Source organism: Oncorhynchus masou, chromosome 24 (genome assembly GCF_036934945.1).
Source record: "Oncorhynchus masou masou isolate Uvic2021 chromosome 24, UVic_Omas_1.1, whole genome shotgun sequence".
NCBI classification, from domain to species: Eukaryota; Metazoa; Chordata; class Actinopteri; order Salmoniformes; family Salmonidae; genus Oncorhynchus; species Oncorhynchus masou.
Genome location: NC_088235.1, coordinates 101,776,029 through 101,897,924, shown reverse-complemented (window position 1 = coordinate 101,897,924; position 121,896 = coordinate 101,776,029). Strand labels below are relative to the sequence as shown.

Sequence of the window (121,896 nt, the reverse complement as noted above, 5' to 3'; positions counted from 1 at the left end):
TAGAAGAGTCAATCAATCTCTCCCTCCCTCCCCTATACCACCCCCCATTCCGTCCCCTCATCTACCCCATCTCTCTCTCTCTCCCCCATACCACCCCCCATTCCGTCCCCTCATCTACCCCATCTCTCTCTCTCTCTCCCCTATACCACCCCCATTCCGTCCCCTCATCTACCCCATCTCTCTCTCTCTCCCCTATACCACCCCCCATTCCGTCCCCTCATTTACCCCATCTCTCTCCCTCCCTCCCCTATACCACCCCCCATTCCGTCTCCTCATCTACCCCATCTCTCTCTCTCTCTCCCCTATACCACCCCCCATTCCGTCCCCTCATCTACCCCATCTCTCTCTCTCTCCCCTATACCACCCCCATTCCGTCCCCTCATCTACCCCATCTCTCTCTCTCTCCCCATTCCGTCCCCATCTCATCTACCCCATCTATCTCTCTCTTTGTCTCTCTTTTTTTCACCTCTGGGTGGAGATGAAGCCCAGCACGGGAGTGAACAGGTCCTTCCGCCACAGCTGGATCTAATTCTAATACAAATCATCATCTGTGTGACACATCAGTGCCATCAAATGCAATTTTATTTGTCACATGCGCCGAATACAAGCCCTTAACCAACAATGCACTTTTAAGAAAATAGAGGAAAATATTTACTAAATAAAATAAACATTTTAATAAAAAGTTAAACGATAAAATAACAATAAAGAGGCTTTATACAGGGGGTACCAGTACTGAGTCAATGTGCGGGGGTACGGGTTTGTCGAGGTAATTTGTACATGTAAGTAGTGGTAAAGTAACTATGTATCTTTCTCATTTTATTGTTCTTTCTAATGTGAAATTACATCATGGCATGACTACCTCATGGGTTGTTTCCTCATTAGCTGCACACTTTCCCAAGATCTAATTAGGCTAATTCTAGTTCCTCTCTCTCTCAGAAGAATCCACCAATTACTCAATCAGGCTAATCAATGAGGTGCTTTCTTAATTGATTACATCCTGACCTATCGGGCAAACCCCTAGAGACCTGGTGGTTCTTCAGGACAAAGTTTGGAGACAACCTGCCTGAGTCACTTTTTCCAGGTCTCCCTTGGGAAACAGGTCTTCTAACCTCAATGGGACTTCCTGTGTAATTTAAATAACGATGAAATAGAATAAAAGTACCAGTATTCTGATTTGACGAAGACCCCTAAATGGGAAACAAGGGTAGAGATCTAGAGAACAGATAGAGATAGCAGTCATAATGGTATATATGATCTGTATACTACTGTCATGTGACTCCTGTCAGATGTCCACTTTACCTGGTTTTTATGTTTTTCTGCCCATTTGCTCCTGAAGCAGTAGACTCCAGTCCGTTTTAGCCTTTTTACCCACACCTACTTCAAATGTCAAGTAAAGCCCTTGACGACATAATGACAGCCATTAGCAGAGTTATGGGAGGCTGAGTGGGGTGTGCGTGTGTCTGGATCTCGATGCCACAGAAGCTCTTTAGACAGGCTACACTCTTAATACACATGAACTCATACACACACACACACAGCACTGCAGACTGCAGAGTAACAGCATGCTCGAAAACATAGTGCTCTTCATACAGTACACACACAATGACTATCATACAAAACAGGGATGTTGCTGTGGCGATGAGAGCAGGACAGCCAAAGATGCAGGTTTGGGAAGATGAAAAAGATATGCATGGCATTTCAGCTTTCTGCAAAAAGTATCCTTGGAATGTGTTTTGTTTGTGTGTCAATCAGAGATACTCCATTGCTCTTCATCAAAACAAGCTCAAAGACACATTTCTTTATGACTGGGTCAACAAGATCAGCAGCTACATAGAATCAGGGAGAATCTCCTTTGAAATGGATGTTATTCAAGACTGGAATTGGGGAAACTGGGCAATGGGCCAGATGAACATAAAAACAAGACAAAGAAACATCAGACTGATCTAAACTTTGAGACAGTGAGTGACAAGAGACGAGACATTTATGGTAATGAAAAATGATCATGTTCTTTTTCTCAATATAAAAACAGACAAAGATGCAGTCCCTGGGGACCAAACATTATGGCGACAGACAGCTGAGGATGACATAGTGGATGAGGCAGGCTTTAGGGGATACATAGTCCTGGTGTGTCCCCCCACCCACGGCTGGGTCTGTCCCACTCACAGCTGACTGGCCAGGGTGGAGCCGATGATGTCCTCTAACGCAGCCACCTAAGGAGACAGAGATGAGATATTTGACCCTCTGTCTGTTTGCTCAGGGAGATAAAAACCGTTAACCAGCCACCCACAGACTGAGGAAATTATGCCTTAATCTGGGCTGAAATTGTCTTCAAATGGTCTGTAATAATCAAACTGAATTTACACAGAGAACTGTTTGTATGTAAGGCAAAGCACTGAGTGGTTATGATGTGACATACAGTATGTCTTACAGAACAGTGCATACCACAAAAAGACGAGTGACTGTAAGAACAGCGATTAAGCATTCTGATCAGAAGGTGTATGCAACAGATAAGGCAGTTGGCTTATAATCAAACCGGAAAGCTACCACACTCTAATCCAGGGGCCTCCAAACCTTTCTAGCACGAGAGCTTGTTTTAGAAAAGGAAACACGTTGCAAACCACTCTTTTTTATTAAGCTTTGAAGCGGTCACATTCTCTTCTACACTGCGACTCATCCCCGGCTCCTCGGTATGCAAGAGATGCGTTTTCTGTAAATATACCTGGTAAAATTAGGGGTGTTGAAAATTCGTCATTGGCTTTGATCCTCTGATGTTAGAGATGATCCAATCATTGATGACTTTGTTTTGAACAACACCCCTAGTTTTAATGTCACCATAAAGACTTCAACGATGGCAGTCTCAGACTGAAGTATGTAGCGAACGATAGAGCAGCGGAAGAATTCACTTTGAGTCGCAGGCAAACAGACAAGGGCAATATTGCTAAGAATTAATTGTCAGATGTGTTACGTTTGGCTTTTTAAACCAAGTGGCTAAACCAGGGGTGGGATAATGTTAGTGTGGATTTGATTGGATAGTAGCTGTGAGCTTTATGGTTTTGACAGTTTGCAAGGAAGAAACAAAAAAAATGCATGTACTTTCATAATTGCTTGGCGAGCTACTCATAAGTGGGCTGCTGGTAGCTTGAGATCAACCTGTTGGAAACCCCTGCCTCACCTGTGTTCCCTCTCCTACGGTGAGGTTCTTGAGCTGGTAGACGCTGACCTGCCCATCACTGTCCCCCACTAGGATACAGTCTGTCTCAGTAGCAAACAGCAGGGAGGTCAGCTTCACCCCGGGACTGGCCAGGCTCACTATGGTGGGGTCCAAGCTTGGGAGAGGGACAAGGGCATGGTGGAAATGCTGTCTATTGTTTATTCACAGGCCAAACTCAGAGTAAAGAGTTGAGCTTTATTATTGTAGCTTCATATTTCTGGAAATGCATTAAGAGAAGAAACTACAATATATAGAAAGGGAGAGAAAGAGACAGTGAAATCAATTTATTAAGAGAGAGAGTAATAGAAAAGTTAAGAGACAGACAAAGAGAGACTACTCACATGCTGGCTCCCAGGTCCCAGATCTCCACGCGTCCCTCGTTGACGGCCCCAAACACAGTGGCCCACTTGGGGGACCACATGACATCATAGACGGCACTCTGGGTCGAGGTGAAGCCCAGCACGGGAGTGAACAGGTCCTGTCGCCACAGCTGGATCGTCCAATCAGAGGAGCAGCTCAGGAAGACATCTGAGCAGAACGGAGACCATGTGATCCGGTACAGAGGGCCCTGAGAGCAAAGAGAGGTTAGAGCTAGGGTTAGCGTCAGAGTTGAGGCTAGGGTTAGGGTTGAACCTGGATGTGGACATGAAGCTAGGGTTAAGGTTGAACAGGGATTTGGACATGAATCTAGGGTTAGGGTGGTGGTAGAGGCTAGTGTTAGGGTTGAACAGGGATGCAGACATGAAGCGAGGGTTAGGGAATGAATGGCATTGTATTATTCAGTCCAGCAGAGAGCATCTGTACGGCCTGAAGGATCTGTTCATACTTTGTGTGCTATGTAGGTCTCCAGGAACTGTTCGTTATAGGAACAGGAACACTTGTGGATGTGGCCCTCCTCTGTACCAGCAAGGTAGATGTTGGAGTCCTAAAAACACAGGAATAAGTAACTAAAACAACGCATGTGGAACTATCCTTTATGGAAACTTAAGAACACTCTGGTCGCTCACCGTGGGATGGAAGTCAAAACAGAGCCCCGGTGCCTGCCGTGATATGAGTGCCTCGCTCTTCTTCTCTTTGTCTCCAACCTGCTTCTTGGCTTTCTCATTCCTCGTCCTCTTCAGCTTCATCAGGTCTGTGGAGGTATGGGTTAGAGCACATACAGTTGAAGTCAGAAGTTTACATATACCTTAGCCAAATACATTTAAACTCAGTTTTTCACAATTCCTAACATTTAATCATAGTAAAAATTCCCTGTCTTAGGTCAGTTAGGATCACCACTTTATTTTAAGAATGTGAAATGTCAGAATAATAGTAGAGATATATATTTCTTTCAGCTTTAATTTCTTTCAACACATTCCCAGTGGGTCAGAAGTTTACGTACACTCAATTAGTATTTGGTAGCATTGACTTTTAATTGTTTAACTTGGGTCAAACATTTCAGGTAGCCTTCCACAAGCTTCCCACAATACGTTGGGTGAATTTTGGCCCATTCCTCCTGACAGAGCTGGTGTAACTGAGTCAGGTTGTTGGATCCTTTTTCAGTTCTGCCGACACATTTTCTATAGGATTCAGGTCAGGGCTTTGTGATGGCCACTCCAATACCTTGACTTTGTTGTCCTTAAGCCATTTTGCCACAACTTTGGAAGGATGCTTGGGGTCATTGTCCATTTGGAAGACTCATTTGCAACTAAGCTTTAACTTCCTGACTGATGTCTTGAGATGTTGCTTCAATATATCTACATAATTTTCCTTCCTCGTAATGACATCGATTTTGTGAAGTGCACCAGTCCCTCTTGCAGCTAGGCACCCCCACAACATGATGCTGCCACCCCGTGCATCACTGTTGGGATGGTGTTCTTTGGCTTGCAAGCCTCCCCCTTTTTCCTCCAAATACAACGATGGTCATTATGACCATATTTACATTTACATTTAAGTCATTTAGCAGACGCTCTTATCCAGAGCGACTTACAACCAAACAGTTATATTTTTGTTTCATCAGACCAGAGGACATTTCTCCAAAAAATACAATCTTTGTCCCCATGTGCAGTTGCAAACCATAGTCTGCCTTTTTTGTGGCGGTTTTGGAGCAGTGGCTTCTTCCTTACTGAGCAGCCTTTCAGGTTGTGTCGATATAAGACTCATTTTACTGTTACTTTTGTACCTGTTTCCTCCAGCATCTTCACAAGGTCCTTTGCTGTTGTTCTGGGATTGATTTGCACTTTTATCACCAAAGTACGTTCGTCTCTAGGAGACAGAGCGCATCTCTTTCCTGAGTGGTATGACGGCTGCGTGGTCCCATGGTGTTTATACTTGCGTACTATTGTTTGTACAGATGAATGTGGTACCTTCAGGCGTTTGGAAATGAATCCCAAGGATCAACCAGACTACAATTTTTTTTCTGAGGTCTTGGCTGATTTGTTTTGATTTTCTCATGATGTCAAGCAAAGAGGCACTGAGCTTAAAGGTAGGCCTTGAAATGCATCTACATGTCCAACTCCAATTGACTCAAATGATGTCAATTAGCCTATCAGAAGCTTCTAAAGCCATGACATCATTTTCTGGAATTTTCCAAGTTGTTTAAAGGCACAGTTAACTTAGTGTATGTAAACTTCTGAACTACTGGAACTGTGATGCAGTGAAACAATCTGTCTGTAAACAATTGTTGGAAAAATTGAAATGTCTGCAAGTGTTGTCTGCTGACTGGAAGGTTATGGAGGGAAATGTCTGCAAGAGTTGTCAGCTGACTGGAAGGTTATGGGGGGAAATGTCTGCAAGAGTTGTCAGCTGACTGGAAGGTTATGGGGGAAATGTCTGCAAGAGTTGTCAGCTGACTGGAAGGTTATGGGGGAAATGTCTGCAAGAGTTGTCAGCTGACTGGAAGGTTATGGGGGAAATGTCTGCAAGAGTTGTCAGCTGACTGGAAGGTTATGGGGGAAATGTCTGCAAGAGTTGTCAGCTGACTGGGAGGTTATGGGGGAAATGTCTGTAAGATTTGTCTGAAAAAATGTCAACAAAAATATGAAGTATTTTAGAGGGTGGATTTTTGGGATACTTGGAGGGGGCATACTAATAGAAAGGTTTCCCAAAACTTTCAGAGATTGAGGTAAAACTGGACCTATGCAGTCGAGGCCTTTCCGCAGGAACCACTTGCTGATCCTGCCGTCTGCAGACACAGAGATGAGTGTCTCTCCCTTGTCCTCCCCTGAGGCTCCCCTCTCATGGTCGATCCACCTTACCTGCCACACAGGGCTTGTGTGCTTGTGGGCACAGTCACTACACACACACAGACACACACACAGACACACGCACACACAGACACACACGTTGAGGTTCTCCTAGTTTTCCTAGGCGCAGTCACTACGCAGCTTTCCTGTAGCTCTCACAGATGTAATTTCTACCAGCTTTGTTACATGTCTGTGTGAGATCAGTAGATATCCCAGTGTCCAACAGAGATTACAAATAGTATACAGTCTGTGACATCACAGCCCAGCTAGTCAGTCATAACAACAACAAACAGATGTTGAGTAACGGGGAGAAATGTACAGGAGATACTGTAAAAACAGTAGATATTTGGTGTAAATGCGTCACTCTATTGAATTCACACAAATATATTGCGCTAGTATCTGAGGAACGATGGAACAGCTTGTTAAAAGGCTTGTTATGTGTTTTTGTTGGCTGGCTGGCCTTCCGTTGTTTCCTCTGCATCACGGTAACCATCTCCCTTTCAGTGTAGGTTTCCTGTTGTTTTATTCTTTAAACATAGTCCTTGACATGATCGACTGTGCAATACGTGCATTTCCAAATGAACATGAAAAGGTTTTGAAATAAGAAATAAAATCTTTTTAAATAAGACTTATCCTTGATTCCATCATTAATGTTTCCAATATTGTTCATCACCTCAATCTTTTGTGATTATCAAAAACATTTATACATTACAATTGCTATTATTTTAAATTATAAACAGAACATAGACCTACTCCACTTATATAAAGGTAAAGCCTATGGGTAAAGCAGAAATGTTTGTGACTGTGGGCTATGCTTTGTAAACCATATAGTGGTCCCCAATTACATACAGCCATGGGTCGATTTTTCCTTGAGAAGATGGTCGGGGAGTCAGAACATAGTTATAAATCATTTGTACAATGCAAATTGGCCGCAAGAATCCCAAACAGATATGGTATTTGACAAAATCATGATAACATTGGGATACGATCACATATCCCTCTGTATTTATGCGTATAAATACCTGTGAGCAGATTTCCTAAATTAAAATCATGTGCAAGCTAATTTCCTGGTAATATTACAGTATTTTATCTCCAAGAACAAAAATTATAACATTTATTTTATACATTTTATTTTGCCCAGAAAACTTGATGGGGAACCCTGTCACATCGCCTGTTTGTCTGCCAGGATACAGTGCCACCTGGTGTCTATGAGAAATAAGACACATGTAGATTAGGTTGTCTCTCTCTCTCTTTCTCTCTGAGGAGACACAGACCCACCTGCTGTCAATGACGGGTGTCTTCTCTCTGCTCTCGACATTGTAGGTGGCTATGCTGCCATCATGCATCCCCACTGCTAGCTGGCTGGCATTGCTTGCCGAAAAGTCCAAAGTAGTCACTCCACTCTCACAGGTGAAGAACCTCTCAGGCCACTGTAGATACAAGATACAAAACTCACTAGCTTAGTCACCAGAGAACTACTCTCTAACCTGGCACTGGTACAGTAGCCTGGTTTCAGATCTGTTTGTGCTGCCTTGCCAAATGTTTGGCATGATAAAGTCCATAGGAGTATACAGCACACATAGATCTGGGACCAGGCTACATGTACAGCACAATTTCAGAAACTAATGGTATGAACTGAAATACAGAAGAAAACAGAAAGGCGAGAAGTGTCATTTACCGTGGGGTTCTTCAGAGACCAGCAGCAGATCAGGCCTGATTTCTGGTCTTTGAAATCAAACTGTCCATACCCCACTGCAAGAAGGTCCTGGAGAAGGAAATAACATGGGAGAGAGAGTTTATTTGTTCAAAAAATATTACACACATCAAAAGACATATAAATGAGTGAATAAAGATAGAATCATACTGGGTTCCTCTTGTTCCAGGCCATACTGCTGACGTTGTGTCCTGAAGTCAGCTCACAGCTGAAGGACCAGAGGCGCTCCAGGGCAGGGGTCAGAGTGCCCTCCTCAGCCAGGGAACTCTCCTCTCTCCTGCTCACCACCGTGGGCACAACCTTGGGCACGCTGTCAGGATCTGGCACATTCAACAAACATGGTTGTTTATAAGTAATAAGGCATTCAATATGTAACATTACTAAATATCAATTCAAGTTGATAAACATATGATCCGAACCTGATGAAGACCTAAGGGTTTAAACGTTGCAGCTAATAAACCACATGGGGACATAGATTACAGAGTACTGTTTGCCTGCAAAAGTCACCAAAAAAAACACTACCCACTGAGCAAAAACTGGTTGAATCAACATTGTTTCCATATAATAAAAAAAAATAGATATGTAATGATGTTGAATCAAAGTGGAAAAATGATTGGATTTGCATGAAGTCCTCAACTTAACCTAAATTAAAATGTCATGGTGTTGATTTCATGTTGAATTCACGTTAGTTGACAACCCAACCAAATGTAAATAAAAAATAGAGGTTGAACTGACGTCTGTGCCCAGTGGGTAGAGACGCATGCATCAGTAACAACCATACCTTCCAATGTGGGGAGCTGTCTGTATGCAGCCAGCTTCGGCTGGTAGATGTTCTCCAGAATGATTCTTTCCATCACGAACAGATCCTGCTGGAACTTCTCTGACTGCAGAATCAGTTCCGGGTCCGGTTCATCTTCAGACGGAACCACGAAAGGCTCCATCTCGATCCGCGAGCTAGAGGCACTCGCTGGAAAAGAAAGAGGCCCGTTAATAACACATCATCATGAAATAAACTGTAAATAAATAAGAAATTCTACAACTGCTGCAGGATCATAACCATAACCTTTGTCCTCTAATATGGTTATATTCTATTAATGACAGTGTTACTGTACCTATGCTAGTGGTGCTGATGACAGACATGGTTCTCTCGGGGGCTCTGGTGGGGTCCAGTCTGTGATTGGAGACAATCTCAGGGACGCTGGCCTTGTCTGTGTCTGGAGACAAGGCAGCCTCCCCCAGCCCTGCGCTGCGGAATGAGTCATACATATCCCAGGTGGTGGCTGTGGTGGCTATAAAGAGGGCAAAGGAGGCCATTGCTATTTGTAAAAACAGGCATAGAGGCCAAAGGCCCACTGGTTGAATCGATGTTGTTTCCATGTAATTTCAATGAAATTACGTTGAACCAACATGGAATTGAAGTTGAATTGACATCAGTGCACAGTAGAGGGGTGCTAAACAAACAAAAGACTGACTGAAGAAGCTGTGCTTGGGTGAGAGCCATTGTGTGAGAGGTGAGATAAGAACAACAGACAAGAGTGCTCTCATATCTCATAACAAGGATGAAGTGCATCCTAACCTGCATCCACCATGGTGATGGCCTCACTCTGGACCTCCTTGGTCTTGGGCGCTCCGTTGAACGTCTGCATTGAACGCTCCACGTACCTATCATTCCCCATTCTGTTCTTACACAGCTCCATGTACAGATTGTTTCTCTCTCTTCCGACAGAGAATGATTGACAGAACACAAGTTGCATTCAAATTTATATAAACTACATAGCTAGTAAGGAACTGCATTATGAGGTACTGAGGCTTGAGCCTGGAATCTACATCATTTGTATCTACATATGACCTATTTCATTCTGAATCTGGAAAATGTGATCCCTTACTTGACAGATTCAGCTTCCTCAGAGTCCACAGACACAGAGACGGCTGGCATGTGCAGTAGCCAGAGGGTCTCTGACTCGATGAGGTACCGATCCACCACGTCGTCCAACATCTCCTCCTTTATCAACTCTTTCACCTCTTCCCTCCTCACCTGGACATCTGACAGGACAGAAATATACATCAACAACATAAATAAAAGCATCCAGGTTATAAAAATTGTACATTTTGGGGTAACTTTGCATCCCGGTATTCTCAGATTACATACACTTGCAATCAAGTTGCAATACAACTGCAGTCAGATTACACAATGAATGTTTTGTCATCATAGTGATATAGCTGCCATGGCAGCAGCATACTCCTGTAACATCATCAGGAAATGAAAGGAGAGTGAAATGATTGTCAACCTGAGAGACTGATGGAGATGTCCCTTTTGGAGGATGGGTCCTCAATCTCTTCATTCATCGACTCCATCGTGGACTGGCTCCCTCTGGACACTGTGCTGCTTCCAAACACTGACCTGACATACGACAGGCAGCACTACTCTGTCATAATCACCAGTCATATTACTTAAAAATGTTTACAAGAGAACTAGAGTGCGAGATTAGGGTACTCAAAGCAGTACATAGTTCAATGACCATAAAGTTATGCACATTGTCTTCTAAATAATGTTGCTTTTAAAAAGTGAATATTCTGAGAGTGTGTTACCTGGTAAAGGGCCCAGCGAAGCTAGCGTTGGTTGTTGTCTGGTATGCCGTAGAGTAGAAGTCTGACATGGTGCCACCAGAGGTGTCACTAGCAAAGATCTTACTGTGTTTCGACATCACTGCTGCAGGGTCTGGCTGGTAGAGAGGCTGTGGGGTGACGTCCTTGCCATTTTCATCAAAGACCTGTGGGAGGGATGTAACTTTTTAGCTGACGCACAGTAATTGTTATTGCAATGTCAAATCAAATCCAAATGTATTGGTCGCGTACACAGATTTGTAGGTGCAGTGAAACGCTTGTGTTTAGACTAGCTCCAACAGTGCAGTAATACCTAGCAATACCTAGCAGTCTCTCGGTCCCAGCTATGATTTGAGAACAAGGCTACCTAAATTCTATCAGCATATTGATTGCACGACACACAGGGCTAATACTCCCGACAACTGAATCAAATCAAATCAAATGTTATTTGTCACATACACATGGTTAGCAGATGTTAATGCGAGTGTAGCGAAATGCTTGTGCTTCTAGTTCCGACAATGCAGTAATAACCAACAAGTAATCTAACTAACAATTCCAAAACTAATTTCTTATACACAGTGTAGGGGATAAAGAATATGTATATAAAGATATGAATGAGTGATGGTGCAGAGCAGCATAGGCAAGATACAGTAGATGGTATCGAGTACAGTATATACATATGAGATGAGGATGTAAACAAAGTGGCATAGTTAAAGTGGCTAGTGATACATGTATTACATAAGGATGCAGTAGATGATATAGAGTACAGTATATACGTATACATATGAGATGAATAATGTAGGGTATGTAAACATTATATGGGGGTGAACAGGGAGTACAGGAGAGGGCTCAGAACGCACCCTTGTGGGGCCCCAGTGTTGAGGATCAGCGGGGTGGAGATGTTGTTGCCTACCCTCACCACCTGGGGGCGGCCCGTCAGGAAGTCCAGTACCCAGTTGCACAGGGCGGGGTCGAGACCCAGGGTCTCGAGCTTGATGACAAGCTTGGAGGGTACTATGGTGTTAAATGCCGAGCTGTTTTGCTACTGCTACTGCTACTCTAACTCCCGCGATGCATACAAAGCCCTCCCCCGCTCTCCTTTCGGGAAATCCGACCGTCTTATAGGCAGAAAATAGAACCGGATGTACCTGTGACGAGAACAATTCATCGCTGGTCTGACCAATCGGAAGCCACGCTTCAAGATTGTTTTGATCACGCGGACTGGAACATGTTCCCGGTCAGCCTCAGAGAACAACATTGACCTATACGCTGACTCGGTGAGTGTGTTTATAAAGAAGTGTATAGGAGATGTTGTACCCACTGTGACTATTAAAACCTACCCTAACCAGAACCCATGGATTGATGGCAGCATTTGCATAAAACTGAAAGCGCGATCCACCGCATTTAACCATGGAAAGAAGTCTGGAAATATGACTGAATATAAACAGTGTAGTTATTCCCTCCGCAAGGCAATCAAACAAGCGAAATGCCGGTAGAGGGACAAGGTGGAGTCGCAATTCAATGGCTCAGACACGAGACGTATGTGGCAGGGTCTACAGGAAATCACGGACTACAAAAACAAAAGCAGCACGTCACGGACACCTACGCCATGCTTCCAGACAAACTAAACACCTTCTTTGCCTGCTTTGAGGATAATACAGTGCCACCGCCGCTGCTCGCTAACAAAGACTGCAAAACCCCCCCTCTCCTTCTCCATGGCTGACCTGAGGAAAACATTTTAAACATGTTAACCCTCGCAAGGCTGCTGGCCCAGTTGCATCCCTAGTCTGTTGTTCCCACATGCTACAAGATGGCTACCTACCATTGTTCCTGTACCCAAGAAGGCAACGATAAAGGAACTAAATGACTACCGGTACAGGGACAGTCATTTAGCACTCACTTTTATTATCATAAATGGCTTTGAGAGACTAGTCTAGTCTGCCCCAACAGGTTCACAGATAACGCAATTGCCATCACACTGCACACTGCATTATCCCATCTGGACAAAAATAATACCTATGTAAGAATGCTGTTCATTGACTACAGCTCAGCATTCAACACCATAGTACCCTCCAAGCTCATGATCAAGCTGGAGGCCCTGGGTCTCAACCCTGCCCTGTGCAACTGGGTCCTGGACTTTCTGATGGACCGCCCCCAGGTGGTGAAGGTAGGAAACAACATCTCCACTTCGCTGACCCTCAACACTGGGGCCCCACAAGGGTGTGTGCTCAGCCCTTTCCTGTTCTCCCTGTTCACCCACGACTGCGCGGCCATGCACGCCTCCAACTCAATCATCAAGTTTGCAGACGACACAACAGTAGTGGGCTTGATCACCAACAAGGAAAACAACCTCTCACTCAACGTCAACAAAACAAAGGAGATGATCGTGGACTTCAGGAAACAACAGAGGAAGTACCCCCCTATCCACATCGACGGGACAACAGTGGTGAAGGTGGAAATTTTAAGTTCCTGGGTGTACACATCACAGACAAACTGAAATGGTCCACCCACACAGACAGCGTGGTGAAGAAGGCGCAACAGCGACTCTTCATCCTCAGGAAGCTGAAGAAATTTGGCTTGTCACCTAAAACTCTGACAAACTTTTACAGATGCACAATCGAGAACATACTGTCGGCCTGTATCACAGCCTCGTACGGCAACTGCAATGCCCTCAACCGCAAGGCTCTCCAGAGGGTTGTGCGGTCTGCACAACAAATCACCGGGGGCAAACTACCTGCCCTCCATGACACCTACAGCACACGATGTTACAGGAAGTCCAAAAAGATCATCAACATCCACCCGGGCCATTGCCTGTTCACACTTCTATCATCCAGAAGGCGAGGTCATTACAGGTGCATCAAAGCTGGGACCGAGATTGAAAAACAGCTTCTATGTCTAGGCCATCAGACTGTTAAACAGCAATCACTAACTCAGAGAGGCTGCGCCTACATTGAGACCCAATCACTGGACACTTTAATAAATGGATCACTAGTCACTTTATCAATGCCACTTTAAATAATGGCACTTTAATAATGTTTAAATATCTTACATTACTCATATCACATGTATATACTGTATTTTATACCAGCTATTGCACCTTGCTTATGCCGCTCTGCCATTGCTCATCCATATACTTTTTAAATTTGACCTTTATTTTACTAGGCAAGTCAGTTAAGAACAAATTCTTATTTTCAATGACGGCCTAGGAACAGTGGGTTAACTGCCTGTTCAGGGGCAGAATGACAGCTTTGTACCTTGTCAGCTTGGGGATTTGATCTTGCAACCTTTTGATTACTAGTCCAATGCTCTAACCACTAGGCTACCCTGCCGCCCCACTTATATGTACATATTCTCATTCACGCCTTTAGATTGTGTGTATTAGGAAGTTGTTGGGTAATTGTTAGATTTCTTGTTATTACTTGATTACTAGATATTGCTGCACTGTCGGAACTAGAAGCACAAGCATTTCGCTACAGTCGCATTAACATCTGCTAACCATGTGTATGTGACCAATAAAATTTGATTTGATTTGACGATGCACATATACTGTCTCCGGCTTCTAGATGGTAGCGGGGTGAACAGGCCGTGGCTCGGTAGTCCTTGATGATCTTCTTGGCCTTCCTGTGACACCGGGTTCTGTAGATGTGGGGCTCCTGAGTGGCTGCCAGAGGCGTCACTACAGACCCTGGTTCGATTCCAACCTATATCACAAACGGCCGTGATTCGGAGTCCCATTGGGCGGCGCACAATTGGCCCAGCGTCGTTAGGGTTTGGCTGGAATTTGTTCTTAACTGACTTGCCTAGTTAAATAAAGGTTGTAAAAATTCCAATAAATGACCTGGAGCGCAGGCAGTGTGCCCCTGGTGATGCATTGGGCTGACTGCACCAACCTCTGGAGAGCCATATGGTTGTGGACAGTGCAATTGCCATACTGGATGGTGCAATTGCCATACCAGGTGGTGATACAGCCTGACCAAATGCTGTCAATGGTGCATCTATAGAAGTTAGTGAGGGTTTTAGGGGCCAAGCCAAATTTATTCAGCCTCCTGAGGCACTGTTGCACCTACTTCACCACGCCTTCTGTGTGAAGGGACCATGTAAGGTTGTCAGTGATGTGCACGCCGAGGAACTTCTGACCTCCACTGCGGCCCCACGATCAGCTCCTTAGTTTTATTGACATTGAGGGAGAGGTTATTTTGCTGGCACCAATCCAGGGCTCTCACCTCCTCCCTGTATGCGGTCTCATCATTGTTGGTAATCAGGCCTATCAGGTTGTGTCATCAGCAAACTTGACAATTGAGTTGGAGACATGCACAGCAACGCAGTCATGGGTGAACAGGGAGTACAGGAGGAAGCTAGCCTGCAATGTATCAAAGAAGACGTGTCAATAAAGGGCTGTACCTGAACTGTGTGTTTTGGTGTTTGAACAGAGCTTTTATCCAAGATTTTACTGTCAGCAGCCAAACTGAAACTTTTCCGGCTCACTGAGGCATTGATACTCCGAGCATATGTTGAGCTGTGGTTGACCCGGAGTACGCCTGATGTTGAGACATTCATTACCCGGGAAGATCTGAAAGACAGTAAAAGCATCTAACATCAAGTTAGACCCTATCTTCTAGCTTAAATTGTAAAAAAAAATGAATAAAGAAATGAGATCACACTGATTTATTACACAGTAACATGTGATTTAATAGGGCAAAGGATATGGTGAAATTACAGGGTGTTAAATGCCTTGGAGAGCATAGCCTAGGAGTAAAAGTGCTGATAACAGTCGACATACAGTAGCTAGCAAACATCACCTGCCATTGCCATTAGCATGTTAGCTTACTAGTTAGCTTTTAGGGTAACTAGCTAGCTAGCAACTTACGGTGTAACTTTCAGAGTGGGTTTCTTCGGTTTTGCTCTGGTGGTGGACATTTTTGGTGGTCTTATGTCGTCGTTAGTACAAAGGCAATAGTGGTGTTTACTAATCGGTTTTTGACTTCGTTATATATTCGAGGCAGCAAGAAAGCTAGCTAACTAACTTCACGCTTCACAGTTTATTGTTTCATATTACTATAGCAACATACTCCTCCCATAAAACGGATAAGATTATGATTGGTCAGGAAAATTTACGAAAGACCCAGTTAGTGTATAGATCCACGTTTTTGGGACTCTGTTGTCTGCTTTTCTGGACAGTGCTTGTCCATAACATAAATGCATCCATTTTGAAAATATAATTTTTTATTTTTGTTATTTTTTATGAAGACGTTTTAGCTAGCTACTCCAGCACGGGAGGTGGCAGTACACAGCTTATAGTTCTCCATGGGGGACGACATCCCTGTCGAAGAAGAGTACGCACGGCTAACTAGCTTAGCTAACGTTCTTTAGCTAATAAACTTCGCATGAATCAAGTACCAGCTCATCATTACTCTCGTTCGGTTTCATACACAAGGTGAGTTGCTCTCGTGCTTGCTTCCGAATTGCATTTCAGAGCAAACTAGCAACCTAACTTGTTTGTTAACATCTGCCTAGCTAGTTATACCTGCCAGGCTAGCCACATCTGAAAGGTTGAATGCATCTAGCTAGCAACCTGGTACTTTCAATGGTTACAAATAGTTGACATTTGGATAATGTAATCGTTTTATGGTTTATTGCATTGCATAACAAAATAAGTGTCAATGTTTGTTTACTTAGCTCGCTTTAAAATATTTCTTGCTGACCTTGGGGTTATATCCTCAATCTATTTTTATACCATACAAAAATATAACCGCAACGATTTTGAGTTACAGTTCATATATGGAAATCAGTCAATTGACAAATTAATTAGACCCTAATCCATGGCTTTCACATGACTGGACAGTGGAGCAGCCATGGGTGGGCCAGTCCCAGCCAAACAATTATTTTTTCCCCACAAAGGGGGCTTTATTACATACATGAATACTCCTCAGTTTCATCAGCTGTTCGGGTAGCTGGTCCCGCATGTGAAGAAGCTAGACGTGGACTTCAGGGACTGGCGTGGTTGCATGTGGCCTGCGGTTGTGTGACTGGTTGGTCGTACTGCCAAATTCTCTATGATGTTGGAGGTGGCTATGGTAGAGAAATGAACATTAGATTCTCTGGCAACTGCTTTTGGTGGACATTCCTGCAGTTAGCATGCCAATTGCATGCTCCCTCAACTTGACACATCTGTGGCATTCTGTTGTGTAACAAAACTACACATTTGTGGCCTTTTATTGTCTCCAGCACAAGGTGCTGTGTAATGATAGTGCTGTTTAATCAGGTTCTTGATATGCCACACCTGTCAGGTGGATGGATTATCTTGGCAAAAGAGAAATTCTCACTAACAGGGATATAAACACATTTGTGCACAATATTGGAGAAATAAGCTTTCTGTGCATATGGAACATTTCTGAGATATTTTATTTCAGCTCATGAAACATGGAACCGACACTTTACAAGTTGCGTATTATATTTTTGTTCAGTATAAATAAAACAAGTCCTTGATTTTTCTCATATTTCTAGGATATTGACACCAGTCTACTACAATGGAAGTCCTAATGCATCACCTTCAGCAGAGAATCTTACCCCACCTGCCCAGAGCCTTCACCACTCCTTATAAGAGCCATTCAAGCTGTGCTGCTGGACATTCCCCAAAGCCAACCCTCATTAGCTCCATCTCCCGACCGAGCACACACCTTCCCCTAGTATCCCGCCTCTTCCAGCCCTCCAACCTGCGTGATGTGGGGCAGGAGAGTCGTGCTCAGGGGGAGATGACCTGCAAGAGCCAGAGACTGATGCAGCAGGCAGGTCTCATCCACCCTTCCAACCCTGGCTGCTACTACTACCTCCCAGCCACAGTGCGCTCCATGGAGAAGCTGGTGAGGCTGATTGACCAGGAGATGCAGAGGATTGGTGGGCAGAAGCTGGACATGCCCAGCCTGTGCTCTGCTGAGCTGTGGAGACGCAGCGAGCGCTGGGACCTGATGGGAAAAGAGCTGTTCCGCCTGAGGGATCGCCATGGAGCTGAGTACTGCCTGGGCCCCACCCATGAGGAGGCAGTGACAGAGCTGCTGGCCTCCCAGGGAACCCTGTCCTACAGACAGCTGCCTCTAATGCTTTACCAGGTAAAGGCTACAGTATTGCACCAGATTAAACCTTATTCATTAGTTTATTCAGAGTGGGGCTTCTTTCTTCTTATCGTACACTTGGGTTTATATTATAATGGTATTAAACTTATGTATGTTCCATTTGTCTATGCAGATGACCCGCAAGTTCCGTGACGAGCCAAAGCCTCGGTTCGGGCTGCTACGGGGGCGGGAGTTCTACATGAAGGACATGTACACATTTGATGTGAATGAAGAGGCTGCCTACCACACGTATGAGTCTGTATGTCAGGCTTACAACCGTCTCTTCTCCCGGCTGGGCCTGCGCATAGTTCAGGTCCAGGCAGACACAGGGAAAATCGGAGGTAAACTCTCCCACGAGTTCCAGCTCCCAGCAGACATTGGAGAGGACAGACTACTGGTCTGTGGGAGCTGCTCCTTCTCTGCCAATGTGGAGACCATGGAACCAGGCTGGACTGACTGCCCACAGTGTCAGGCAGGCACACTGGTGGAGTCCAAGGGCATAGAGGTGGGTCATACATTCTACCTTGGCACCAAATACTCCCACATATTCAATGCCACCTTCAATAACACCCAGAACAAGCCTGCTGTCACTGAAATGGGCTGCTTCGGGCTGGGGGTGACCCGGATCCTTGCTGCCGCCATAGAGGTGATGTCCACAGAGGAGGCTATCCGCTGGCCTGGGCTACTTGCCCCTTACCAGGTCTGTGTTCTGCCCCCTAAAAGGGGCAGTAAGGTGGATGAGGTGGCTGGTTTAGCTGAGGAGGTGGCTCTTTCTCTGGGGGAGGCTCTTCCCAGCCTAAGAGGTGAGGTGGTTCTGGATGACCGTACACAGATGACCATTGGTAAGAGGCTGAAGGATGCCAGTCAGCTTGGATATCCCTACGTGGTGGCATTGGGGCAGAAGGCTACAGAGGAGATACCCAGGTTTGAGGTAATCTGTCAGCAGACTGGTGAGACTATGTTCCTCAGTAGGGATGGACTGGTAGACCTACTCAAACGAGTGGAGACAGTCTGAGTTGGACTGATCTTGACCTGGAACTGGACTAAACTATTGAACTCTATTGCTCCTCTGAAATGGCATGCTTGTGGTTGGGATGATACATGGTAAAGAGGCTTCTGCTCAACAGCCCTATACCTACTAAGATCAATCTAAGTCTGATGCAAACTGAGCTGGACTGAAAGCTATTTTTACACTGTTATTGACATGTATGTGTGGGGTAGGGTGGAAGTAGCCCTTGATCATGACTCTGTTCCATTACATTACACATACAGTTATTGGACGTTTACATACACCTTAGCCAAATACATTTAAACTCAGTTTTTCACAATTCCTGACATTTAATCCTAGTGAAAATTCCCTGTCTTAGGACAGTTAGGAACACCACTTTATTTTAAGAATGTGAAATGTCAGAATAATAGTGATATTTCAGCTTTTTTCTTTCATCACATTCTTGTCTTGAGATGTTGCTTCAATATATCCACATAATTTTCCTCCCTCATGATGCTATCTATTTTGTGAAGTGCACCAGTCCCTCCTGCAGCAAAGCACCCCCACAGCGTGATGCTGCCGCCCCTGCGCTTCACGGTTGGGATGGTGTTTTTTTTTTTTTCACATCAAAATACGTTCATCTCTAGGAGACAGAACGCATCTCCTTCCTGAGAGGTATGAAGGCTGTGTGGTCCCATAGTGTTTATACTTGCATACTATTGTTTGTACAGATGAACGTGGTACCTTCAGGCGTTTGGTAATTGCTCCCAAGGATGAACCAGACTGAGGTCTACAAGGTCTTGGCTGATTTCTTCGGTTTTTCCCATGATGTCAAGCAGAGGCACTGAGTTTGAAGGTAGACCTTGAACTCCATCCACAGGTACACTTCCAATTGACTCAAATTATGTCAATTAGCCTATCAGAAGCTTCTAAAGCCATGACATAATTTTCTGGAATTTTCCAAGCTGTTGAATGGCACAGTCAATTTGTATGTAAACTTCTGACCCACTGGAATTGTGATACAGTGAAATAATCTGTCTGTAAAAAATAGTTGGAAAAATTGTGTCATGCACAAAGTAGATGTCCTAACCGACTTGCCAAAACTATAATTTGTTAACAAGACATTTGTTGAGTGGTTGAAAAACTAGATTTAATAACTCCAATTTATGTAAACTTCCGACTTCAACTGTAAGTCAATTGGACGAAGCCGTCTTCTGTACGAGGAAGTTTTGTTATGAGCCGCGACGCTCGGTCTGAACATTAAACACGGATCGCTTGCGGTACGGTTTTGGAAGCATACCGACCTTCGCTTTCATATCAGCAAGGAAAAAATAAATACATTAATAAAGGTTCAATTGATGCACACCTTTTATATGGTTAGGGTTCCCGCATGGTCATATTTCCATGTTGCAGAAGACAGTGGACTACCTGTGCTAATTAGCTATCTGAGTCTCCGAACACCTGTGTGTAAATGGAAGATGGACGCCACAAACGTGTTGTCACTTAAAAATACTGTCATCTGCAACTGTTAAAACCGGTTAAGACAGTAAATGTGTATTTTGTATTTGTGAAATTATTTTTGATGCGATATGAAAGTAGAGGGATTTAGGTTTCTAGAACCGTACCGCAATTGAAAATCGATTCACATTTAGATGGAGTATTTGGCTGTTTAGGCTTCCAGAGCCAATTCACCCTTTAAATAGAACATTTAAATCCTTGGACTAAGAAGTATTATGCACCGTTAGTCCAATATTGGGCCGGTGGAAGAGGCTCAATAATTATTCTCAAATTACGTTGGTTCATTAGTCATTTGTGATGTCTGTCATTAAAAATATTTTTTCATCCGGACTCGGTCAGATACAGAAACACGAGTCATAGACACACATTGCAGCGGAACTTCTTGAATCAAAGCTCTAACTGTTCCCCCTACGGAAGCGTTTTGATATTGCACCGCAACGTTCACGTGTAAACAACTTGTATGATTTTGTTCTACATACTTAATGTAGACATATTTATTTTCTTACGTGTCGCTTCAGTAGTTAATACTAAGAAACCGTAATTCAGCAACTAGCTTAATCTTCAAATACATCCACCTTATTTGGAGTGAATATGGCTTCACTACCACAACAGGGCGATGATAGCGACGATGGCATGGACGACTTTATGGAGAAATTCAAGAAAGAGAAATATAGCAACGCCTTTTCCGAGAAGAACTGGGAAGAGGTAGTAAAGACATGTAACGAGCTACATCTCTACAAACACGACTGATATAGCACTGACAGTTTTCAGTCCTTACTCTCATTGGAGTGATGGCTAGTTAACGTTGGCTAGCTAACCATTCATATCTAGCCATCTGTGGATGGGCGCTAATGACAAATGTTAGCTAGCAAGCTAGAATACTGTTAAAGATTTGTTTTTAAATGGCTAAATCATTTTGATATAAAACAGTTTTCTTTACTTTTTGTCATAATGCCAGTCTTATTGATTGGCTAGCTAGGAAGTTATGGTAGTTACTGGCGAAGAGTCGTGCACACAGCTATGCCCATGGTTTCCAGAGGCCACAGGCTTTACTACCTCTCATTCATTGCACTGCCCTGCAGGAGTTCGATAAGGTGCCTATGTTCATGAAGACAGCGCCTGATGAGATTGACCCCATGAAACACCCGGAGCTGGCTGCTATTCAGTCCATCATCCACGACGATGACAGACCACTAGAGGGTATGGTAGCCATTGCAGTACTTATTTTCCACTCCTGAGGAATGAATTGGCTGTCCCAACCAAACCTAGAGTCAATGGTTGTTTCTTTATTTCTACTCAGAGCAAGCAGAGAGCCTGAAAGATGAGGGGAACGACTACTTCAAAGAGAAGAACTACAAGAAAGCTATAGTGTCCTACACAGCTGGACTGAAGAAGAACTGCAGTGACTCTAATGTCAATGCCATCCTGCTCACTAACCGAGCGGCAGCACACTTCCACCTGGGTACAGACCTGTTCTTAGAACCTACCCATCTGTAGATCTCATATTGTTCTGGGATGTTTGTTGCAGCCACTCTCTCTTCTTGCCTTGCAGGTAACATGCGCTCTGCACTGAATGATTCTGTCGCTGCAAAGAAGTTTAAACCAGACCACCTCAAAGCATTAATTAGAGGTTCGTTCATAGAATAAACATCACATTTGACTATTCTACTGGAAGACACATCTTGACACTGAATATTTTCTATGAGACAAATGCTAATGCATGACTCTTCTCTCTCATTCTCCTGCTGTGTGACTGTCTGTGCAGGTGCCTCGTGTTGTATGGAGCTGAAAAAATATACAGATGCTCTGCTGTGGTGTGAGGAGGGGCTCAAGCTGCAGCCCACAGACAAGAAGCTACTGGAGCTGAGAGCTACAGCAGATAAACACAAGGTATATTACAGGCCTTAATATGGCCTTGACTCCTTTCTGTTGTGGCGTCCAGTCCATATTTTGGATGAACCTATGCTGAAATGGTTGTATTTGTGGTTTAGAGAGCAGCAGAGAGAGATGCCAGGAAGGCGAAGGTTAAAGAAAAGAAGGAGCTCAGTGAGAGAGACGCTCTGCTGGCTGCTATAAAGGTGAGCAAGATCATAGTCACACAAGTCACGCATCCGACCACATGATTCCTTCATAAGGAGGGTTGACGAAGGAACTGCCGCATGGCAATACATAGTTTTTGACACACATGCATTACAGGGGCGTGGCATCAAGTTACTGAAGCCTAAGCAGCGTCCTACGCGCAGCTCTGACAGTGACGATGATAATCGAGGCCCCTCTAGAGCCATAGCAGGCCTGGACCTAGACGGGCTGTGTTCTGTGGAGGCCACAGGGGCCACGGTGTTCCTGGATGAACAGGGTGTCATGCATTGGCCAGTCCTATTCCTCTACCCCGAACACCAACAAACAGACTTCATCTCAGCCTTCAGCGAATCCTCCAGGTATGATTATCTCTCCTCTATCTCTCAACAGAATGTGGGGTTGGAAGGGTCTACATAAAATGACAGTGTTGGTTTGTAGATCTGAGAAATCATCCAACCCAATACTCTACAAGATGTCTAAAGTAGAACAAACATTACATTGCTGATGACCAATAACTCTCAAAATAATACAGATTTTATAAACTGAGTGGTTCGAGCCCTGAATGCTGATTGGCTGACAGCCGTGGTATATCAGACCGTATACCACGGGAATGTTAAAACATTTTTACTGCTCTAATTACATTGGTAACCCCTTTTTATAATAGCAATAAGGCTCCTCAGGTGTTTTTGGTGTATGGTCAAAATACCACGACTAAGAACTGTGTCCAGGCACTCTGTGATGAATCTTGCCTAAGAACAGCCCTTAGCTGTGGTATATTGGGCATATACCACACCCCTCGTGCCTTATTGCTTAAACAAAACATTGGCTTTTTTAGCTTTCTTGATCACCTGACTCTCATGTTTGGAGAGGAACTCCCACCTTGGGACACTAACCAGAAGTACTCTCCCCAAAACCTTCAGGTCAGTAGTTTTTACTTTGCTTTATTGGTTTCATTGAACAGTTTTGGGGTTATATCCTCTCTCTGAAATTGTTTTCCTTAGTTTGTTCTGACTATTTTGCCATTCTGACTCCTTAGCTGTTCTTTGAAGACCATGAGAAAGAGTCCTTATATCAAGTCAATCCAGAGACGCCTCTCATTAAAATCCTTCAGCATAAAAGGTACGGAATGTATTTTTTTATCACTTGTTTGAACTCACTTGTGTCCTGTGACTTGCTAATTGCTTTCTCGTGGCTGATCATTCCTGCTTTCTTTGACAGGTGTTTTGTAAAAGCAGGAACTCCCAGCTTTGTCATTCTGGTAAATGGTTCGCCGTTTTGCGAGAAGTTCTTATCAGAAAGGAAAACCATTCGACTGCAATGACACCTCATTAATCAGCCTAGACCTGTCAATCTCAGACTACTGGTATGAACTCTTTCCCACCAATCGGAAAGGACTGCACTCCTCTCCACTTCCTGCCCAAAGTACATGTAAAAGTGTAGATTTTGCTATTTAAGAGAAGAGATTAATGTTATGTTTGGGAGCCTTTACATTGTTCCAGATATCTCCAACATACTATGTGATTGGCAAGATTGCAGTGTTCATTACTGTATGTATAGATCAAATTCTATATCAGTGTCAATCCGGGAACCTGTCATAAAATCTGTTATAATTAAGTCACCATGTCACATACTAAAAGGCCTTAAAACAAAGTATTGGAATTTGTGTCATTTCCTTTTCACTGTCAACAACATAACATACTATGATTGTGAAAGCCAAGCCAACCCATATGTTACACATGTAGTTGACAAGACTCAATCTGACTAAACCAGCTTTTCTTGCCATGTAAGAATATTTTCCAGCTGCTTGTGTGTTACAGTGCACCGTAGTACCCAAGCAGCATTACGCAGTAAGATGGCTGGCTTTATGAAAATACTCTTCATTTTCGGGTCTGTAGAAAGTACCTGGGACAGGTTAAACCAATAAGCTTTAGAAAAGTGTTTCCCATACTCGGTCCTCAGGACCCCAAAGGGTGCACGTTGTTTTTTGCACAAGCACTACTCAGCGTATTCAACTAATCATCAAATGTACATTAGTTGTATCCGCTGTGTAGTGCTAGGGCAAAAAATGAAATGTGCACAGAGTTTGGGAAACACAACTTTAGAATTATCACCATTTTTGGGAAGGTATGGTTCATCATTAAAATGTTAGGTGTGTCCTCATTGCTTCCTGAATGTCTCAGAGCAGCAGTTTATTTGTCTTATATAAACTCCTTGGATGACTAATGCACATTCAGTTTGAGTTGATTCAAGCAAGACAAAATAGGCAGAAACAGGGATTCCAAAAAAGCAGTTGTGCACAGATGTATTTTACCATTTCACGATTAGTACAGTCTTTTGACACAAGGCAAGCTACTCATTGGAACGAAGAAACAGTAAAATAACACTTCCTGTCATTGGAAACACTAAAGAAAAGGAACCCGGCTGTTCAATCTGTGCTTGATCTTTGCTAGTTCTCTAACATTAGACACTGCTCACATGGACATAAACTTGGCCAGTGGTCTCTTCCTGGCTGGCTGGTTGGGTTGCACAGTCTTCAGAAGCCTCCTGACCAGCTCTAGCCTGCCCCTGCTGATCAGAGCCCTGGAGAGCTCGGTCACCTCCCCGGTGTGTGCTCTGCACAGGCTTCTCAGCTCAGCCTGCACCGCGTCCTCTGGGTACATCTCCTGGGCTCTCCGTACCCACACCTCCAGCTGGGTGAGGGCAGGGCCGGGGTCGGAGCCACTCTGAGTGAATAGCCCCAGCAGGGCCTCCAGGAGGCAGCGTAGAGCCATGGTGTCCCTGCTGCCAGGCCGCTCCAGATTCAGGGCCCTCTTGAAGCAGTCGGCTGCGTTCTGTTCCTCGCCCTTCAGCAGCAGACAGCGCCCCCGGAGGAGGTGGAGATCTGGGAGGCTGTCCCCGGGGTCACACTGCACGGCTTGAGAGAGGGACACCAGCGCTCTGTTTAATGCCCCCTCATCCACAAGCAGGCTCTCCTGAAGGGCATCTACACCCATGTAGTAATACACCTGGTAAGAGACACACAGATGTATTATACTGTGTAGTAATACACCTGGTAAGAGACACACAGATGTATCATACTGTGTCGTAATACACCTGGTAAGATACTGTACTGTGTGGTGATACACCCATAGGCAAACAAATGAATGCAGGTGTTCCTATCACAGCAACACTGACACATTACTGTATGTCTCACTAGATATTCTGTTTTTCTTGACAAGTTACTGTTGATCTTTCACTCACATGGCTTATTTCTACGTGCCCGATGTGACTGCTGTCAAAGTGCTTGCAGTGTCTTGTCAAACATCAGAAAGCAGCACACACATCCCCACTCACCTGTCCCATCTCCAGGTGTGTGCGTAGACAGGGGCGAACACTCAGCACCTTCTCCAGGTCTGCCTTGGCCTCAGTTAGGCTATGTCTGTCAGGGAGCCCACCCTGTCTCTGTTTAGCCCTCTCAAGATCCCTCACATATGCCATCACATTGATCTGAGAATAAAAACATGTCTTTATGTAAATGTTTGTATTCTGTGATTGTCATGTAAGTCCATCCCTGCGAGTGTCATGTAGAGTTTAGATGTACTATTTGGTTTAGTATTAACAGTATTGAAGTGACATTTCATATTACAGTAGTGTCAAGTGTTAAACTGATTTGAACATTGTGTTTAGACATGTTAGGGTTACTGTAGTGTACCTTGGCACGGGTGCAGTAGGCCTGCCAGTTGAGTTCAGGGTCAGGCAGCACATTGAGGGCCATGTTACAGATCCCTGTGGACATCTCATGTTTTCCCAGCAGATAGAACACCTTGGCCAGCTGGTTCAGGATGAACACATCGTCTGCAGCTAGTTTTATGGCCTGTAGGGGACAATCAATATTACATTCGGTTTTACAATAACCTGAAGAATGACAGGGCTATGCTCTCTTTTTAAAACATGGCAGGTGCATAACCTATAACCCTGCATATGAGAAGTTTTCAACCCCGCAGAATAACTGAGGGCAGACACGGTAGTAGACTTCTTGAGCTGGCGCCAAGTTTTAGCCCTTTATACAGTAGGTGATGAGGAAGCAGACATCCGCTAATCATTATGCAAATGTTCATGAAACAACGTCATCTGAATGCCTCTGGCAGCTGTGAGGATTATGATGCCACTAATCAGTCAGAAGCATTAAAAGCAAGAGTCAAGTCCTTAGGGCTTTGCTTTAGCTTTACGGCTTGTTCTAGTTTATAGTCCCACTTTTCTGTGAGTGAGGTACGTACAGTTCCGAAGCAGGACAGGGGGTCAGAATCAGAGTATCCACAGTCATGTACAGACATGGGCACAGTGGAGAATTCTTCTTTCCTCTCTAACATGATGCCTATGTAGCACCAGGATAGTGCTGTGTGGGTGAGGGGGTCAGGTAGAAACATACTGAATGATTAATCAATACATTTAGGACAGTAAGACACAGCACTCATCTTGTGGGTTCAGATGGAGAGCAATAATTTATTCATGTTCCCCCCTATCTTTCTTCCTTGTATACCTTGGTGATGTGTTTTCTCTGACCTCAGGGTCTCTGTGAGCAGCTTCAGTCCCTTGTTGTAGTGAAACAGTCTGGAGTAGTCCGAGTCCTCCTTGTTCTTTACAATATCATCTAGTCTACAAAAAATAGATCCATTTGCTTTACATTGTTCTTACACATGAGCTTGGTGATATTATTTTCTACCAAAATATTTGAAACATTCAAGACACAATTTACCTAATATAGATTGTTGCCATTTTGAAATACCAGCTTCTCTTTTCTTCTGTTGGTATCTACAAAAAATAAGCAACATCAATATATTACTGTAATGTGAAATTATGTCCTTCGTAAGTAATCTAACATGAGATCTCACCATCTCTCCCCCATAGTCCAGAGCTCTGTTGTACAGGGTCAGAGAAGTGGTCAGTCTTTCCCTCTGGTCTTCCTCTCTGTCAAGCTCTATATCATAAGGATGAGCATAGGCCTGCTCTGCCAGGCACCGGGCTGCAGAAAGCCTGGACTCAGCCAGACCTGCCTGCCCAGCCTCCAGACCCATGAGCTGGGACAACTTCTCCACACACTCCCCTGCGTCCAGCTCCCTCTGGAGGCGGTCGTACACGTAGCCAAGGTTGGCCCAAGCATTCAGGTTCCCCGGGTCTTCTTTACAGATGCTCATGAAGGTCTCCTCGGCCTGCTCCAGCTGGTCCAGATGGAAAGCCAGGAGACCCAGGAGGTTACGGACACCATACTGGAGGTACCTGTAATATTTTGAAAACAATAGTCCAGTCCATATATTTTTCATTGTACCAGCTAAAGGGAAATTTGAATTCCAGTTCCATGTTTTACTCCAGCACTCTTTGAGGTACCTAGCTAGTGATCAACAATGTAACTGCCAAAATAATGGAAACGCTTGAGTTAAATTAGGGATACAAAAGTATATTGAAAGCAGGTGCTTCCACACAGGTGTGGTTCCTGAGTTAAATGAATAAACATCTGCAGGGCACAATGGTCAATGAATAGTTTAATGAGTATGAAAACGATGTAACCACATGCCATGGCCATCTGTCACCAGATCTCAACCCAATTGAAAACTTATGGGAGATTCTGGAGCGGAGCCCGAGACAGCGTTTTCCACCACCATCAACAAAACATCAAATTATGGAATTTCTTGTAGAAGAATGGTGTCGTATCCCTTAAATAGAGTTCCATACGCTTGTCCTATTAAGACATGTAACACTTTGGTGTTTCCTTTATTTTGACAGTTACCTGTATGTACACCCATGATTTCAGTAAAGTTCAATTAACAATATCAGACATCCCAAACTCCATCCTTATAACCATAAAATAATGTTACAATACCCAACTTCTGCCTCCAGCTCAGCCACCAGAGAGTCCACTTTCAGCTGGGTGTCCCTCCTCCGCAGCTCCCCCGGCCCGCTGGGCTCATGGTTCAGGTTGAGGTCCAGGTGGAAGTGACCTGGAATGTACGCCATGCCATCAATGAGGGACTCAATGTCCTCCTCTGTGTTGCCTTCCTTCATGGTTTTCTCCTGTTTATTAATCACATGTTTATCCAGGTAATTCATTATCTTTTACAATTACTACCTGAGACTCAAATGTCCACATACACTACTGCTGACTGTCAGAGTCAACTGGCTGTTTTCTTCTTCCTCCAGAGGCAGACTGGTAATACAGGTTAGGTTAGGGACTAGGGAGGGGAAGGAGTAAGTAACCTCATGCAGTGGTGTATTGTACTCCCATTCTGACCTAGCTGGCTTAGTTGGCTACCTCCCTCTCTATTCATCTCATTTGAATAGTACATTTGAATGTGATTGAACATTTATGACCCCCTTTTTTGTGTTTCTCTTTATGGTTTGAATATCTGACTGAAATTCAGTAGGACTATGGTCTTCTTTTATGGCTCACATGTCAGCTTGGGTTTTTACAGACTAGGAGAGTGGATTATTGCTTTAGACGGGTGTCACAACAACAGTAGGTAGGTTGACTTTCACTCAACCTTTTAAAACAATCTTTTAGAAGGTGCTTACATCAGCTTTTCTCTTGCCTGCTGTCTCCATGGTAATGACAGAACGTGATCCATTAGGCGCAGCATGAACAGTTTGAGAGAGAGTGATGCAGTTGGACAAAGAGCCCTTTGACTTGGTTTATGTGCTTAGATGAAGTATGCAGATATCCTCAATCTCAGTGAACTAAAATAAACTCTAATTGTAAACAAAGGTGATCACTCTTTCAAAACTCATACTAATATTTCAAAAAGTATTTGTTGCATTATGATCTGTCCAGTGTATATTAGGAGTATTTATTTATGTATGGTACCACCAGTATTTATTTATTTTGCCCTTGAAGTGTTTGGCCTCTTATCACCACCAGAGGGTGGACATGCATTGATTGTATTGTATGACAAACTGAGATTGAAAGTGTTGTGTACTAACACCACACTGTTGACGGAGAGTGAACATTTAATTTATTATAGTGTTGAATAAAAGATGACTGATTTTTTTTATAAAAGCTCAAGCAATTCCTATGGTGATGGATAATGGGTAAGTAATATCTCATCTTCACAAATGATCCCAAAATAGTTCAGAACATATTTGGGCTGTGTGTGCTTTACCTGCATTATGAGCTGTGATTTTAGTGAACCAATTACCCTTAACTTGAATAGCCTATAGCATAGTTTCACCTAAATTTGTTACGTGTCTGATCATTTTGACAGCTTGTGTTTTAGTTGGCTAAGGATATCGTCAACAGACTAGACATCAAACATCCGTCTAGAATGACGTCTGATTCCTGGGCCAGACTACTAATCTGTCAGCATGGTAATGTCTATCTTTCAATCTCTAAATTGAAAAACATACTTGTGGAGTAGTTGATCAGACAAATTTGACTTCCTTTGGATATTGGGGTAATAGACCGAGTGCTCTTAAAAACATTTTAGTCCAATGTGTGTTTTTTCCTATCTCTTGACTTCCGTATTTATTTTTTATTTTCGTTCCTTCTTTTCTGTACTATTTTCCTCCTAAATTACTTTAACAGGAGGAAACCACCATTGTGCTGTCTATAGGTGCTTGGTGATGTCATCAACCCGGGACAAGAGTCAGGGAGCACACCAAGGTGAGTGTTGAAAGAGAGGATGTTGGGTAAGGAGAGAAAAGGGGAAGACTGTATGGGGGAAGGAGTCTGTCATGTAACCAGACAGAGAGTCAGGAGCTGTGTTCGAATAATCATACTAACCGTACAATTTGTGATGTGAATTGAGTATATAGTATGCTTATTGGTCATAGTATGGATATAATTAGCATGCCAAAAGTTCCCGGATGACATACTAAATTCAACAAAATATGAAGTACACATGCAGTGGACACTATTTCCGTGCTTTTAGGGCCCATAGGGTTGAGGGTTCTTCAGAAAACGGCCGTGGCTTCCTAACTTTTCAGATTTGAAGAAAATGGCGGAAAATATGCAACCGAAGTCCGACGAGAGTGCATACAAATTCATTGCTAGTTGAGACAAATGTTAAGAACATTTTATAAAATTTAATAAAGTAAGTTATCGTTACACGTTATGTTGGCTGACAATTTGGTAGCTATGCTATCCTTACGACCGCATAGTATTACAGCAGTATGTACCTGCATGTTAGCTAGTTACCTAACGTTAGTTGGCTACTAATACATCGAACATGCCAGGCAGTATATTAACTATCTGCTATCTAACTTAACTACCCAACATTTATTGACTTGATTATTTACATCATTCTTAGCTAAGTGGTATAGTCATTGTCACGTTGGTAGGAAGAGATTTAGGAAACAGACGCAGGAATGCGTAATAGTTTTTTTATTAAGCCCCAAATTAAGACATGCAATGTAAAGGCACGGGACGAAGATCAAACACATAACAACAACACCCAAACAAAAGATCGAGGAGTACCTCGAAAAAATACCCGGGACGACACCCGTAATCATCTGCACAATCCATAAGGGCACGAAAGCCCAAAACACACAGCACAGGTACACACACGTACCAACAGACATAGTAACAATAATCGACAGCACCATGGTGAACAAACGGCACATATATAAAAATAAAGTCAGCAAAAAAACAAACGTCCCTTTTCAGGACCCTGTCTTTCAAAGATATTTTGTAAAATTCTAAATAACTTCACAGATCTTCATTGTAAAGGGTTTAAACACTGTTTCCATTGCTCGTTCAATAAATTGCAATGTCTGTACTGTGAGACGCTTAAGACAGCGTTACAGGGAGACAGGACGGACAGCTGATCGTCCTCACAGTGGCAGGCCACGTGTAACAACACCTGCACAGGATCGGTAGATCCGAACATCACACCCGTGAGACAGGTACAGGATGGTAGTTGTTATGTTGTCTGTTGAACATATTTGTTGTTTATTAAAGTAAACAAGTAATGATGGACTATCATTTCTCTTTGCTTATTTGAGCTGTTCTTGCCATGATATGGACTTGGCCTTTTACCAAATAGGGCTAGGGCTACCTTCTGTATACCACCCCTACCGTGTCACAACACAACTGATTGGCAAAAAAAAAAAAACTTTTAACAAGGCACAGCTGTTAATTGAAATACATTCCAGGTGATTACCTCATGAAGTTGGTTGAGAGAATGCCAAGAGTGTGCAAAGCTGTCATCAAGGCAAAGGGTGGCTACTTCGAAGAATACTGAAATATAGTTTGATTTGTTTAACACTTCTTTGGTTACTACATGATTCCATATGTGTTATTTCGTAGTTTTGATGTCTTCACTATTATTATACAATGTAGAAAATCGTCAAAATAAAGAAAAACCCTGGAATGAGTAGGTGTGTCCAAACTTTTGACTGGTACTGTATACATGATTTTGTGCGGGGGTGGTGTTGAATTGTGAATATTTTCACATTTCTCCGCACAACTGTTGCCATGGTATTCACCCTTCCTCAGGTGCCAGCGCATAGTTACATAATATGAAAATTGCATGTCATATTTTCTGAGTGGTAAGTACATGTTTCTTTTTAACATTCCATTTTTTTTAACTTTATCAGCCCCATAGAGGCCTCCTAAAGACTCCGAATGGCAGAGAACTGGAGAGACGTTCCCAGTATTGGAGGATTATGATGTGTGTCCAATATACTGAAAATGTTAAAGTTTTGGTGTTGGGAAACTAAGCCCCAGTTTGCTCAGTTATTTATCATCTTAACGAGGTCTGTCCTGACACACACACACACACACCTCCTGATGAGGAGATATAATGGCATGTTTGCTCCATGCGAATGTACGACATAAGTCACTGTGATCTAACATAGCATTCATATACACTGCATTCGAAAAGTATTCAAACACCTTCCCCTTTTCCACAATTTGTTATGTTATAGCCTTATTCTAAAATAGATTTTTTTATCCTCATCAATCTACACACAATACCCCATAATGACAAAGCGAAACATTTTGAAATATTTATTACAAATAAAAAACAGAAATACCTTATTTACATAAGTATTCAGAGCCTTTGCTATGAGACTCCAAATTGAGCTCAGGTGCATTCTGTTTCCATTGATCATCTTTGAGATGTTTCTATAACTTGATTGGAGTACACCTGTGGTAAATTAAATTGATTGGATATGATTTGGAAAGGCACATACCTGTCTATATAATGTCCCCCAGTTGACAGTGCATGTCAGAGCAAAAAACCAAGCCATGAGGTCAAAGGAAGTGTCCGTAGAGCTCTGAGACATGATTGTGTCCAGGCACAAATCTGGGGAAGGGTACCAAAAACATTCTGCAGCATTGAAGGTCCCAAAGAACACTGGCCTTCATCATTCTTAAATGTAAGAAGTTGGGAACCACCAAGACTCTTCCTAGAGTTGTCCGCCCGGCCAAACTGAGCAATCGGGGGAGAAGGGCCTTGGTCAGCAATGTGATCAAAAACCAAATGGTCACTCTGAAAGAGCTCCTCTGTGGAGGTGGGATAACCTTCCAGAAGAACAACCATCTCTGCAGCACTCCACGAATCAGGCCTTTATGATAGAGTGGTCAGACAGAAGCCACTCCTCAGTAAAAGGCACATAACAGCCCCTTTGGAGTTTGCCAAAAGGGCACCTAAAGGATTTAGACCATGAGAAACAAGATTCTCTGGTCTGATAATTAAATCTTGGTTTTATTTGGCCTGAATGCCAAGCATCACGTCTGGAGGAAACCTGGCACCATCCCTATGGTGAAGCATGGTGGTGGCATTATCATGCTGTGGGGTAGTTTTTCAGTGGCAAGGGCTGGGAAACTAGTTTGGATAGAGGGAAAGATGAACGAAGCAATGTACAGAGAGATCCTTGATGAAAACCTGCTCCAGAGGGCTCAGGACCTCAGACTGGGGGCGAAGGTTCACCTTCCAACAGGTCAACAACCCTAAGCACACAGCCAAGAGAACGCAGGAGTGGCTTCGGGACAAGTCTCTGAATGTCCTTGAGTGGCCCGGCCAGAGCCCGGACTTGAACCTGATCGAACATCTCTGGAGACCTGAAAATAGCTGTGCAGCGACGCACCCCATCCAATCTGACAGCTTGAGAGGATCTGCTTGGAAGAATGGGAGAAACTCCCCAAATACAGGTGTGCCAAGCTTGTAGCATCATATCCAAGAAGACTCGGCTGTCATCGCTGCCAAAGGTGCTTTAACAAAGTACTGAGTAAAGGGTCTGAATACTTATGTAAATGTAATAGTTACGTGTTTTATGTTTAATAAATGCGCAACATTTTCAAGAAACCCGCTTTGTCATTATGGGGTATTGTGTGTAGATTGATGAGGGATTTTAAAATCCATTTTAGAATAGGGCTGTAATGTAACAATGTGAATAGGGCTGTAATGTAACAATGTGAATAGGGCTGTAATGTAACAATGTGGACAAAGTTAAGCGGTCTGAATACTTTCCAAATGCACTGTATACAGTGCATTCACCTCATTCTAACTTTTCTATTGTATCTCCTTATCTTCAGTCATCCTGATACAGAAGGGTTCACTGGTGCTGTACCACAAGCTGCTTTCATGTTTGTGTAGCCAAACCGTTTGATCCCTCAATTCGCTTTTATGAATTTCAGTAGTTGGTTTTGGTTCAAGTTATGGTACCTTTTTTGTGGGATCAATGCATTTTTCATCTATCTGCTCCCCAACAGATATTGTATCCTTAGAGGCAATCTGAGCACTGTTTCAATCAGACAGTGACAGTGAACTGAAAAGCTATCTCTGGCTGTGATGAAGCTGAACGGTAACCTGGATTTTACCAGATTACATGAGTGATTTACCCATCTTCCTCTCCATCACTTTTATGATACTATATTTTATTTGAATCACGGTACCTCAAAGTGGGCCATCAGACCCTGCTTAGCATCTTGCAAGAGTGCTACTTAGTCAGTGCACTGCCAAAGCTCCACTCGGCTCTCCAGTCTCTCTGTGGATTAGAGTTCTAAAGGTCTCTCTAGTGCCACCTGGCTGTTTGTCTGTTACAAAGGAAGTTGGTGGCACCTTAATTGGGAGGACGGACTTGTGCCAATGGCTAGAGCTGAATAGGTGGAATGGTTTTATGAGCTGTCCTCCCCTCAGCAGTTCAGGTCCCATATGTAAAGGTCCAATCTACTAACAGACTTAGTTTATTTGGTAAATATTTTCTTAACTCTATTTCTGGTACTGCATTGTTGGTTAAGGGCTTGTCAGTAAGCATTTCACGGTAAGGTCTACACCTGTTGTATTCGGCACACGTGACAAATAAAATGTGATTTGATTTGAATAATTATATAAATGTCATATTTCAGGATTTTATTTGTAATAAATTAGTAAAAATATCTAAACCTGTTTTTGCTTTGTCACTGAGGTATTGTGTGTATGTCGCATGGTTCATTCTGCGTTTTGTACTTTTAATTCGGACGCTGCCACAACTGAAGGTCTGCTAGTTGAATTATTTTTATTTGCCCTGCACACAGAGACAACGCACATTGTTAACCCTTGGCGCAGTCCTAGCTCTCAGGCACCTTGCTAGCTGAAGGTCAGGCAAAAGAGAACGTCAAAAGGAAATAACATGTGTTGCGTGCACACATTCAATGCATAACATCACACCATACAATACAATACAAGTAAAATGATACAGAGCACAATTCGGACAAAATAAAAGACATACCTGCACACGAAGTGACAACACACATTATGTTGTTAACCCTTGGCGCAGTCCTAGCTCTCAGGCACCTGCGCAAGCACATGGACACTCACTCAAACACTGTCTCAGGTACTCACAAGTTACAATAGATACCCTCGTTAGCGAGCTTTGTGAAACTTGTTAACATAAATCTTTATATTATCCACATTGTAACCAACTTATGGTACCATAACAGTACATTCTGTAACATTATGACGGTCTCCTCCAGGTTTCCTCCAGATGTAAAGCTTGGCATTCAGGTCAAATGGACACCATTTGTGAATTGATCGCTCCCATCTAGCTTCAGAGTTCGTTTCTGTTAGGTGACCTAAACTGGGATATGCTTAACACCCCGGCAGTCCTACAATCTAAGCTAGATGCCCTCAATCCCACACAAATCATCAAGGAACCCACCAGGTACAACCCTAAATCCGTAAACATGGGCACCATCATAGACATTATCCTGACCAACTTGCTCTCCAAATACACCTCTGCTGTTTTCAATCCGGATCTCAGCGATCACTGCCTCATTGCCTGTATCTTCTATGGGTCCACGGTCAAACAACCACCCCTCATCACTGTCAAACGCTCCCTAAACCACTTCCGCGAGCAGGCCTTTCTAATCGACCAGACCCGGGTATCCTGGAAGAATATTGACCTCATCCCATCAGTCGAGGATACCTGGTCATTCTTTAAAAGTAATTTCCTCACCATCTTCCTCAGCATGCCCCGTTCAAAAAATGCAGAACTAAGAACAGATATAGCCCTTGGTTCACTCCAGACCTGACTGCCCTTGACCAGCAAAAACATCCTGTGGCGGACTGCAATAGCATCGAATAGTCCCCGCAATATGCAACTGTTCAGGGAAGTCAGGAACCAATACAGGCAATCAGTGAGGAAAGCAAAGGCTAGCTTTTTCAAGCAGAAATTCGCATCCTGTAGCTCTTACTCCAAAAAGTTTTGAACACTGTAAAGTCCATGGAGAACAAGAGTACCTCCTCCCAGCTGCCCACTGCACTGAGGCTAGGTAACACAGTCACTGCTGATAAATCCATGATAATCAAACATTTCAATAAGCATTTCTCAACGGCTGGCCATGCCTTCCTCCTGGCTACTTCCACCATAATTTGGAAATGAATTCATTAAAAATCCTACAATGTGATTTTCTGGATTTTTTTCTAATTTTGTCTGGCATATGAATGAACATTACAGGCCTCTCTCATCTTTTTAATTGAGAGAGCTTGCACAATTGGTGGCTGACTAAATACCCCACTGTATATATCTACATGGCTTCTCTTTTGAGTAATGTGTTGTCATAGTCGTCATCTCTACGTGGTGGATGAACAGTTTCGATCCCGACGCAACGTAATTCATTAATAGAATGTTGTTCTATAAAGTGTCTCGCAACTGGCAAGGTGATTTCTTGACGTCTAATAGTGGATTTATGCTCTCCAAGACGTACTTTCAAGGCGCGGGATGTTTTTCCAATACATATAGTGTTACAAGAACACTGTAACATATACATAACTCCTTTAGTAGTGCAAGTTATACATTGCTTTATCTCATAGGTTCTAGACGTCGGAGGGCAAACATACATTTTATGAAGGCATCTTTTCTCTCTGACCACATCTGATTTTACCAATATTTTTCATATAATTCTTGATCGTTTATAGTTGAATAAAGGTGGATTCTAGAAATCAGAATTTAAAGAGGAGTCTCATGACAATACACTTGATGCCATTACCGCTATCATTGAAAGTAATTATATCGTTTACAGAAAACAGTTTCTTCTGTTTTTGTTGGAATGTATTAAGTAACTGGCTTCTGTTCAAGCTTTTAACTTGGTTTTGAACTTTATCAAGCCAGGTATCCGGGTATGCTCTCGAGCGAAAACGCTCACGGAGAGAATTTGATTGTCTGTCATATTCTTCCTGTGTCACAGATGCGACGCAGTCTATGGATTTGTTTGGTAAACCTCTTTTTAGGGGAAGAGGGCGATAACTATCAACTGTCAATATAGTATTTTTATCTGTACGTTTTCTGTAAACTGTAGTACTTAGAGATGGTCCATTCTTTGTTACAAGTACATCTAAGAAATGTATAGAGTTAATGTTATTTTACATAGTGAAGGGAATTGATTGTACTCTAGAGTTAATGGAAGTAATAAATGATTGTAATTTAATTTCAGAACCCGTCCAGATCATAAAGCATACGACCCTGTTGAGGAATAGGCACTAACCTGCCCAAATTGCTCACCCATAAAATGTGTAGAGTGAGGCGAGCTATGTTGGGTGAGGGTAATGTAGGACGCTATGTAGCTCAAGTGGTTTCAAGTAATCTGGTCAGCAGGTGTGTGTGTGTGTGTGTGTGTGTGCGGGGCGCGCGCATTCTTGTTATTATGTTGTAGGTGTGCTTTGATGGTCTGATAGAGCAGTATAGTATATCAGATGGTGTGCAGAAAAAGATCAATCAAATGAATCACTGTCTCATCCAGTATTAAATGACATAGACATCTGTCCCACTAGATTACTGTGATTAGACCCCTGGTCGCCCTTTCTACCACCTCCGGCTTGGCAGCACTGACTGTGGCGAGAGCTTTTCACTGATGGTGCTGTTACGGAACATGACTCCTCTGTGAGAAAGCATGAATCAACATCAGCCAAGTAAGCAGAAGGCTTCGAAATGGGCTATTACTTCGGTGTTCAAGTGTTCTATTATTCGTGTCCAGTTGGAATGGGGTGGTGCGTTTCACATCAGCACTATTACGGTAGGCGTATAGGGATATTACAGTACTTACGGAAGGCAAGTTGTGCGTTACGGTTCAGTTTTCCCCTCTGCAGCTGTCATCGTGCAGCTGGAATCTGCGTTTCGACGCGTGGCTTGTAGGGTTTACGTCCAGCTCCCTGTTGTGTATTTCATGCATAGGCCTAAACTAGCCTAATCTAGAAAGGACTATTCCGTATTGAGAAGCAAAACCACTCGTTTGGACTCGAGGGAAATGTAGACTATTCTTTCATAGGCTTCTGCGACTGTTTTTTTCTGAGGAAGATTCACATTATATGAATGCACCTTCACATCGAGCCATTGAACTTAATCGCGATAACCTTTCAGTGCGAATTTAACATAATACAGACCAGTGAATGTGTATTTATTTCAGCTGATGAGCGCATCATCTCAATAGATTGTAACAGCGCACTAACTTCACAGCATCGGCGGTGTTTGCAATGGTATTGGGCTATTTTCTACATCCATGACCTCAACAGGACCATAGTATAATAGTGTTTGTCAATGTTCTGTCTGTTGATAAAACTAAAAGGACCTAGTGCATTATTTAGCCTATTATCTCTGGCGCATCGATTGGAGAGGAGTTGCGTAGGATGCCAGACGTTGCAATTAGAGGTTGCTGTTATTGCAGTTTGACAGACGAGGATATCCAAGAATCACAGAGGACGTAGTGTGCTTTTGACTTGACAAAGAACGGAACAGTATGGATGAGGGCACAGCTGCCAACGAGTCTATTCCAGATTTAAAAGATTTAGAGGTGAAAATCGGATGGAAGACACCTGAGGGTTTGCTTACGTGCATGCGGGAAGAGGCTTCCAGCCACCGCGGAGATGTCAAGTTGAATTCACTGGAGACCAAAGACCGAGACATCACGGGCAGGAGTCTGGATGAGAAGATTCGAAAATTAAAAGTTGATATGGTAAGCTCTTATTTGGGGCAGTGACTTTTGTTGGCCTTGCCATTAGTCATCCACATTGTATTTTATTTTGTTGTTAGAAAGATTATGTGCAGTCGTACAACATTTGCTCTGCTTTTGACATTTAATGTTATAAGGATTCCCTAACAACTCAGAATGATGTTGGTGGTGGTCAGTAGCCCTACAGTGAAAAATATATGTATTTAATATTGATCCTAGTCCTACATCCTCTTCCTGAATATAAGGCATCCACCCAATCAATAATTCTGCTGATCTTCACCATGATAACAGCGGCAGGTGGCTGAGGTTGCTATAGATTCATTATTGTCAACAGGTCATAATTGGTGTTTTCAGAGACTAATAATTGGCCTAGGCATGGATTACTATTGTATTATATAATGCGAAAGAACTGGTAGGCTATTTAATTTACAATCTAACTGTTCATTTATCCTATTAAAACCAAGTTAATTGCAGGCCAGCCATCTTTCATTGATAGGCGACATTCCGAGTTTATCATAACAGACGTCATCATACTTCTCTCGCCTTGGTGCAAAAACAGGACTTCAGCAGAGAAGCTCCGGGTGTGTTGTTTTTCCCTCGTGCACAGATGTCTTGCATTCCTATGGCAAAGACAGGCTCGCGGCGGCTGTGTTGGTGACGGCGCAATGTATGTCGTATTGGAATGATTGTAAACAAACAGCACATGGTGGATGCCTGTGTTCTTCTAGAAACCGAAACAAGCCTCATTTGTCGCATTGGTTTGGTTTGAAAATAGCGATCCCCAGGTTTTGTTTGTAGGCCTACCACTGCTGCACTTCCCTGCTGTGTCGTTCTGTCATCTGCACTCTGACTCGCCAGACAATAACCACAGACTACCCCAAAGACTCTGGCAAAGAAACCTGCATAAAATTACATATGGTGTTGTAAGATACAGTATGTAGTCCATGTTGCCCATAACAACTCAATATATTATGTTAATCCAAACTTTCTTGCTTTGCCAGTAGAATTTAGTCGATAGCCTATACCCAGAGGGAATACCACTACCAGCCATTTGGGTGATGATGTTTTACAGTGCTGATATTGTGGACCACTAGTGAGTGGTTTGAACAAACTAAACAGCAAATGTTTTAAGGTTAGGGGACATCAAGAGGGTCATACATCTTTGTGCGGCCAGCGTCACATAACGACCCCATGATTTGCTTGCAGCCATCCCCATTCATCAGCCCTGCTGAGCCAAAGGATGCAGGGCTCTCTCCCTGGTCAAAAGTAGTGCACTATGTAGGGAGTAGGGTACCATTTGGGTCGCATACAGAGGCTTCAGTGATTAAGAGCTACCTCTTAGTCAGAGTGCTCTTCCCACTGTCAGACAGCATACATAGTGCTGCTGTGTGTTGGGCCATTATCTCATCTCTCTGAGTGGTGCTGGGTAGCAGGAGAACAGAGGGGTACTGAACTTTGCGCTCTCATCACAATTCTGCTTTCACAAAATAGGCTACACACATGCACATATGCATGTGCACACACACTCATTCTCACAAGGAAACATGCGTGTACACACACCATTGGCGTAACTCAGTTTCTCTGGGCCCCCGCAAGGTCGACCCCCCCCCCCCCAAACAACATCTAATGCGTCAGCCAGACAGCCACTCACAAAGTATAGACTACTGGTCGCAGTCCATGGTGTTGAAATTGCAACTTGTCAATGCTACTGCCTATCAAATCAATGATGCCAGGGCATGTAGTCTATAGCTTTGCTTTAGCTAATGGATATATTTTTATTGGTAGGCCTCTTTGGTCATCCATTTGTCATGTTAAGCCTAACATTTCACTAACCTATACACAGTGTCGCCTGGCTGGCGGCAATAATGTAATTACTTGTTCAGTAATTAAAGTTGGATATTCAAACATTGCAGATAGTTTAAAAAAATGTAGATGCAACCGCATACTAATCAGCTACTAATAGATTTTTTTAGACTATACAACTGTCCTGTATAACCTACCTGAACCTGCATGACATGAGAAATCCTCGCAATCTGCACTGAGTATATCCCCCCCTCTCCTTTACCATCAGAACAGACTAAATTCATCAGGCCATGGACTTTACATGGTGTTGAAAGCTATCCACAGGGATGCTGGCCCATGTTGACCAATGCGTCTCACAATTGTGGGTGATGGACCATTCTTGATTCACATGGGAAACTGTTGAGCGTGAACTCAGCAGCATAGTACATCTTGACACAAACCGATGCGCCTGGCACCATACCCTGTTCGATGGGCACTTAAATTGTTTGTCTTGCCCAGTCACCTTCTGAATGGCACACACATACACAATTCATGTCTCAATTGTCTCATGGCTTAAAAATCATTCTGTAACCTGTCTCCTCCCATTCATCTACAGTGATTGTATTCTACATCAATAAGGGATCATCGCTTTCACTTGGATTCACCTGGTTAGTCATGGAATGTCATGGAAAGCCCCTCAAGAACTGTTGTCCACTAAAGATCAAATCAAATTATTTTAGTCACATGCGTGTAGGTGTAGACCTTACAGTGAAATGCTTACTTTCGAGCCCCAAACCAATAATTTTGTTTAAAAAAATATGGATAAGAATAATAAACAAAAGTAACAAGTAATTCAAGAGCAGCAGTAAAATAACAATAGCGAGACTATATACAGGGGGGTACTGGTACAGAATCAATGTGTGGGGGCACCGGTTAGTTGAGGTAATATGTACATGTAGGTAGTGTTATTAAAGTGACTATGCGTAGATGATAACAACAGAGAGTAGCAGCGGTGTAAAAGAAGAGGGGGGTGTAATGCAAAAAGTCTGGGTAGCCATTTGATTAGGTGTTCAGAAGTCCTATGGCTTGGGGGTAGAAGCTGTTTTGAAGCCTCTTGGACCTAGACTTGGCGCTCCGGTTCCGCTTGTCATGCGGTAGTGGAGAGAACAGTCTATGACTAGGGTGGCTGGAGTCTTGGACAATTTTTAGGGCCTTCCTCTGACACCGCCTGGTATAGAGGTCAGCAGGAAACTTGGCCCCAGTGATGTACTGGGCCGTTCGCACTATCCTCTGTAGTGCTTTGCGGTCGGAGGCCAAGCAGTTGCCATACCAGGCAGTGAGGAAAGTCAGGATGCTCTCGATGTTGCAGCTGTAGAACCTTTTGAGGATCTGAGGATACATGCCAAATCTTTTCGGTCTCCTGAGGGGGAATAGGTTTTGTCGTGCCCTCTTCACAACTGTCATGGTGTGCTTGGACCATGTTAGTTTGTTGGTGATGTGGACACCAAGGAACTTAAAGCTTTCAACCTGCTCCACTGCAGCCCCGTCGATGAGAATTGGGCGTGATCTGTCGTCTTTTTCCTGTAGTCCTCAATCATCTCCTTTGTCTTGATCACGTTGAGGGAGAGGTTTTTGTCCTGGCACCACACGGCCAGGTCTCTGACCTACTCCCTATAGGCTGTCTCGTCGTTGTTGGTGATCAGGCCTACCACTGTTGTGTCGTCTGCAAACTTAATGATGGTGTTGGAGTTGTGCCTGGCCGTGCAGTCATAATTGAACAGGGGGGGACTGAGCACGCACCGCTCAGGGGCCCCTGTGTTGAGGATCAGAGTGGCGGATGTGTTGTTCCCTACCCTTACCACCTGGGGGCGGCCCGTCAGGAAGTACAGGATCCATTTGCAGAGGGAGGTGTTTAGTCCCAGGGTCCTTAGCTTATCGATGAGCTTTGAGGACACTATGGTGTTGAACGCTGAGCTGTAGTCAATTAATAGTATTCTCACATAGGTGTTTCTTTTGTCCAGGTGGGAAAGGGCAGTGTGGAGTGCAATAGAGGTTGCATCATCTGTGGATCTGTTGGGGCGGTATGCAAATTGGAGTGGGTCTAGGGTTTCTGGGATAATGGTGTTGATGCGAGCCATGACCAGCCTTTCGAAGCACTTCATGGCTACAGACGGTAGTCATTTAGGCAGGTTACCTTAGTGTTCTTGGGCACAGGCACTATGGTGGTCTGCTTGAAACATGTTGGTATTACAGACACGGACAGGGAGAGGTTGAAAATGTCAGTGAAGACACTTGCCAGTTGGTCAGCGCATGCCCGCAGTACACATCCTCGCCCTGCGGCCTTGTGAATGTTGACCTGTTTGAAGGTCTTACGTACATCGGCTGCGGAGAGTGTGATCACATGGTCTTCCAGAACAGCTGGTGCTCAAATGCCTGTTTCATTGTTATTTGCCTCGAAGCGAGCATAGCAGTAGTTTAGTTCGTCTGGTAGGCTCGTATCACTGGGCAGCTGTCGGCTGTGCTTCCCTTTGTAGTTTGTAATGGTTTGCAAGCCTTGCCACATCCGATGAGCGTCAGAGCCGGTGTAGTACGATTCCATCTTAGTCCTGTATTGATGCTTTGCCTGTTTGATTGTTCAGAGTGCATAGCGAGATTTCTTATAAGCTTCTGGGTTAGAGTCCCGTTCCTTGAAAGGTGCAGCTCTAGCCTTTAGCTCAATGCAGATGTTGCCTGTAACCCATGGCTTCTGGTTGGGGTGTGTACGTATGGTTACTGTGGGGATGATGTCATCAATGCACTCATTGATGAAGCCAATGACTGATATGGTGTACTCCTCAATGCCATGGGAGGAATCCCGAAACATATTCCAGTCTGTGCTACAAAACAGTCCTGTAGCTTAGCATCTGCTTCATCTGACCACTTTTTCTTTACAGATCTAGTCACTGGTGCTTCCAGCTTTAATAATATAATAATAATAATATATCCCATTTAGCAGACGCTTTTGTCCAAAGCGACTTACAAGTCGGCTGGGGCCACTACTTTTACATATGGGTGGCCCCAGCGGGAATCGAACCCACGACGCTTGGCGTTGCAAGCGCCATGCTCTCCCGACTGAGCCACACAGGACCCTTTAATTTTTGCTTGTAAGCAGGAATCAGGAGGATAGAATTATGGTCAGATTTGCCAAATGGAGGGCGAGGGAGAGCTTTGTATGAGTCTCTGTGTGTGGAGTAAAGGTGGTTCAGAGTTTTTTTCCCCACTCTGGTTGCACTTTTAACATGCTGATAGAAATTTGGTAGTACAGATTTAAGTTTCCCAGCATTGAAGTCCCCGGCTACTAGGAGCGCCACCTCTGGGTGAGTGTTTTCTTGTTTGTTTCTTGTTTGTTCAATGCTGTCTTCGTGCCAGTCTCTGACTGTGGTGGTACAAACATGCATCTGTTTTCATCTGCCAATATATTGGCTGTCCCCTGAGCTTCCTATACAGTTAATCTCTTTCCGTAATGGGTTGAGGCCGGCAACTAAGGAGAATGAGAGGCTTAATTAAAGTTACAGAACTGCTGTATTTGAAGCTACACTCCCTTCTCCTCACTTTCCCTGGCCGGACCTAGCTGTCTGGCTGTTTTGACCATCCCTGTAGCTGTCGCTTATGGGGAGAGATGGTTTCCAAAGTATGTCTCATAAAGAAGAATAGAAGCTTTAGGCTCTCGGTCTGCTATGTGCTTTTCAACATCTGAGTAAATTCCACTCATTGCACTGGCTCCGTCATAGCCTTGACCACGGAATTTGTTCACCGATATCCCCTTTCTTTAAATCAGTTTGCTTTGAGTTTTTTTATGGCCAGAGACGCATTTTCAGTCACATTCCTGTCACATGTGCCAAATACAACAGGTGTTGTATTACCGTGAAATGCTTGATGACAAGCCCTTAACCAACAATGCAGTTCAAGAAATAGAATTAAGAAAATATTTACTAAATAAAATAAAAAGTAACACAATAAAATAACAATAATGAGGCTATAAACAGGGTGTACCGGTACCGAGTCAATGTGCGGGGGTACAAGTTAGTCAAGGTAATTTGTACATGTAGGTAGGGGTAAAGTGACTATGTATAAATAATAAACAGCAAGTAGCAGCTGTGTATAAACAAAAGGGGGAGGGGTGTCAATGTTAAAATCAATGACAGGCGCATGGGCCCCCAGAGCTCTATGGCCCCCACCGCATTGAGGCACCTTCTAACTAGCAGAGGTGTCCTTTGTCGCCACTTCTCTCCTTTGCTCCTGCCCTCTGATTGTCTTTTCACTCACTCACTCACTCACTCACTCACTCACTCACTCACTCACTCACTCACTCACTCACTCACTCACTCACTCACTCATAGGGCTCCTTTTTCTCATCTGGCCTGTTTCAAGCTTAATGCTTCTGGCCTGTTTCAAGCTTCATGCATCTGGCCTGTTTCATATTTCATGTATCTTGACTGTTTCAAGTTTCATGCATCTGGCCTGTGTATCATTGATCCAGACACATGGTTTTGTTGGGACAGACTTTGACACACTGCAAGGTGTAGACAGGCAGAGACACAGATCATACTCAGTCTGGTCTTAGTCGGCTCAGTGTCATGCTGGCTGAATACTGTCTGACTGCTTTCCCTCCAGAAGTCCCCAGCTGCTGTCAAATCTCAGACGGGTCTAAACAGCTTTACTGAGTTAATGGCGCTGCAGGTAGCCTAGTGGTTAGCGCGTTGGACTAGTAACGTTAAGGTTGCAAGATCGAATCCCCAAGCTGACAAGGTAAAAATCTGTTGTTCTGCCCCTGAACAGGCAGTTAACCCACTAGACCGTCATTGAAAATAAGAATTTGTTCTTAACTGACTTGCCTAGTTAAATAAAGGTGTAAAAAAAAAAAAAAAAAGGACGCAAAGACAGGCTGTCACCTTCCTGTCATGGAGTAAGACAAACAGACGAGCCTCGTTGTTTTCTCAGACATCTACATACAGTGAGGGAGAAAAGTATTTGATCCCCTGCTGATTTTGTACGTTTGACAAAGAAATGATCAGTCTATAATTTTAATGGTAGGTTCATTTGAACAGTGAGACAGAATAACAACAAAAACATTCATAAAAACACATGTCAAAAATGTTAAGACCAAAGAGCTCTCCACGGATGTCAGGGACAAGATTGTAGATCTACACAAGGCTGGAATGGGCTACAAGACCATTGCCAAGCAGCTTGGTGAGAAGGCGACAACAGGCGGTGTTATTTTTCGCAAATGGAAGAAACACAAAATAACTGTCAATCTCCCTCGGCCTGGGGCTCCATGCAAGATCTCACCTCGTGGAGTTACAATGATCATGAGAACGGTGAGGAATCAGCCCAGAACTACACAGGAGGATCTTGTCAATGATCTCAAGGCAGCTGGGACCATAGTCACCAAGAAAACAATTGGTAACACTCTACGCCGTGAAGGACTGAAATCCTGCAGCGCCCGCAAGGTCTCCCTGCTCAAGAAGTAAATGCCCGTCTGAAGTTTGCTAATGAACACCTGAATGATTCAGAGGACAACTGGGGGAAAGTGTTGTGGTCAGATGAGACCAAAATGGAGCTCTTTTGCATCAACTCAACTCGCCGTGTTTGTAGGAGGAGGAATGCTGCCTATGACACCAAGAACACCATCCCCACCGTCAAACATGGAGGTGGAAACATTATGCTTTGGGGGTGTTTTTCTGCTAAGGGGACATGACAACTTCACCGCATCAAAGGGACGATGGACGGGGCCATGTACCGTCAAATCTTGGGTGAGAACCTCCTTCCCTCAGCCAGGGCATTGAAAATGGTTCGTGGATGGGTATTGCAGCATGACAATGACCCAAAACACACGGCCAAGGCAACAAAGGAGTGGCTCAAGAAGAAGCACATTAAGGTCCTGGAGTGGCCTAAACAGTCTCCAGACCTCAATCCCATAGAAAATCTGTGGAGGGAACTGAAGGTTCGAGTTGCCAAACGTCAGCCTCGAAATCTTAATGACTTGGAGAAGATCTGCAAAGAGGAGTGGAACAAAATCCCTCCTGAGATGTGCGCAAACCTGATGGCCAACAACAAGAAACGTCTGACCTCTGTGATTGCCAACAAGGGTTTTGCCACCAAGTACTAAGTCATGTTTTGCAGAGGGGTCAAATACTTATTTCCCTCATTAAAATGCAAATAAATGTATAACATTTTTGACATGTGTTTTTTCTGGATTTTTGTTGTTGTTATTCTGTCTCTCACTGTTCAAATAAACCTACCATTAAAATTATAGACTGATCATTTCTTTGTCAGTGGGCAAACGTACAAAATCAGCAGGGGAGGAAATACTTTTGCCCCCTCACTGTAGCTGCCTGTTTGGCTTCTATTATCAGTCTGGAGCTCAACTGTAATAAAATAAAACCACTTCTTGAGACTGTTATGTCCACATATAGGCTACAGTCTGCCACTTGTATCTATGTGTGTGTCCTATGAAAAGGAAAAGTCCTAAGAATGTGAATGCCGCACTGTGTTGTTGGAGCCCAGTGCATGACTCACCCCCTACCTCTCCCTGACTGCTGCTGTGCTGTACAGATGGAACTCACAGGGGAGAGACATGTGCAGGCAGATAGAACAGGACAGGAGGGTTGTGTGAAAGAATGAATGAGAATGAAAAGAATGACATAGAGAGATGGCAGGAAGACAGACAAACAGAAGAAGCCAGAGTATGGAGTGTTTAGATGTCATAAGTAAGAGAGTCAGTATACTGTATATTGAGTGGGTGCAAGTCTGTGGAGACTGACTAGTACTTTTCCACGAATCTTTGGTACAAAGAGAGAGAGAGAGAAAGAGTGGAAGGGAGTATGCAAACAGATGGAACAGTGGGAGGGCTGTGGCGAGAGGTCACCCTTCTGCTGTCGCTGAAAGTGATCTTATTAGATGGGGAGAAAGAGAGGGGGAGAGAGATGGGGAGATGGAGGATGCTCAGGGATTTGTTCACTTAACTCTGTTTGCAGAAGGCAGAGAATAGATGGGGAAGGTGAAAGAAAACAGACAAGAGAGACAACTGTGTGTGTGTGTGTGTGTGTTGGGGGGGGGTCTGTTTTGTCCCTGTTTCCAGTGTGATATTGTCGGACTGGTCTCAGCGTGGGAATCTGTCTTTTATTCACTGGTGTGTAGGATCAGCTATGTGTACATTCACACTAATCATAACACTTTGTGTGTGTGTGTGTGTGTGTGTGTGTGTGTGTGTGTGTGTGTGTGTGTGTGTGTGTGTGTGTGTGTGTGTGTGTGTGTGTGTGTGTGTGTGTGTGTGTGTGTGTGGATCTGTGCATGCGTATAGGTGTCTGCATGGTGAAATGGCACATCAAGCCTGAAAATCATATTTTCCCCATGAGTAGTATCAAGTGCTAGCCTGTTCATTTTGTGATGGAGACTAGTGCTTAAGATGCTACACACACACACACACACACACACACACACACACACACACACACACACACACACACACACACACACACACATAGAGAAAGGAAATTTAGCTCTCCAGAATCCTGTGGATTAGCCGGGAGCTGTCTGGCCCGGCGCCTCCACCGGGAAACTGGAATCTTTTTGACTGTGAAAATGGCTCTTCCACCTTCAAGGCTCCCCCCCCCCACACACACACTTTAGGGAATGTCTACAGGCAGACTGGCATTGGGACTGGCACATAAAATAAATGGCATGCAGACAACATGTAGCGGCAGTGTAGCCTAATGGTTAGAGCGTTGGACTAGTAACCGGAAGGTTGCAAGTTCAAATCCCTGAGCTGACAAGTTACAAATCTGTCGATCTGCCCCTGAACAGGCAGGTAACCCACTGTTCCTAGGCCATCATTGAAAATAAGAATTTGTTCTTAACTGACTTGCCTAGTTAAATAAAGGTAAAAAAAAATGTTTTTTTAAAGATAGGCACATGAGCAGAAATGTAGCCTAGACACCAGCCAGAGATTTGCAGAAAGATGGGCGTGTATCTTTTTTTCTCTTGACTGTACGGTCTGCACCAATATGTAATTAAAAACACACAAAAAACTGTTTTAAGTGAGAAGTAGGCATTGGTCTGAAGCCAAAAAAGAAAGGAAATTCAAATGGGCACCACAAAGCCTGTTCCACCCATGCTCTCCAAGAGCTCCCAGCACACAGCTTGGACCTAATATAGTAGCTACGCTGGTCTGATGTACTTCAAACGATGTGTATGCAGGTTGCTTAGGATTCAAACTTTCTCAAACAGCCTAATTCATACTCGTAGAGCAGGTGCTCTCACAATATTGTGATTTGTACCGCATACAAGTTAAAGTATTGTATTCTTCACACACTAATTCCATTCCATTACCTTTTCAAGCTTTTTTAATTGTATGAGAGCATGCTTTGCTTTTATACTTACAAGACCATAATGCTTGATTGAGTGAGCTGTTTTTTTCTTGTAGTAATATGGTGCTGCCTGTATTTCCTTAAATACAGTATTTCCTCAACATTCCTGCAGTCAGCATGCCAATTGCACGCTCCTTCAACTTGAGATATCTGTGATATCTGTTGTGTGACAAAACTGCACATGTTGCATTTATATTTGTGTTCAGTGTACATCATTTGAATAGCAGGACACTGTAAAGACAATTTTTCCTCAAAAGTATGAATTAAGTTGTCTGAATCCTTCGCAACCTGCATACACATTGTTTGACGTACAATAGACCAACTGTAGTAGGTCAAAGCTGTGTGCCGGAAAACCTTGGTACAGCATGGGTGGAGTAGGCAATGTGGTTCTCGTGAATTTTCTTTATTTTTTGGTTCAGACCAATGCCTTCTTTTCACTTAAAACATTGTTTGTTTTGTTTTTACACCAAGAAGTGATGTGACTAAATAAAACATTTCCACATGCAAAAGGTGTCTTTCGAAAATGTAATTTGCACTTCAAATTATGTATAAACAAGTTTTGTCTCACTTAATTTATTGTCCAGGGCCAGGTTTCCCAAAAGCAGCTTAAGACTAAGTTCATCGATATAAACTTTGCAGGTGCATCATTAAATCTCAGAGCTGTTTCCCAAAACCATTATTACTAAAGTTGCACTAGAAAACACTTGTTATTTACCGACTGCCTCATAGACCCGCTAACTGGGTCGTTAGATGCTTTTTTGCCCTTCCTCTTTATACACAAAAGATCTCTGTGACCACCGATAACTTCAGAATAAGGTTTACTCTAATACAAAGTTGCCAATGTCTTTGCAATTGTTATAAACAATCAAAATGTAAAAAGATGCTTCAAATGAAAAGTGGGATGGCAGCATTAAAATATAAATATTGTAGGCTACTAAGGCCTATATACACTGCTCAAAAAATAAAGGGAACACTAACACATCCTAGATCTGAATGAATGAAATATTCTTATTAAATATTTTTTTCTTACATAGTTGAATGTGCTAACAACAAAAGCACACAAAAATTATCAATGGAAATCAAATGTATCAACCCATGGATGTCTGGATTTGGAGTCACACTCAAAATTAAAGTGGAAAACCACACTACAGGCTGATCCAACTTAGATGTAATGTCCTTGAAACAAGTCAAAATTAGGCTCAGTAGTGTGTGTGGCCTCCACGTGCCTGTATGACCTCCCTACAATGCCTGGGCATGCTCCTGATGAGGTGGCGGATGGTCTCCTGAGGGATCTCCTCCCAGACCTGGACTAAAGCATCCGCCAACTCCTGGACAGTCTGTGCAGAACGGCAGATTTGTACCTTGTCAGCTCGGGGGTTTGAACTTTCAACCTCTCGGTTACTAGTCCAACGCTCTAACCACTAGGCTACCCTGCCGCCCCAAATGCCAAACGTCCTGCATGGTGTTGGGCTGTAAGCACAACCCCCACCTGTGGACGTCCGGTCCTCATACCACCCTCATGGAGTCTGTTTCTGACCGTTTGAGCTGACACATGCACATTTGTGGCCTGCTGGAGGTCATTTTGCAGGGCTCTGGCAGTGCTCCTCCTGCTCCTCCTTGCACAAAGGCGGAGGTAGCGGTCCTGCTGCTGGGTTGTTGCCCTCCTACTGCCTCCTCCACGTCTCCTGATGTACTGGCCTGTCTCCTGGTAGCGCCTCCATGCTCTGGACACTACGCTGACAGACACAGCAAACCTTCTTGCCACAGCTCGCATTGATGTGTCATCCTGGATGAGCTGCACTACCTGGATGAGCTGCACTACCTGAGCCACTTGTGTGGGTTGTAGACTTTGTCTCATGCTACTACGAGAGTGAAAGCACCTCCAGCATTCAAAAGTGACCAAAACATCAGCCAGGAAGCATAGGAACTGAGAAGTGGTCTGTGGTCCCCACCTGCAGAACCACTCCTTTATTGGGGGTGTCTTGCTAATTGCCTATAATTTCCACCTGTTGTCTATTCCATTTGCACAACAGCATGTGAAATGTATTGTCAATCAGTGTTGCTTCCTAAGTGGAGAGTTTGATTTCACAGAAGTGTGATTGACTTGGAGTTACATTATGTTGTTTAAGTGTTCCCTTTATTTTTTTGAGCAGTGTATTTAAAGCAATTTAATGTTCAATCAATTGAGTTCTATTTAGCTCAAATCAAATCAAATTTTATTTGTCGCATACACATGGTTAGCAGATGTTAATGCGAGTGTAGCGAAATGCTTGTGCTTCTAGTTCCGACAAAGCAGTAATAACCAACAAGTAATCTAACTAACAATTCCTAAACTACTGTCTTATACACAGTGTAAGGGGATAAAGAATATGTACATAAGGATATATGAATGAGTGATGGTACAGAGCAGCATAGGCAAGATACAGTAGATGGTATCGAGTACAGTATATACATATGAGATGAGTATGTAAACAAAGTGGCATAGTTAGTGGCTAGTGATACATGTATTACATAAGGATGCAGTCGATGATATAGAGTACAGTATATACGTATGCATATGAGATGAATAATGTAGGGTAAGTAACATTATATAAGGTAGCATTGTTTAAAGTGGCTAGTGATATATTACATAATTTCCCATCAATTCCCATTATTTAAGTGGCTGGAGTTGAGTCAGTGTCAGTGTGTTGGCAGCAGCCACACAATGTTAGTGGTGGCTGTTTAACAGTCTGATGGCTTTGAGATAGAAGCTGTTTTTCAGTCTCTCGGTCCCAGCTTTGATGCACCTGTACTGACCTCGCCTTCTGGATGATAGCGGGGTGAACAGGCAGTGGCTCGGGTGGTTGATGTCCTTGATGATCTTTATGGCCTTCCTGTAACATCGGGTGGTGTAGATGTCCTGGAGGGCAGGTAGTTTGCCCCGGTGATGCGTTGTGCAGACCTCACTACCCTCTGGAGAGCCTTACGGTTATGGGCGGAGCAGTTGCCGTACCAGGCGGTGATACAGCCCGCCAGGATGCTCTCGATTGTGCATCTGTAGAAGTTTGTGAGTGCTTTTGGTGACAAGCCGAATTTCTTCAGCCTCCTGAGGTTGAAGAGGCGCTGCTGCGCCTTCTTCACGATGCTGTCTGTGTGAGTGGACCAATTCAGTTTGTCTGTGATGTGTATGCCGAGGAACTTAAAACTTGCTACCCTCTCCACTACTGTTCCATCGATGTGGATAGGGGGGTGTTCCCTCTGCTGTTTCCTGAAGTCCACAATCATCTCCTTAGTTTTGTTGACGTTGAGTGTGAGGTTATTGTCCTGACACCACACTCCGAGGGCCCTCACCTCCTCCCTGTAGGCCGTCTCGTCGTTGTTGGTAATCAAGCCTACCACTGTTGTGTCATCCGCAAACTTGATGATTGAGTTGGAGGCGTGCATGGCCACGCAGTCGTGGGTGAACAGGGAGTACAGGAGAGGGCTCAGAACACACCCTTATGGGGCCCCAGTGTTGAGGATCAGCGGGAGGAGATGTTGTTACCTACCCTTACCACCTGGGGGCGGCCCGTCAGGAAGTCCAGTACCCAGTTGCACAGGGCGGGGTCGAGACCCAGGGTCTCGAGCTTGATGACGAGCTTGGAGGGTACTATGGTGTTGAATGCCGAGCTGTAGTCGATGAACAGCATTCTCACATAGGTATTCCTCTTGTCCAGATGGGTTAGGGCAGTGTGCAGTGTGGTTGAGATTGCATTGTCTGTGGACCTATTTGGGCGGTAAGCAAATTGGAGTGGGTCTAGGGTGTCAGGTAGGGTGGAGGTGATATGGTCCTTGACTAGTCTCTCAAAGCACTTCATGATGACGGAAGTGAGTGCTACGGGGCGGTAGTCGTTTAGCTCAGTTACCTTAGCTTTCTTGGGAACAGGAACAATGGTGGCCCTCTTGAAGCATGTGGGAACAGCAGACTGGTATAGGGATTGATTGAATATGTCCGTAAACACACCAGCCAGCTGGTCTGCGCATGCTCTGAGGGCGCGGCTGGGGATGCCGTCTGGGCCTGCAGCCTTGCGAGGGTTAACACGTTTAAATGTTTTACTCACCTCGGCTGCAGTGAAGGAGAGACCGCTAATTGTAGACTACTGTCTGATGTGTAGGCCTAACATGTGCGCAATGATGTGCTGCCTCATTATTTGCAGCCATAGGTGATCATTTATTTTTAGGAGCTGATCTGTTGTCAGTATCTAATGTTAAGGTAAGATTTGAATGGAGAATGCTGATCTGAGAGCAGCGCTGCCTTTCTTTCGATCGCACCTATTGAACATTCTCCCTATGTGGTGTTTTTTGTAAATGCATGTGAGTTCTTTGGCCATTATAGAAACATTGCATAATTTTGTGCCAGCAATATACCACCCTTCACCACACTGCTGGCTTGCCTCTGAAGCTAAGCTGGGTTTGTCCTGGTCAGTCCCTGATTGGGAAACCAGATGCTGCTGGAAGTGGTGTTTTTTATTATTATTTATTTTTTTAACCTTTATTTAACCAGGCAAGTCAGTTAAGAACAAATTCTTATTTTCAATGACGGCCTAGAAACAGTGGGTTAACTGCCTGTCCAGGGGCAGAACAACAGATTTGTACCTTGTCAGCTCGGGGGTTTGCAACCTTCTGGTTAGTAGTCGAACACTCTAACCACTAGGCTACCCTGCCCCCCTGATGGAGGGCCAGAAGGAGGAAATCTTTCCTGTGGTCAAAAAAAATTGCCCAATGCCCCAGGGCAGTGATTGGGGACATTACCCTGTGTAGGGTGCTGTCTTTCGGATGGGACATTAAACGGGAGTCCTGACTCACTGTGGTCACTAAAGATCCCATGGCACTTATAGTAAGAGTAGGAGTGTTAACCCCGCTATTCTGGTTAAATTCCCAATCTGGCCCTCATACCATCATGGCCGTCTAATCATCCCCAGCTTCAAATAGGCTCTTTCATCTCCTCTCCCCTGTAAATTCTCCATGTTGTTTCTGTAAATGAGAGTGTGTTCTCAGTCAACTTACCGGGTAAAATAAAACACTTGTAAGTTTATGTTCCATCGCAAGAAACCGGGCCCAAGCTATTACTTTATAGACATGGCTATTTGTATTTATGCAAACCATATGGATTCTCCCTTTAAAGATGGGGGGGATATCAACATCTGCTTTACATTAAGCACATACCGTTTCATGTGACTCTCAAAGTACTGAATAAATTGGCTGAGTGAGCATTTGAAAAAAGAAAAGAAACTTGATGGCTACTTCCCACTAAGTCCAGACCGGCTGTCTTTTTTTTGTGCGTTCCAGACGGCCCCAGCTCCATGAGGGGGCTAAAGTAAAAAATGTTTAGCCCCCTCAGTATTAGTTGTATATCCCTATTTAAAATAGCAAAAAAGTTAAAATGATTGAGTGACAGGTTGGCGGCAAAACAAATGATATCTCCGCTGCTCTGTGTTAGCACAATGGGCAAGGTACTCCACAGTGTATGTAGGGGACTATGGAAAGCCTCTGGGGCTGTTAGGAATGACTCCTTTGGGGTTTCCATAAGAAGGCGGGAAAAACGCTTCTCATCTCTGTGGAAGGCTGCACAGATGTTCGATCAGGTTTAAGTCTGGGCTCTGGCTGGGCCACTTAAGGACATTCACAGACTTGTCCTGAAGCCACGCCTGCGTTGTCTTGGTTAAGTGCTTAGTCTAAGGTCCTAAGCGCTCTGGAGCAGGTTTTCATCAAGGCTCTCTCTGTACTTTGCTCTGCTCATCTTTCCCTTGATCCTGACTAGTCTTACAGTCCCTGCCGCTGAAAACTTCCCCACAGCATGATGCTGCCACCACCTTGCTTCACCATAGGGATGGTGCCAGGTTTCCAACAGACGTGACACTTGACATTCAGGCCAAAGAGTCCAATCTTGGTTTCATCAGACCAGAGAATCTTGTTTCTCATGATCTAAGAGTCCTTTAGGTGCCTTTTGGCAAACTCCAATAGGCTATCATGTGCCTTCTACTGAGGAGAGGCTTCCTTCTGGCCACTCTACCATAAAGGCCTGATTGGCGGAGTGCTGCAGAGATGGTTGTTCTTCTTGAAGTTTCTCCAATCTGCACAGAGGAACTCTGGAGCTGCTTCAGAGTGACCATCAGGTTCTTGGTCACCTCCCTGACCAAGGCTCTATGAAGACTCTTTGTGGTACCAAACTTCTTCCATTTAAAAATGATAGAGCCCACTGTGTTCTTGGGGACTTTCAATGCTGCAGAAATGTTTTGGTGTCCATCCCCAGATCTGTGCCTGGACACAATCCTGCCTCAGAGCTCTACGGACAATTCCAAAGACCTCATGGCTTGGTTTTTTCTCTGACATGCACTGTCAACTGTGGGACATTATATCTTCAGGTGTGTGCCTTTACAAATCATGTCCAATCAATTGAATTTACCACAGGTGGACGACAATGAAGTTGTAGAAACATCTCAAAGATGATCAATGGAAACAGGATGCACCTGAGCTCAATTTTGAGTCTCATAGCAAAGGGTCTGAATACCTATGTAAATAAGGTATTTCTGGTTTTTATTTGTAATACATTTGCAAACATTTCTTAAAACCTGTTTTCACTTTGTCATTTGGGGGTATTGTGTGTAGATTGATAAAATCAATTTTAAAATAAGTCTGTAACGTAACAATATGTGGAAAAAGTAAATGAGCCTGAATACTTTTTGAATGCACTCCAAGTACATACCAGGTTCATCATAGAAATTGATAGGCTACATTTTAGAATGGTTTTCTTGGTAGCCTATAGGTTTTTGTTGCTGTAAATGGAACTGTATGTATTGGAAACATGTTGGCATTGCTTAATTGATTATGTGGGTCGAATTTGACACACATAATTGTATTGTGCCATATCACAACATGTTGCTTAACTCGTGAGCCAGCAGCATGATTTTCCATGTTAGAAGCATGCCTTTATATGCCTATTTATTTGGCTTGACAGCTGTACATGACTGCATCTCTCTGTAGTAGGCTGTAGCTTATGTTTTGGTTATTTGGATCTCCATTCACCTTTTGTTTGCTGCGTTTGTTTACTGTTAATGTAACTATCCTAAATATAGATTGTGTCATGCCTTAATCGATCTGATATTTTGTTTACTAGGCCTACCTCTTGGTACTGCTGTTTTCTTCTGTTTGCGTTCGTTCGCATTCACAGTTGTGTCAGTATTCTAAGCCAAACTGCTATTCAGTATTTTTTTTGCATGCATGAATAACTAGGCTATTTAGTTTGCATTATTTTGTTATGACAGCTGTGTGTATGGCTATATTCACAATGGTTGTTTGTAATAGATTAATTGCCCTATTTAGCTTGTAGTCTATATTCATTACCAAAATGGACTAGCTGTAGTGCGCCCTCCATTGTGCTGATACAGCGCAGAAGAGATGGACTACAGACTTCAAAAGCACTTAGTGATTTTGGAGTCTCGACATTTGATTTTTATCTTTATTGTAGTATAGGGTGATTATATACTGTAAGCAGAATTCAATATAATTCCAATGCAAAACCCCCAAAAATGTTACTGGCCGCTAAGTCACTTTATCCTGGCGCCGGGTCTGGGTCCAGACTTGATTTCAACTTTCCACGGATGGCACTCCCTAAAAACACACCACTTTGATACAAGTTACTTTTCTTGGGAGGTTAGGAGAGCATTTTTTCAAACCCTTACAACCCAAACCGGCTGCGCACGTGCGCCATCGAGCGCTATCTTGCATAAATGTATTTTGCCCCCCCCCCCACACCAAACGTGATCACGGCACGCAGGTTAAAATATCAAAACAAACTCTGAACCAATGACATTAATTTGGGGACAGGTTGAAAAGCATGTATGGCAATTTAGCTAGCTAGCTTGCACTTGCTAGCTAATGTTAATTTGTCCTATTTAGCTAGCTTGCTGTTGCTAGCTAATTTGTCCTGGGATATTATTTATGTTATTTTTCCTGAAATGCACAAGGACCTCTACTCCGACAATTAATCGATTCTATTCATCTCTCCTCCTTCCAGGCTTTTTCATCTTTGAACTTATATGGTGATCGCATCTAAACTTTCATTGTATTACCACGACAACCGGCAACAAAGTTCGTCTTTCAATCACCCACGTGGGTATAACCAATGAGGAGATGGCACGTGGGTACCTGCTTCTATAAACCAATGAGGAGATGACTTTCAGCGCGATCTGCGTCAGAAATAGGAAAGACTTCTATCTTCTAGCCCTTGGCGTCGTAGACGGAGCCGTGTGGGTGCAATAATTGAATAACATGGATTTCAAAATGTATTTTGCGACGCTCGCGCATGCGATGTGTCCGGTCCGGTCTGGTCAGCATTTTATCATTTTCCTATCCTTAACCTAATTCTCCTAATCTGTTACAAAAGTTGTAGCTTTATCGAAGTGTTTCGATTTAGGGGATCTCGTCCACGGACGAAGATTTTTGGTCCTGTCCCGACATCTATGCTTCGCAAGTTTGGACACCAACGTTTTGTGCAATAGAGGAATGGTTGTCAAACCTCTCCATGGGGACCCCAGGCCGTTCCATGTAATTGATCTATTCCGGAGCTAGCACACCGGATTCAACTTGTCAACTAATCCTCAAGCTCTTGAATAGCTAGTTCAGAGCTACAGCAAAATTGTGAAATGTCTGGGGGTCCCCGGGGAGATGTTTGAGAACTACTGCAGTACAGCACAGCAAAGTGCAGTACATTGCAGTAAAAAAAAGTGAAGAAAGTCTTTTCAACATTCATTCAGAACCGGAAAATACGTATTTTCAACGTTAAGAATGGTTTTAATTTCAACGTCCGTAAAATATATATTTTAAACCTCCTGAAAACTTGAATTCAGAACCTAAAATTAACCTAACTTCAAAGTCTGGAAAATACATATTTTAAACGTAGTTTTGCATACTGGGTTTCTGGGAACAAACTGAAAAGTAACTTGACACAGTCAGTGCAAATTTGGATTAAAATTGTATGAAGGAAATCGCATTGACAGAGCAGGGTGTAATTAATTAATTATTCATAAGGTTAGGGCTGGAATTTGTTCTGAATGCTCGAACAATGATGTGTCTCTCTCATATATGTTGATCTAGCTAATTGGCTAGCTAGCATGTGTACGCTCACTGCAATGCACAGCCGATGTGCTACTTGCATGTGCATTGAGAAGGGTGCAATTGCAGTCCGCAATTCTGGGCGTTCCTGTATATGGGTATTCCTGCCTCTTTATAATTTAGGAGAAGCTGGGGCGCTCCATTACGGTAGGTGGCTTTAATGCACAATAACGTTGGATCCCAGCTGGCGATTGTTTAGATGAAGCGACTACAACGGTAGCTAGCTAGCCTTACACTGGTAGACAGTAGACACTGTCCTTCGCCCCCAGAAATGATCATGTGGGAGCGATTAAATTATAAATTCAATAGAAACTGTTGCACCTACAAGCTAGATCAGCTATAATATTGGAGATAGATTGACTTCTATCAATGCAATTGTCTGCATCATTTCCAATCCCCCATATATATATTATTTGTAAATATATACAGTACCAGTCAAACGTTTAGACACACCTACTCATTCAAGGGTTTTTCTTAATTTTTTTGATTTTCTACATTGTAGAATAATAGTGAAGCCATCAATACTATGAAATAACACATATGGAACCATGTAGTAACCAATAAAGTTTATATTTTATATTCTAGATTCTTCAAAGTAGCCACCTTGATGACATGTTTGCATTCTCTCAATCAGCTTCACCTGTAATGTTTTTCCAACAGTCTTGAAAGAGTTCCCACATATGCTGAGCGCTGGTTGGCTGCTTTTCCTTAACTCTGCGGTCCAACTCATCCCAAACCATCTCAATTGGGTTGATTGTGAAGGCCAGGTCATCTTATGCAGTAATCCATCACTCTCCTTCTTGGTCAAATAGCTCTTACACAGCCTGGAGGTGTGTTGGTTCATTGTCTTGTTGGAAAACAAATGATAGTCCCACTAAGTGCACACCAGATGGGATGGCATATCGCTGCAGAATGCTGTGGTAGCCATGCTGATTAAGTGTGCCTTGAATTCTAAATAAATCACAGACCGTGTCACCAGCAAAGCACCCCCACACCATAACACCTCCTCCTCCATGCTTCATGGTGGGAGCCATACATGCGGAGATCAACCATTCAGCTACTCTGCTTCTCATAAAGACACCGCGGTTTGAAACAAGATTCACAAATTTAGGCTTATCAGACCAAAGGACAGATTTCCACCGGTCTAATGTCTATTGCTTGTGTTTCTTGGGCCAAGCAAGTCTCTTCTTATTGGTGTCCTTTAGTAGTGCTTTCTTTGCAGAAATTCGACCATGAATACCTGATTCACGCAGTCTCCTCTGAACAGATTATGTTGAGATGTGTCTTTTACTTGAACTCTGTGAAGCATATATTTGTCTGACATTTCTGAGGCTGGTAACTCTAATGAATTTATCCTCTGCAGCAGAGGTAGCTCTGGGTCTTCCTTACCTGGGGTGGGCCTCAAGAGAGCCAGTGTCATCATAGCACTTGATTGTTTTTGCGACTGCACTTGAAGTAACTTTCAAAGTTCTAGAAATATTCCGTATTGACTGACCTTCATGTCTTAAAGTAATGATGGACTATCGTTTCTCTTTGCTTATTTGAGCTGTGCTTGCCATTATATGGACTTGGTCTTTTACCAATTAGTGCTATCCTCTGTATTATTTTTTAAAATTGTATTTCACCTTTATTTAACCAGGTAGGCTAGTTGAGAACAAGTTCTCATTTGCATCTGCGACCTGGCCAAGATAAAGAAAAGCAGTTTGACACATACAACAACACAGAGTTACACATGGAATAAACAAACATACAGTCAATAATACAGTAGAAAAAGTCTATATACAGTATGTGCAAATGAGGTAGGATAAGGGAGGTAAGGCAATAAATAGGCCATGGTGACGAAGTAATTACAATATAGCAATTAAACACTGGAATGGTAGATGTGCAGAAGATGAATGTGCAAGTAGAGATAATGGGATGACAAGGAACAAGATAAATAAATAAATACAGTATGGGGATGAGGTAGTTGGATGGGCTAATTACAGATGGGCTATGTACAGCTGCAGTGATCTGTGAGCTGCTCTGACAGCTGGTGCTTAAAGCTAGTGAGGGAGATATGAGTCTCCAGTTTCAGTGATTTTTGCAGTTTGTTCCGGGTCATTGGCAGCAGAGAACTGTAAGGAAAGGCGGCCGAAGTAGGAATTGGCTTTGGGGGTGACCAGTGAGATATACCTCCTGGAGCGCATGCTATGGGTGGGTGTTGCTATGGTGACCAGTGAGCTGAGATAAGGCGGTGCTTTACCTAGCAGAGACTTGTAGATGACCTGGAGCCAGTGGGTTTGGCGACGAGTATGAAGCGAGGGCCAGCCAACGAGAGCGTACAGGTCGCAGTGGTCGGTAGTATATGGGGCTTTGGTAACAAAATGGATGGCACTGTGATAGACTGCATCCAATTTGTTGAGTAGAGTGTTAGAGGGTATTTTGTAAATGACATCGCAGAAGTCGAGGATCGGTAGGATGGTCAGTTTTCCGAGGGTATGTTTGGCAGCATGAGTGAAGAATGCTTTGTTCCGGATTATGAAGCCAATTCTAGATTTAATTTTGGATTGGAGATGCTTAATGTGAGTCTGTAAGGAGAGTTTACAGTCTAACCAGACACCTAGGTATTTGTAGTTGTCCACATATTCTAAGTCAGAACCGTCCAGAGGACTGATGCTGGATGGGCGGGCATGTGCGGGCAGCGATCGTTTGAAGAGCATGCATTTAGTTTTACTTGCATTTAAGAGAAGTTGGAGGACACGGAAGGAGAGTTGTATGGCATTGAAGCTCGTCTTGAGGTTAGTTAACACAGTGTTCAAAGAAGGGCCGGAGGTATACAGAATGGTTTCGTCTGCGTAGAGGTGGATCAGAGACTCACCAGCAGCAAGAGCAACATCATTGATGTATACAGAGAAGAGAGTCAGCCTGAGAATTTAACCCTGTGGCACCGCCATAGAGACTGCCAGAGGTCCGGATAACAGGCCCTCCGATTTGACACACCAAACTCTATCAGAGAAGTGGTTGGTGAACCAGGCGAGGCAATCATTTGAGAAACCAAGGCTGTTGAGTCTGCCGATAAGAATGCGGTGATTGACAGAGTCGAACGCCTTGGCCAGGTCGATGAATACGGCTGCACAGTAATGTCTCTTATCTATGGCGGTTATGATATCGTTCAGGACCTTGAGCGTGGTGAGGTGCACCCATGACCAGCTCTGAAACCAGATTGCATACTGGAGAAGTGGTCAGTGATCTGTTTGTTAACTTGGCCCTCGAAGACCTTAGAAAGGCAGGGTAGGATAGATATAGGTCTGTAGCAGTTTGGGTCTAGAGTGTCTCCCCCTTTGAAGAGGGGGATGACCGCGGCAGCTTTCCAATCTTTGGCAATCTCAGACGATACGAAAGAGAGGTTGAACAGGCTAGTAATAGGCGTTGCAACAATTTCGGCAGATAATTTTAGAAAGAGAGGGTCCAGATTGTCTAGCCCGGCTGATTTGTAGGGGTCCAGATTTTGCAACACTTTCAGAACATCAGCGATCTGGATTTGGGTGAAGGAGAAATTGGGAGGCTTGGGCAAGTTGCTGTGGGGGTTGGAGGATTGTTGAACGGGGTACGGGTAGCCAGGTATAAAGCATGGCCAGCCGTAGAAAAATACTTATTGAATTTCTCAGTTATAGTGGATTTATCGATGGTGACAGTGTTTCCTAGCCTCAATGCAGTGGGCAGCTGGGTGGAGGTGCTCTTATTCTCCATGGACTTTACAGTGTCCCAGAACTTTTTTGAATTTGTGCTACAGGATGAACATTTCTGCTTGAAAAAGTTCGCCTTAGCTTTCCTAACTGCCTATGTATATTGGTTCCTGACTTCCCTGAAAAGTTGCATATCACGGGAGCTATTCGATGCTAATGCAGAACGCCAAAGGATGTTTTTGTGCTGGTCAAGGGCAATCAGGTCTGGAGAGAATCCAGGGCTATATCTGTTCCTGGTTCTACATTTTTTGAATGGGGCATGTTCATTGAAGATGGTGAGGAAATTACTTTTCAAGAATAACCAGGCATCCTCTACTGACTGGATGAGATCAGTATCCTTCCAGGATACTCTGGCCAGGTCGATTAGAAAGGCCTGCTTGCTGAAGTGTTTTAGGGAGCGTTTGACAGTGATGAGGGCTGGTCGTTTGACCGCAGACCCATTACAGATCCAGCCAATGAGGCATTGATCACTGAGATCTTGGTTGAAAACAGCAGAGGTGTATTTGGAGGGCAAGTTCTTCAGGATGGTATCTATGAGGGTGCCCGTGTTTACTGATTTGGGGTTATACCTGGTGAGTTCATTGATCATTTGAGTGAGACTGAGGGCATCAAGTTTAGATTGAAGGATGGCCGGGGTGTTAAGCATTTCCCAGTTTAAGTCACCTAGCAGCACAAGCTCTGAAGATAGATGGGAGGCAATCTATTCCCATGTGGTGTCCAGGGCACAGCTGGGGGCAGAGGGTGGTCTATAGCTTGCGTCAACGGTGAGAGACTTGTTTCTGGAATGGTGGATTTTTAAAAGAAGTCGCTCGAATTGATTGGGTACAGACCTGGATAGTAAGACAGAACTTTGCAGGCTATCTCTGCGGTAGATTGCAACACCACCCCCTTTGGCAGTTCTATCTTATCGAAAAATGTTATAGTTAGGGACGGAAATTTGAGGGTTTTTGGTGGCCTTCATCAGCCAGGATTCAGACACAGCTAGGACATCCAGGTTGATAGAGTGTGCTAAAGCAGTGAATAAAACAAACTTAGGGAGGAGGCTTCTAATGTTAACATGCATGAAACCAAGGCTTTTACGGTTACAGAAGTCAACAAATGAGAGCACCTGGGGAGTAGGAGTGGAGCTAGGCACTGCAGGGCCAGGATTAACCACTACATCACCAGAGGAGGAGTAGGATAAGGGTACAGCTAAAGCCTATCAGAAATGGTTGTCTAGTACGTTCGGAACAGAGAGTAAAAGGAGCAGGTTTCTAGGCGCGATAGAATAGGTTCAAGGCATAATGTACAGACAAAGTTATGGTAGGATGTGAGTACATTGGAAGTAAACCTAGGCATTGAGTGATGATTAGAGAGATATTGTCTCTAGAGATGTTTAAACCAGGTGATGTCACCTCATATGTGGGAGGTGGAACTAAATGGTTGGTTAAGGCATATTGAGCAGGGCTAGAGGCTCTACAGTGAAATAAGACAATAATCACAAGCCAGGACAGTAATGAGTAATGGACAAGGCATATTGATATTAGGGAGAGGCATGCGTAGCCGGGTGATCATAGGGGTCCAGTGAGTGGTTGGGCTGGCTGGAGACACGGCGATTCAGACATCTAGCAGGCCGGGGATAGCAGGAGGGCCTTAGAAGGACGTCTCAACGGAGGAAAGTCTGTTTTAGCCTCTTCGTGGAGTGACGTTGACAGACCAGTTGTGATGGATTAGTGGGGTTCCGAGTAGCAGAGGGGTCCAAGTCCAATTGGCAAAATAGGTTTAGTGGCCCAAGAAATTGGCCGATGGATCTATTCAGCTAACAGGCCAATATGCTCTAGACAGCACGCGGGCTGCGGATAGCAGCTAGCGGGCCGAGGCTAGCATCAGGTCATTCAGGGGACGTCGCGATGTAGGGGCCAATTGAGTATCCCCTCGAGCAGATTACGTCGTAGTCCAGTCGTGAAGGATCGGCGGGGTTCTGTGCCCCGTACCGGCAGTAGAAGGGGTCCGGGTATTGTAGCCCAGGAGTGGCTGATGGGCCTCTTCAGCTAGCCGGGAGAGTGGGCCTAGCATTGGCTAGCTCCAGGCTAATTGGTGCTTGCTTCGGGACAGACGTTAGCCAGGAGTAGTCACTCGGATAGCAGCTAGCTAGCTGCGGTGATCCAGGTGAAAAGGTCCAGAGCTTAGGTAGGAATCCGGGGATATGTAGAGAAAATAGGTCCGGTATGCTCTGGTTTGAGTCGCGTTGTACAAACTGGCGAGAGCTTCCCGAGCTAGAGGTTAGCTGATGACCGCTAGCAGTGGTTAGCTGACTACTGGCTCGCTTCTGTTGGGGGATTCCGGTCCCGAGGTAAATAAAAATACTTTCGAAAAAACAGATCCACACCACATTGGATGAGGTGGGTTGCAGGAGAGTATTTTGAAGTTGAGGTTTAGAAAAATATAAAATAAGATATGCAAAGAAAAATATATAAAAAGATATATACATGGGACACGACAAGATGAAGGACAAAGATGTCTGACTGCTACGCCATCTTGTATACCAACCCTACCTTGTCACATCACAATTGATTGGCTCAAATACATTATGAAGGAAAGAAATTCTTCAAATGTACTTTTAACAAGGCTAACCTGTTAAATGAAATGCATTCCATACCTCATGAAGCTGGTTGATAGAATGCCAAATGTGCGCAAAGATGTCGTCAAGGCAAAGGGTGGCTAATTTATAGAATCTCAAAAATTAAAATATGTTTTGATTTGTTTATCACACCTTCCACAGTTAGGCTCTTCTTACATATAGTAATGTAACCAACAATTTATTTGTCATTCTTTTTTTCCCTCTTCCCTCATTTTTAGTCAATACATGATTCTTATGTGTTATTTCATAGTCTTGATGTCTTCACTATTATTCTATAATGTAATAAATAGTACCAATCAAAGATTTGGTGTGTGGGTGTTACCACAAATGACTATTAATACGCAGAATAATATAAAGACTTCTACGAAGGATTGTGACCCACAACAACGGGCGGTAGTAGGAATTCTACATTTTTGTCAACAGATGCGTACACTCACTCACCCTACCCCTCCCAAACAAACACCTCTGCCCCTCTCTACCCTTCCACACATAGATCGATCTCAGATTGTTGTGTTGGATACAGGGTTAGCACCGTTCCATCATGATAGGAAAAAATACCTAGATATTTTAATTTTAAGTGTATTTCCTACATCTGCGCAAAATTAAAGACTATCGCTATGTCACTCCTGCTCGCAGACACACATGGGCTCTGGTATTTGCAACAATTTTTCTTACTCACTCACTTTATGGACGCTATAGTCTCGTTTTAATGTGATGTCTAGAATTTGAGCGAGGTAGACATAGAAAATACTCTGAAAACTCAATTGCTAAAGACCTTGTTGAAAAATCCAGTATGCGGTTCTTGGTAACGGCTCATGACAAGAGGCAGGGAGTGTGTTGTGTGCCTCCAGTCAAGTTGATTTATAAATTTTCATCGATATTTGATTTAACATTGAGCTTCAACCAATGCATACTATAAATACACCGTTTGTTACACATACCTGTAGACATGGCATTTTATGAGATGCCCGGTACACCAATAGGCATGTACATACATACTGTACAGAGGCATGCAGTATGCAGAGCAGTACACAGACAGCCTGGTAGGTTTAGTACACAGCCAGCCCTGAACCTCATCAGCAGGGTGGTGACCTATGGGAATAATATTTACAGCTACGGTCATTAGTCTCTCACTCAGACTCTGCCAGCTATACCCCCTAATCTCAACAACCCCAACCCAGCACAAACCCCAGCCCTGATGTCTAATTCCCAGGATGCTAGACATTTACTTTACCACAGCATAATAAATGCAAACAGTGGTTATATTGTAGATCTTTCTCATTGATTTTTCTGCCTCTTCCCAATCTCTGTTGCTGCCTATCCCTCTCCCCTTTGTTATTTTGGTGTGTGCAATATTTGCAATATAATTAATATTCTACATTCATAGATGCAGATCTTAAAAGAGAGAGAGGCATGTAGTATATGTTGTTATTTCCCACCTTGCAGCCTGGCTTTAGCTTTGCATTCCCTCTCTCGCTTCCTGTGTTTTGGTCTTTTGTCTGGTGATTTGTGCTCACAGCGCCAGACTAACTCATTACTACAGCAGAGCATACAGCCAGTCAGTCAGCGTGGCTTTGGCATCAGCAGAACAACTATAGCTCATTCAGCTCATTTACTGGGAGAGTGAGAGATAGGAAGAACGAGAGAGATGGGTGCCGCCTCCCTCCTCCTCCGCTTTCTCTTTTTCCTCCTCCCCCTCCTATACACAAGCTCTGCTCCTATACACAAGCTCTGCTCCTATACACAAGCTCTGCTCCTATACACAAGCCCTGCTCCTATACACAAGCTCTGCTCCTATACACAAGCCCTGCTCCTATACACAAGCTCTGCTCCTATACACAAGCTCTGCTCCTATACACAAGCTCTGCTCCTATACACAAGCTCTGCTCCTATACACAAGCTCTGCTCCTATACACAAGCTCTGCTCCTATACACAAGCTCTTCTCCTATACACAAGCTCTGCTCCTATACACAAGCTCTGCTCCTATACACAAGCTCTGCTCCTATACACAAGCTCTGCTCCTATACACAAGCTCTGCTCCTATACACAAGCTCTGCTCCTATACACAAGCTCTGCTCCTATACACAAGCTCTGCTGACTGAGAAAGCTGTTACTTTCTGCCTCATCTCTTGTTCTGTTCCGGATGGCCTGTGTCTCCTGGTCTCTGCCCCAGGCTGAGAGGAGTGGAGCTGAGTTGGCAAGGACACAAACACTTTGGATTGGATAGTATAGGGCCAAAGAAGGGTACTCTAACGCAGTGTTATCTTATCACCAATTCCTTTGTTTCACTGGATTGACAGTAGTTCACTGAAAGGGCATTCAGATTGATGAAACAATATCCAGTGTGATTTGTATTATTGGAAGATCATCTCTAGTATGTCTATGTTTCCTATATTATACTTATCCATCACATGTATCATGTTGGCCCCTTCTGCAGTTTATTACCAAATGAGCTTTTTGTGATTATAGTTATGAGCTATAATGATGCAGCCTGACAGAGATATATGACTAATCTATATACATATAATTTATGTATTGCTCCAGCTGGGAGATACAGAGACAGAAAGGTCCAGGCATGTACATTGTGCAGTAACCACATTTTAAAGAAAAGTGGTTGTAGGCCAGAGAAATCAATCAATAGGTTCCACTTGGATGCTTTTTTAATGACTTGACCTGCAGGGTCATGAGGGGTGGTGCAGTAGGGGCAACGAGAGAGGTACACAAAGACTGAAAAAGGTCAGAGGTCAAAGATCTGTAAGATTTAGGTGTCTCTGCTTTATCCACTGTCCTGGAACTCTAGGCAATTGGAAGTGCGATAGGCATATCACAGTGACTGAGTTGCATTCTAGGAGTGTGGTGTATCCAGTTGGCAGTTATCTCTGCTAACCCTGGGACTGAGAGCGAGAGAGAATGAGTGAGTCAGTCAGTCAGTTGGGCCAAGCCATAAATCTCATTACCATATATTACCTCTTGGCCCTAGTTCCTGACTGGACTGGAGCACATCTCTGCTAATGTATTCTGTTGGATTTTCCATCACCGCAGCACTGTTTTTACCTCTTATTTATCCCTGGCTCATTCAACATCCCTCCTACACGCATTAAAAGCAGTGGTGCCAAATTATTTTGGATTAATTACAACTTTCATCTCCCTCCACCCTGCTACAACATTCATCTCCCACCACCCTGCTACAACATTCATCTCCCACCACCCTGCTACAACATTAATCTCCCACCACCCTGCTACAACATTAATCTCACACCACCCTGCTACAACATTCATCTCACACCACCCTGCTACTACATTCATCTCACACCACCCTGCTACTACATTCATCTCCCACCACCCTGCTACTACATTCATCTCCCACCACCCTGCTACAACATTCATCTCACACCACCCTGCTACTACATTCATCTCCCACCACCCTGCTACTACATTCATCTCCCACCACCCTGCTACTAAATTAATCTCCCAGCCTATATTTTCTTATTTTTTCCCACGTATTGTGTTGCACATTCATTATTATTTTAAAACGTATATCTACTCTACTGGCTTCATCTGTTCCACCTCCCATCTTCTCTCACCTTTGAAAAAAATAATCTGTTCCCACATATCTTCCCTTACCATTACCTTACTTCTCCTTCCTCTTATTCCTCCTATTCTCTCACCTTTCTTTCCTCCCACCATCTCCTCTCTCCTGAGTCCGTTGCTTTCCTCCCACCAACTCCTCTCTCCTGAGTCCGTTGCTTTCCTCCCACCATCTCCTCTCTCCTGAGTCCGTTGCTTTCCTCCCACCATCTCCTCTCTCCTGAGTCCGTTGCTTTCCTCCCACCATCTCCTCTCTCCTGAGTCCGTTGCTTTCCTCCCACCATCTCCTCTCTCCTGAGTCAGTTGCTTTCATCCCACCATCTCCTCTCTCCTGAGTCCGTTGCTTTCCTCCCACCATCTCCTCTCTCCTGAGTCCGTTGCTTTCCTCCCACCATCTCCTCTCTCCTGAGTCCGTTGCTTTCCTCCCACCATCTCCTCTCTCCTGAGTCCGTTGCTTTCATCCCACCATCTCCTCTCTCCTGAGTCCGTTGCTTTCCTCCCACCATCTCCTCTCTCCTGAGTCCGTTGCTTTCCTCCCACCATCTCCTCTCTCCTGAGTCCGTTGCTTTCCTCCCACCATCTCCTCTCTCCTGAGTCCGTTGCTTTCCTCCCACCATCTCCTCTCTCCTGAGTCAGTTGCTTTCATCCCACCATCTCCTCTCTCCTGAGTCCGTTGCTTTCCTCCCACCATCTCCTCTCTCCTGAGTCAGATGCTTTCCTCCCACCATCTCCGCTCTCCTGAGTCCGTTGCTTTCCTCCCACCATCTCCTCTCTCCTGAGTCAGTTGCTTTCCTCCCACCATCTCCTCTCTCCTGACTCAGATGCTTGCCTCCCACCAATCCTCTCTCCTGACTCAGATGCTTTCCTCCCACCATCTCCTCTCTCCTGAGTCAGTTGCTTTCCTCCCACCATCTCCTCTCTCCTGAGTCCGTTGCTTTCCTCCCACCATCTCCTCTCTCCTGAGTCAGTTGCTTTCCTCCCACCAACTCCTCTCTCCTGAGTCAGATGCTTTCCTCCCACCATCTCCTCTCTCCTGAGTCAGATGCTTTCCTCCCACCATCTCCTTCTCTCCTGAGTCCGTTGCTTTCCTCCCACCATCTCCGCTCTCCTGAGTCCGTTGCTTTCCTCCCACCATCTCCTCTCTCCTGAGTCCGTTGCTTTCCTCCCACCATCTCCTCTCTCCTGAGTCGGTTGCTTTCCTCCCACCATCTCCGCTCTCCTGAGTCCGTTGCTTTCCTCCCACCATCTCCTCTCTCCTGAGTCAGTTGCTTTCCTCCCACCGTCTATTCTCTCTTCCGAGTCAGTTGCTTACCTCCCACCGTCTATTCTCTCCTCTCTCCCGAATCAGTTGCTTTCCTCCCACAAACTCTCCTCTCTCCTGAGCGTTGCTTTCATCCCACCATCTCTTCTCTCCTCTCTCCTGAGTCAGTTGCTTGCCTCCCACCATCTCTTCTCTCCTGACTCAGATGCTTTCCTCCCACCATCTCTTCTCTCCTGACTCAGATGCTTTCCTCCCACCATCTCTTCTCTCCTGACTCAGATGCTTTCCTCCCACCGTCTATTCTCTCTTCCGAGTCAGTTGCTTACCTCCCACCGTCTATTCTCTCCTCTCTCCCGAATCAGTTGCTTACCTCCCACCGTCTATTCTCTCTTCCGAGTCAGTTGCTTACCTCCCACCATCTATTCTCTCTTCCGAGTCAGTTGCTTACCTCCCACCATCTATTCTCTCCTCTCTCCCGAATCAGTTGCTTACCTCCCACCGTCTATTCTCTCTTCCGAGTCAGTTGCTTACCTCCCACCGTCTATTCTCTCTTCCGAGTCAGTTGCTTACCTCCCACCATCTATTCTCTCCTCTCTCCCGAATCAGTTGCTTACCTCCCACCGTCTATTCTCTCCTCTCTCCCGAATCAGTTGCTTACCTCCCACCGTCTATTCTCTCTTCCGAGTCAGTTGCTTACCTCCCACCGTCTATTCTCTCTTCCGAGTCAGTTGCTTACCTCCCACCGTCTATTCTCTCTTCCGAGTCAGTTGCTTACCTCCCACCATCTATTCTCTCTTCTGAGTCAGTTGCTTACCTCCCACCGTCTATTCTCTCTTCCGAGTCAGTTGCTTACCTCCCACCGTCTATTCTCTCTTCCGAGTCAGTTGCTTACCTCCCACCGTCTATTCTCTCTCCCGAATCAGTTGCTTACCTCCCACCGTCTATTCTCTCTTCCGAGTCAGTTGCTTACCTCCCACCATCTATTCTCTCCTCTCTCCCGAATCAGTTGCTTACCTCCCACCATCTATTCTCTCCTCTCTCCCGAAACAGTTGCTTACCTCCCACCATCTATTCTCTCCTCTCTTCCGAGTCAGTTGCTTACCTCCCACCGTCTATTCTCTCCTCTCTCCCGAATCAGTTGCTTACCTCCCACCGTCTATTCTCTCTTCCGAGTCAGTTGCTTACCTCCCACCATCTATTCTCTCTTCCGAGTCAGTTGCTTACCTCCCACCATCTATTCTCTCCTCTCTCCCGAATCAGTTGCTTACCTCCCACCATCTATTCTCTCCTCTCTCCCGAATCAGTTGCTTACCTCCCACCATCTATTCTCTCCTCTCTCCCGAATCAGTTGCTTACCTCCCACCGTCTATTCTCTCCTCTCTCCCGAATCAGTTGCTTACCTCCCACCGTCTATTCTCTCTTCCGAGTCAGTTGCTTACCTCCCACCGTCTATTCTCTCTCCCGAATCAGTTGCTTACCTCCCACCGTCTATTCTCTCTTCCGAGTCAGTTGCTTACCTCCCACCATCTATTCTCTCCTCTCTCCCGAATCAGTTGCTTACCTCCCACCATCTATTCTCTCCTCTCTCCCGAAACAGTTGCTTACCTCCCACCATCTATTCTCTCCTCTCTTCCGAGTCAGTTGCTTACCTCCCACCGTCTATTCTCTCCTCTCTCCCGAATCAGTTGCTTACCTCCCACCGTCTATTCTCTCTTCCGAGTCAGTTGCTTACCTCCCACCATCTATTCTCTCTTCCGAGTCAGTTGCTTACCTCCCACCATCTATTCTCTCCTCTCTCCCGAATCAGTTGCTTACCTCCCACCATCTATTCTCTCCTCTCTCCCGAATCAGTTGCTTACCTCCCACCATCTATTCTCTCCTCTCTCCCGAATCAGTTGCTTACCTCCCACCGTCTATTCTCTCCTCTCTTCCGAGTCAGTTGCTTACCTCCCACCATCTATTCTCTCCTCTCTCCCGAATCAGTTGCTTACCTCCCACCGTCTATTCTCTCCTCTCTCCCGAATCAGTTGCTTACCTCCCACCATCTATTCTCTCCTCTCTCCCGAATCAGTTGCTTACCTCCCACCGTCTATTCTCTCTTTCGAGTCAGTTGCTTACCTCCCACCGTCTATTCTCTCTTCCGAGTCAGTTGCTTACCTCCCACCGTCTATTCTCTCTTCCGAGTCAGTTGCTTACCTCCCACCGTCTATTCCCTCTCCCGAGTCAGTTGCTTTCCTCCCACCGTCTATTCTCTCTCCCGAGTCAGTTGCTTACCTCCCACCGTCTATTCTCTCTTCCGAGTCAGTTGCTTACCTCCCACCGTCTATTCTCTCTTCCGAGTCAGTTGCTTACCTCCCACCGTCTATTCTCTCTTCCGAGTCAGTTGCTTACCTCCCACCGTCTATTCTCTCTTCCGAGTCAGTTGCTTACCTCCCACCGTCTATTCTCTCTTCCGAGTCAGTTGCTTTCCTCCCACCGTCTATTCTCTCTTCCGAGTCAGTTGCTTTCCTCCCACCGTCTATTCTCTCTTCCGAGTCAGTTGCTTTCCTCCCACCGTCTATTCTCTCTCCCGAGTCAGTTGCTTACCTCCCACCGTCTATTCTCTCTTCCGAGTCAGTTGCTTTCCTCCCACCGTCTATTCTCTCTTCCGAGTCAGTTGCTTACCTCACACCATCTATTCTCTCCTCTCTCCCGAATCAGTTGCTTTCCTCCCACAAACTCTCCTCTCTCCTGAGTCAGTTGCTTTCCTCCCACAAACTCTCCTCTCTCCTGTGTTTGTTGCTTTCCTCCCGCCATCTCTTCTCTTCTGAGTCCTTTGCTTTCCTCCCACCATCTCTTCTCTCCTGACTCAGATGCTTTCCTCCCACCATCTCTTCTCTCCTGACTCAGATGCTTTCCTTCCACCATCTCTTCTCTCTTCTCTCCTGACTCAGATGCTTTCCTCCCACCATCTCTTCTCTCCTGACTCAGATGCTTTCCTCCCACCGTCTATTCTCTCTCCCGAGTCAGTTGCTTTCCTCCCACAATCTCTTCTCTCCTGACTCAGATGCTTTCCTCCCACAACCTCTTCTCTCCTGACTCAGTTGCTTTCCTACCACCCTCTCTTCTCTCCTGACTCAGATGCTTTCCTCCCACAATCTCTTCTCTCCTGACTCAGATGCTTTCCTCCCACCATCTTTTCTCTCCTGACTCAGATGCTTTCCTCCCACCATCTATTCTCTCTCCCGAGTCAGTTGCTTTCCTCCCACAATCTCTTCTCTCCTGAATCAGATGCTTTCCTCCCACCCTCTCTTCTCTCCTGACTCAGATGTTTTCCTCCCACCATCTCTTCTCTCCTGACTCAGATGCTTTCCTCCCACAATCTCTTCTCTCCTGACTCAGATGCTTTCCTCCCACCATCTCTTCTCTCCTGACTCAGATGCTTTCCTCCCACCGTCTATTCTCTCTCCCGAATCAGTTGCTTACCTCCCACCGTCTATTCTCTCTTCCGAGTCAGTTGCTTACCTCCCACCGTCTATTCTCTCTTCCGAGTCAGTTGCTTACCTCCCACCGTCTATTCTCTCTTCCGAGTCAGTTGCTTACCTCCCACCGTCTATTCTCTCTTCCGAGTCAGTTGCTTACCTCCCACCGTCTATTCTCTCTTCCGAGTCAGTTGCTTACCTCCCACCGTCTATTCTCTCTTCCGACTCAGTTGCTTTACCTCCCACCGTCTATTCTCTCTCCTGACTCAGTTGCTTTTACCTCCCACCGTCTATTCTCTCTTCCTGAGTCAGTTGCTTACCTCCCACCGTCTATTCTCTCTTCCGAGTCAGTTGCTTACCTCCCACCGTCTATTCTCTCTTCCTGAGTCAGTTGCTTACCTCCCACCGTCTATTCTCTCTTCCGAGTCAGTTGCTTACCTCCCACCGTCTATTCTCTCTTCCGAGTCAGTTGCTTACCTCCCACCATCTATTCTCTCTTCCTGACTCAGTTGCTTACCTCCCACCGTCTATTCTCTCTCCGAGTCAGTTGCTTACCTCCCACCATCTATTCTCTCTTCCGAGTCAGTTGCTTACCTCCCACCGTCTATTCTCTCTTCCGACTCAGTTGCTTTACCTCCCACCGTCTATTCTCTCTTCCGAGTCAGTTGCTTACCTCCCACCGTCTATTCTCTCTCCCGAGTCAGTTGCTTACCTCCCACCGTCTATTCTCTCTCCCGAGTCAGTTGCTTACCTCCCACCGTCTATTCTCTCTCCCGAATCAGTTGCTTACCTCCCACCATCTATTCTCTCTCCCGAATCAGTTGCTTACCTCCCACCATCTATTCTCTCTTCCGAGTCAGTTGCTTACCTCCCACCGTCTATTCTCTCTTCCGAGTCAGTTGCTTTCCTCCCACCGTCTATTCTCTCTTCCGAGTCAGTTGCTTACCTCCCACCGTCTATTCTCTCTTCCGAATCAGTTGCTTACCTCCCACCATCTATTCTCTCCTCTCTCCCGAAACAGTTGCTTACCTCCCACCATCTATTCTCTCCTCTCTTCCGAGTCAGTTGCTTACCTCCCACCGTCTATTCTCTCCTCTCTCCCGAATCAGTTGCTTACCTCCCACCGTCTATTCTCTCTTCCGAGTCAGTTGCTTACCTCCCACCATCTATTCTCTCTTCCTCAGTCAGTTGCTTACTTCTCCCACCATGCTTTCTTCCCACCATGACTATTCTCTCCTCTCTCCCGAATCAGTTGCTTACCTCCCACCATCTATTCTCTCCTCTCTCCCGAATCAGTTGCTTACCTCCCACCATCTATTCTCTCCTCTCTCCGAATCAGTTGCTTACCTCCCTGACTCAGATGCTTTATTCTCTCTCTCTCTCTCCGAGTCAGATGCTTACCTCCCACCATCTATTCTCTCCTCTCTCCCGAATCAGTTGCTTACCTCCCACCGATCTTTCTTCTCTCCTCTCTCCCGAATCAGTTGCTTACCTCCCACCATCTATTCTCTCCTCTCTCCGAATCAGTTGCTTACCTCCCACCATCTATTCTCTCTTCTGAGTCAGTTGCTTACCTCCCACCGTCTATTCTCTCTTCCGAGTCAGTTGCTTACCTCCCACCGTCTATTCTCTCTTCCGAGTCAGTTGCTTACCTCCCACCGTCTATTCCCTCTCCCGACTCAGTTGCTTTCCTCCCACCATCTATTCTCTCTCCCGACTCAGTTGCTTACCTCCCACCGTCTATTCTCTCTTCCGAGTCAGTTGCTTACCTCCCACCATCTATTCTCTCTTCCGACTCAGTTGCTTACCTCCCACCGTCTATTCTCTCTTCCGACTCAGTTGCTTACCTCCCACCGTCTATTCTCTCTTCCGAGTCAGTTGCTTACCTCCCACCGTCTATTCTCTCTTCCGAGTCAGTTGCTTTCCTCCCACCGTCTATTCTCTCTTCCGAGTCAGTTGCTTTCCTCCCACCGTCTATTTCTCTTCCGAGTCAGTTGCTTTCCTCCCACCGTCTATTCTCTCTCCCGACTCAGTTGCTTACCTCCCACCGTCTATTCTCTCTTCCGAGTCAGTTGCTTTCCTCCCACCGTCTATTCTCTCTTCCGAATCAGTTGCTTACCTCCCACCATCTATTCTCTCCTCTCTCCCGAATCAGTTGCTTTCCTCCCACAAACTCTCCTCTCTCCTGAGTCAGTTGCTTTCCTCCCACAAACTCTCCTCTCTCCTGTGTTTGTTGCTTTCCTCCCGCCATCTCTTCTCTTCTGAGTCCTTTGCTTTCCTCCCACCATCTCTTCTCTCCTGACTCAGATGCTTTCCTCCCACCATCTCTTCTCTCCTGACTCAGATGCTTTCCTTCCACCATCTCTTCTCTCTTCTCTCCTGACTCAGATGCTTTCCTCCCACCATCTCTTCTCTCCTGACTCAGATGCTTTCCTCCCACCATCTATTCTCTCTTCCGAGTCAGTTGCTTACCTCCCACCATCTATTCTCTCCTCTCTCCCGAATCAGTTGCTTACCTCCCACCATCTATTCTCTCCTCTCTCCCGAATCAGTTGCTTACCTCCCACCATCTATTCTCTCCTCTCTCCCGAATCAGTTGCTTACCTCCCACCGTCTATTCTCTCCTCTCTTCCGACTCAGTTGCTTTACCTCCCACCATCTATTCTCTCCTCTCTCCCGAATCAGTTGCTTACCTCCCACCGTCTATTCTCTCCTCTCTCCTGAATCAGTTGCTTACCTCCCACCATCTATTCTCTCTCTCTCCCGAATCAGTTGCTTACCTCCCACCGTCTATTCTCTCTTCCTGAGTCAGTTGCTTACCTCCCACCGTCTATTCTCTCTTCCGAGTCAGTTGCTTACCTCCCACCGTCTATTTCTCTTCCTGAGTCAGTTGCTTTACCTCCCACCGTCTATTCTCTCCGAGTCAGTTGCTTTCCTCCCACCGTCTATTCTCTCTCTCAGAGTCCCAGTTGACTCAGATTACCTCCCACCGTCTATTCTCTCTTCCTGAGTCAGATGCTTTTACCTCCCACCGTCTATTCTCTTCTTCCTGACTCAGTTGCTTACCTCCCACCGTCTATTCTCTCTTCCGAGTCAGTTGCTTACCTCCCACCGTCTATTCTCTCTTCCGAGTCAGTTGCTTACCTCCCACCGTCTATTCTCTCTTCCGAGTCAGTTGCTTTCCTCCCACCGTCTATTCTCTCTTCCGACTCAGTTGCTTTCCTCCCACCGTCTATTCTCTCTTCTCGAGTCAGTTGCTTTCCTCCCACCGTCTATTCTCTCTCCCGAGTCAGTTGCTTACCTCCCACCGTCTATTCTCTCTTCCGAGTCAGTTGCTTTCCTCCCACCGTCTATTCTCTCTTCCGAGTCAGATGCTTACCTCACACCATCTATTCTCTCCTCTCTCCCGAATCAGTTGCTTTCCTCCCACAAACTCTCCTCTCTCCTGAGTCAGTTGCTTTCCTCCCACAAACTCTCCTCTCTCCTGTGTTTGTTGCTTTCCTCCCGCCATCTCTTCTCTTCTGAGTCCTTTGCTTTCCTCCCACCATCTCTTCTCTCCTGACTCAGATGCTTTCCTCCCACCATCTCTTCTCTCCTGACTCAGATGCTTTCCTTCCACCATCTCTTCTCTCTTCTCTCCTGACTCAGATGCTTTCCTCCCACCATCTCTTCTCTCCTGACTCAGATGCTTTCCTCCCACCGTCTATTCTCTCTCCCGAGTCAGTTGCTTTCCTCCCACAATCTCTTCTCTCCTGACTCAGATGCTTTCCTCCCACAATCTCTTCTCTCCTGACTCAGTTGCTTTCCTACCACCCTCTCTTCTCTCCTGACTCAGATGCTTTCCTCCCACAATCTCTTCTCTCCTGACTCAGATGCTTTCCTCCCACCATCTTTTCTCTCCTGACTCAGATGCTTTCCTCCCACCATCTATTCTCTCTCTCCCGAGTCAGTTGCTTTCCTCCCACAATCTCTTCTCTCCTGACTCAGATGCTTTCCTCCCACCCTCTCTTCTCTCCTGACTCAGATGTTTTCCTCCCACCATCTCTTCTCTCCTGACTCAGATGCTTTCCTCCCACAATCTCTTCTCTCCTGACTCAGATGCTTTCCTCCCACCATCTCTTCTCTCCTGACTCAGATGCTTTCCTCCCACCGTCTATTCTCTCTCCTGAATCAGTTGCTTTACCTCCCACCGTCTATTCTCTCTTCCGAGTCAGTTGCTTACCTCCCACCGTCTATTCTCACTTCCTCAGTCAGTTGCTTACCTCCCACCGTCTATTCTCTCTTCCGAGTCAGTTGCTTACCTCCCACCCTATTCTCTCTTCCGACTCAGATGCTTTCCTCCCACCATCTCTCTCTCTTCCTGACTCAGATGCTTACCTCCCACCATCTATTCTCTCTTCCGACTCAGATGCTTTACCTCCCACCGTCTATTCTCTCTTCCGAGTCAGTTGCTTACCTCCCACCGTCTATTCTCTCTTCCTGAGTCAGATGCTTTACTTCCCACCATCTTCTCTCTTCCTGACTCAGTTGCTTACTTCCCACCGTCTATTCTCTCTTCCTGACTCAGATGCTTACCTCCCACCGTCTATTCTCTCTTCCTGACTCAGATGCTTACCTCCCACCAGATCTATTCTCTCTTCCTGAGTCAGATGCTTTACCTCCCACCGTCTATTCTCTCTCCTGAGTCAGATGCTTACCTCCCACCATCTCTTTCTCTCTCCCTGAGTCAGTTGCTTACCTCCAGATGCTTTCTTCCCACCGTCTCTTCTCTCTCTCCTGACTCAGATGCTTACCTCCCACCATCTATTCTCTCTCTCCGAATCAGTTGCTTTCCTCCCACCATCTATTCTCTCTCTCCCGAGTCAGTTGCTTACCTCCCACCGTCTATTCTCTCTTCCTGACTCAGTTGCTTTCCTCCCACCATCTATTCTCTCTTCCGACTCAGATGCTTACCTCCCACCGTCTATTCTCTCTTCCTGACTCAGATGCTTACCTCCCACCATCTATTCTCTCTTCCTGACTCAGATGCTTTCCTCCCACCATCTATTTCTCTCCCGAGTCAGTTGCTTTACCTCCCACCATCTATTCTCTCTCCCGAATCAGTTGCTTACCTCCCACCATCTATTCTCTCTCCCGAATCAGTTGCTTACCTCCCACCGTCTATTCTCTGCTCTCTCCCGAATTAGTTGCTTTCCTCCCACAAACTCTCCTCTCTCTTGTGTCTGTTGCTTTCCTCCCGCCATCTCTTCTCTTCTGAGTCCTTTGCTTTCCTCCCACCATCTCTTCTCTCCTGACTCAGATGCTTTCCTCCCACCATCTCTTCTCTCCTGACTCAGATGCTTTCCTCCCACCATCTCTTCTCTCCTGACTCAGATGCTTTCCTCCCACCATCTCTTCTCTCTTCTCTCCTGACTCAGATGCTTTCCTCCCACCATCTCTTCTCTTCTGACTCAGATGCTTTAATCCCACCATCTCTTCTCTCCTGACTCAGATGCTTTCCTCCCACCATCTCTTCTCTCCTGACTCAGATGCTTTGCTCCCACCATCTCTTCTCTCCTGACTCAGATGCTTTCCTCCCACCATCTCTTCTCTCCTGACTCAGATGCTTTCCTCCCACCATCTCTTCTCTCCTGACTCAGATGCTTTCCTCCCACCCTCTCTTCTCTCCTGACTCAGATGCTTGCCTCCTACCATCGCTTCTCTCCTGACTCAGATGCTGTCCTCCCACCATCTCTTCTCTCTTCTCTCCTGACTCAGATGCTTTCATCCCACCATCTCTTCTCTCCTGACTCAGATGCTTTCCTCCCACCGTCTATTCTCTCCTCTCTCCCGAATCAGTTGCTTTCATCCCACCATCGCTTCTCTCCTGACTCAGATGCTTTCCTCCCACCATCTCTTCTCTCTTCTCTCCTGACTCAGATGCTTTCATCCCACCATCTCTTCTCTCCTGACTCAGATGCTTTCCTCCCACCATCTCTTCTCTCCTGACTCAGATGCTTTCCTCCCACCATCTCTTCTCTCTTCTCTCCTGACTCAGATGCTTTCCTCCCACCCTCTCTTCTCTCCTGACTCAGATGCTTGCCTCCTACCATCGCTTCTCTCCTGACTCAGATGCTTTCCTCCCACCATCTCTTCTCTCTTCTCTCCTGACTCAGATGCTTTCCTACCACCCTCTCTTCTCTCCTGACTCAGATGCTTTCCTCCCACCCTCTCTTCTCTCCTGACTCAGATGCTTTCCTCCCACCATCTCTTCTCTCCTGACTCAGATGCTTTCCTCCCACCATCTCTTCTCTCCTGACTCAGATGCTTTCCTCCCACCCTCTCTTCTCTCCTGACTCAGATGCTTTCCTCCCACCCTCTCTTCTCTCCTGACTCAGATGCTTTCCTCCCACCATCTCTTCTCTCCTGACTCAGATGCTTGCCTCCTACCATCGCTTCTCTCCTGACTCAGATGCTTTCCTCCCACCATCTCTTCTCTCTTCTCTCCTGACTCAGATGCTTTCCTCCCACCATCTCTTCTCTCTTCTCTCCTGACTCAGATGCTTTCCTCCCACCCTCTCTTCTCTCCTGACTCAGATGCTTTCTTCCCACCATCTCTTCTCTCCTGCCTCAGATGCTTTATTCCCACCATCTCCTCTCTCCTGACTCAGATGCTTTATTCCCACCATCTCCTCTCTCCTGCCTCAGATGCTTTCTTCCCACCATCTCCTCTCTCCTGACTCAGATGCTTTCCTCCCACCATCTCTTCTCTCCTGACTCAGATGCTTTCCTCCCACCATCTCTTCTCTCCTGACTCAGATGCTTTCCTCCCACCATCTCTTCTCTCCTGACTCAGATGCTTTCCTCCCACCATCTCCTCTCTCCTGCCTCAGATGCTTTCTTCCCACCATCTCCTCTCTCCTGACTCAGATGCTTTCTTCCCACCATCTCCTCTCTCCTGACTCAGATGCTTTCTTCCCACCATCTCCTCTCTCCTGACTCAGATGCTTTCTTCCCACCATCTCCTCTCTCCTGACTGAGATGCTTTCTTCCCACCATCTATTCTCTCCTCTCTCCTGATCAGATGCTTTCTTCCCACCATCTATTCTCTCCTCTCTCCTGACTGAGATTCTTTCTTCCCACCATCTATTCTCTCCTCTCTCCTGATCAGATGCTTTCCTCCCACCATCTCTTCTCTCCTCTCTCCTGACTCAGATGCTTTCCTCCCACCATCTATTCTCTCCTCTCTCCTGACTCAGATGCTTTCTTCCCACCATCTCTCTCCTGACTCAGTTGCTTGCCTCCTACCATCTCTTCTCTCCTCTCTCCTGAGTCAGATGCTTGCCTCCCACCATCTCCTCTCTCCTGAGTCAGATGCTTGCCTCCCACCATCTCTTCTCTCCCCTCTCCTGAGTCAGTTGCTTGCCTCCTACCATCTCTTCTCTCCCCTCTCCTGAGTCAGATGCTTGCCTCCTACCATCTCTTCTCTCCTCTCTCCTGAGTCAGTTGCTTGCCTCCCACCATCTCTTCTCTCCCCTCTCCTGAGTCAGATGCTTGCCTCCCACCATCTCTTCTCTCCCCTCTCCTGAGTCAGATGCTTGCCTCCTACCATCTCTTCTCTCCTGAGTCAGTTGCATGCCTCCCACCATCTCTTCTCTCCCCTCTCCTGAATCAGTTGCTTGCCTCCCACCATCTCTTCTCTCCTCTCTCCTGAGTCAGATGCTTGCCTCCTACCATCTCTTCTCTCCCCTCTCCTGTATGAATAAAGTATTATTATTTTCCATAGGCCCACCTTCGCTCGATGGACGTGAAGATCCTGCAGCAGCTGCTGGCGGTGCACGAGGGGATCGAGGCATGTAAGTGGCTCCTGGAGGAGCGCGGCACCCTGACCAGCCGCTGCAGTAGTCTGACCAGCAGCCAGTACAGCCTGGGAGAGGGCCCTGGAGGAGACACCTGGAGGGGCAGCTGGAGCAGCCTGCAGGACCCCCTCAACGACAAGCTGGATAACATCTCTATAGGCAGTTATCTGGACACCCTTGCTGATGACATGGATGAGTACGGCCCTTCTAGTTCTGAGTCTGTGCTGTGTTCTACTCCACTGGGGACTGTGACGCCCACTCGGACCGGGGCAGGGACAGGGGCTAGGGCAGTGCCTGGGGCAGGGGCTGGGAGAGGTGCTGGGAGGGTTTCTGGAGCTGGAGAAGGGTCAGTGGCTATGGCAGGGGTTGGGGCTGGAGCTGGGGTAGGACAAGGCACAGGGGGCAAGGTAGTTGTTGATCCTGGCTCTCCCCAAGTCAAGCCAGACGTCCCAAATAAGGACTCTTCCATTTGGATTAAGGCCACAGAGGTAGTGAAAGGAACCACCATCACCAAGGATACCAAGGACCACGGCCAAACCCAGCAGCCGAGTAAGAGCATTGGCGCCCTGGATAAAGCAGTCAGGCAAGCACGAGGACCTACTGATTCAGCCCGGGTCTGCCTGGCTGAAAAGCTGGGGAAAAGCCAGAGCCCCAAACTCAAACCCTATAAGAATGGCAAGATAGACGTAGATGCCTGCAAGATGAACGGCAAGATGCACCTGGGGTATGATGCCCACTGGCGATGGGTGCAGTCGCAGGACGATGTGACATTTCTATGAGGTGAATATATTACACCACTTCCCTCTAAAAAATGCTGGGTTAAAATCAACCCAATTTGGGTTATTTGGTTACGAAGTGCTGGGTAAATGTTGGACAGGACACACGCTGGGTTATTTTGACCCAGCCAGTTAGGTTGTGTGAATAACCTAGCATGTTGGGTTGTGATTACCCAAACATGTGTTCATTTAACCATCAATTAGGTTATATTCATTTTCATGCTGGGTTGAACAGCTCTTTTAATATGTAACCCATAGGTTATTTTCAGGAGGCGTGACTCATTAGGTGTGTGGGTTTCAGATAGTTATTTTTTGCCACCAGTGAAAATAAATGTAATTATTGTTCATAATCTTAAATACAGAGCTAATTTCAATTTTCATTAAAGAAAATACACATTTCATAGTCTAATGTATTATTAATAACATAACTTTGTACGTATTGTTACATAGTGGTAAGTATACCAACATTGGGTTTTGCATAGGCTTTTAAGGAACTCTTAGACTTTTGTAAGCTTCATTAAATCTACTAAAGTGTCAGTGTACAACCTTAACCTTCTGATATCAGAACAGATAAACCGGAATGATGTTTACTCTCACGGGTGGCCAAAAATAACAAATGAAACCATGGCCCTACCTACTGTAGTCGCGCTTCCAGTCTTCTGACCTGACCGCTGGGTCTCAATAACCCAGCAACAACAACTCAACCTTGCTCTTTTTAAAGAAAACAACCCAACTAAGTGAACCAATGCCTGCAACCTAGCAGTTGCAGTCATCTAAACAACCCAGCATTTTTTTCGTAAAGACACTTTTCCCCCTCCCATGTAACGACCCTACCAGTCAAATATTAAGAGAGAGGTTGATTGCACATATTATACAAACGTCTACCATTTCCATGGTATAAGATATCAGGTGTGAAGGAGAACACAGCATCATTACATTATGTTCTATTCACTCTAAATGTGGCTGCACTAACTTTCTAAAACATTGATGTCAGTATTATATTGGGGATGAAACAGTGTTGATATTTTTCTGAATCAAGTTTGTTTTTGACATGTTTCTCCTCCTTTCCTCTATGCATTGTAACATACAGTACCAGAGAAAATGAACCATTTTCCAACAGAAAAAAAATATATTTGTTACAATCACTCGCATCTATAGAACTTAGTTTGCCCTCACAACCCCATGTCAAAATGATTGTAACACACTATAGATAGCGGAACCGTTCTCATACATACTGTAGGTGTGTGTACCATCATAGTATGCTAAGAGCATATAGAATGTTCCTACTGTTTGCACACGTGTGCTATTGTCGATGTCCTACTACCTACAGTACTTAACCAGTCAATGCAATTTGTATAATCAGTGAATCGCAATACAATACATCTGTGCATCGGGTACTTCTGTGGGTGGTTGTCGTAGAAAAATGTCTCTATGCCTGAGTGTTATTATTGTCTCTTTCTTAACTGTACACTTTGTGTTTCATTTGGACAGCAGTTGATGTGATTGGTGTCATCCTAAACTATTATGCCTGTATCTCCAGTCCCAAGATGACTGCACTGTTGTTCTGATAATCCTGATCGTTTAAATGACTGATTCTGTCCTCTGCTGTCCGTGTCTTAATGAGTCCAACCATCTCTGATCTTTCACTCAGTGTTGAGTGGTGTGAACTTGTTACTTATTTGGGTGGGTGAAAATTGCATGTCATATGCTGAATGCTTTATTGGTGAAAATTATCATGAAAAATGTGTGAAAAACTTGATACAATCATGGGAGAAGAAAAGCAATACTCCCTCTGAGCCTTTGTATCCAGTTATAAACAACCCACTCTCACACAGAATTGCCACCACTGAAAACTAATAATGCCTGGACATTCCAAGGCAAGGGTTGCCAGGATGACAGAGAGGGTGAGAGAGAGGGAGAGAGAGGGAGAGAGAGGGAGAGAGAGAGGGAGAGAGAGAGGGAGAGAGAGAGAGGAGGAGAGAGAGAGAGAGAGAGGGTGAGAGAGGGGAGGGGAGAGAGAGGGAGGGAGAGAGGGGGAGAGAGAGAGAGAGAGAGTGAGGGTGGGGGAGAGAGAGAGAGAGAGTGAGGGAGAGAGTGAGGGAGAGAGTGAGGGTGAGGGAGAGAGAGAGAGGGAGAGAGAGAGGGTGAGAGAGAGGGAGAGAGAGAGGGTGAGAGAGAGGGAGAGAGAGAGGGTGAGAGAGAGGGAGAGGGAGAGAGAGCATGTGTGTAAGTACATGTGTGTGTGAGTGGCTTGCTGTGCACAGGTACTTTGTCAGATACTAAGTCCCAAGGGGCTATTCTTCACTATAACCTCCACCATTTGTCTTATTAACTCTGGGAGAACAATGCACTGCATGCCATTATATAAGGCATATGTATTGCGAATGTTATCAGATGTGATATGCATAGCGTTCATTACATTACCCAGAGCAACTTACAGGAGCAGTTGGGGTTGAGTGCCTTGCTTAAGGGCACATCAACAGATTTTTCACCTAGTTGGCCCTTAACCACTAGGATACCTGCCGCCACATTCAACCACATTAGTGTAACACATCAGATGATGATGGACTGTTTTCAGTTGAATTACGTTAGGATTTCCCTTAGTGATGTTTTGGATTATGTATACTCACGCCTTACGACCTTGTTACAAGCTGACTGTCTTAGTTCTGTTGTTTTAGGGTGTCTGTCTCTGTGTGATGTCTTTGCCTGTATGTCTTCAGTTCTGTACCACTCAGCACTCCTATCAGAGCAGCATTTTAATATGTTTCAGATGAGTTCTCACTTCCAGACCTAAGCTACATTACAACCCTCCACCCACCCCTCTACAACCCTCCACCCACCCCTCCCTGTCTCCGCACACCCTCTCCTCCTCCCCTTTCAAACTGCACTGTGGCTTTTTCTCTTTCTTCTCCACCTCCTTTTGTCATCCTGTTTTCCATCAGCACAATGACTTGCTGGAAACATACATTCAGTGCCAATGTGTACGTTTAGTGCACGTCTACTCACGGGCCATGGTACAATAAGGATGGCAATGGGGAAACAATGACCGTAACCCAGTTCCTGGGGATGGAGAGGGGGATCTGTGCCAGAACTGGTGTCCAGCTGTATGCTTGCCCACTTACAGTCCCATCCACACTGCATCACTTAAATATGTCCCTATCCCCTTTTATCTCTCTTTCTCTCTCTCTTTCACTCTCACTCTCTCATTTCAATTCAATTTAAGGGATTTATTGGCAAGGGAAACATATGTTAACATTGCCAAAGCAAGTGAAGTAGATAATCAACTAAATTTAAATAAACAATAAACATGTACAGTCACAAAAGTTTCAAAATAATAAATACATGGCCTCCCGAGTAGCACAGTGGTCTAACACACTGCACCACAGTTGCTAGCTGTGACACTAGAGATCCTGGTTTGAGTCCAGACTCTGTCTCAGCCGGCCGCGACTGGGAGACCCATGGGGTTGCTCACAATTGGCCTAGCGTCGTCCGGGTTAGGGGAGGGTTTGGCCGGCAGGGATGTCCTTGTCGCCAGGTGTATGTTGTGTCCTCCGACACATTGGTGTGGCTGGCTTCCGGGTTAAGCAGGCATTGTGTCAAGAAGCAGTGTGGCTTGGTTGGGTTGTGTTTCGGAGGATGCACGGCTCTCGACGTTTGTCTCTCTCGAGTCCGTACGGGAGTTGCAGCGATGAGACAAGACTGTAACTACCAATTGGATACCACATAATTGGGGAAAAAAAGGGCAATTTTCTTTTTTAAATATAAAAAAGAATAAAAGAATAATGACATTACAAATGTCATATTATAAGCAAATAGTTCAAGTACCAAAGGGAAAATAAATAAACATAAATATGGGTTGTATTTACAATGGTATATGTTCTTCACTAGTTGCCCTTGTGGCAACAGGTCACAAATCCTGCTGCTGTGATGGTACGCTGTGGTATTTCACCCATCTGTGTAATCTTAGGGAAATATGTGTCTCTGATATGGTCATACATTTGGCAGGATGTTAGGAAGTGCAGCTCAGTTTCCACCTCATTTTGTGGGCAGTGAGCACATAGCCTGTCTTCTCTTGAGCCTGCCTTCTACTGCCTTTCTCAATAGCAAGGCTATGCTCACTGAGTCTGTACATAGTCAAAGCTTTCCTTAAGTTTGGGTCAGTCATAGTGGTCAGGGATTCTGCCACTGTGTACTCGCTGTTTAGAGCCAAATAGCATTCTAGATTGCTCTGTTTTTTAATAAATTCTTTCCACTGTGTCAAGTAATTATCTTTTTGTTTTCTCATGATTTGGTTGAGTCTAATTGTGTTGCTGTCTTGGGGCTCTGTTTGTGTTTGTGAACAGTCCCAGGACCAACTTGTCTCTCTCTCTCTCTCTCTCTGTCTCTCTCTCTCTATGGTAAAAATAGAATGTGCATGCCAGTAGGTAAAGTAGAAGACCGTCCGTAGCTAGATGATGGGTGTTCCGTGATGTAGCCTTTAGTATTCTAAAGCTCTTCTATTAAGACTCCTAATGCTTTCATTTAACAGATGGGTTGGCTAGTAGTAAGTCATGGCATGCCATTGTTTCCCTTAGCCAGCACAAACAGAGGAGACACATTCTTAATGCAGGAGACCTTGATCATCAAACATGTCCGATCATATATACATACTTTATATTTCCCTAATGGTTTAACTCACATCACAGACTGAGCTATACATTTCGTGATGTATTTTTAGTGAAGACAAGATCCACTGTAATAATCTATATGTAGGCCTGTAAGAACCTGGAATGAGAAAAATAGTTCTCAAGAAGTATCAGTAGAACACACAAATATTGGTTTGGCATAATATGAACTTGGTCACCGTCATAATATGAACTTGGTCTCTGTCATAATATGAACTTGGTCTCTGTCATAATATGAACTTGGTCACTATCATAATATGAATTTGGTCATTGTCATAATATGAATTTGGTCACTGTCATAATATGAGCTTGGTCACTGTCATAATATGAGCTTGGTCACTGTCATAATATGAATTTGGTCACTGTCATAATATGAACTTGGTCACTGTCATAATATCAACTTGGTCACTGTCATAATATCAACTTGGTCACTGTCATAATATCAACTTAGTCACTGTCATAATATAAACTTGTTCACTGTCATAATATAAACTTGTTCACTGTCATAATATGAACTTGGTCACTGTCATAATATGAGCTTGGTCACTGTCATAATATGAGCTTGGTCACTGTCATAATATGAGCTTGGTCACTGTCATAATATGAATTTGGTCACTGTAATGATATGAACTTGGTCACTGTCATAATATAAACTTGGTCACTGTCATAATATGAACTTGGTCACTGTCATAATATGAACTTGGTCACTGTCATAATATGAACTTGGTCACTGTCATAATATGAACTTGGTCACTGTCATAATATGAGCTTGGTCACTGTCATAATATGAACTTGGTCACTGTCATAATATGAACTTGGTCACTGTCATAATATGAGCTTGGTCACTGTCATAATATGAGCTTGGTCGCTGTCATAATATGAATTTGGCCACTGTCATAATATGAACTTGGTCACTGTCATAATATGAACTTGGTCACTGTCATAATATGAACTTGGTCACTGTCATAATAGGAGCTTGGCCACTGTCATAATATGAACTTGGTCACTGTCATAATAGGAGCTTGGTCACTGTCATAATATGAACTTGGTCACTGTCATAATATGAACTTGGTCACTGTCATGATATAAAATTGGTCACTGTCATAATATGAACTTGGTCACTGATGGTAATCTATAACTGAAGCGTGTTTGTATTTCATTATCAGTATATGATGTTTGCTCATCAGATGTCCAGTGTGATGTTTGTTTTGAAGACAGGTGCCAAAATATAATAAATAATAATAATATATCCCATTTAGCAGACTTTGTCAAAGTCATAATATAAACAAGTCAGCTGGGGTCACTGTCATAATATGAACATGGTATGGGTGGTCCTGTCATGATATGAACTTGGTCACTGACGTAATCTATAACTGGCGTGTTTGTATTTCATTAAGCACCATGTTTCTCATCAGATGTCCAGTGTGACTGAGCCACACAGGACTACTAACACTCATCATCTGATTTGAACCGCAGACAAACAGAGCATGGAGTAATGGATATCCACTCAGTAACCATGGCAATGATCCAAACCAGGTTTTACATATTGCCTTTAGAATGTCAGTGGCTGTAAAGACTTTGCATATTGACTTTGTACTACTAAACAAGGCAATGCTGTCATTCCAAAATGCACAATATATTACAGAAGTATTCCCTATCCCACCTAGGGAAAGAGTAGAACACTAATGTAGTTATGAAATTACCAGACCTAATGTATGTCATAAGGGAATCTTTCAAACAGTAGCCTTGCAGACCTAATGTATGTCATAAGGGAATCTTTCAAACAGCAGCCTTGCAGCATCAGGCTGCATATTTTCCACATTCTGGATTAGAAAGCCAGGCACACGCTCTATAGCAAGCTGAAACACACTAAAGAGGCTTTTGGCAGCTCATTGATAGCCAAATGGTGGCTAATGCTGGGGCCCCTGTTGGAATGGCTTGAAGAAAGTTGGCTTATTATGTTTCCATGGATTTGAGGGCCGGAATTGGGGAGGGTGGGGTACGGAGCGGTGTGGAGGCAGGGAGTTGAAAGCAGCTTCCGCTTCCAATATTTCCTGCTGTTCTGTTCCCAGAATGCATTACACTCAGCATTGACATGGGTTCCTAAGCACATGACAGGGTCCTCAAAGAAAGCATCCGTTAAGAACAGGTTTTTCTTTTCTCTTTCTCTCTTGCTTTGTTGCCAGTCCGCTATGTGTGTTGTGTTCATATCTTGAACAAAGAGAATTGGAAGTGAAATAAGGCCACTGTGATCATATGATAGTGTATTACATTTACTCCAGAACTGAAAACCGACATTTACTATGCGGAGAGGGAGTCAAGTCATTGAGACTGACTAAAAGCACTGGATCTTGCAAATTTACATATTTTGCTTTTTATTTTGTGTGTATATTATTGAGATATACATCTAATGATTGACATGTGCATTGATGTTGAGTATTATATGCAGTATGCAAATGTGTAGCTTACGGAAGTGATTGATTAAATATATTTTCAATGTTACACTAACGTCTTTGTTATCTCTAACACAACATTTAGCTGAAATAAAAGTCACAGAATGTTTTGTATGAAAGCAAATGAAACCCAGAAGTATCAGCAGTTTCACCTCCCTGTTCCCTAAAGGGCTGTCTTTGGCCATATTTCAAATATTTCTCTACAAAGAAAGCAAACAATGTACTCAGGAGAGATAGAGATCCTCCCCAGCCTGTCTTCATTAGCAGTTGTGTTATTCTCTTGTAACCCACAAGGAGCCATCGTTCCACCTTGAGATGTGTCCGTATTTCATTTATTGTGGCGTTGGGTTTAGTGCTAACTGCCCGTTATCCTTGATGTACTGTTATTGTATAGGTCTAGCTGTGTTTCTCTATAACCACTATTCCAATTGGGTTCTCTTTCAGAGAGCCTGGTGTACATGTTCTAATCAATACCCTCCAACCAGCCCGGTCCTCCCTCCTTGCTACTTCCCAGCAAACCTATTAGCACTTCACATTATATGACAACCATTTATCAACTCTCTTTCCAGAGGGTTGACACTGCTGAAAATGCTCTGTTCCGTAGCCTTCAGGTCAATTGGCTCTACTCTAGTTATAATCATACAATTAGATACTTTTGTGAAACATAGTTGAACCATCTTAAAACAATCCCTCCCCCGCTAGACTTTTAGAGGTTAAAGAGAGAAATGTAACCACATTGTAGAAAAACAAAGCATATGACTGACTGGCCATTTGGCTGCCTGATGCTAGCTGGTTCTGGTGTCAGTTTCAGGGCCATTGATTTTTACTATTTGGAGACAGATCAGTTATGTCTGAATCTGATAATGTGTGGTATAACAAATGCACAGACTAAACACGTATGGATTGTGTTGACGTCTGCGTGTTAGCAGACTCTAACCACAGTGGTGGGTAGTGGACACAGATTCTTGTGAGGCTGTAAAAGAACAAAGGAAAAGTGGGGAGGAGAGCTTACTACAGCACAGGGCTGGACAACATCAGGACAGGGTGGAGTTCCACCACAGGGCTGGACAACATCAGGACAGGGTGGAGTTCCACCACAGGGCTGGACAACATCAGGACAGGGTGGAGTTCCACCACAGAGGACAGCACAGGGCTGGACAACATCAGGACAGGGTGGAGTTCCACCACAGGGCTGGACAACATCAGGACAGGGTGGAGTTCCACCACAGAGGACAGCACAGGGCTGGACAACATCAGGACAGGGTGGAGTTCCACCACAGGGCTGGACAACATCAGGACAGGGTGGAGTTCCACCACAGAGGACAGCACAGGGCTGGACAACATCAGGACAGGGTGGAGTTCCACCACAGAGGACAGCACAGGGCTGGACAACATCAGGACAGGGTGGAGTTCCACCACAGAGGACAGGGTGGAGTTCCACCACAGGGCTGGACAACATCAGGACAGGGTGGAGTTCCACCACAGGGCTGGACAACATCAGGACAGGGTGGAGTTCCACCACAGAGGACAGCACAGGGCTGGACAACATCAGGACAGGGTGGAGTTCCACCACAGGGCTGGACAACATCAGGACAGGGTGGAGTTCCACCACAGAGGACAGCACAGGGCTGGGCTCCACCACAGGGGACAACATCAGGACAGGGTGGAGTTCCACCACAGGGCTGGACAACATCAGGACAGGGTGGAGTTCCACCACAGAGGACAGCACAGGGCTGGACAACATCAGGACAGGGTGGAGTTCCACCACAGGGCTGGACAACATCAGGACAGGGTGGAGTTCCACCACAGAGGACAGCACAGGGCTGGACAACATCAGGACAGGGTGGAGTTCCACCACAGGGCTGGACAACATCAGGACAGGGTGGAGTTCCACCACAGAGGACAGCACAGGGCTGGACAACATCAGGAGGGCTGGACAACATCAGGACAGGGTGGAGTTCCACCACAGAGGACAGCACAGGGCTGGACAACATCAGGACAGGGTGGAGTTCCACCACAGAGGACAGCACAGGGCTGGACAACATCAGGACAGGGTGGAGTTCCACCACAGAGGACAGCACAGGGCTGGACAACATCAGGACAGGGTGGAGTTCCACCACAGAGGACAGCACAGGGCTGGACAACATCAGGACAGGGTGGAGTTCCACCACAGAGGACAGCACAGGGCTGGACAACATCAGGACAGGGTGGAGTTCCACCACAGGGCTGGACAACATCAGGACAGGGTGGAGTTCCACCACAGAGGACAGCACAGGGCTGGACAACATCAGGACAGGGTGGAGTTCCACCACAGAGGACAGCACAGGGCTGGACAACATCAGGACAGGGTGGAGTTCCACCACAGAGGCTGCACAGCAGGAGGTAGGTGAGATCCAACAATCATATAAAAATGTTGTTTAACACAGATAAACAACAGATGAGCCTTCTGGTCTCTGTAAAATTAAAGCTTGTCGTCATACTATATGTAGAGAAAGACAATGGAACAGCCGAAACCCTCAGTTTGTCGATGGTGCTCTTCTGCCATAGTTTGTACAATGTATAAAAACACAGCTTAATAATAGCATTTTGGGAGACAACATGCTCTGTATTCACTGACACACCCCAATGTTTGTGTTTCACCAGATCCTGAGGAGATGGTTCTCTTGGATGTGTGTGGCTCGTTTGGTTGATGGTTATAATGGTCCACACAGGGCAGACCACAATCCACACTGGACCACAAATCTCCTGGAAGCTCTGTCCATGTCAGGAGAATACCAGCCCCAAACGGTTTCATATTACCTTGAATCTGAGGATAGTAACATTTATTGTTTTGAAACTTCTGTATGTGTAATGTTTACTGTAAATGTTATTGTTTATTTCACTTTTGTATACTTGCTTTGGCAATGTTAACACATATTTCCCATGCCAATAAAGCCCCTTGAATTGAATTGAATTGAGTAGTAACACCACAAGCCACCTCCTACAGCACTGCCTTGGGGAGACAGGACCATAAACCAGGGTAGTGGAGAATAACTTGATGGTTACACACAGAGCTTTGTTTTGGACGTACTGTGTGTGGAAAACCTACTGTATCCCCTCTCTGAGACCAAACCCTAAACTTGTGTGGCCTGCCTCCCAGTCTCTCACATTCATATTCTGCTCTCAAACCACAGTGACAGAAAAGAAAACTCAGCTCTATCTGGAGTCTGGCACACGTGTTGTTTTGCTCTGCCTTTAAATGAAGCAGTATCACACTAAGAGCCACATTCTTGTAGTATTTTCATAATTACAGTATATTTCTCCTGGTTTGTCCGCAGTGAGTACTCTCTCTCCACATCCTGGAATGCAGCTATAGTTATCATATTATTGGGTTAGCAGTGTGGTGTGTATGTGTGTGTGTGTTACTCTGGGGGAAGCCTCTCTATGGGATTCGTGAAGTAAACAAAGGGGCCAAAATAGGCCACAGTGTTCCCACAAAGTGATGCAATCAGACATGGGTAGAGGTTAGAGGCAGAACCCAAGGGGGAGTTGTTGTTCAATCTCTACCCAACCCCATAATATGGTTTCCAAACAAGCTCATCGGTTTTATGTTATAGTGTACCGTGCACGCATGTGTCTGTGGGGAGTAATTCCGTCTCTCCCGTAGTATCACATATGAGAGTGACACCGGGCCTCCAAGGTTATACACATGACTCATCCCATGTGGGTGAGTAATGTGTGCAAAGCTGTCATCAAGGCAAAGGGTGGCTATTTGAAGAATCTCAAATATAAAATAGATTTTGATTTGTTTAACACTTTTTTGGTTTCTACATGATTCCATGTGTTATTTCATAGATTTGATATCTTCACTATTATTCTACAATGTAGAAAATAGTAAAAATTAAAGAAAAACCTTTGACTCAGTAGGTGTTCTAAAATTTTTAATCAGTAGTGTACATTTTAAAGTGAACAATCTGAGTCTCAGTATCATTCTGTATTTGTGGAATTTCATTTCATGTGAAGTCTGTCAAACTGACACCCAAAATCAACTGTCCACTGTCATCCACTGAGTAGGAAGTTATGACTTCAAGCATCCACTACCACTCGATACTTTCATAAATATCCATTATTTAATGCTTAGTGTGTCCATGTCCTGTTTGTTATAGAGTGGTCAGTTGGATTAGGAATCCATAGTTTAAAAAAGTATAATGTTGAGTTCCACATAATTTATTAATAAAGTGAAACTTAGCAAAAACAATAAATCAATATTTAAGAGCCGCCACTTATTATTTCTATTATTTCTATGTTGGTGATTTGTATGATTCCCAATTAGAGGCAGCTGGTAATCGTTGTCTCTTGGGGATCATATTTAGGTAGCATTTTTCCCACCTGAATTTGTGGGATATTATTTTGTGTTTTGTGCATGTGCACCACGTAGTCACATTTCGTTGTATGTGGTGCACATGCACAAAATATGCACAAAACACAAAATAATATCCTGTGAACCGTCACCGGAAACTCTGGACAGTGAACCGCCGCCGGAAACTCTGGACTGGGAACCCTCGCTGGCGGCTCTGAACTGTGAATATGCACTGGAGGCCTAATGCGTGGAGCCGGCACAGGTGGCACCGGACAGTGACACGCGGAAACTCTGGACTGAGGAGCTGACACAGGACATTCTGGACTGTGGAGGTGCACTGGTGACCTGGTGCGTGGAGCCGGCATCAGGTGGCACCGGTTTGATGACGCACTTCGCTCGGCGGTGCGAGGAGCTGGCACAGAACGTACTGGGCTGTGGAGGTGTACTGGTGACCTGGTGCGTAGAGCCGGCACAAATGGTACCGGACCAATGACAAGCTCCTCAAGGCGAGTTTGGAGAGCTGGCACAGGACGTACAGGGCTTGGAAGGCACACTGGAGACCTGGTGCGTGGAGCCGGCACAGATTTTACCAGACTGATAGCACTCTCCTCAGGACGAGTACGGAGAGCTGACTCAAGTGGCATTAAACTGATAACATGCTCCTTAGGGCAAATGTCCTGCATCCTCCACCAAATCAACAACTCTCTCCATTCTTTCTCCTCCAATATCTCCATCCACTCACTGACACTCTCTGACGCTTTCCGTTCACTCTCCTCCAGTTTCTCTCTCTTCTCCCAGACTGGCTCTGGTTCACTCCTCGGCTCCGTCGACAGCTCCATGTGCCCCCCCCAAAAAAAATGTATTGGGGTTTCTGTGGCCTTGGTCCCTGGCGTCGTCGCTGTCCTTCCATGCTCATTGGCGACTCCTGCCAAGGAATGTCCTCCCAAGTCCAAAACTTCCTTACCTCCTTTTCAAGCTGCTTGGTCCTTTGTTGGTGGGATATTCTGTCACGTACGTGTGGAGGCGCAGCGGATGTTGAGTTCCATATAATTTATTAATAAAGTGAAACTTAGCAAAAACAATGAATCAATAAACTAACAACAAAACGTGACTACGTGGTGCACATGCACAAAACACAAAATAATATCCCGCAAACTAAGGTGGCAAAGATGCTACCTAATTTTGATGCCCAATTTTTTTACCTTTATTTAACAAGGCAAGTCAGTTAAGAACAAATACTTATTTTCAATGACGGCCTAGGAAAAGTGGATTAACTAGGATAGGATAAAGCAATCCTTCTCACCCCCCCCCTTAAATGATTTAGATGCACTATTGTAAAGTGGCTGTTCCACTGATGTCAGAAGGTGAATTCACCAATTTGTAAGTCGCTCTGGATAAGAGCGTCTGCTAAATGACTTAAATGTAACTGCCTTGTTAAGGGGCAGAACAACAAATATGTACCTTGTCAGCTCGGGGATTTGAACTTGCAACCTTTTGGATACAAGCCCAACGCTCTAACCCCTAGGCTACCCTGCCACCCCAGAGACAATGATTATCTGCTGCCTCTAATTGGGAATCAAAAGAATCACCAACATAGAAATAATAAACTAGAACCTCACATAGAAATAATAAACTAGAACTAGAACCAAACAACGGCTCCCTTGGGAGAGGTGGCGTAAAATGCTACTTTTATTAAAAACTACAGATTTCAGCTCCCAAAGAAAGGCTTGCAGTTACACAGGACAAATATAGGTACACGGTACATATTAAAGAATGGACATTTGTCATGTACAGACTGATAGTGACTCGATGTAGTTGGAGGTACACTCCACCAACAACACTAAACTCCATTGAGATGTATATATCGTGGAGTGGAGTTCTCTCAGCTAGGGTAACACCTGCAATTCTGCGTTCAATTTGGCTCAAAGGTCTCATATCAGTTGCATTGAAGTTCTTGGTTCATAATCTGAATCAGTTTTGATTTCATTCATCATTGATCACTAACATTGAATATTTAAATGTACCTTCAGCATCCTGACTTTATAGTGTCATACAGGTACAATACATTGATAAAAGTGCATTCGGACAGTATTCAGACCCCTTGACTTTTTCCACATTTTGTTACGTTATGGCTCATTACGGATGCAGGCAATGAGGCAGTGATCGCTGAGATCTTGCTTGAAGACAGCAGAGGTGTATTTAGAGGGCAAGTTGGTTAGGATGATATCTATGAGGGTGCCCGTGTTTACGGCTTTGGGGAGGTACCTGGTAGGTTCATTGATAATTAGTGTGAGATTGAGGGCATCAAGCTTAGATTGTAGGATGGCTGGGGTGTTAAGCATGTTCCAGTTTAGGTCGCCTAGCAGCACCAGCTCTGAAGATAGATGGGGGGCAATCAGTTCACATATGGTGTCCAGAGCACAGCTGGGGCAGAGGGTGGTCTATAGCAGGCGAAAACGGTGAGAGACTTGTTTTTAGAAATTGTTTGGGTACAGACATGATGGATAGTAGGACAGAACTCTGCAGGCTATCTTTGCAGTAGATTGCAACACCGCCCCCTTTGGCAGTTCTATCTTGTCTGAAAATGTTGTAGTTAAGGATGAAAATTTCAGAATTTTTGGTGGTCTTCCTAAGCCAGGATTCAGACACAGCTAGAACATCCGGGTTGGCAGAGTGTGCTAAAGCAGTGAATAAAATAAACTTAGGGAGGAGGCTTTTAATGTTAACATGCATGAAACCAAGGTTATTACAGTTACAGAAGTCATCCAAAGAGAGCGCCTGGGGAACAGGAGTTGAACTAGGCACTGCAGGGCCTGGATTCACCTCTAAATCACCAGAGGAACAGAGGAGGAGTAGGATAAAGGTACAACTAAAAGCAATGAGAATTGGTCGTCTAGAACGTCTGGAACAGAGACTAAAAGGAGGTTTCTGGGGGCGATGAAATAGCTTCAAGGTAAAATGTACAGAAAAAGGTATGGTAGGATGTGAATACAGTGGATGTAAACCTAGGTATTGAGTGATGATAAGAGAGATATTGTCTCTAGAAACATCATTGAAACCAGGAGATGTCATCGCATGTGTGGGTGGTGGAACTAATAGGTTGGATAAGGTATGGTGAGCAGGACTAGAGGCTCTACAGTGAATTAAGCCAATAAACACTAACCAGAACAGCAATGGACAAGGCATATTGACATTAAGGAGAGGCATGCTTAGTCGAGTGATCAAAAGGGTCCAGTGGGTAGTGAGGTTGGTTGGTGTCACGGCGATTCAGACAGCTAGCCGGGCCATCGGTAGCAAGCTAGCATAGGATGGAGGTCTGTTTTTAGCCACCTTGTGCGTTTCCGTCGGTAGGATTAGTGGGGTACCGTGTGGTAGAAGGGATCAATCCAATTTGCCAAAAATAAAATAAAAAATAAATATATATATATTTTTCCGATAGATCTATTCAGATAGCAGCCGATAAGACAGCTAACGATTAGCGGGCCTCAGATTGGCATTCCAGTAACGTCGCGACAGAGGAGCCAGCTGGATAACTCCCTCGGGCAGATAACGTCGGTAGTCCAGTTGTGAAGGCCCGGTGGGGCTCCGCGTTGGCAGTAAAACGTGTCCGGATAGGTGATTGTAGCCCAGGAGTGACTGATGGCACTCTTCAGCTGGCTAGCTCCGGAATAATTGATGTTTGCTCCGGGATCGACGTAAGCCGATAGTCACACGGATAGCAGCTAGCTAGCTGCGAGATCCAGGTATAAATGTCCAGAGCTTGCGGTTGAAATTCGGGGACATGGAGAGAAAAATAGGTCCGGTATGTTCCGGTCCGAGCCTCGCCGTACAAAACTGGTGATAGATTTTTGAGCTAAAGGATAGCTGATGACCACAAACCGTGGTTAGCTGAATACTAACGATTAGCCAGTAAAGAAGCTAACTAGCTTCTGGCTAGCTTCTGATTAGCTTCTGGCTAGCTTCTGATTAGCTTCTGGTTAGCTTCAGGCTAGCTTCTGGCTAGCTTCTATGGAGGATTACAGATTTGAGGTAAATAATACTTTCTTTTTAAAAATATAAATTGGTGAGGCGGGTTGCAGGAGAGTGTTTTGAAGTTGAGTTTATGGAAAATAAAAAATATATATGAAAAGGTATGCGAAGAAAGTTGTAAATATATATATATATATATATATATATATATATATATATATATATATATGGGACACGACAAGACGAGGGCAAAGGACGTCTGACTGCTATGCCATCTTGGTGATGACGAAGTCAATGTCAAGCAGCTAAGTCTTACCCCTGATTTTCAATACCAGGGTAATGCCAGCAGCCTCTGTACACACAGAAGACCTTTTAATATCCTTACAGACCTCTCTCATATCAATGATTATCTGTCCCATAACATGAGACCAACGACTGGGCACAGACGTCAGTTCAACATCTAGTTTTGATTTACATTTGGTTGAGTTGTCAACTAATGTAAATTCATTGTGAAATCAAAAACAATGCCACACACATCCGGCGCCGACAGAGGTAATTAAGGTAGTATGTACGTACATGTATGTAGGGGAAAGTGACTATGCATACAGTAGATAATAAACTAATCAACAGAGTAGCAGCATATGTAAAGAGGGTGAAGGAATGTGAATGCATGCGTGTGTGGTATCAATATGCATATGTATTGGTCCCTTTCCGGTGCCAACAGAGATGGCCGTCTCGCTTGCGTTCTTAGTAGTATTTTTTTTTCATGTATTATTTCTTACACTATTACCCCAGAAAATCTTAAGTCTTATTACATATAGCCGGGAGGATCTATTGGATTTAAGAGCAACGTCAACATTACAACCAGGAATACGACTTTCCCGAAGCGGGTCCTCTGTTTGGTCCACCACCCAGGACAATGGATCGGATCCCAGCAGGCAACCCAAAACAACGGCGCCGCAGAAGGGGCAGACGGAGCGGTCTTCTGGTCAGGCTCCGTAGATGGGCACATCGCCAACCGCTCCCGAGTATCCTACTAGCCAATGTCCAGTCTCTTGACAACAAGGTAGACTAAATCCGAGCAAGGGTTACCTTCCAGAGAGACAGCAGAGATTGTAACCTTCTATGTTTCACGGAAACATGGCTCACTCGGGATACGTTATCAGAGTCGGTACAGCCACCTGGTTTCTTCACGCACCGAGCCGACAGAAACAAGCATCTCTCTGGTAAGAAGAAGGGCGGGGGTGTCTGCCTTATTATTAATGAGTCGTGGTGTGATCATAACAACATACAGGAACTCATGTCCTTTTGTTCACCTGACCTAGAATTCCTTACAATCAAATGCCGACTGCATTATCTACCAAGAGAATTTTCTTCGATTATAATCACAGTTGTGTACAAACCCCCCCCACCCTCAGAGAAGACACCTCAACGGCCCTAAAAGAACTTCATTCAACTCTATGTAAACTGGAAATAACATATCCTGAGGCTGCATTTATTGTAGCTGGTGATTTTAACAAGGCTAATCTGAAAACAAGTCTCGCTAAATTTGATCAGCATATCGAATGCATGACCCATTACTCTAACTTCCTCTACGCATACAAAGCCTTCCCTCGCCCTCCTTTCAGCAAATCTGACCATGACTCCATTTTGTTGCTCCCAGCGAAAGACAAAATCTAAAACAGGAAACGCCTGTGCTCAGGTCTGTTCAACACTGGTCCGACCAATCTGACTCCATGCTATAGGATTGCTTTGATCATGTGGACTGAGATATGCTCTGGATAGCGGCGACCAACAACATTGATGTATACGTTGTTTCGGTGAGCGAGTTTATTAGCAAGTGCGTCGGTGATGTTGTACCCACGGTGAATATTAAAACCTTCCCCAACCAGAAGCCGTGGATTGATGGCAGCTTTCATGCAAAACTGCGAACCACTGCTTTTAATCAGGGCAAGGCAACCGGAAACATGACCGAATACAAACAGTGTAGCAAGGCAATCAAACAAGCTAAGCGTCAGTATAGAGACAAAGTAGAGTCGCAATTCAAAGGCTCAGACACGAGAGGTATGTGACAGGGTCTACAGTCAATCACGGACTCCAAAAAGAAAACCAGCCCCGTCGCGGACCCGATGTCTTGCTCCCAGACAAACTAAACAACTTCTTTGCTCGCTTGAGGACAATACAGTGCCACTGACATGGCCCGCTACCAAAACCTGCAGACTCTCCTTCACCGTAGCCAACGTGAGTAAAACATTTGAACGTGTTAACCCTCGCAAGGCTGCCGGGCCAGACGGCATCCCTAGCCGCGTACCCCTTATATTCAATCAATCCCTATCCCAGTCTGCTGTTCCCACATGCTTCAAGAGGGCCACCATCGTTCCTGTTCCCAAGAAAGCTAAGGTAACTGAGCTAAACGACTATCGCCCCGTAAAAGAAGTGCTTTGAGAGACTAGTAAAGGATCATATCATCTCCACCCCACCTGACACCCTAGACCCACTCCAATTTGATTACCGCCCCAATATGTCCACAAGCGACGCAATCGCAATCACACTGTACACTGCCCTAACCCACCTGAACAAGAATGCTGTTTATCTACTACAGCTCTGCATTTAACACAATAGTACCCTCCAAACTCGCCATTAAGCTCGAGACCCTGGGTCTCGACTTAGCCCTATGCAACGGGGTCCTGGACTTTGACGGGCCGCCCCCAGGTGGTGAGGGTAGGAAACAACATCTCCACCCCTCTGATCCTCAACACTGGGGCCCCACAAGGGTGTGTTCTCAGCCCTCTCCTGTACTCCCTGTTCACCCATGACTGTGTGTCCATGTATGCCTCCAACTCAATCATCAAGTTTGCAGATGACACTACAGTGGTAGGCTTGATTACCAACAACAAATGAGACGGCCTACAGGGAGGAGGTGAAGGACCTCGGAGTGTGGTTTCAGGAAAATAACCTACCACTCAACGTCAACAAAACAAAGTAGATGATCAAGGACTTCAGGAAATAGCAGAGGGAGCATCCCCTCATCCACATTGACAGGACAGTAGTGGAGAAGGTGGAAAGTTTTATGTTCCCTGGCGTACCCATACGGACAAACTGAAATGGTCCACCCACCCAGACAGTGTAGTGAAGAAGGCGCAGCAGCAACTCTTCAACCTCAGGAGGCTGAAGAAATTTGGCTTGTCCCCAAAAACACTCAAACTTTTACAGATGCACAATCGAGAGCATCCTGTTGGGCTGTATCACCGTCTGGTATGACAACTGCTCCGCCCACAATGGCAAGGCTCTCCAGAGGTTAGTGAGGTCTGCACAACGCATCACTGGAGGCAAACCACTTGCCCTCCAGGACACCTACACCACCCGATGTCACAGGAAGGGCAAAAATATCATCAAGGACACCACCACCCAAGCCACTGCCCGTTCACCCCGCTATCATCCAGAAGGCGAGGTCAGTACAGGTGCATCAAAGCTGGGACCGAGAGACTGAAAAACAGCGTCTATCTCAAGGTCATCAGACTGTTAAACAGCCATCACTAACATTGAGTGGCTGTAAGGGGTGCGTAACTGGTGGCAGGTAAGTCAAACGCAGGAGAGCAGAACATGGTAAATTGCCAGAGCCGTTTAATATACATAACTACCGGCATACAAAAAACAACAAACACATGGGCACAAAACCCGTAGCGCACCAGTCACACATAGCACACGTACTTACAATAAACAATTCCCGACAAGGACACGGGGAAAACAAAGGAAACATATACAACATGTAATTAGGGAATTGAAACCAGGTGAGTCTGAAAACAAGACAAAACAAATGGAACATGAAAAATGGATCGACGATGGCTAGAAGACCAGTGACGTCAAATGCCGAACACCGCCCGAACAAGGAGAGGAACCGAATTTGGCGGAAGTTGTGACAGTACCCTGTTAATTAAGGGAATTTTTATCAATGATGACTAATTATGTATACATTTCAATCAGGACTGACTAATCAGAATTCTATTATGTTCCTGTACATGTAGTTAATAATCCGAATACTATTATGTTACTGTATATGTACTAATCAGAATACTATTATGTTAATGTATATGTATGAATTTTCTTTCTTAATCTTAGTACTGAATATAAAGTGTGTGAATGAATCAAGGATTAGAACAATGACGGTCTGTTCCTTGGTAGGAATGAATGAATTAAATCTTCAGACTGGCTAGAATGCTTATCTACACCGGAAAACCTTGGCTCAGTCGTAAATTATATTAAATTGGTAGAGACGGATGTGGGAAGGCTTGAGATACAGCCTTTGTACTGGAACGGAGATGGCACGGGTTGGTGTTGAAACTAATGACGTCATTTTCAGTTTATAACATGTGGTAAACTGTATCGTATTCAGTACTCTCGTGAATAAATTCTGCTGATTGACTTTAAGACTGGGCTTTGTCCATTATTATAGAATTAGGGTCTTACAAATCCTTATGAATTGACAGAGTGTTTAATTTTAATTGGGTATTAAAACATAGAGCAATTTAATTATTTAACATACACCCCCCCCCCCTTACGCGCGGCTCCAGCAGTGCGCCGACACCGGCCTCGGGGATGACCCCAGGGCGATCCGGACGGAGACAGTGGAAATCCCACAGCATAGAAGGGTCCAACACATCCTCCTCCAGAACCCAGTATCTCTCCTCCGGTACGTACCCCTCCCAGTCCACGAGGTACTGAAGGCCCCTCGCCCGATGTCTTGAATCCAGGATGGATGGAATGGAGTACGCCAGGGCCCCCTCGATGCGGAGGAACCTCCCGCACCTCCGCTTCCTGGAGCGGGCCAGCCACCACCGGTCTGAGGAGAAACACATGGAACGAGGAGTTAATGCGGTAATCGAGGGGAAGCTGTAACAATAACATACCTTGTTCACTCTCCTCAGCACTTTAAATGGCCCCACAAAACGCGGACCCAGCTTCCGACAGGGCAGGAGGAGGGGCAGGTTCCGGGTCGAGAGCCAGACCCGGTCCCCCGGTGCGAACAATGGGGCCTCACAGCTGTGATGGTCTGCACCAATTTTCTGGCGCAGCACGGCACGCTGAAGAGTCCCATGTCTCCTCCGTCCGCCGGAACGAGTCATCCACCGCAGGAGCTTTGGTCTGACTGATTCCAAGGAGCCAGAACCGGCTGATAACCCAACACACACTGGAAGGGAGAGAGGTTAGTGGAGGAGTGGCAGAGCGAATTCAGGGCCATCTCTGCCCAGGGCACGAATGCTGCCCTCTCCCCCGGCCGGTCCTGGCAATAAGACCTCAGAAACCTACCCACATCCTGGTTAACTCTCTCCACCTGCCCGTTATTCTCGGGGTGAAAACCTGAGGTAAGGCCCACCGAGACCCCCAACGTTCCATGAACGCCCTCCAGACCCTCGACGTGAACAGGGGACCCCGATCAGACACTATATCCTCAGGCACCCCATAGTGCCGGAATATGTGAGTAAACAGGTCCTCCGCAGTCTGTAGGGCGGTAGGGAGACCAGGCAATGGGAGGAGACGACAGGACTTAGAAAAATGATCCACAACGACCAGGATCGTGGTGTTTCCCTGTGAAGGTGGAAGATGGTTATGAAATCCACCGACAGGTGCGACCACGGCCGTTGTGGAACGGGTAAGGGTTGTAACTTACCTCTGGGCAGGTGCCTACACAGGGCACACACAAAGCAGGAGGAAACATAAACCCTCACGTCCTTAGCCAAAGTTGGCCACCAGTACTTCCCACCAAGACAGATCCCAGGATGACCAGAGGGTGGTGACGTGTGGGCCCAATAGATCAGCCAGTCCCGGACAGCAGACGGAACGTGCAGACGCCCAGCTGGACACTGAGGGGGAGCGGGCTCTGCACGTAACACCTGCTCAATGTCCGCGTCCAGCTCCCACATACCGGCGCCACCAAGCAAGTGGCGGGGAGTATGGGAGTGGGATCCCTGGACCACTCCCCTGTGTCATACTGCCGGGACAGTGCGTCTGCCTTAAAGTTCTCGGAACCTGGTCTGTACAAAAGGGTGAAAACAAAATGGTGAAAAACATGGCCCACCTTGACTGGCGAGGGTTCAGTCTCCTCACTGTCTGGATGTACTCCAGATTGCGGTGGTCAGTCCAGATGAGCAGGGTGATTAGCCCCCTCAAGCCAATGTCTCCACGCCTTCAAGGCTTTGACTACAGCCAACAGCTCCCGGTCCCCCACATCATAGTTTTGCTCCGCTGGGCTGAGCTTCGTCGAGAAAGCGGCACAGGGGCGGAGCTTCGGTGGTGTACCCGAGTGCTGAGAGAGCACCGCTCCTATCCCAGCCTCGGATGTGTCCACCTCCACTATGAAAGCCAAAGAGGTATCCGGATGGGCCAGCACGGGCGCCGAGGTAAACAGAGCCCTTAGTTGCCCAAAAGCCCTGTCCTCCTCAGCTGACCACTGCAGACGTACAGGACCCCCCTTCAGCAGTGAGTTAATGGGAGCAGCCACCTGACCAAAATCCCGGATAAATCTCCGGTAGTAATTGCCTAACCCTAAAAATCGCTGCACCTCCTTTACCGTGATGGGAGTCGGCCAATTACGCACGGCTGAAATGCGGTCACTCTCCATCTCCACTCCTGATGTGGAAATGCTATACCCTGGAAGGAGGCGGCTTGCTGAAAGAACAGGCATTTCTCAGCCTTGACGTACAGGTCATGCTCCAACAATCATCCAAGTATCATGTGCACCAAAGACACATGCTTGGCGCGTGTAGCGTAGTATACCAGAATGTCATCGATATACACCACTACACACTGCCGGTGCAGGCCCCTGAAAATCTTGTCTACAAAGGATCGGAAGACTGGTGGAGTATTCATCAACCCGTACGGCATGACGAGGTACTCTTAATGCTCTGAGGTGGTACTAAACGCCATCTTACACTCGTCTCAGGTGGTATACGCTCCTGAGATCCAGTTTTGTGAAGAAGTACGCCCCGTTCATTGACTCAATCACTGTGGCGATAAGAGGTAGCGGGTAACTGTACCTCACGAGCAGGTAACTGTACCTCACGGGTGCAAACCTCCATCCTTCTTCTTCACAAAAAGGAAACTCGAGGAGTTGAGTGAAGTGGATGACCGAATGCACCCCTGACGCAGGGATTTGGAGACACATGTCTTTATAACCACCATCTCCGCTTGCGACAGGGGATACACGTGACTCCTCGGAAGTGCAGCGTCTACCAGGAGATTTATCGCACAATCCCCCCGTCAATGGGGGTGGTAATTGAGTCGCCTTCTTCTTACAGAAGGCGAGAACCAAATATCCGCATATTCGGGGGGATGCGCACAGGGGAGACCTGGTCTGGACTTTCCACCATAGTGGCACCAACAGAAACCCCTACACACCTCCCCGAGCACTCTCGCGACCACCCTGTGAGAGCCCTCTGTTGCCATGAAATGGTGAGGTTATGATGAGCTAACCATGGAAGGCCCAGTACCACGGGAAATGCAGGAGTCAATGAGAAAGAGACTGATTCTCTCCTCGTGACTCCCCTGTGTCACCATGGCCAAAGAGATAGTGGCTTCCCTGATTAGCCCGGGCCTCAATGGTCGACTATCCAGAGCGTGAACTGGGAAAGGTCGAGCCACAGGGATAATGGGGATCACTAGACTTAGAGCGAGCGCTCTGTCAATAAAATTCCCAGCTGCGCCTGAATCGACTAGGACCTTATGCTGGGAATGTGGGGAAAAATCAGGAAAACAATCAGGTACAAACAGTTGGACAACAGAGGACTCTGGATGAGAGTGGTGCGGACTCACCTGGAGTGATGCCAGAGTGCTGCTGCTTCGACTCCCAGAAGGTCCAACCCGGCACCGACCGGCAGTGTGTCCTCTGTGGCCACAGATGGTGCATGAACTGGAACCTCCTCCGGTCTTCCTACGCACTCCATAGGTTCAGGAGAGGAGGTGGGAGGGGATGGAACCATCAGACCCCGATCTGAATGTCCGCGGGAGCCAGCAGGTTGTCCAGCTGGATGGACAGGTCCACCAGCTGATCCAACGTGAGGGTGGTGTCTCTACAGGCCAAATCCCGACGGACGTCCTTGCGCTGACTGCAATGGTAGTGCTCGATCAGGGCCCTGTCGCTCCATACCGCGCCGGGAGCCAGGGTCCTAAACTCTAGGGCAAACTCCTGGGCGCTCCTCGTCTCCTGCCTCAGCTGGAAGAGGCGCTCACCCGCCGCTCTACCCTTGGGCGGGTGGTCGAAGTCCTCCAACGCCGCATATCCTACTTACAATAAACAATTCCCGACAAGGACATGGGGGAAACAGAGGGAACACATGCAACAGGTAATTAGGGAATTGAAACCAGGTGAGTGTGAAAACAAGACAAAACAAATGGAACATGAAAAATGGATCGGCGATGGCTAGAAGGCCGGTGACGTCGACCGCCGAAGACTGCCCGAACAAGGAGAGGAACCGACAGTATGCCAACATACTTACTCAAATCTCTAGCCACTTTAATAATTACAATTTTGATGTAGTAAATGTATCACTAGTCCCTTTAAACAATGCCACTTTATATAATGTTCACATACCCTACATTACTCATCTTATATGTATATACTGTACACTATACCATCTACTGCATCTTGCCTATGCCGTTCGGCCATCGCTCATCCATATATTTATATGTACATATTCTTATTCATTCCTTTACACTTGTGTGTATAAGGTAGTTGTTGTGAAATTGTTAGATTACTTTTAAGATATTACCGCATGGTCGGAACTAGAAGCACAAGCATTTCCCTATACTCACATTAACATCTGCTAACCATGTGTATGTGACCAATAACATTTGATTTGATTAGCTTTAGGTTAATAGTCAAAATACCTTTATGTTGATGACTTTTTGCAAATCCAATCAGTTCTCCACGTTGACTCAACATCATCACACACATTTTTGGTTGTTGAAATGACATGGAAACAAGGTGGATTAAACCAGTTTTTGCCCAGTGGGTAGGCATCTAAATGGGACTTTTATAAAAATTATAAAAAACACTAGACTGACAGGTGGCACAGTGAGGTCAAATATTGAGCAGATGTGGATGCTCAAACTATTAACTGCTGGCAAATTTTCTGTGGCTGAACTTCTGGTGCGCTCTGACTCAACAGAACTGAACAAGTAGAAGTTGAATGTTTGATCTGCTATCAGTAGATTTAAGAAGTGGCTCCCCTGTACTTTCAGATGACTGCGGAAGGCATGCGCCTCATAGATAAATCACATTGGATACCCTGAACATTTATTTTTATGATTATTGCGATACCTAAGAGCTATTTCCTGGGAGGTCCTTGGTGACAGAGGCCTTATGTTTCTACAGGCTGCAGTGAGAATCCATGAGGGCCATTTTCCAGATATGGGGGGTGGTAGTAGCTGAGGGGTATGTTTCGAATCTCATGTTCTATGTTAATTATGACTGAAATCGCAATTTTTAATGTTCAAGTACTATCTATCTAGATGTAATGTATATACAAATATTAAATTACTTTATTCTTGCTATGTATCTACTGTAAAAAAATGGCATGTATGTAAAACGTGTGTAGAATGTACGACGAAAGAAAAAACTGTGAAAGCAAATTTTCAATTATTTTTGTCCTCCGAAGAGGGGTTGTGAATGGGCCCCCAAAAACTACAGCAACAAAAAAGTCCCTACTAGTGATTTGTTTGAATGGATCTCCAGTTTGTAAACATGACCCTTGAGCTTGTATTTCCTGGTCCCGAGGTCAGGATAATCAAACTTCACTAAAATGACTTAATTTGTTTACATTTTTGAGTAGACAAATAACCCACCGGACACACACTGATTTAAATGAACATTGTTTCCACATCATTTCAATTAAATTTATGAAATGGAACACATGTTGAATTGACGTCTGTGCCCAGTGGTAAGTCAGGATAAGGTTTTTAAACTTGTAATTGGCTAAAGAAATTCCTCTCTTTTCTCATTCCAGATGAATCAAGAATGAAAAAGAGGGAAGTATTTAAAGGCAGATTTGAAGTCTGGGCTCAAATATAATCCTGTCTAATTAGGTGGAATTTGTCAGCATACTGTACCTTTGGGTACTAATGACAAAAAGCCTCCAAAAAGCTTTATAGATTTAGGAAGATTCATCTGAATATTTACATCAATAGCTACTAATTCATTACAGATGAAAGCTCTGTATCTGCGGGGCTCAAAAGAGGTCTCATTCGTGCTTAGAATGTTTCTGCATGCCTGTGTTATATCATTCCCTTTTGCTAGAATCTTGTACCTCAGCTCATAACAATGGGTCAGGTACAGACAGGGCATTCAAACATGCATGTAGCACAGTAATGTTCAGTTCACCATAATAGGGGTATTATAGAAGGGTTATAACGTTGAGGTTTTTCTGATTTAAAGGTCCTCTTATAGATTTGAAAGAACTGGAGCAATGTATTGAATCAGGCCATACAAGTCGTGATGGTACTGCAAGCTTTCTCTCTATTCAATGCTCCCTCTGATAGTACTGGCCAGGCCATCCACCGAGTAACAGAGACAGAACGGTTGAGACTGAATGGTGAGCTGATGTTCATCACCAGCTAGTGTTTAGAAACACAACATGGTTCTGGTTAAACAATCATTTGCACTGCAAGCCATGGTTTAACTAAAGCTTGCCTGCATTTGGTATCAGTGTGCAATAACATTATTGTTGAATTTGATAGTTTGTTTTAGTCAGTGCTTTTGAGCCCTTAAGATGAATGATGGAATAATAATAGACTATGATTGTCAGAATGGAAAATATTTAATTTGCTTTGGCAAGCTGTGCCAAATGAATGTAATACTGCCTCTTAAGGGGATAGTAATTTGAAACATAGAAATACACTCATATGAAAAGTCCAGGAGAGATTATCTTGAAGAATGCCCTTTAAAAGCATGGCACAGTTTTATTCAGAAAACAAGTGATGTCAATCACCATAGACAATGTACAATTACCATCATACCAACACAACCTTATTATAGTGTTGTTTAATGTTAATATGAACACTATTTCGGCCCTCCGTGTTTGGCCTCTCTTGCCTGCCTTAGAAGTACATGGATCAGCACTGCTGTGGTGGTGAAACAAGGATGGCCAACTGCAGAGTGGAGGATGATGCCAACATGACTAAAGAGAGGTACAAATATAGACACGGAGGAAGAGGGAGACAGAGAGAAAGACTTAGTTGAGTGACAGACATGTAGAGAGAGGGAAACAATTCACCAAGATGGAGATCCTGTCTCTTTGCTCCTTGCCAAAGCTTAGGCTGAGTTTCCCATGAATCACTCTGCATATTGACTCTCCCTCTGTAATACGTCACAAAGTGGTCTGGACAGGGGCTGGGGGGAGTCTGGGGTGAAGATGGTGGGAGACAGCAGAGGGGAAGGACGGGGACAGGGGGGTTATTATGGAGAAGTCCCTCTCTGATATTCTAGCTAAGCAGAATGCTCAGAGTCCACTTAACACTACCTCAAAAAGAGTTCAATCGAGTACAGACTTAACTGAATGAACAACAAAGACGGATTGCAATAGGACATTTTATTAAATAGTTTGGGGAATGACCTTGTCTCCGAGGGAAGATCCTCGGGGGCCAGATGATGTGAAAAGTAGCAAGTGAAAGAACAAGGGTGAGTTGATATATAAATATTGTACATCACAAGATGTAAGTCCATTGGTTGAGCAAGAGGAAGGTGATAATTTTAAGAGTGAGCCCATAGGTTAAACGGCAAGCATGAGTTATGTGCATTAGTGCACCGTGCTTATAAGGTAAAATAGGTGAATGCCATTCCACAACTGGCTAATAGGAAAGAGGAGAAACAAAAGGTTATGGTGATGAGGATACGTGTGTATTCATTCCCACTATGCCCCTAGAATAGGAAACAGAGTGAATTATGTTATGCTTCCTGGATGAAGTTAAATGAGCATTCAGACAAGCCTTCCTGATTTAACTTTTGTAAACTACATAAAATAAACAAAATATTTTACATTCTGTATACTGTAGTAGCAGGACAGAAATACAAATTGTCTTGGGGTTTAATTAAATAGTATTATCAAGAATCACGTTTCATTTAGTCTTTCTATGGTGGTTTGTCACTGATTGTAACAGTTCACGTCTGGTGAAGGAGAAGAGGACCAACCATACTAAAACAAAAGACATAACAAAAGATAAGGTCAGAACGTGACAGTACCCCCCCCAAAGGTGCGGACCGGCCGCAAAACATGAACATATAGGGGAGGGTCTGGGTGGGTGTCTGTCCGCGGTGGCGGCTCTGGCGTAGAACGTGGACCCCACTCCATCATAGTCTTTACCCGCTTCTTAACCCGCCTCCATGGCGCCTTTCGAGCGCGACCCTCGCCGCCGACCTCGGACTGGGGACCCTAGCAACAGGTCCCGAATGGTCCCGAGTGAAGGGCGACTCCGGCAGCGCCGGACCGACGGGCGGCTCCGTCAGCTCAGGACAGACGGGCGGCTCCGGCAGCTCAGGACAGACGGGCGGCTCCGGCAGCTCAGGACAGACGGGCGGCTCCGGCAGCTCAGGACAGACGGGCGGCTCTGGCAGCTCAGGACAGACGGGAGACTCTGGCAGCTCAGGACAGACGGGAGACTCTGGCAGCTCAGGACAGATGGGAGACTCTGGCAGCTCTGGACAGGAGGGAGACTCTTGCAGCGCTGGACAGGAGGGAGACTCTTGCAGCGCTGGACAGGAGGGAGACTCTTGCAGCGCTGGACAGGAGGGAGACTCTTGCAGCGCTGGACAGGAGGGAGACTCTGGCAGCGCTGGACAGGAGGGAGACTCTTGCAGCGCTGAACAGGCGGGAGCACCTGGAGGAAGGAGACGGAGAGACAGCCTGGTGCGCGGGGCTGCCACCGGAGGCCTGGTGCATGGAGGAGGCACCGGAATGACCGGACTGTGGAGGCGCACTGGAGGGCTCGGTCCTGCACAACACTTCCTGGCTGGATACTCCCCGTCACCAGGCCAGTGCGGCGAGGTGGAACAGAACGCACTGGGCTGTGCTGGCGAACCGGGGACACCGTGCGTAGGGCTGGTGCCATGTACCCCGGCCCAAGGAGACGCACTGTAGACCAGATGCGCTGAGCCGGCTTCATGGCACCTGGCTCGATGCCCATTCTAGCCCGGCCTATACGAGGCACTGCTATGTAACGCACCGGGCTATGCCTGCAGACCGGGTACACCGTGCACCACACAGCATAACATGGTGCCTGCCCGGTCCACCTCTCTCCACGGTAAGCACTGGGAGTTTGCGCAGATCTCCTACCTGACTTCGCCACACTCCCCGTATGCGTCCCCCCAATAATTTTTTGGGGCTGCCTCTCGTCCCAGCCGCGCTGCCGTGCTGCCTCTTCATACCGCCGGCGCTCAGCTTTCTCTGCCTCCAGCTCTGCTATGGGGCGGCGACATTCCCGAGCCTGTGCCCAGGGTCCTTCTCCGTCCAGAATCTCCTTCCATGTCCATGAGTTCCGAGATTTCTACTGCTGCCCGATACCACACTGCTTGGTCCTTTGGTGGTGGGTGATTCTGTAATGGTTTTCGTCTGGTGAAGGAGAAGAGGACCAATGTGCAGCGTGGTAAGTGTTCATTTTAATGAGCAAAATAAACTGAACACTGGAATGACAAAAATAAAATAAGACCGAGAATGAAAACGAAACAGTTCTGTAAGGAATACTCACAAAACAGAAAACAATCACCCATGAAACACAGGTGGGAAAAGGCTACCTAAATATGATTCTCAATCAGAGACAACTAACGACACCTGCCTCTGATTGAGAACCATACCAGGCCAAACACAAAACACAACATAGAAAGACGAACATAGACAACCCACCCAACTCCCGCCCTGACCATACTGAAACAAAGACATAACAAAAGAACAAAGGTCAGAACGTGACACTGATACTTAATTTTTTGTCATGATGAACCAACTTTTAGTATTTGTTTACCAAATTTCTGACGTAAGGCGTCCTGACTTTGGCACAACATTTTTACCTTGGATTTATGATATTGAAGTCATGTCTGTGGTGAGATTGAAAATTGGGCCAGTAATAACCCAGTGTCCCTCTACATGATGCAGGGGCCATAGACATTCAGCATTATGAGATCTGGGGACAACACTGCCCACTGGGCACAGACGTCAATTCAACATCTATTCCACGTTGGTTAAATGTCATTTCATTGAAATGACGTGGAAACAACGTTGATTCAATCCCATGAAAAGAACAATACAGCCATGATTTCCTTCCTTGCCCACAATGGACCAACTGTAGTATTTGACTCGGTTAAGTTCACCCAGTACTTCTATTGTATTGGTGTACCACTCTTTCAAGAGCCACCATCTTTTCAACTCTAATGAGTGATCATGGAAAGTAAAACAATATAATAATGGTAGAAGAGTAGCCAGTTTCATTCGTAAAAGTTTTAAATATGCCCACATCATGACATGATCCCAATACTAAAGCACCAGACCAGACAGACAAAAGACAGTGAAGAAAACCTAATGCTGCTACTTGACTGCTATCTTGTGGTTTAACTAAGCAAGTACATCTAAAAAATTCAAAGCATGCAAGATGTTAATGTGTTTGTCCTGAAAGAATATAACATTGAAAAAAATGTTTGAATATGATGACAACAAGTTACAAACAATATGACTATAATGAAAAGAGAGAAGTAGAGTGGGGCGGTTCAGTTCATATCGTCTTTACCTGTAGCCTGCCACTCAAAAATAAAGGCACATAAATACAAAGTATTGATCATTATGACATTTAGTATGTGAAGGAGAATAAACAAAAATAAGTATGCTTCTTCCCATCAAACAAGCCACTGCCCATACATCCCCCAGCAACTATGGTTGCTTGTCACTGTTGCTTGTAGGGAACACAGTGAACAGTTGGGACCAATTTCATCGTGAAACGTTTCCTAGATGTTTATTGCAGTCTTTGAACAACCTTTACATGTATAAATTGATGGTTCAGATTACGGGATGCCAAGGTCATATTTTTCTATATTCTGTTCCAGATCGCAAGGCATTATATTGTGAAATATTGTATTATAGGCATGACATTTTGATTCCCAGTTACACCAATTTAGGATGGGGCGAGATGCTCGTGCCCGGAAAGTTTGGTATGGAGAGTCCTCCTACAAGACGTAGGAAAGACTCCCTCTTCGTAATTAAAACAAAATCCAGGATCACTTGCTTTGCCATTTGCATTTTGAAACCGTACTATGAATTGAATCCCAATAGCTAGAAGGGAGAGACGGGAAGAATTGAACTACAGAAATTCACCCGTGGCAATATATTAATTTTGACAATAGATATTCTGCCAGTTAAAGCAACTGGGATGTTAGTCCATCTACGGAGGCTGGATTTTAAATGATTTGAGCGTTCTGTTAAAGTTTCTTGCAATGCTTTTATCTTAGGAGGAAATATATCTACTCATATTTAAAATGGGCAATGATTGGGATTCAATAACTAAAGACTGAGTTCTCCGTCGGGGTCTTGAGAGGCAGTAGGGATGATTTGGTTAGATACATTTAATCATTTGGGATGAAGCTAAATGATTCAATATTCTTCAATGCATTTAGGAATGATTGTGGTACAATGTTCATCTATATACAGCTCTGGTTAAGATTAAGAGAACACTGCAAAATTATCAGCATCTCTGATTTTACTACTTATAGGTATGTCTTTGGGTAAAACAAACATTTTTGTTTCATTCTATAAACTACTGACAACAATTCTCCCAAATTCCAAATAAAAATATTGTCATTTAGAGCATTTATTTGCAGAAATTGACAACTGGTCAAAAAACAAAAAAGGGGCAATGTTGTCAGACCTGGAATAATGCAAAGAAAATAAGTTAAGGTTCATTTTTTAATAACACAATACTAATGTTTTAAAGAGTTCAGAAATCAATATTTGGTGGAATAACCCTGATTTTCAATCACAGCTTTCATGTGCCTTGGCCTGCTCTCCACCAGTCTTTCACATTGATGTTGGGTGACTTTATGCCACTCCTGGCACAGAAATTCAAGCAGCTCTGCTTTGTTTGATGGCTTGTGACCATCCATCTTCCTCTTTTCTTTAAATAAATGCTCTAAATTACAATATTTTTATTTGGAATTTGGGAGAAACTTTGTCAGTAGTTTATAGAATAAAAACAAAAATGTTAATTTTACCCAAACACATACCTATAAATAGTAAAACCAGAGAAACTGATAATTTTGCCATGGTCTCTTAATTGTTTCCACAGCAGCATAGTAAAATGTCATCCATGTATAATGAGATGAAGTGATCAGTAGCTTTTAGAGAAGTTAGTGTTATTTCCTTGGATTGATGATTTTCCTGGGCCAGGGGTTCCATATAGAACTCAGATAGCATTGTCTGCTGCTTCAAGTCATTTTGAACAGAGCAGAGCAGATATTGCCTCTTATAACTATGGCTGAGAGATTGGCATATAGTATTATAATCATGTTAATGAAATTAGAGCCAATTCTCATATGTTCCAAGATCGACCAGAGGCATTAACAGTCAAGTCTATCAAAGCTTTTTCTGCATCGAGATAAAACAGCCCAAGGAGCTGATGTTTCTGTTGAAGCATTGTTGACATGTAATAGGCGCTGGTGATTGTCCGTGAATTAACGTTTTTTAACAAACCCGCTTTAATTTGGGAAAGAAAGTCTCGAGACGGGATGATAACATTTTGGAAAACAGTTCAATATAGATGTTTATTAAAGATAGGTGGCGAGAGTGAGGACACTGGGTGGTATCCTTACTTTAAAAACAATTATAAGCCGAGATTTGTGCTTCATTCACCTTTCTCAAATGTTAGTTATTTCAAGCAAAAGTGAATCTAATTGATTCCAATATTTGAAATAGACCTCAGAAGGAGGAGAATCTTTGATTAATTTGGGTTCTGATAGTAATTCCTCTGTTTCAGATTCAGAAGTTTCTATATCAGCTAATTGGTCATTACTGCGTAGTTTGTTAGCCAGTAAATGACTGGGGCGATTACCATGATGGATGGCACGTTTTTCTCTGTCTTCTCAGTAAATACAATTCTGTCTTGCCTTTGGAAAAGGTAATAGCTTTCAAATTCAGAGAGAATAGCTCACGTTGCCATTGTTTTTCAGAAAGGAATGTTAGATGAATTATACAATTATCTTTAGTGTTGATAAGCCCATGGATGTATTCGTGCTGTTAATTGTTACAGAAGTTGGGAGTGAAGTTGGGAGTGTTCCCGGGTCTGTTGAGTCGCATCCTGCTTACAACTAGCACAGCAATAATGACTGCAGTAGTACCAATGACTGATACAACCACTGCTACTACATTTGATCCAGAGGACCGCTTTAGGTTTGGACTTGGATATTGTGATATCGTAGGCTTAGTTGTAGTTGGAACAAATGGTACAATTTTTGTGGCTTTAGCAACATTAGACATGTCAGACATCAGAGAATCCTTGTCACAAGAACGTACAGCAAAGAACATGACCGTCTCTGGTTCAGCATTGATGATGTAACTGGAAAGGAAGGAGTATTCCTCTGTAGAGCCTGCCTCTAGTGGTCGGATGTCGGAAGTGCTCATTAGATGTGCTCCACTGAAATTTCCTCTCAGGGCTTCTAAGTCCATGCTGACTCTGATCTCATAGGAATCAGCTGAAAGAAATGAAGCAGGACAAAGTGGAAAGGGAAAATTCAGGTTATAACACATATTCATGAAATTCACACATGGTTATTCAATGCAAATGTCTGATCTCATCTGGAAAGTGTTAATGTAAATAATGATTTCAGGATCAGTATGTTCATGATGATGATAATTAGTAGGGATACACATGTGAAATGATTTGACTAATATCATGACATTTTTTCAGAAATCCGAAGAGTTGAAATTTAAAAACATAAATACGTTTTTATAAAAAATCCTATTCACTCTCGACCAATCAGAATGGCGCAAATGCACATAGTAAAAGTTAGCAGCAGACTTGCTTTTCTGAGGTAGTTTGGCTAACAGTGAAAGAGAAGTCCGATTTTTTTTTTGCCATGAAAGAACTGATTATGTTACAAAAAGTGTTTTGCATTGATCTGTGTCAGGTATTGTGGAAACTCTGTAAGGTGAGTGCCTGGAATTACTATTTCAAGTATGGAAAATAGCATAACGATATCAGGAAAGCCTTCCGTAATGCAAAATTAAAATGCTAAATCTCGTGAGAAGATAAGGCTTAGAAGGTTGCAACATTGCATGATGGTAAAGGGCCACACCCTGTCATGCAATGCCATGCATATTCCCCATATGATGGCGCTACGACAATTGATTTCAAATGCAAAAATGTAAAGGTCACACCTCTTACCCCGTGTGATCTGGAGTCATAAATAAGAGCAAACTTACCCCATAAGGTCCGCCATGATGGATTTTCAGCCATTTTTAACTTTGTGAAAAACATAACACATCTCCAGAACCACTTTTCTGATCTGGATGAAATAAATAGCATCTATGGAACAAGCTCTCTAAACGCTATGTTTTCTAGGCTATTTTCTCAAACAACATGGCCACTAGTGACCAATAAATATTCAGGTGGGTGTGACTTAGCACATGAATGCATATAAATCAGACATGGTTATTCATATTGTCACATGTTCCAAACACTGTCAAGCCTTAACATAAAGCAAGCCCATTCAGATCAAACACATGGTGTCACAACAACAGGCACATATTTATCTCTTGATCTGTTTGACTTAGAGTGATGAAATTTGGCACACATTCTCAAGAATATGAGTCAAGTTAACCCGTTATTTATGGTTCAGAAAAACTATTAACCCCAAATATTCGATGTCGGTGCCCCCGCTGCAATCTAAATAGCATAACAAAAACATCCCCATAAAAATCTGTCCGTTTAAGCTCGATATATATTTTACATTAGACGTGTCTCAATCCACCACTCTGTCGATGTCGTACTTCTGCATCTGCGGTAAAAGGTGGTAGAATTAAAGCTATGTTTGTCAGACCATGAGACATCCCGAAAATTGGTCTTCTCACAAAATCGGTGGTAGTATCTGAACGGTTGGCCTACTCTCACAAACACGATGGAGATCTCTGTTTTGCTCTACGACCTCCACAAGTGTCGGTTGTTGTCGGTTGTTTTGCTCTACTTAAAAATCATACAATGTGATTTTCTGGATTTTTGTTTTAGATTCAGTCTCTCAGAGTTGAAGAGTACCTATGATAAAAATTACAGACCTCTACATGCTTTGTAAGTTGGAAAACCTGCAAAATTGGCAGTGCATCAAATACTTGTTCTCCCCACTGTATATATGGATATATATAGGACAGAAAACACATCACGACAAGAGAGACAAAACTACATAAAGAGAGACCTAAGACAACAACATATCAAGGCAGCAACAGAGCAACAACATGGCAGCAACACAACATGGTAGCAGCACAAAACATGGTATAAACATTATTGGGCACAGGCGACAGTGCAAAGGGGCAGAGACATCAATACATCACGCAAAGCATCCATAACTGTCAGTAAGAGCGTCCATGATTGAGTCTTTGAATGACGAGATTGAGATAACACTGTCCAGTTTGAGTGTTTGTTGCAGCTCGTTCCAGTCGCTAGCTGCAGCGAACTGAATAGTCGAGCAACACAGGGATGTGTGTGCTTTGGGGACCTTTAACAGAATATGACTGGCAGAACGGGTGTTGTATGTGGAGGATGAGGGCTGCAGTAGATATCTCAGATCGGGGGGAGTGAGGCATAAGAGGGTTTTATAAATAAGCATCAACCAATGGGTCTTGCGATGGGAATAAAGAGATGCCTAGTTTACGGAGGAGTATAGAGTGTAGTGATGTGTCCTATAAGGAGCATTGGTGGCAAATCTGATGGCCGAATGGTAAAGAATGTTGGAGGACAAAGTGCTATGAGTAATGAGTACAGAAGTAGCTAATCCTAGGGCAATGTGTCCAATTTGTCCTGATGTGGGCGGTATGGGGCCAGAGCTTTATCCCCGGCATGTGTTATGGTATACCCTTGTAGGTAAAAATGTCACAAGGATAATTTAATTTAATTTAGACAAACGTTTTCATTGTTAAGACAGGCTTACACATCTTTCTTTTTTTTAAAGAACTCTCACTCAAGTAATCGAATACTAACGTCCGTCCGGATATCCGGATATTCGATTAACCATGCCCAGCCCAAGACTTTATGCAAATAGACTTAAAAATAGATTAGGTACTGTACCTGTGCCTTGGTCCATGTCTTCCCCAGGTGCAGTCCAGGTGAGCAGCACTTTGTCCTCCTCTATCTCTGCATTCAGGTCTGTGATTTTGTTAGGGGGAAATTTGGAGGGGGGACACCAGGTGGGAGAAGGACTGAGAAGCTCTCTCCTATGACTGTCCTGGTGAAGCTGCCCACATCAGCCTGCAGGTCATCCTCACTGACTGGGGGCTTTGGGGGGTTCATCACTACTTGTCCTGGAGGAGAGGGAATGGGGCAATAAGTTACACGCATTCATGTTACATCGGCACTCACAGACTTGAAATATGAAAACATTAGAAATCACTTTGTAAAAGACTCAAAATGTGAAAACTTGTCAACGATTAACAACAGTAGACTCTGAGATCTACCTTTGATGACATAACCAGGTACATATGGGGCAACAGTGTGTCTCTTCAATCTAACTTGTCCATTATTTTTGCCTTTGTCTTCTCTCTGCACTTTCACTTTCAAGTTGTATCTTCCATTTTTAGAAGTGGTAAAATATCTGGAATAGATCCCATAATTTCTCAAAACATCAGCAGCTGGAAAGAATAAAGATGTGTATAATCTGACAGTGATGGAACGGATTGCAATCCAAAAAGTAATGTTATGCATGTATTTTACCATTTTGCTACATCTCCATTATGTATCTAACTGACCTGCTCCATTATTGCTCTAGCTGACCTGCTCCATTATTGCTCCAGCTGACCTGCTCCATTATTGCTCTAGCTGACCTGCGCCATTATTGCTCTAGCTGACCTGCGCCATTATTGCTCTAGCTGACCTGCGCCATTATTTCTCTAGCTGACCTGTGCCATTATTGCTGTGACTGACCTGCTCCATTATTGCTCTAACTGACCTGCTCCATTGTTGCTCTAACTGACCTGCGCCATTATTGCTCTAACTGACCTGCTCCATTATTGCTCTAACTGACCTGCTCCATTGTTGCTCTAACTGACCTGCTCCATTATTGCTCTAGCTGACCTGCTCCATTATTGCTCCAGCTGACCTGCTCCATTATTGCTCTAGCTGACCTGCGCCATTATTGCTCTAGCTGACCTGCGCCATTATTGCTCTAGCTGACCTGCGCCATTATTTCTCTAGCTGACCTGTGCCATTATTGCTGTGACTGACCTGCTCCATTGTTGCTCTAACTGACCTGCTCCATTATTGCTCCAGCTGACCTGCTCCATTATTGCTCTAGCTGACCTGCGCCATTATTGCTCTAGCTGACCTGCGCCATTATTGCTCTAGCTGACCTGCGCCATTATTTCTCTAGCTGACCTGTGCCATTATTGCTGTGACTGACCTGCTCCATTATTGCTCTAGCTGACCTGCTCCATTATTGCTCTAACTGACCTGCTCCATTGTTGCTCTAACTGACCTGCGCCATTATTTCTCTGATTGACCTGCGCCATTATTGCTGTGACTGACCTGCGCCATTATTGCTCTGACTGACCTGCTCCATTATTGCTCTAACTGACCTGCGCCATTATTGCTCTGACTGACCTGCATCATTATTGCTCTGACTGACCTGCGCCATTATTGCTCTGACTGACCTGCTCCATTATTGCTCTGACTGACCTGCGCCATTATTGCTCTGACTGACCTGCGCCATTATTGCTCTGACTGACCTGCGCCATTATTGCTCTGACTGACCTGTGCCATTATTGCATTGACTGACCTGCGCCATTATTGCTCTGACTGACCTGCGCCATTATTGCTCTGACTGACCTGCGCCATTATTGCTCTGACTGACCTGCTCCATTATTGCTCTGACTGACCTGCTCCATTATTGCTCTGACTGACCTGTGCCATTATTGCTCTGACTGACCTGCTCCATTATTGCTCTGACTGACCTGCGCCATTATTGCTCTGACTGACCTGCATCATTATTGCTCTGACTAACCTGCATCATTATTGCTCTAACTGACCTGCGCCATTATTGCTCTGACTGACCTGCATCATTATTGCTCTGACTGACCTGCGCCATTATTGCTCTGACTGACCTGCTCCATTATTGCTCTGACTGACCTGCGCCATTATTGCTCTGACTGACCTGCGCCATTATTGCTCTGACTGACCTGCATCATTATTGCTCTGACTGACCTGCGCCATTATTGCTCTGACTGACCTGTGCCATTATTGCTCTAACTGACCTGCTCCATTATTGCTCTAACTGACCTGCTCCATTATTGCTCTAACTGACCTGCTCTATTATTGCTCTAACTGACCTGCTCCATTATTGCTCTAGCTGACCTGCTCCATTATTGCTCTGACAGACCTGCTCCATTATTGCTCTAGCTGACCTGCTCCATTATTGCTCTAACTGACCTGCTCCATTATGGTTCTAACTGACCTGCTCCATTATCCAGCAGTTGTAGCTGATATTGGTTCCCAGAATCAGACTTCAGTGTGGCCATCACATTTGCCAAAATCACTGGAACACCTTTCTGGTTGACCTCTGCATACACCAACATGGGTTTGCTGCCGTTGCTGGACTGTTGGCTCATGTGAGCCTTGACTCTGACTGGAGGTATGGCGTCACTGACAGCACAACTTGTTATTGTTATATACTGATCTCACAGTGTATTATTTATGGTATATGTCCAATCTCCAGTCTAGAAATAAACAATAAGGAAATTGTTCAAATGAGTCAGAAAGGGTTGAGTAGTTCATTAGTTCTTAATCACATTCACAAGAGTAATGAATAGGGTTAAAACAACACTCATATGTTTACAAGGCTCTGCATATGGCACTTTATCAGTATTGATAGTATGATACAATTAAAGTAATGTAACGTGGTTCTTCTATCTCCTCCTCTGACGATGAGGTGGAATAAGGATCGGACCAAATTGCAGCGTGGTTTGTTAGATACATCTTTAATAAAGATGAAAATACGTACAATACAAAAACAACAAACGTGGAAAACCGAAACAGCCCTGACTGGTGTAACAAACACAGAGACAGGAACAATCACCCACAAACACACAGTGAAACCCAGGCTACCTAAATATGGTTCCCAATCAGAGACAATGACTAACACCTGCCTCTGATTGAGAACCATATCAGGCCTAACATAGAAATGGACAAACCAGACACACAACATAGAATGCCCACCCAGCTCACGTCCTGACCAACACTAAAACAAGGAAAACACACACGAACGATGGTCAGAACGTGACAGTACCCCCCCCCCCCTCAAGGTGCGGACTCCGAACGCACAACCTAAACCTATAGGGGAGGGTCTGGGTGGGCATCTGTCCGCGGTGGCGGCTCCGGTGCTGGACGTGGCCCCCACTTCACCGTAGTCCTCCCCCACCTTGTCCGCTTCCGTGACCTCCTAGCTACGGCAACCCTACTAAATAACACGGGACAGAGGGGCAGCTCGGGACAGAGGGGCAGCTCGGGACAGAGGGGCAGCTCGGGACAGAGGGACAGCTCGGGACAGAGGGACAGCTCGGGACAGAGGGGCAGCTCGGGACAGGGGCAGCTCAGCACTGAGGGGAAGCCCAGCACTGAGAGGAAGCCCAGCACTGAGAGGAAGCCCAGCACTGAGAGGAAGCCCAGTACTGGGAGGAAGCCCAGTACTGAGAGGAAGCTCAGCCAGGTAGTTGAATCCAGCAGATCCTGGCTGGCTGGCAGTTCTGGCAGATCCTGGCTGACTGACGGATCTGGAAGAGTCTGGTTGACTGGCAGATCTGGAAGAGTCTGGTTGACTGGCAGATCTGGAAGAGTCTGGCTGACTGGCAGATCAGGAAGAGTCTGGCTGGCTGGCAGATCAGGAAGAGTCTGGCTGACTGGCAGATCTGGAAGAGTCTGGCTGACTGGCAGATCTGGAAGAGTCTGGTTGACTGGCAGATCTGGAAGAGTCTGGTTGACTAGCAGATCTGGAAGAGTCTGGTTGACTGGCAGATCTGGAAGAGTCTGGCTGACTGGCAGATCTGGAAGAGTCTGGCTGACTGGTGGATGCTGGCAGACTGATGGCTCTGGCTGCTCCATGCTGACTGACAGCTCTGGCTGCTTCATGCTGACTGGCGGCTCTGACTGCTCCATGCTGACTGGCGGCTCTGACTGCTCCATGCTGACTGGCAGCTCTGGCTGCTCCATGCAGACGAACAGCTCTGGCAGCTCCTTGCTGACTGGCAGCTCCTTGCAGACTGGCAGCTCCTTGCAGACTGGCAGCTCCATGCAGACTGGCAGCTCCATGCAGACTGGCAGCTCTGGCTGCTCCAAGCAGACTGACAGCTCTGGCTGCTCCATGCAGACTGACAGCTCTGGCTGCTCCATGCAGACTGACATATCTGGCTGCTCTATGCAGACTGACAGCTCTGGCTGCTCTATGCAGACTGACAGCTCTGGCTGCTCCATGCAGACTGGCAGCTCTGGCTGTGCTAAACAGGCGGGAGGCTCCAGCAGCACAAGAGAGGAGGAAGGCTCCGGCAGCGCTGGAGAGGCGAAGCGCACTGTAGGCCTGATGCGTGGTGCTGGCACTGGTGGTACTGGGCCGAGGACACGCACAGGAAGCCTGGTGCGGGGAGCTGCCACCGGAGGGCTGGGGTGTGGAGGTGGTACTGGGTAGACCGGACCGTGCAGGCGCACTGGAGCTCTTAAGCACCGAGCCTGCCCAACCTTACCTGGTTGAATATTCCCGGTCGCTCTGCCAGTGCGGCAAGGTGGAATAGCCCGCACTGTGCTATGCAGGCGAACCGGGGACACC

General features: G+C 45.0%; 5 protein-coding genes, 1 long non-coding RNA gene and 1 pseudogene across 8 annotated transcripts; 4 read left to right on the top strand and 3 right to left on the bottom strand.

Moving 5' to 3' along the window:
* Positions 1-564: 564 nt before the first annotated feature.
* dnai4 (dynein axonemal intermediate chain 4) lies at positions 565-15,873 on the bottom strand. The gene is made up of 17 exons (XM_064935922.1): positions 15,621-15,873; positions 15,155-15,323; positions 10,739-10,920; positions 10,438-10,550; positions 10,036-10,192; positions 9,726-9,865; positions 9,262-9,438; positions 8,931-9,116; positions 8,300-8,469; positions 8,114-8,200; positions 7,714-7,865; positions 6,327-6,484; positions 4,219-4,343; positions 4,038-4,136; positions 3,553-3,779; positions 3,173-3,326; positions 565-2,210 (listed from the first exon to the last, which is right to left on the bottom strand). The coding sequence occupies exons 1-17, from the start codon at positions 15,668-15,670 to the stop codon at positions 2,160-2,162; spliced, it is 2,397 nt and encodes a 798-aa protein (XP_064791994.1). The 5' UTR covers positions 15,671-15,873; the 3' UTR covers positions 565-2,159.
* Positions 15,874-15,955: 82 nt separating this feature from the next.
* LOC135513159 (probable proline--tRNA ligase, mitochondrial) lies at positions 15,956-19,361 on the top strand. Its single transcript, XM_064935917.1, has 3 exons — positions 15,956-16,187; positions 17,258-17,859; positions 17,996-19,361. Exons 2-3 carry the CDS (start codon positions 17,281-17,283, stop codon positions 18,875-18,877), a joined length of 1,461 nt encoding a protein of 486 aa, XP_064791989.1. The 5' UTR covers positions 15,956-16,187; positions 17,258-17,280; the 3' UTR covers positions 18,878-19,361.
* Positions 19,362-19,453: 92 nt separating this feature from the next.
* On the top strand, positions 19,454-24,097 carry ttc4 (tetratricopeptide repeat domain 4). Of its 3 annotated transcripts, none has more exons than XM_064935920.1 (10): positions 19,454-19,730; positions 21,451-21,568; positions 21,669-21,830; positions 21,921-21,998; positions 22,134-22,258; positions 22,360-22,446; positions 22,565-22,806; positions 23,283-23,367; positions 23,484-23,566; positions 23,666-24,097. In XM_064935920.1, the coding sequence occupies exons 2-10, from the start codon at positions 21,469-21,471 to the stop codon at positions 23,766-23,768; spliced, it is 1,065 nt and encodes a 354-aa protein (XP_064791992.1). In that variant the 5' UTR covers positions 19,454-19,730; positions 21,451-21,468; the 3' UTR covers positions 23,769-24,097. The 3 variants fall into 3 exon arrangements, with proteins under 3 accessions (XP_064791992.1, XP_064791990.1, XP_064791993.1); XM_064935918.1 differs by lacking the exon at positions 19,454-19,730 and adding an exon at positions 19,738-21,073; XM_064935921.1 differs by lacking the exons at positions 19,454-19,730; positions 23,283-23,367 and adding an exon at positions 19,738-21,073 and having other exon boundaries at positions 23,666-23,782.
* Positions 24,098-24,737: 640 nt separating this feature from the next.
* On the bottom strand, positions 24,738-28,646 carry ttc22 (tetratricopeptide repeat domain 22). The gene is made up of 8 exons (XM_064935916.1): positions 28,305-28,646; positions 27,319-27,703; positions 27,183-27,238; positions 26,967-27,082; positions 26,704-26,822; positions 26,139-26,300; positions 25,781-25,933; positions 24,738-25,452 (listed from the first exon to the last, which is right to left on the bottom strand). Exons 1-8 carry the CDS (start codon positions 28,529-28,531, stop codon positions 24,919-24,921), a joined length of 1,752 nt encoding a protein of 583 aa, XP_064791988.1. The 5' UTR covers positions 28,532-28,646; the 3' UTR covers positions 24,738-24,918.
* Positions 28,647-28,724: 78 nt separating this feature from the next.
* On the top strand, positions 28,725-31,270 carry LOC135513161 (uncharacterized). The gene is made up of 3 exons (XR_010451498.1): positions 28,725-29,506; positions 29,680-29,782; positions 30,000-31,270. It is a non-coding gene; the product is annotated as an uncharacterized LOC135513161 (long non-coding RNA).
* Positions 31,271-37,777: 6,507 nt separating this feature from the next.
* LOC135513157 (leucine rich adaptor protein 1-like) lies at positions 37,778-83,035 on the top strand. The gene is made up of 2 exons (XM_064935915.1): positions 37,778-38,846; positions 80,587-83,035. The coding sequence occupies exons 1-2, from the start codon at positions 38,631-38,633 to the stop codon at positions 81,436-81,438; spliced, it is 1,068 nt and encodes a 355-aa protein (XP_064791987.1). The 5' UTR covers positions 37,778-38,630; the 3' UTR covers positions 81,439-83,035.
* Positions 83,036-104,835: 21,800 nt separating this feature from the next.
* LOC135511496 (calcium-activated chloride channel regulator 4-like) overlaps positions 104,836-121,896 on the bottom strand; it is a 23,369-nt pseudogene continuing 6,308 nt past the window's right edge.

What these genes read in the sequence shown, in the direction of transcription:
- dnai4 (XM_064935922.1), bottom strand. Translation starts at nt 15,670, where the DNA reads ATGTCCACCACCAGAGCAAAACCGAAGAAACCCACTCTGAAAGTTACA. An exon ending in TTCGCTGGGCCCTTTACCAG is followed by an intron (nt 10,551 to 10,738) that starts GTAACACACTCT and finishes GTCGTATGTCAG; the next exon opens with GTCAGTGTTTGGAAGCAGCA. An exon ending in ACACCCGTCATTGACAGCAG is followed by an intron (nt 6,485 to 7,713) that starts GTGGGTCTGTGT and finishes GTGTGTGTGTAG; the next exon opens with TGACTGTGCCCACAAGCACA.
- LOC135513159 (XM_064935917.1), top strand. Translation starts at nt 17,281, where the DNA reads ATGGAAGTCCTAATGCATCACCTTCAGCAGAGAATCTTACCCCACCTG. An exon ending in TGCCTCTAATGCTTTACCAG is followed by an intron (nt 17,860 to 17,995) that starts GTAAAGGCTACA and finishes TTGTCTATGCAG; the next exon opens with ATGACCCGCAAGTTCCGTGA.
- ttc4 (XM_064935918.1), top strand. Translation starts at nt 20,960, where the DNA reads ATGGCTTCACTACCACAACAGGGCGATGATAGCGACGATGGCATGGAC. An exon ending in CCTCAAAGCATTAATTAGAG is followed by an intron (nt 21,999 to 22,133) that starts GTTCGTTCATAG and finishes CTGTCTGTGCAG; the next exon opens with GTGCCTCGTGTTGTATGGAG. An exon ending in AAAATCCTTCAGCATAAAAG is followed by an intron (nt 23,567 to 23,665) that starts GTACGGAATGTA and finishes TTTCTTTGACAG; the next exon opens with GTGTTTTGTAAAAGCAGGAA.
- ttc22 (XM_064935916.1), bottom strand. Translation starts at nt 28,531, where the DNA reads ATGAATTACCTGGATAAACATGTGATTAATAAACAGGAGAAAACCATG. An exon ending in GAGCTGGAGGCAGAAGTTGG is followed by an intron (nt 27,704 to 28,304) that starts GTATTGTAACAT and finishes AAAATATTACAG; the next exon opens with GTACCTCCAGTATGGTGTCC. An exon ending in ATGGCAACAATCTATATTAG is followed by an intron (nt 27,083 to 27,182) that starts GTAAATTGTGTC and finishes TATTTTTTGTAG; the next exon opens with ACTAGATGATATTGTAAAGA.
- LOC135513157 (XM_064935915.1), top strand. Translation starts at nt 38,631, where the DNA reads ATGGATGAGGGCACAGCTGCCAACGAGTCTATTCCAGATTTAAAAGAT. An exon ending in GAAAATTAAAAGTTGATATG is followed by an intron (nt 38,847 to 80,586) that starts GTAAGCTCTTAT and finishes TATTTTCCATAG; the next exon opens with GCCCACCTTCGCTCGATGGA.